Genomic DNA, 121,896 nt, shown 5'->3' on the forward strand with positions numbered 1-121,896 from the left:
GGATGCACTTTATATTGGCATCTTTCTTAATTTCATCTCTGAGATTCGCTGGTTCATCTGGAAGAATAAATGGCTGAGCAGGCATATGTATTCTAGTTGAACATCATGAAGCCTGTAAACTGCAAGCTTTCTTTAAGGGACAGCATGTGGGTTATTATTAAACCAGAAAACATATGTGAATAATTGAGGAAAGCGATCCAGCATTTAGCTCAGAAAATGTGAAGTCAGCTTGCTGTGAATAACATATCTCTGCATTTTGACCTGTTGCTGACAACAAATATATTTCACTATTACCTGGATAGCAATGATTGGGTTTTTTTCCTCCTCTAAATGAAAGCCAGTTGAAAGAAGCTGGCAACAGACAAATGATGCTCATTCCACCCCTGCTTTTACTTAATGGCTGATATCAAGATCCTCGGCATTCATTGGTGACATTACTATTAAAAGCATATTTCTTATCTGGCTCTTTTATTCTTACAAATCAAGCATGGAAATAAATCTGTGCTGATGGAGCGGTGAGCACACAGCCGTGGGAAGAAGAGCTGGCCCCGGGCTCGAGTCCACCGAGGTGTGCACCTGCCTGGGCTGAGCTTGCCAGGCATCATCTTCACACGGGGAACCACAAAACCCGAATCCTCAAGGAGCCAAAATATGCTGGACTCAATAGGGGAGATGAAAAACCCAAAGGAGCATGTGACACCTCACTGCAGCCACCCAGCCGAGTGCTGGTTCTTTATGGGGGAGGACTGGGACACTCGTTCATGTGGCAATCCCAGGTGGAGGGACAACGCAGGGGTCCTTGAACGGCAGCAGAGCATGCTGATCCACCATGCTATGCGCTCCACGCTTGGCAGGAGTCCATCCTGTTAATTCAATATATAAGTATATTAATACATCAATATGTAGATGCAATAAATAGCCAAGTGCAACATAATCCCCGGCAAGTTATATGTGTGTGTTCTTCCGAGCAGCGTTTTGTGTGTGTGTGATACATGATACACAAACACCATCCTACCCAGATCAGGTCTCTAGGATTAAAAATATATGATGAATTAAAGTTTCATATGAAATTCTAGCTTTGGTGAGTATTGGAAAACATTACTTTTCCCTTTTCCCCTTCATCCCCAGAAAGGCTTTTATTGGAGAAGATGAGTAAATGTTTTACAGTCTTTTCCACTATGGAAGAGAGTTTTTTTTAATCACAGGTGTTGCTGAGAAGAAATGAAATTGCCTTACCAGATTGGTTTAAGGTACTAAAAAAACCTGTAATAGTTATTAATGCTGTACAGGCAAGGTGGGACAACACAGTGAATCAGGTGAAATTTAATGACAAGTGAAAATGTCATCTTTATTTACATTAACGAAACTTGAGTTTGAGGTTATGTTTTGCCTCCAGTTTATCTGAATTTCTCTGTTTATTTTATTATCTGTCCTTCAGGTATGGACAAAGCTTTACCTGATTATCTGGAGTCAGCAAAGAAAGACATAACTTCAGGCTTCTTAAGATCTACAGATGGGCTATTTCGGAGCACCAGCAGTGTGTGCAGACACAATCAGGTAACTGCCGTGGCAGATTAGGGTGTCTGGTGACCAGTTCTAACATTGACAGGAAAAAACCCCCAATCTTTCCTTGTAATGGCATCACCTAAGGACCAAGTGGAAAAAAGACAGAGGGCTGGAAAGAGAAAAAAAACACTGGGTGCCTCCATATTTCATGCCAGTTCAGATATGGCCACGTCTTGTTAATTTTTTCTTTGCAAAGTCCTTAGGTGGAACACGCTTGGTTGTTTAGCCACGGGAGGAGATACAGATACCGTGTATCAGAAGAGGAATCCCATTACTCCTCCTACAGGGTAGCCAAAACCCACCGGGGTCTCCTAGAGGGGTGCTGGGCTGCATTTCTCATTCTTGAGTTTAAATGCAAAAGGGAAGCCTTGAGGTCTCAGGAGCTGGCTGATGGGTGTCTCTGGGTGTGCAAGAGCCACATCACTGCAGGGACTTCAAAGGCAAACCCTGAGATATTCCAGCCTGCGCCCTACAAGCAGCCCAGATTAGCAGGGAATAGTGTCCCTTTCTCTCGCCTTGCAGGACTCCCTCAGAAATAATGTGATATGGTATCAAAACGACAATCCTCTCTTGCTCCATTTTGCTTTCAGCTCTACAAGGACAACATGGGATGAATCGATCATGCAAGACTGATGAGGCCACCAGGTGAAGTTTGGGTGAAAACCGCTTCCAGATTTAACACCAGCATTGCCTTTATATTCCAACTGAAAGCTCAACTTATTGCTTGAGCATAAGTAACTCAGGAAGGCCAACCACTTTGGAGCCAGGCTTTTTATGCAGTTCTTGTTTGTGATATTTTTCCACCGTGTCTGAGCATAGTTTTAATTTAGTGTCAAACTGAATCTGAGACTGATAATTTTTATTATTTTTTTACCCAGAAAAGACATTAAGCTACTTACTTTGGCTGCACTTCCTACCCTGCAGAAATTATTTATCCAAGCACAGCAGCAAAGTGGGTCAGGGGAGGAATAAAAAAGAAACTGCCCACAAAAATCTTGAATCCCTTGCAAAAGTTGGATTGAGACTCAAGACACTGGGCAAAAACCGCTTGCCTCGTTCTCCATTTCAAAGGAAAGGTGTCAGCTCAGACAGTGATGCTAAAAGGCTGCAAAGTTTGAGCTGCAAAATCCCTCTCCCATGGTTTGTAAGGCTAGCCACAAAGCAGACAGCAGAGAGAAAGGTTCCTCTCTCAGAGCTGCTCTGCCTTTACCTCAAAGGCATGTAAATCCCAAAGAACGAGGTGCTTCCTTGACTCCATGAAAATAAAGCGGAAAAAGCGCTTGGGAAAACGTGGGTGAGCAGCAGCACCCACGGGGAGAATGGGAGGAGGAGGGGGGAGAGAAAGCTTTTTTCCTGCAGTTTCTGCCACAAACTGCTCTCTTTAGGTTTACTAGGAGAGTTGCATCTTTTCCCAGCTCCCTGAAGTGAGGGGAGCTTTGCCGAGCCCTAGGAGTGAGCTGGGACATGCACAGATAATGTTGGTGACTGTAGGTCCTGTGCGAGAAAAATAAAGAGCTCAAGTTGCAAAAAAAGAGTGATCTAGGAGTGAAACATGAGAGAAGTATGTAGTCTGCCTGACAGCTCCCTGTAGCTCCCACTTAACCATCAAGGGTGCAGCAAAACCTTGGACTAACTCCTTGCTACAGGAAAAGTCACTTCGGTGCAGCTGGGAGGACTGGAAAACATGTTCTTATGAAACGATATTTGCACAATAACCAGAGAAAGAAGAGATTGCACCATTTGTGAAAGCAATCTGTGTGGATGAGCAGGGAAGCACAAGCAATGCTGGCAGCTCAGCTAATCAAGCAGGATCTAACATTAATAAACCAGAAGTGGAGGAAAGGAGATAAGCCCTGGCACGGCTGTTCGCAGAAGGGTGTTTTTCTCACTTCACCAACAGGAATCCAGCCACCCACAAAACCCCAACATATTTCTTCTTATGTTAGCCAATTAAAACCCCAGTCTTAATTCCAATAAACTTCAGGTGGTGCCGTACACTGTTATTTATTTGTGCCTCCCGGTGCTGATGAGCGATCCTACAGGACCACAAGCAAGCAGTAACACATTTCCACCTCCGATGCAGGCAAGGGAAGTGATATCATTCCGGGGGAACCCATGGATGAAGGAGATGAGACAAATGGGATTTGCAGAATCACTCTGAGCTGAACAAGGTCTGATCCCACTGAGGTTAATTGGAGCTTTATTCCCCGTATCTGTAGGAGCATAATTACCGGGGGTAGTCCCAGCCGGGACAGACATGGGGGCTGGGCAGCATCAGGCAGTGTATGCTGAACGGATGCGGCCGGCCAGGCTGGAAGCACTGTCTCCTGGATCCCAGCCCTCACAGGGAATCCGGCCTCGATTAAGCCAGCAAAGTGCGTTCTCGGGAGTGACATTGCCGGTGACATCCACGAACTACGCGGGGCATCAAGAGGCAGACCTGCGAGCACAGTCCACCTCTCCTCACCCTCCAGGAAATGTCTCCGAACATAAAACTCACAAGTGGAAAAGCTGAAAAGTGCCTGAGATAGTAGGAACAGACCTTCGGACAGGAAAGCGGGTGACTTCTGGGGTAAGAAGACGGGTATTTACACAATAAAATTCCAGAATGATGCCAGAGTCCCCTGATTGAGGCCAGATTTGTTCTTTCACTTACATGGAAGCTGGCTTTTAGGTTGCTTCTTTTCCTTAGGTGTTTCCATGACTGCTTAATGAAGCCCTCCCACTAACTCCTCACTTGAAAAGTAGGAATTCAGACAAGTCTGAAGAGCCTGTGGGGAAAAAAAAAGATAGCTGAGTGGACCTGGCTTCTCCTCTGATCATACACCATAGACATGCTGTTAGTTTCCATGAAGTGATTAGAACCAGAGGTGAGACCCTTGGGCAAACTGGAAAATATTGTTCGGCTCATCCCACGTGATCTTCCCTCACCAAAATGTTAGGAAACCAAGCTGTGTGGTATGGAGCAGCCTCAGATTGCTCGCAGATGTCAGCATGAAGAGAAGTTCATTTCCGTCTGTGAAGGAAAGGTCACCGAGGAGCACAGCTCATGGCAGCCTCCACCAGTGCGTGTGTACCCACCAAACAGGACAAAAGGCTGCTGTCGGGGACATTTTCCACGCAGACAGCACATTTCGCAACTCCGACTTGCGTTAGGGTGAGGTTAGGTGTAAGTGCGTAGTCAACCTCAGACACCCGCTGCCTTCCAAAACGTTTTTAAAGTTTTTCCCCCTGATATTTTCAAAGAGCAGCTCCTCAAGGTGGGTGATTTCTAAAGAGGCTGATTGTGCAAGCAAGTCGTGGCGGATGGTTAGAGTGGGAAAATGCACAGCTGGAGGAGCGGTGGGGCTATATATTTTGCAGTGTTTGGACTGTTTGTGAGCATAGCCTGAGTCAGCACTTTGCATTTTCTCCCAGGCAAGAATAGATATTTCATGCAAACTTTGCCATCCTGTTCTTGTTTCCTGTGTATAAGAAATGACCCGAAGGCAGAGAAGGAGACAATGCAGAAAATTGCGATGCATGAAGGGTACTAATAAGCCAGGAGCATTTTAAAAAGAAGCTTTTCAGCATCTGAATTATTTAACAGCAGAAGAGCTGGAGAAAAGGAGGGGATTACTAACTGACTGTGGAAACAGGCAGCTGCAGTGTGGGAGCCAACAGGGAGATGTAACCGTCACTTAAACACGGTGAGGAAGAGGAAGACAAAGACTTTCTGCCTGAAGTGTGTTGGCGTGTGCTGCTGTGGCGATGGGCGATGCCCTGGAGCAGGGTGAGTAGCTGGCCGATAGCTCTACCTGGGCCCGCAGGATGATGCATGCGAGTAGCTGCTTCTGCGCCCGCTGAAGGCAAAAGAGGTCCCATCACCGCAGCCCGCGTGTATGCTGGGCACCTCTCCCAGCTCCATTTGCAGTGCTTCTCTGCCCTGGCCGTAGGTCTGCACTGGGCTGGACCAGGCATCCCCTGTGCAAAGGTTTATGACTTTGCTCCTGGAGTCGGCCCTGAAGACAGGAGTTCAAGAGTCTTGAAGACTGTGGAGTACTGATGTCTTCGCTATCAACAAAGCCGTATATCCACAAGACTTTCTTGCTGTGGGTACCACCTGTCAATGCTGCTATTTGTGGTATTTTCACCCCTTCTCCATCCATTGCACGCGTGAAGCTTTTAAAAATCCAACAGTTTCAACCAAATACGAATTCTCCTTTTTTTTACGCAGAAGTACTTTAAAAAGCCTGTATACAATGTACAACACTGAATTAATTTCCTTTGCTAGAAGTTCCTCTCTGAAAATCAGCTCGGCTTTTTGGGGTCTGACTATTCCCAAGGGCTAATGCAGAGCCTGAACCCGAGCCAGTCAAAGCTCAACACCTCTGAAAAGTCAGCCTTGGCTCCTCTGGGAACCAGAAGCTGAACAGGCCACATGAGAGCTACCAGAGTCCTCCTCTGGAGGAGATGCAGAGCTGGTATCTGGCTCACACATGGCTGGGACCATCCCAATGGAGGCTTGCAAAGCCTGGCAGTCCGGACTGAATTTCAGCCGGGGATTCGTGTTAATGGGGTCTGGAGCCGGCCTCTTCTGCTGGATCGACTTCTCTCCATCCGTGACTCCCTCAGTACTTTTCCCCTTCCTGGTGTATGTGCCTCTTTTGAGACTGCCGTAGGTCAGGAATTCATCTTCAGATGAATTGCTGCTTGCCCGAAGTTTGTCGCTGCTTTGGGATCATCAGCAGAAAAATGCCTCGAAACATTCATCGTCATTATCATAATTATTACCGTGACTGATGCTCAATCCCAGGAAAACAACAGAAGTTTCTCACACAGCAATCCCTGATAAACCATCAGCAAATCTTTTTTTTTTCTTTTAATAAATTATTTCCAACAGGAAAGGCAGGCACTTCTTGCTCCTTTGGCCAGTGGGGACTTGGAGCCGTGTCTATGTGTAAGCAGCATGTTCGTACGAGTACCAGCACCGGGCTCTGTATAACCCGAGTGAAAACAGCAAAAGGTAACTGGGAAATAGATGTCAGCAGTGCTTCTAATCATCGTAGGCCTCCTTTGACACATGTTTTTAATTGCTTTAAAAAAAAAAAAAAGGAAAGAAAAGAAATAAAACCAGTTATGAATAATCTAATAAGCTTACCAACCACCTGTGAAACGTGGCTTCCCAGCTGCAGAAAATCAAATGCAAGAATAGAAAACAGAGTGTTCTCCGAGGCAACACACATTCACATTAGACGCGTGTCATTCCAAAGCCGCAGAAGAAAAATGCATTAATACCATTTTTGGCTCACAGCATACATGCCACTCTGTAAGAAGTATCTCGGAGGAGTGTTTATTTAAGGAACACAGAGAATCTGCTTTAAAGTCGAAAGGTAGAGGGGGAAGATGGAAGAGGGAAACCTGCTCCTTGGCATAATTTCAAATTAAAAAAACAACATCATCAACAAAATCCCACATAGCATTAATTTGAGGGATTGCAGTCCAGCAGGCAAAATTACTCAGGAATAATTAAGCATGTTTCCCTGATATAAAGATATTTAGGAGTAAGCATTCAAGCAAAGTTAAAATGCAGAGCTGTATAGGCACGGCTTTATTCAAAAAGCAATTTGTTTTCCCGGTATGAAAAGACGGTTATGTTCGCTGCATTTTGGAGCCACCCAGCAAATGTCCTCATGAAGCTGTTTTTCATGGGAAAGGGCTGTTTCACGGAGGGGAAAAAGGTAACATCCTGACATGGAGGAAAAAAAAGTGAACTGTATTTTCAAGGCTGTTTTGACATGTTTTTCTTCTACACAGAACCAGACTTCAAATACAGCTTCTTAACCACGACAGCTAAATGACCCACCCAGAGAACTCTTTTTCCACAAACAATATAGCGTCGGGAGAAGGAGCCTGAGAGGAAAAGCAAACAGTCCTTAAAGCAACTGCTTTATTTGGATAGTTCTGAACCACTGGCATTGGGGGCAGATTTTAAGTCGGTGGGCGTGAGGAGAGGAAAGCTCATGGTTTTGATTTGAAGTAGCCACATCAAAACCTGTTTTAGAGAAGGGAATGGCAGTATTTTGAAAAATACATCCTTCTTAAGGGGATGTTAAGTAAAACAATTCCATGGCCTGTTGAATGATAAAAGCCAACACATTGGCTTTGGAGAAAAAAAATTTGCCTGTAAGTGAGGTTCTTGGATAAATCCAAGCTATACCTTCCCCAGTCACAGCAATACCTTTAGGTGAAGGAAATTGTCATGCACACATGTTGCTAGTGGGCAGGGAAGGGTCAGGGAGCAGGACTGGTGTCAAAATGTTGTTCTTTCTTTCCCACCAAATGGATTGCAAACCTGTAATCATGCACACAGTGTCAGCAAGAAACTAAAACCCGACTGTCCCACCCCAAAGAGACCTGGAGCCCCTGTTATGGATCCATCCACCCGTCCTGCCCAGGTACCTCTTATCAGCTGAGAGGCCCCAAGTCATTGCTGATACAGCGATGATGGATGAGACACAAATCTGCGTGCTGGCGGCTGTGGGATGGTGTTGAACCATAGTACTGAGAGGGGCTGATGGGAAATTAGGACCTCTCTTGCAGAGTCTTCTAGCCTTTGACTTCGGCTTGCCTGTGCACTCCTCATAACTATACTATAAACTTACTCTGTGGTTTTATTTGGCGATAGTATTTCATTTCCCATGCTAGTACAGGGTTGCATCTCCCCCAGATGGCTGCTCCTAGGTCCAAAGGAGCTTTTCTTATTTTTTGTGAATCACTTTGCACATTTCAATAGGTGAAGAAAAAAGGCAAAAGATCAGGCAGTTCTTCTGCATTGCCAGAAGCTTCTGGGCAGGTGGGGGAGAACAGCAGAGAGCAGCAGCAGATGGGTGACATCCCCACCAAAGTCCAAGTGTGGGGTGGGTGGCCACAGCGTGGCTGGACCAGCAAAAGACCTACGTGCCAGCCCCTTCTCCGACGGGCCGTGAAGTTTCTGGCTGAGGCAGCCAGAGATCAGCAGTGCACTTCCACAAAGGTTTCTGAGGTCTGGAAATGTGTTTTTATTCCAGTGTGGAACAAGAACCAAACTTTTCAAACGCTTCCCCGAAATGGTTTTGGTTTTTTGTTGTTGTTGCCATTGAAACATCTGTTTTCAGATTGAGAAGATCAGGGTTCTTGTTTAGATCCTTCTCTGCTTATAAATTGACCCCAGAAACTCTGAAAACTTTCCCGTGGAAATGTTATTAATGGGACTATTTCACTGCAAGATGTTTTGGTTTCGATGAAGCAGCATTTTCCAACAACAATGACAACAAATCTCATTAAAATGTTTGAGTGGCTCCAGTCTCCAAAAGCACTAAGCAGTTTTTCGAGCACCTTCGGATCCTGCAGCATAAAACATGCAACAACAAAGTAACGTTATTGTCACCCATCAGATAGGCAATAGTACAGTATTCACTTTGCATATCTGCAATGGACCTACATCAATGGATCTTTGTTTGCAACAAATCTCTTACAAAAATGGGAAAAGGAAAATACCATGAAATACCTCCAGACTCTCAATGCCATTCAGCTAGGATGCATTTTGGTCATTAATCACCCACATTTAGGCAAGCAGTTAGAAAAGCCCAGCTGTTCCAGGCCACAATGCTTTCCTTTATTGCATTAACGTCTTCCTACTAACACGACAACTTCAACACATGATCTCCGAGAAGGGCCATAATGTCTTATTCCCAACGTGGTCATTGTGGCATTGTTTCAGATTGAAAAGTTCACAGACTTAATGCCTTTAAAAAGTTCAGCCTAATTATCTTCTGAAGAGTTTTGTACAGGCGATATCTGATTTCAAACCAGCACTGTGTTTACCCGGCAGCTCGCAGGACAGCGTGGGGTCTCTGGGGAGTATGAAAGTGAGCTCTTGTTTTCCCCTAAAAACCTTCACAGAAAGCACATGCTGGGAGCAGTTATGGATACCCCCCCCGCTCCAGAGATGTACTTCTGGGATGGGGTCGGGTACGGAACAAGCTCTGAGCTTCAAACAGGTGGGAGCTCTCTGACACATTTAACCTGTCCTTAGTGCCACATCCTGCTAAAGCTCTGACCGAATGACACCTTATTCCTTCCCCTTCCAGTAATGCGTAGTGCAGAGCTGCCGCATTTCCTCTGCTCGTCTCTAATTCAGGCTCTTTTTCCCCATGAATTAGACATCCTGCTACCGGCCTGTTTTTTTCCCTGACACTCACGCCCACTTCTCCGCAATGTGGTCCTTTCTGCTTCCCACCGCTTGCCCTCCTACTCACCAGCATCCAACCGCACCTGTAGCTCCCAAGGCTGGGATTTCCCAGAGAATTCAGTGCTGGGAGGGATTCAGGCGCTGCTGAGCCACACCGAGCTGCAGAGCACTTCCAGGTAAAGCTCAATGCATATTTTGCTGGATCCGGCCCACGAGCATCCTCCCGCGCAGGACCACGCTCCCTTGTCCTCGCCCCGGGGCCGGGGCTGCGCGGCCGGAGCTGCTCGCAGCCGCCCCCTCTTTTGGCAGAACCTCTCCCCATCGATGCCTTCCAGGGACTAAATCCGCCGCTGTTCAAAGCCACAGCTTTGGATTGGGTTTAAAATTTCCCAGGGCACATTCCTATGGCCTCTAGTTTCCAAACTCTCAGGAATTTGCCACACAAACATGTTCCTTCCCTTTATTTGTTTCTTCCAAGTAATTAGATGGGGGATTGTTTGCTACCTGTCATACCTTGGTTTAAGCCATTTGGGAACAAAGTGAGAAAAGAAGAAAAAAAAAAAGAGACTTACGGTGGATTAAGACTGCTGATTGTAGTAACGAGAGGAGGTATTTTAATGACAGGTTTAAGACTTGCTAAGTAACTGCCATGAGGATTATGAATACATTTTGTAACAGGGTAAGATTAACAGATAATCCTTTTTTAAAAAAAAAAGGATGGTGAATGGCTTTTAAAAGAAAAATAAACTACAAAACCACCAAAAGCCTTTGGAAATTCCAAATAAGAAAAATTTTCCCTAGAAATGTTGACATCATTAAATATTTTCAGGTCAGTGTCCTCAGCAGGATTAAATTGGTGTGTCCTAATGTGAGTAGAACGGTGTTGATTTATACCTCATTTAACTTGGGCATTTTTAAAATGAACTAACAAGCTTCTTGCCAAGGAGCAGCCTGGCATCCTCCGCTGCAGGGAGTGCAGTCCGCAAGGAGCAAGCAGCCTTTCTTAGAAAATGAGCTCTTGCTCCCAAACAATGTCGTTATTGATACCTAAATGTCATATGGAAATTTTGAGGACACTTGGGGCCTTTCTCTTTCCTGACTCCACAAGACTTGATCTTAACCCTCGCCAAACTGAATCTCTGACCAGTCATTAGCTTTTGGATTTGACCCTTTCATTCTGTATTCATCACGAGTAACACAGAAAAGGCTGTATTTTCATTCATTATCAGCAGTGGGAATGTACTGGCTGTAACACCTTCTTCTTGGCTGTACACGTGTGGGTTTGTATCCAAAAGATCCATGTAGGCAGATCTCTGCTGACAATGAATGAGTTTCTGAGCGGGTTTTGGGGCTCTGCAAAACCAGCTGAACACTCGGATGCTTGTGCTTGGTGAGGGATGTGGTCACTCAGACATCTGCCAGCTGTAACGCAAGGCCAGCATCGACGGGAAGGACTATGTCTATTCTCTGGCCATCAGAAATTGGAACTGATTTCCTTACTATCTTTTCAAAATGCCATTTATTCCAGTACAGAGAAGAGTATAAATTTAGAAATGAGTTAAAAGTGTTTTCAGGAGATGTTATAGGCTCTTTCAGTTAACTTGAAGCTGAGCTTCACCAAGTCTGTTTTCCAACTGCAAGACCAGGGAACCACTGGACGCAGCAGGTCTTGGAGTCCATAGCGGGAACATCTGGTCTAAAGTATTTCTGAGCTATGCCTTTGCAAATAATACAGTCTTTTTTCCAAGAGGGAAGTACTGATATTACCATACCTTGTGAGGTGCCCATGAATGACATACCTCAGTAGCCCTTCACTTAAAAGCAGCAGAAAAAAAGCACTTGCTGGAAATAAAAATAAGAATTAATAGATCTTTTTTGGTAGGAAGCATCTTATTAGCCTTTTACTCTCACTCAGCAGAGAGAGATGAAGATCACTACCCGTCACATTGCAGGATAAATCCCAACCGCCAAAGGCTTCACACATCGATGGGTCTTCGCCCCATCTCAGACACGGAGGTAAGACTACGTTGCTGCTGTGACATTAAATTGCATTTGGGGGCTGCAGAAGGGCTTTCTAAGATTAGAGAGAGACAAATGAAAGCAAACTCTGATTTGAACAAAGGTGGGAAATAGAGCTTATAAGGACAAAACAGTCTGGACGTAACCTTCCTCAAGACCCGCTGAAATCAGTGCAAGACATTTCACTTACCGGGACAGGTTTTTGCAGCAAGCTTGTGGTTAAGTGTCCAGTTATGGTCTTTGTTTGGTCCATGGCCAGAGAGAAGCAAAAACTGCTTTTTCTCCCAGAGAAGCAGTTTCTTGCCAAGTATCCCCACACAAAGAAAACAAACACACAAGAAGGCACCATCACAGATACCTAGGGAGATAAGCTGCAAAAACATGTGCTCTGGGCAAAAGTGCAAGGTGCAGAATGTGAGTTCATGATCTACATGTGTTCTTCACTCTGCTTTGTTTATTTTCACTCGGTTTTGATGTGTTAAGTTAAGGGATAGTTCATGGCCGTAAGTCATCTTCTTGCTGTTGGAAGCCAAATAGTGGGAAGCAGGTATCCTGCACATCAGAGGCCAGCTGTTTCACAGGAATACTTCAAATGACCGGATCAAGAACATGAGTAGTTGTTCTGTGGCTTAAAATGTTGAAGTAACTCCAAAGTTTTAGGAACAAAAATTGCCCTAGGTCTCAACTGCAAATTAGAAAGGGATGAAAATATCTGCTCCTCAAAGTGCTTCAGTTATTGAGATCATTAAACTACTGGGGCTGGGGCTGGGTTTCCGTGATCCCTCACGGTACAGTTCCTGTTCCAAAGGCTTTGCTTGGAGCAGGACCAGCCTGTGCAGCACACATGGTGGTAAGTCTGAAAGGGCGATTCTGGCCCTGCAGTTCAGGAGAAGGAGGGGAAAGATGACACTCCTTTACCTGCCTCTTGCACGGGGGGGGGCAGAGACACGTGCTAGCCCAGCTGTGTCCCCACAGATGGCTGTGGTGGTCCCCTCTCCTACTGCCATTGAAAGGGGAAGGTCTCCTCCCCCCATTGCTCTTCTGTCCAAATGCTTTTTCCTCCTCCGCTCTCCCATGCTCTCATATGCAATAGAACACGCTCGGCCATACTTTGCTTTCATTCTCATCTGCCCCTTCATCAGCTATTTTCATCCAAGGTGGGGGCAAAAAATGATCCATCCTTTCCCAGCTAGATATTTCCTGCTAAATCAGTGAGTCAGACTGGCTCCTGAAGCACTGAAGCTCTGTGTGCAATACAAAGAGGTGGAAAGTCTTGTGAAGGCACAAGCGAAGGAATCCCATAATTTGGAGAAGAGATGGGTGCTCTCAACACATACAAATGGATAGCTGAACATTTTTCTTTCCCTTTTCCGAGACATCTTTTCCCATGCAGCAGTTGGCTGCATTATAAAATTAGTGTAGTACTGATCTCTAAGTGGTTGCAAAGACACCTTAAAGGATTTTAGATAAAAAGTCGTGAGGGACCACCCTGCACCTCCAGAATTCTGGCTTTTGGTGTCCAAGAACCAGCATGTGTTTTTCTGATGCGTGCTTTCATCGTGCTGGTGATCAGAGAATCATAGAATGATAGTTTGGGTTGGAAGGGACCTTTAGAGGTCATCTAGTCCAACCCCCCTGCAATGACCAGGGACATCTTCAACTAGATCAGGTTGCTCAGAGCCCCGTCCAACCTGACCTTGAATGTTTCCAGGGATGGGGCATCCACAGCCTCTCTGGGCAACTTGTTCCAGTGCTTCACCACCCTCATTGTAAAATATTTCTTCCTTATATCTAGTCTAAATCTACCCTTTTTTAGTTTAAAATCATTACCCCTTGTCCTATCACAACAGGCCCTGCTAAAAAGTTTGTCCCCATCTTTCTCATAAGCCCCCTTTACATATTGAAAGGCCGCTATAAGGTCTCCCCGGAGCCTTCGCTTCTTCAGGCTGAACGACCCCAACTCTCTCAGCCTGTCCTCACAGGGGAGGTGTTCCACCCCTCTGATCTTATTGACAGCAGGAACTTAGGCAGCAACAGCAAGACAAAGAAAAATCAAACTTTCTACAGAATTTTCCCTTGCCACAGTGAAAAACCTGACTATACGTGACTCACAGCTGTTGACATTTAGAGTCCATCGTCCTTGAAGTGTAGTTACTGCTGAAGCAGTAAACTCTGTGGGTCGTCACAACCTGGCTACTAGTGCATCTGGCAAGTGTGCTGTCAAGCACCATGCTAAAAGCAGCAGCAATCAAGGCTACAGGATGATCAAATAATTTCTGTTGTGTGTTTCATTGTGATCATTGTTTTTATCTTTGGTTTTGTAACAGAACATTTAAGGAAACAGTGGGGAAACTGCTGGAAGCCAAAATCATGTCACAGTGCTGGGCTGCACAGACGGTGGCTGGGAACCCAAATACTGTCCAGTGTGTGTGCAACAGGGAGGGCTGGATTAAGTAATACAAAAAAAAAAAAAAAAAAAAATCCCCACAAATGAACAGTGAAGTTCTCAATTTGTTATTTATGGCTTTCATAGCTTCAGCTGTTCTCTGGCAGTGTTTCCAGTGTTGAGGTCCACCAAAGTTTACCATGGAGATGACTTTCCTCATAAAATTCCAGAACTGAGATATTCGTTCCTGGTTACTCAATATCCAGTTCCGCAAGCAAGAAACAGAGGGTTTAAATCATCAGTGGCACACTGGGACTTCAGAGAAATTAAGCTAAGCAGTTTTTTAACACGCCTCAGTCGCCGAAAGAGTTTGCATAAAATGCATACCAATAATGAATGCTTTCATAGACTCATCCATCATTGTAAACAGGGATTGAAATCATCTGTTAATTTATTTCCAATGAATAACCCGATCTGTTCAGAACAAAAAGAAGGTCTCACTACCCTGTTTTTCTCAGCCATTGAGTATTTCCAATTTACATCCACCACAACTCATTGGTACCTACGATGCCAACGAAACCACCAACAGCCACATTGCTAATGCACAGCTCACCATCAAGGTTGTAGCTCTCCTGTATGTTTTCCCAAATCCAATTTAAAGTCATAACGTACTTTATTAGCTGCAGACAGAATATTTAAATTCAAAATATTTTTTTTAAGTTTCATCTTTTGAAATGGCAATTGGTGATATTCAAGCCACATGTTAGCCACTTGTTTTTAGGATAGAGGGTGTACCTTAGTACAAACCTTTCTCTGTTTCTTGAAAAAACAACAATAAAACACCCTTTGCCTTTTATCCACATCTGGCTGCAGCAAAAACAGTGACCCATGGAATTCAAAATTTCATACTTCACTGCTGCAGGCAAAGTCCAGAGGTTATTCTTGCTGTGTTTGTGAAAGATGTAGCACTGTCAGAAGGAGAAGTGCTTATTGAAAAAACACATGGGGTTTCTGTTTCCCAAAATTATGGAATTAGTCAGTGATAAGAGACTTTTTAATGCTCTCTAGCCATTCATGGGACTTACTTAATAGGGAATGGCTCAGTTAATTGCAAGACAAGAATAAACAGTCCATGTCAGATCTTAGGCATGGAGAGTGCCACCACCACAGCTCAGCCGGTCTGTGGTGCAGAAGCAATATCTCTCCAAGGGTCTGCAAGTCCAAGGAGACTGTTAGACATAAATAATGAAATAATAGTAATCTTGAATTTAACCTTATGCTAAAGATCTTGTGATACCATACTGACTCAAGCTTCCCGAAAATTCAAGGAGGGAAGGAGTTATCGGATGGAGGATGATGAATTTAAGCCATTTTCCCAATGCCACCATTCATAGATCATCCTTCTGCATTCCTGAAGACCATCAAGTAGAACTTCAATTTGGTCTGAATTGAGAAACTGGGAGTCATACTCAGATCCATATTCATCAAAGCTCTTACTTGGTCAGACAAAGCAACCTGCTATAGTTACTACAAACCATACTTGTGAGAGCTATGAGTCCAAAGCCCACCATTGTTATTTTATCATCCCTTTAACTTATTGCTGGAGGTGCCCAAAATCATCGCTCATGTTGCTGTCCTCTGGTGAAAAGGTTCCCCCACATGTAAAGTTAGGCTTTTTTGTGGGTAAGAAAATACAATTGGGTGAACACAACTCTGTGGGAACAGAGATGTGAAAAGCCTCTGTCAGCCTCACCATTCCCAAACGAATTTTCCCCCAGGTGGGATATAGAGGCATGATGGAGCAGTAAAGTAGGCAGCTGTCCTTTGCTGCAGTGGGATTCAGGTTCATGTCCTGTGGGAGAGAGGTTGTGCTCCGGGAGCAGCAGGGAGCAATGCTAGCACGGGGTAATCCTCCCACATTTAGCAGACGAGGAGCATCCTCTGCTCAGGTGCTCTGGAGGATCTAGAAGAAAGGCTATTGCAACGTGACTGATACCCCCACTTCTGTACTGTAATAAGCCCTCTGTGCAGGAGCGACAGGTCAGGAAATGTATTTCTACACAGTAAATGCAGATCTTTGGAGACAGTCGCAACCAAACCTCTCTTCTGTTTTCTTCTACTTGTGTGGGCAGAGGCAGCAAAGCAGTGGCAGTGGCCATGGTCAATGACCCGGCTCCCAGGGCAGCCCCGTCTCTGTGGTGTGGCATCTCTGTGATGGCAGCTGGTGTTGGGGCTCAGCAGCACAAAGGCAGAGGACAAGGAGCTGCCCAACATGAGCAGGTCCATGCTGCGCTTTTCCCCAGCGTATCTGCTGCAAGAGCAGCATGCTGCTCCTTCGAAGGGAAATGTCTGATTCCCAAATCTGGTTTTGGCTGGCATGCAAATCCCGTCATCTTTCATGTGTGTGTGGGGCGGGGAGGGATGACTTTACAACTTTAATGATTGCAGAAAGATACTCATCTGCCAGTAGGACCTTTAGGAAGCACATTTCCTTCTGCCTTGCATGTGATTCTGAAAAACATTTGGTTGACATCTTTCTTTGAAGCTTCCCAATCATCCTACGTATCTACAAAACCCGAACAGCAAACCATTGGCAGAACCACAGTTTCACAATATTTTGATCAAGGAACAACTCGTCCTCTCTGCTTTGATGCTTCCCTGTCTGTGTTTTCTGGAGGCAGGACTTCAGCACTGAGAAGGCCATTGGACCTCAGCCATTTAAAGGGATGATGGTTCCTCTTTGTGGCCTGAGTTCAGGAAAACACCCTGAAAGCAAGGTATGAAGCAGGTATTTAAATGCTTTCCTTTCTTGGTACAGACTTAAGGATGTTTAAGTCCTTTCCTGACTTATCACCGTAAAATCTCAGCACATGCCATAGTAACTACATTGAACGTGCTTCAAATAGATGGAGAATAAGGATAGCTAGCATGCTTATGCTTGCATGTATGTGCTTACAATAACCTTTGTAATTCAAACACTGACAAATGAAACAAAATAAAAGTAAAAAAACAAGTGAAAAACCGCTTTTTATATATAGTGTCATTGGCCATCCCTATTAGAAAGAAGGTCTGAGTAATAAACTCCCTATTATTTCTTTTAAACCCCAAGCCAAGTAATTCACTATAACATATTAGTCATATGGGAGCTGTAGTAGAAGTATTTCTTTCCATTTGGATTGCCTAAGAGTTAACCTAGGAGAAAGACAGAGCATACCGATGACACCAAGCCCATGTAGATAAATATCATATGCTTTCCAACTCCATCACATTTGGTTTATATCAGCAGTGCTAAATTCCTCCATAATTCCCAAAATTGCATTCCAACTGGTTGACATCCACATTAGCTGGATGTTAATCCAGTTAAAAATAAATGCAAATTTTGAAAAGAAAATGAACTCATATGTGCTTGGAAAACAAACTATTCCCAGTTTGCTGCCTTTTGGGAGACATCAGCAGTCTTTCTTCCCCATTCTTTTCAAGACCATTTGAGAGGGTTGCTTGAATAAGGTATTTTAAAACACAAGACCAAAGGAAAATGCAAGAGGGGAAATGACTCACCACCTTCTCTGAAGGTCACCTTCATCCTTGCCTCCAAATCAGGTCCTGTGATTTGCACAGCAAGCCAAGGGGAATGGCCTTGCCACCCATCTGGGTCTCTACCACACACATTACGTGGATTCCTGCTGCAGCTACAGCGTTGTTCCAGTTGCAGAGAAATGTGATTAATGAGAAAAGCTTTCCTAGCACGTTACCACTGTTTCTAAAAAGAAATTTAATCAAATTGATATTCTTGCTTTCCTTTTTCCCCCAAGATCTGCTTGCCCATCCATTCAGCCATACTCTGTTTCTAGGGTTATCTATACTAGCACCATCTGGTGAGTCCCAGAGATATTACAGGCTCGTTAAGCAAGTCTTAAACTAAGAGCGCACGCACCAAAGGTGCGAGGGATATTTGCTCCCACATGGTCTCCAAGGAGAAGCTCCTGGTGATGACAGATGAGCCTGGTCCATGCAGCACTTGCCCCCCAGCCTTATTTACTTGCCCAGTTTGCTCCTCGAAGCTCCCAGACTTCCCATGCAATAACGCACAGCGGCATTTCCATAAGCCTGCAAGGGGGCTGGCCCATGCTGGGTCGGAGTCTGTGTCCCTGATTACAAGTGCTTTAATGTCCATTTCCCCACTCCTTTGATCCTGTCCATGGCATGCAGAAGAAAGGAAAATCTGGCTTTTGTCTGAAGCACATTTAACCCCGCTGCCCAGAAATGGGACCTTGTCAGTCAGTGGATTTCATGGGTGGATGAATGAGATCACAGCAGTCTTCAGTTCATTAAAAATAAAAGGCCTTCCTAGCTCTTGCTTTAGATCTATTACAAAATTAATGCATTTAATGTCAGACCTTAATGGCAACAGAACACGGTATTATTACTTTTATAAGACAAATACAAGCAGTAGCTAAATAGCTCATCAGATCCTGAGCTGGGGTGGGTTTCAGATGAGCTCCTGTTGCCCAGCTGGTATGAAATCCCCGATACTAGACCACAGATGATACCACTACAACCAGGGTTTGAGCGGGTGTGCTGCTAAATTGGTCTGCAAACAGCAACCTGGACATTGGGATCGCATGTCCTTGTGTCCAGCCAGGATTTTCAGAGGAGTTTGATGTCAGGAGCAAAGCCTGGCCATTTCTTTTTTTTTTTTTTTTCCCCACTTCAGGGACTTCCAAAATCCAGCCTGTTTTCAAAACTTCTGTAGGCACTTCTTCTTTAAAGAAATGAAGCATTTGTCAGAGAAATGCCTGTCTCCACTTCTCTGTTTATAGCAGATGCTGATCAAAGTTTGAGCTACGCTGAGATAGTCTCCCAGCAAACCAGTGATGTTGTTGAGCTGGGGACTGGTGCGTTCAAATATAGTCCTCCAAAAACCTGCTCTGGCACTTGTTACGGGGTGAGGTCTGAAGCGTGGTATCCCCTCCTGTGAGTGAATTGTGCCAGAAGTGGGAGGGAAGGGATAAAATTGAGCCCTCGGAACTTTTAGTGCTGAGATTCAGGGGAAGAAAGATTGATCACTGAGAGCAGTGTCATCTGCCACTCTTCCAGGACCTGTGTGCACATAGGTTGGGGGGATGGATAGTGGAAGCTGGCTTTAAAATACATCCATGACATGGTGTTGGTCTTCCCCTCTCCTGAGTCTATATTGTTGCATGATCTCCCATATCCGCTACCACAGACATAAAGGGCGATGCTGATTTCAAAACAGGGGCAAAACAACAGGCGCATTTCGGGGCTTAACAAATTTTCCATTCAAGTCCCACCAGAGCCGCCACACCGCACCCTTGAAGAGCACCAGCAGTTCTCCCCACACTTGGCAGAGTGCTGCCAGTTCACATTGCATTCAAATGATCACAAAAATAAAATAAAACCCTCAGCAGCAGTCAGAACCCAAGGTTATTTCCTTGCTTGTGCCAGGACCACTGCACGGCAAGGATGGAGTTTCCCTGTACTAAACTCTTTGCCAGTGTCAAGGTGTATGAGCAAACAGCTTGCTACCAGGAGGAAACTGGGGAAAACCAGAAAAGCCTCCGTGGTTTGTCTATAATAAACAGGCTGGAATAACCTTTGTGACAGATCTGCCCATCTGAAATTTCCTGGCTTAATTGCTGCACGCTGTGTGCACCCACGGGGAGCAAGCATCTTCTTCCTGACCTGCTAGCTGATATAGTCATCTAACAGATAAAGAGAAACCCAGGTATATCCAGAAGTTAAAGCCAGAGTTAAAACATTTCCAGCCAGAAAACAGACGTGGTTTGAGCCGTGAGTGTAATTACCCGCTGGGGCTCTCTCAAGAGATGTGGTCGACTCTTCACCACTTGAAGATTTCTGATCAAGACTGGGTGTCAGTCCCAGAGCATCGTTACGCTCCTGCACGTGGGCTCGACACAGCGCTGCAGGAGATGTAGAGAGCGAAGAGCAATCCCTTGTGATCTTAAAATAGACAGTTCTAGAAGGGATTCAGAGTTCATGTGTTGATATGTCAGCATTGAATTAAGCTGGCATTCAAATCTTCCCAGTAAATCCAGCAAGTGTTAACATTTATTGACGTTAATTAAGACACTGAATGTATGACTGCAGAAATGCTATGGTTATGCAAGCAAAACTCAGCCTGGCACTATTCAACAGGCTTAAAAGGCATGATGCCTAATCCTCCACGTAGTTCTACCTGCCATTTCTGAATCGGGGTGAAAGGAGGGTGTCTGTCAACGCTTGCTTTCTGCACTCACATATGTTTTTCGCTGACACAGAGACAGCATCGCATCCCTCCTGTGTGCTTTAATTGCAAATAGTTAAACCATCTGATTCATACTTAGCCTAATTATATTAATCCTAAAACAAATAATCCCAGCTCTTATGTTGTCAGGGTGTAATTTTGCCGTTATTTCGAAATCACAGAAAACGGAGCTGGAAGGGAGCTCGCAAGGTCACGCGGCATGACCGGGTGCCAAAAGCTCTCCGAACCCTCCCCACAAGGCGGAGGTGCCCTGTGCGGCCGCCTTCGCACCAAGCAGCAGTGGGAAATCCACAGTCTGACCCAAAAATCCATGCCAGAGCATCCCTACCTTTAACGTAAATGCCTTTTACTACAGATTAAGCCTGTGATTTCTTTCCTCATTCCTTAGTGGACACAAAACCAGTTTATTCATTTCTTCTCTATTTAAATATTTGAGTTATATTATCATGTCTTCCCCCTCCGTCCTCCCTGGTCAGGACAGCATGAGCTCTGTTCTTGCCATCTTCCTGCAGAAATCACATTTACTAGACCTCTCATCATTCTTTGCTGAACGCTCTCCAGATCCTCCTTGAAGTCTGGATCGCGAAAGCTGGACTGTTCACTGCACCTGAGGCTTTGCCAGCCCCGAGCAGAGCAGAAGGGATACGCATCTGCGGCTGACGGATAGACACGTATATGATGCTCTGGTTTACACACTCGAGAGAGCTTTCTGCATTTTATACATGTCGTTTGGCATATTGGACTGTCTGTGTGGTATTTCTGGGACAGTCAACCCAGTCTGTGGCCCACTTCAGCCCTTTTCTGCAGCAGGCTCCCAGTTCCTTGCCCGCTCTCTCCACCTGTCCTAGGGAAGCGCCAGGGTTTGCCTTTTTCCACGCTAAATTGCATCCTTTTTACTTCAGATGGAACCTTACTTTGTCCAGATCATAGGGGCTGTAATTTTGTGCACGAAAGGGCTTATAACACCTTTTGCCTTGTCATCACCTAAGCACTGTTGTTTGAAATTATTCTAGGTACAAGGGTATTTTATTTTGTTCTGTTGTTATTGTTGTTTTTTAATAAACCAACAAAGAGAAAACACAAACAAACACCTTCTGGCTTTCCAAACCACCCCGAGTGCTGAATGTCGACATACCAGTGACAAGGGTAGTTTTTCTCAGAACTTATCCAGCACCTCCAGGCTTTGGCTTCCTCTGATGGAAACACTGGAAGAAATGGTTTTATTTATAGTAGTTCATTATTTCCACTTTCTTTCCCAACTTTTGCACACTCTGAAAAGGTTTGGACACATTATTTGGGAGACAACTCCAGCCTAGTTTTTTATTTTACCCAAATCTGTTTGTTTGCTGTTATTTAAGTGCTGTGCTGAGCTAAGCTTAATACTGGTGTAGTATAAAACCAGGGTAAACCCTAAAATGAACTGCAATGCCTGCATAGACATTTTTAATTTTGATTTAAACAACTCAGCAGAATGGGGCTGGCCAGACCTAAAGGTTTTCTCTGCTGCTTTTGGAGCTACCTCAAGTACAAGGGCAGTTTAGGTACAAGAAATGGTATTTTAGGTGAGACGAATTGCTAAGTTTCATGACCTGGGCTGAACACTGCATGAGGACCTCTACACAACGCTGTCCTTTAAAGCTCTCTTGCAGGGGTTGGGATGAATTTGGAGCACAAAGGGAGACCAGGAGAGTTTGCAAGTGAAAGAAAATAGAGCCAGCTATGACATTAGAAACACAACCAGGGAGTAAGCGTTTGGAGAATGAGACGTTTAAAAATAATTGCAGTGCTGTGCTCTCTGATGATTAGTCCTGACAATAGGAAAATGTGCCTTATTTCGAGCCTGGGCTAACCCTGAGGACTTAGGGCTGTTGCAATAGGGCCCCTTTCTCCCTTGATGAGCATCAGGATGAGGGTGGACTTCCCCACCTCTGCGACAAACTGGCCCCATGCGTACACAGAAAGACAATAGTCCTTGGCTAACACAGCGAAAACCACCCAAAACCCTGAGAGTTTCCAAACCCTGGTCAAACACCTCCTGTGCACTGCCAAAGAAGATCTCAAACCATCTGGGGCTCTGAATCAATTTTCTTTAGCTCTTCTGCAGCCATGAGGGCACTAAGGTTGAGAAGAGCCTCGCAGCAAGGGCAATAATTTCTGAACCTGCTTTTAAAATAAAATTAGATCTGTTTATGGAAGGGGCCACGTGAAGTGCCAGCATGCAATGGGCCTTGTGATCCATCCGCCAGGCAGAAGCAACATTAAAGCAGCATCTGGTAAGAGAAAGGAGAAAAGTAAGGAAAAAAGTAAATAATAAAATACTACTTATGTGAATCACTGCTACACTGTGGGGCTGAATACACAGAGGAGTAAATACACATATTACACAATATTGCATTCAAAAGAAAGAAACTCTTCCAAAACTGTCGTGGTTTAACCCCAGCCAGCAACTAAGCACCACACAGTCGCTTGCTCACTCCCCCCCACCCAGTGGGATGGGGGAGACAATCAGTAAACAAAAGTAAAACTCGTGGGTTGAGATAAGAACAGTTTAATAGGACAGAAAGGAAGAAAATAATAATAATAACAATAATAAAATTACAATAATAATAATAATAAAACAATTGGACTATACAAGTGGTGCGCAAAGCAATTGCTCACCGCTTACCGACCGATGCCCAGTTCGTTCCTGAGCGGCGACCCGACCCGCCCCAGTCAGCTCTCCCCAGTTTATATACTGGGCATGACATCACATGGTATGGAATATCCCTTTGGCCAGTTTGGGTCAGCTGTCCTGGCTGTGTCCCCTCCCAACTTCTTGTGCCCCTCCAGCCTTCTTGCTGGCTGGGCATGAGAAGCTGAAAAGTTCTTGGCTTAGTATAAACATTACTTAGAAATAGCTGAAAACATCAGTGTGTTATATCAGCATTATTCTCACACTAAATCCAAAACATAACACTATACCAGCTACTAGAAAGAAAATTAACTCTATCCCATATGAAATCAGGATAAAAACAAAAGCCACCATTGGAGCCAGTGGGTTAGAGCTTCGCTTCGCAGAGCTGTGTCCTCTGTATCTACAGCACTGAGTCGCAGCATACACGTCTCAGCATCTGTTGTGTGTGTCATTAACCCAAACTGGAGCGGATCCCAGCCAAACTGATCTGCTTTCCTGGCTACATATGAGAACAAGCCAAAGCTTAACAAGCGCTTACCGCGGTTTTGATGTACAGCCATAACCAGGTTTGCCTGATTTGCAAATCTGAGAGAACTCCTAGCTGGACTGGGATGAGTCTCATGTTTCCCACCACCCAGCAATAATACTAAGCCACTTACTTTGAAAGCTTCAGTCTTTACCACCCGAAAAAATTCAGCCTTGTGATTTTGTTTTTTCTCCCTTTGTGCCATAATAGTATATCACAGAGCTAAAAGCAATGTTTGTTTCAAGGAAACAACAACAACAAAAAGTCTTCATTGAATTAATTAGTTCCATGTGCATATCTGAAAGGACATTCATCTCAGCAGCTAATTGATGAGCAGCTCAGTGAAACCTACTGCCATCACAGCTGGCACAGCCTTCTGGCTGGATGGTCCCTGCGCCTTAGACCCCATCAATGCTGCTGGGGCATGTCACAGCTAAAAGAAAGGAGTCTCTGAGCCCTGGAAACATGTACGTGGGAGAGAAGTCCCTGCCGAGCCACTCGAGTGCACAAGCGCTGGGTCCTCAGCTGCCTCAGCCCTGCCTGCGCAGCAGAGCAGACAGCCAAGGTAAATGCAAATGCTAAGAGTGAAGCTGTGTTTTGGGATTCATCAAGGCAAGATGCTTTTAGGGTGATGTGAAAAACCGATCTACACATGGAAGCATGCATAAGAATAGAGATTATACCTGCAGTTATATCAGGTAGGAGAAAAATGCAAGGCAAAGAGCCAAGATCAAGAAAAAAAATGCCTCTCTGTGGTATATTGTGCAATTAACTATGTGTGATAGGTAACAGGTAAGGATCTATCTTGCTATGAAACACTATAGCAAAGAAACCCTAAAAGCCCAGTAAACTGCTCCCATATGACAGTCCCTAAATTCCAAGACATGACCCATGTTCTGTCTTCAAAGATACATCTGTGGAGCGCACAAGTCTTTTTTCCCCCATCACCACGCTTGAAAAATCCCCACTCATGCTGCTGTATTAAGCCAGCCACAATGCCTTCATCAGGAACGTGTTTGCGTGCTGTCTTCTTACATGGGAGAAAAGCATTTTTGGGAACCCAGGAGCACAGCCTAGGACTCAGCATGGCATGAGAGCAGTCCAATAACAGAAGGCACAAACCCACATTGCTCCACCACTAAATAATCTCCTGGACCGCTGGGGATTCACTTTTCTGCTAACCACCCCCTAATTAATGCAGTTAGGCACTGCTCTAATTCTATGCCTGCATCACAGTCCAAGCCTAAGCCTACTCCCACAGACATCAATGGCAAACCTGCCATTTATTTCAGTAACAGCAGGATTGGACCACAAATATCCACCTTCACCTGACCTTCAACATGCAAAGGAGTTAAAGCTTCTCTGTCTCTGGGTTTGCTCTTCTCCCTCCCCTGCCAGAACTTGTAGGAGGCCAAAAAAGTTGCACCTGAAATGCCACCAAGAGCTGCTGCATATGCCGTGCATAGCCCTCAGCATGAAAAATGCATAAAGGGCGTTTTAAGAGAGGTATCATATAACGAACGTATAATAAGGAGTTTCCAAAATTAATAACATGGACCCAGAAGCGTGCCACATTTTCCAGTGATGCGCCTCCCGTACTCTATGGAAAACCAGCCCGAGTCCAAACTTTGCCACTTCTGCTTTGATGTGGGTGATCGGTGTGCCCACAATTTCTCGCTCCTGCCCAAGCACTGCTGTACATTTATCAGGGCAATCCAGCATTACCGAGTGGTAGCATTCACCAATCTCCCCTTTACTTCTCCCAATTACGTATTTTGAGGAATCTTGCTGGCTTCAGGTGGCAGCAAGTGTGCTTGTGGCAGCAAGGGAAGATGGTCGAAGCCCCAGCTGTGCGTCTTCGGGCACCCGCGTCTCAGTCCCAAATCCAAAATACTTTGCTGTGACCTGATGCACTGGTATATCAGTTTACAGTCTTCTCTTGGCTTTTTTTTTCATTGTTTATAAATATTTGCAGGATTGAGCTTAATGAGCAAAAGCATTCATTTTCATAACTCCGATCTTCCACTGAAGGCAGTGGGGGGGTTGCATGGCTGCAGCAAGATCCGAATTGTTCTTTCGTTTGAAACACCGTCATGAAATTAAATGTGTTTGTTGAAAGAATGGAGTCCAGCAATCTTCACGAAGGCAACTCGTTAGGGCCGACTTGCCTTTCTCAGTAGTATTGACACAGAGGAACTTGAACGAACTCAAATTATGGAAAACTTGATGTGAATTCTGTGCAACTGTCGAACAAACTGGCTTTTAAAATGGGTGGTTTTCTTCTTCCTGCAAATGGCATTTTTTCTTCTCTAAAATCACTTTCGTTAAATTCTCCCACTGAAACGTGCTTGGTGTTTAATAATAGATGTATTGCGTGTTTAAAAGCAGCTGGTTTACTTAAATTAGTTCTACTGAGCTTTAGCAAATTTATAACAAATATCTCAGTACTTTGTTGTTGAATGTAAATGAAACCAAGAATGTCAGATTCTCTGCCCTGTTGCAGAAAAGGGGAATAAACACAGTCAGAATCAGGCCCAAAGGTTTCTGATACATTTAAGACATTTTATGGCTAGATTTTCCTCTCACTTCTTCTGGGTTTTGCACCCCAGAAGCCAGGAGAGAAACATCTTTATAAGAGAGAGGAGATCAAGCCTGGGTTAAAGAACCAGATGCCATTTATTCCCAGTCTGGCAAATGACCCCAGAGTATATGGTAAAAAGTGTGAATAAAATGACACAGAACCCCTCACCAGAGACTAGTGAGTCTGTTTATTTACTCAGCTTATACAGTCCTTGTTTTATACTTGGATGCATATGAATAACAACAAAATTTTAAGCCTGTGCCAGCTGGTTTGTTTAAGACTCCGACTACTTGTACACCCAGGGCATGTTGAAAGGAGTGGAAACGCCTTCCCACAATGAAACCAACCCACCCACCAGTCCCCATCAGGGAGCCTTGGCCCCTCTTACCCCAACCTCATTTCTTAATGAACTCTCTTGTCTCTTTTAAGCACTCTACAGATGATGTTGAGGCACTGAAAGGGCTTTACACAAATGACCAGATATATTTTCATAATTTCCTTGTGGTTTTTAAATGATACTTCCAATAGATCTACCACGATATGAACTGAACTGGGTTTTTCCCAGGGTTTTTCTCCTTCCTTGAACACTTCTTTCCACTGCATCAAGCATTCAAGTAGACCCATCTCCTCCTTTTCTTCTTCTTGTGCTCTGCATCTCTCCCAGTACAGCACCATCCCATCATCTGTCCTCCCCAGATCTTTCTTTTCCAATGCCAAGCCCTGGATCCTAGCAGTGATGCTGTCTGGAACAATAATGGCTTTTAATGTCTGGCCTTTAAGAAGTCTTATGAGATTTACAGGTTTTAAGTGAGCAAGGGAAATGTGCAATTATCAATAGGTGTTACTTTTGTCAGCTCATTTATACATCTACACTTTGCTGCTTTGAGTTCTTTCTACCTGTGGGAGGCCAAATCCTTTTTTCTTCTCAGTCTTTCATGCATCTAAACAAGGGAAGAGTCTTGATGCTGCACTCTTTTTTCAGTCTGCTGTATGGACTAGTTTGCCTTTACAACCTACAGCAGCTGTGAGATCTGAGAATTTGAGCTGGACCGACTATTTTGCTGCATGGGTAAGTTTTTCTGATGATTTTTCCTGGCAATCCTAGAAACAGCCTGAAGCCCCAGGTCTGTCTGTAGGCACTCCTGGTCTGCTTGGTCCTCGGTGTCACAGGTGTAATCTGCCCTCGCAGCACATCCCAGTGTGGCCTTTCTGGATCATACGATGGGATCAACAGGGCGAGGGGGGAGATGAAAGGAGCCAGGCATGACCCACCTTGGTGTCTCCCATCCACACCATGGGGGAGCATCCCTGGCAAACTCATTTTGCTGAAATTGCAAGTCAAATAATTTGATTGTGATTATTCAGTGGAGTAACATGGACAAAAATGCCCATAAGTTCCTTTTCAGGAGGTTGCACACAACACAGTCAGGGTCAGGGTGAAGCTGGGAAAAACACCTCAGTTAAGCATTAGAGGAATTTGTGTTCACCAGTCCTCGTGGACAGAAAAGAGACTGGATCTGGACTTTTTTGTTTCCACTTATCCCTCATTTACTAATCCAGAGTTTCTAACACTTGTAATATTCTGCTTTATTATTATGCATTAGCCTAAGCTATAATGAACATGGTATGAGATATACATGGTGCAGCATATTATGAACAGCTCTGATTGACGGTGCCGTGCAGTGATGACAGCACTGTGTTTTGCTTTCATTTTTGGAGACTAAGTGGCTTACATGTGGTCCCATTTAAAGGATGTCTGGGTGGCAGCTGCATTCTCCTATGTGCTTATGAGAGGGAAATGAACTTTTCAGTCCCGAAATACTATAAAAAGAGGTTATGTAAAAAGGCTGCATGCAGCTATTGAAGGGGGAAAATATCCTCTCCAGACAATGTGACTTCCTGTTTACAAAATACAAATATTTTGGACATCGCTCTGAAATGTCACGCAAGACTTTTTATGTTTTCCAGAGCAGTGTCCGGCTTGGGATGAGAATGATTTTTTTGAGAGCACTGTCCTGGGAGAATGGGACTTCTTTGAGGCTGTACATCTGAAATTGCCGGTCTGTTTCCCAAATTTCAACCTCCCTCTTTAAACGTGGAGACCTCATGTTTAGGGATGCTGAGCCTGTGCCCATAGCAGCACCCTTCCAGTGATGGGGAGCCCATTGCCCTTGTCTGGGAGGCAGCCATATACCCGTGACTTCTTTCTTTTCCATTTGCAGACGCTTTGCACTTTAAAAACAGTGCAACACTGAAAAAGATCAAACCCATAAACCTGATGTAGAGTTAGGACGGGAAAAACTAATTCTACTTCTGAATGCTGGAGAAGGGATCAGCCCGTTCAGTTTCTGGACACAAAGAGAGGAGTGTCACTAGTCTGGGAAATGTTGTGAGCAGCCATGGCTGTGCCATGAAATGCCTCTTTTCATCAGGGCCAACAGGTATTTATCTCTATTAGTGTGTAAGGGTATCTTAAAGCGCATGTGGAAGCCAATGGTGGGAGCTATAAACACCCGCTGCAGCTCTTCCTATGGGCCATGGTTGAATAGGACCTGAGAGTGTGTATCTCCTCTCTTTTCTTGGATGCTGGCAAGCAGTATTTTTTTCCCTTTTCCTTTTCTATGGCATGGACTGTCCCCACAGCTCAGCGCTCATTTGCAGAGGGGAAGCCAAGGGCAATTGAGGAGCTCTCGTTGTGCTTTGGCACCAAACAGCAGAGCTGAGGAGCGAGTGAATAAGCAAATGAGTCCTGCCAAGACAAAATGGTCACTTTAAGTGGAGTTGTGGCCTCCAGTGACAAAGTACAAGGAGGTTGCCAACAGAGAGCTGACCCAGCAAAATGATGGTTTATTTATACATTTCAGCGTATGCCGAATGCATGCACTGTACTATATTCCCTGAGGGGAGAGGGGGGTGATGAAAAATATGCTCTGTAAAACACACATGCTAGGGCTGCAAATCTGAGATGTGGACACTGATTTCCAAGGAGAAAAATCTCCCAAGGGACACACAGAGGTCCCTACTCCCTGCTTAGGTATCAGAGGCTGACAGTACTGAGGGTTGGTGCATATAGTATTTCTTATTTCTGGTATCCAGGGGGAAAATGGGCTGTAGGCACTCCTTACATGGTCTTCCCATCCCTGGTGCTGGATGCGAATGTGAACCACCAAGCTCCCTCCTGCACTCGCCACCGTCACTCAGGGCACCCACGGATGGACTGGACAAGGCTCTCCCCTGTGACCCCAAAACTGAGCAGCTCTGCTGAGTCTCTGCCATCCAAGGTCCTTCATATTTGGGATAAATTTCCTTCTCCTTCCAGCCACCTGTGTCGTACAAAGGGGAGGACATAGGGAAGGACATATGGTACAAAACCTGCACCAGTTTGGATCCTGCTTCTCACACATCTATAAGGATAAACCAAACGTATCACATTTTCTTTGGTTTCTTTGGGATTTTTGTTTGCATTGTTGTTTTGCTTGTCGTTAGACTGGTTACTCTGATAAGCTGTGCCCGTGAAGCAGTTAAACATGAGCACTTTTCTTCAGCATGTACAAGTCACTGTTTGGGTCATTCCCAGCACGCACACGATGTACCTCAAATGCTCCATAGATAGTCAGAAAACACACAGTGTCCACACAAGCTAAATTTGCCCTTTTTTTTTTTTTTCTCTTCAGTACTGGGAGGCAGGCACAGAGAGGAGACCTCTCTCAGGCTCCTTGCTTCTGTCTGCTCCCTAAATAACACATTAATCACCCGGACAATGTAACTGAACTCCAGGCTGCTGCCTGCTGCCTTGAAAAATGTACTATCATTTCTGAAATATTAGCATCTGGGAAACAAGGTTGTTGTCACTGTGTTTTTCTGAAATCTGACATATAGTCCGGAGAGTCTCTCCTCTTGGGAGCACTGACTGGGTCCAAGGGGTTGTCTGAGGAATGCATAAAGTCTTCTCTGCTGATAAGCTGAGGAAGAGTGTGGTACTCCGTCCTCCACCACACCTAACCTGGATGAACCTTGTGTTATGGTATAGACAAATCCTGTTTTGGTTCAAAGCAGCTGTTTTTATTGTTTAATTTGACTTTTGACATTTCATTTCTGCCCATACCATCATTAAAGGGCTATCTAATTCCACTCAAGGCCACGTGGGTTTCTTAAGGTATATAAAATATCAGGGTGAGATGAATCACGAATGATCCAAGCAGAGCATTAAGTTGCGTATGAAGAAAACGTCCTTCTCATGACAAATCCCAGAACCAGTCTGGCAAGGTTATTGACAGAAAAGTCAAACCAAAGCATGGACAGTGTGGCATGCGGGGGTCTCAGCCACAGTAAAATACCATGCGGCTCAGTGGGAGTAGGAGAGGCATGGCCTTGGGATGTCCCAAAGGACCTCGGTGGCCATGGGTTGGCTGTAGACCGGCCTGGTGAAGCATAATCAGGGAACCTGTCCTGCTCACAGAAGGAGCAAGAAGAGTAAAACTGAAAATGAATTTAAAAAATGGAGTTTGCATCCAGGTCTCAGAAAAAATAAATGGGGAAAAAACCTGCCTGCAAAAGCATTGCCTTGCTAAAGGTCTGCTGGGGTCAAGGAAAGCACATATCTGCGTGGTGTTAGGGTGGAACATCTGGTGAGAAAGGGAGATAAGGGTGAAAAGAGAGAAGGAGGAGGCACAGGGGAATCTGGAGGCAGACATCGGCCTCTCGGAGGTCTTATTTGTTCCCCCAGGCTCTGTGCTCTGAGCGATGGAGAAAGCCACGCAGCTCTCGCCTTCCATCTACCGGGGCTGCAAGTCTTAATTTAAGACAGCAGCTAAAATTGCTTCCTCCGGACTGTGACAAACCCACTCAGCTCCAGGGCAGGAGACTGAGACATTTTGCAGTGGATATCACTTACTTTGAGTGAAAGGCCATTGGAGTAAGAGAGAACTGGTTTAGCCTGTCTCCCTTTTGCAGAAACAAAGAGGTAGCCAAGAAAGAAAAAATATTAATAACAACATGGTATCTGTAATAAAGGGAGGCATAGGGAGGCAGATGGAAATGTTAAGTGGAAGCTACTGAGGGGGCTTTGTCATCTTTGGAGTATTGCTTGCCCCACGGATGCTCATGTGGCAAAGCATCTTGCCATGGTGCCGGGCAAGACTTGGGCGAACTGAGTCCTTGTGTCCTTCAGAAGTTGCATGGGATGCAACGCAGGGATTCCTTGTGATACGTCGCACCCTGAGTGACTCTAACACCTTCCTCGGGGTACTGGGGAGACAGCAAGGCGACGTGCAAAGGGGAGCGTACCGTTCAGACACACAAACATGCGCTCATCTGTCGTGACGAGCTTACTTCGTGACCCCATCGCATCTGCTTCAATCAATCTTCATTTGGCTTTGAACATCGATAGATGGCTCAGCAGGTTTTGATTATGGCAATGCAATCAGCACTGGTGATGAGCTGTGGAAAATTCCCCCTCCACCCTTATCTCTTGATACTTAAATGGCTGGCTGGGCATTGCTGATTTTCACGCTGCTGGTGGAAGGATCAGGCTGGGAAGGCTGACCAGAGACCAGCACACTCGGAGGGAGCAGGGAACAGATTTCCCTCACCATTTCTTGCTTTTAACACTAACAACCTGGTAATGCCTCCCAGCTCGCTGCTTCCTGCAGCCAGGCCTGTGTTTGTGGTTAGTGCTGAAGTTTGCCTTGCTGAGCAATTCCACTTTGTTATTTTAAAATTATAATACAAAAAAAAGCATTAGGCATGACTTTTTAGAGCAGGGGAGAAGTCAATCTTTTCCACATTTGATGAAAATGAGACGCTTGCTCTACCAGCAGTTACGGGCGTGATGCCGACACTGCTGAGTGAAGCTGGATGGTCTGTGTAAGGCAGGTGGCTGCGTTGGAGGGTCTTTCTGGCCCTAAAATGGATTAATAACCCTTTTAAAAAATAATTTCATTTTGTTTCTCCATATTAGAGAAAGCTGCAAAGAGCTGAAATGAGCTCAGGGAGTAGCCAGGGAGTATTCACACCCCTACGGCTTTGTGCGGCCAGTTCATCTCACTGCCAGTATTAAACTGGCAACATTTATTGGTTTATGGCAATGTCTGTAGACCTCCTGGTGCTGACGTGCTATAGACCACTTGCTGCCTTGCTGGCCAGTGCTTCCCTGCTGTTTTCCCATCTGCTGCACACAGCGGTCAGACAAACAGAAATTGCTCCCTCTCAACTTACTTGCCAGCAAGGACCGATGGCTGTATGCTATTGGCGTGGTGTGGAGGGGCTGCGGACCCACTCAACCCACCTCTGCTGTATTTTAGCAAAGGGACCCTCCATTTGCGCAGCACCAGCAGTGCAGCAAGGGCCTGAGCGCTGCCCTGGCAGAGCAGCTCTTGCTTAGGGTATGGTCAGGCTGTCAAAAAAAAATGCTGTGTCACCTAACATCAGGCTGTGATGTACTCATTTGGAGCAGTGCTGACAAAAGACTGCTCCAACTTCTAGGGAAGCACAATGTCAATGTATTGACTCAGCTGTGCTGCTGAGCAGCAGCAAGTGTTGGGCTCTCCAGCGGAAGAAGAAGGGGAAGGATGGCATTTGCTGCTGCTTGCAAACACTAACACTGCTTCGTTGGCTTGTGTGCAGCATCTGTTGGTCCTTGGTCCAAGTTTCAGCAAAGAGAAATGCCTCACATACTGGTTACTATCATCATTATAATTTTCTTTTACAGAGTAAAAAGAAACACCAAAGCTTCCCTCAGCTGAGTCACAAGATGCTGGAAATGCAGCTTTTTTAATAGGCAAATATGCAGTCTTGTCTTTTCTTAGATATTCTAATTTTTTACAAGACTGGTGTGGCTCAAGTCAAATTTGCTGTGGGAAAAAATGTACAGCTCCCACAGCCTGGAATGCCAAATTTGTCCTGAGCTCTGAATCAGAGCCCTTGATAACAGGGAACCCATAATATGTTTGGAGCTGCACAACCCAGAGGCTAAACAGCAGCTGCAGACCAAAGGCCAGTTCAGTGCTTCTAGGCAGACCACAAGCTCGTTGCGGAAAAAGTCTCATCGTGTTGTTCAGGGGCCAACTCAAATTAAGCAAAAAGCTTCCAGGGACCCACTCTAGAGAGGACGGAGGGATGCTCAGAGGAAAATGCCTTTTCCATGGCTCCATCATCTCCAGGACATCTCAGCTGCATCCATGATAATAAATGAAACAGGACCAGAGACGAGCATCCCACAGATGCCTGTGCTAGTCTGTACATTTCAGTTGCTCACACGCTGCTGTTCTACCTTGGCATGGGCTGCCCAGTGCTCCTCCAGGGAGTTCAGCACGAGCAGAAGAAAACACAAATCATGCAGGCTGCGGATGTTGTTACCTAGACTTTAGTAAAGCCTTTGACACCGCTTCCCACAGCATTCTCCTGGACAAACTGGCTGCTCATGGCTTGGATGAGCATATGCTTTGCTGGGTAAAAAAACTGGCTGGATGGCCGGGCCCAAGGAATTGTGGTGAACGGAGTTAAATCCAGTTGGCGGCCGGTCACAAGTGGTGTTCCCCAGGGCTCGGTACTGGGGCCAGTTCTGTTTAATGTCTTTATCAATGATCTGGACGAGGGGATCGAGTGCGCTGGTGAGGCTGCACCTCAAATACTGTGTTCAGTTTTGGGCCCCTCACTACAAGAAAGATGTTTTGGTGCTGGAGTGTGTCCAAGGAAGGGCAACGAATCTGGTGAAGGGCCTGGAGCACAAGTCTTGTGAGGAGCGGCTGAGGGAACTGGGGTTGCTTAGTCTGGAGAAAAGGAGGCTGCGGGGAGACCTTGTCCTACCTGAAAGGAGGTTGTAGCGAGGTGGATGTTGGTCTCTTCTCTCAAATAACAAGCAATAGGACAAGAGGAAATGGCCTCAAGTTGCAGCAGGGGAGGTTTAGATTGGATATTAGGAAAAGTTTCTTCACTGAAAGGGTTGTCAAGCATTGGAACAGGCTGCCCAGGGAAGCGGTTGAGTCACCATCCCTGGAGGTGTTTAAAAGACGTGTAGATGTGACGCTTAGGGACATGGGTTAGTGGTGGACTTGGCAGTGCTAGGTTAACGGTTGGACTTGATGATCTTAAAGGTCTTTTCCAACCTAAACGATTCTATGATTCTATGGACAGGGTAGGTCCCTGTCTGTCTGCAGACTGGTCCCTGATTTGAGTCGTGGGAGCTGTGGGTCTTCTGAGACTGAAGACTGCCAGCGGCGGAGCTGGGGCCAAGGCTGCCGGTGAGAGCTGGTGTTCCTCTCTGTCCTGCAGTCCATGTTGTGCTCACACCCAAACGCCTTCCAGGAGATGAGGGATGCAGTCACAGCATGTCCCATCGTTCCTCTGGCCCTGGCAAAGCCCCTGTGGGAACTCTTGTACCTTATATGGCTTATAAAAGAATAGTTACATTTTGGAACAGGGGGGATTTCTGTATGATGCACATGCAGGTCTCCTTTCTTGCCATTTTTCTCATGCATGGATGCCCTGGGGGGGTCTCAGCCAGGTCAGTGAACACACTTCCCCTGCCAGCAGTAAGAGTGCTCGAGATATGAAGGGATGCTGTCATCAGGCACATCATGGTCCCCAAATTATTTACACAGTTCCTAGTGAACTACTATATTGTCTTCCAGTTACTCAGCCATTGCCACTCAATTTGAGCACAAAGTGCTGTTTCACCCTGAATTGTCCCAGCTCTGCCTCCTGGGCTCTCCAGCCTGTGCCCTTCCTGATCAACTTTGGGGTGAAGATCACAATCGCAAGGGGCACTTTTGCACTTTTCACTTATTTACACTATATAATGACACCTTATTACACCCACTTTGCACTGATATGCAGGGGAATCTATTAAATCAAGCCAAAACCCCAATAAGATACCACAATATACTACCAAAGCTGCTTAGGCAGTCTCCTGGAGGTGTCGGTTGGATGTGCTCTTTCTGCCTTCTCCGGAGTGAATTTAACGCTTCCCTCCAAATATACACAGCCTAGATGGGGCAGAGAAGAGAAAAGTTCATTCCTGACAAATGCCTGTGATGGTAAGGAAATGTAAAACAGTCCCAGGTGGTACCACGGCTTTGCCGAGCCTCCTCTGTTCCCCTCCACAAATTTTGCCACTTTGGTGCTCAGAGCCAGCCAGAAGCAGATCAAAGGGGCACCCTCGCAGGCTGGCTTGGCTGGCTGCCGGCCACCGTAACTAAGCACCTTCCCCTTCAAACCACAAATGGCAAGGGTGCGACAGACTTTTCCTATCCTTCTTTTATTTCCCTTTTTCTTCTGGTTCAGTGCGGATGACAAATAATGTTTTAAGCTCATCGAGGAAATGACCTCAGATTTTAAGTTCTTTCCTGGGGCAGCTTTGAATATTTAAATATATGTGTGTGCTTTTCTGCGTCTTTCTTCTCTCCTACATATCCGATAAACAGCTTCCCCTCTAGAAACGAATAGAGGATGATATCATAGCTCAGTGAAATGCACTTGTTGCTTCAGCCCTCCTTGTGTTTCTAAGGGCTCACTCAAATTTCACTGAAGTTGGCTGTATTTCAAAGCCTCCGATGATGGATCACTGGGCCAGATTTCTCCTCTTGCTTTTACCATTCCAGAGGTATATAAGGCAGCAAAATTAATAATGCTGTGATTTTACTAGGGAATGTTATACATTACCAACCATGCACTCTTGAATGTAGGTATTTACCATGACCGCCTTGCTGGCTCATTTAAGCACTTCCCTCTCTGTAAAGTCTGGGTCCTTACAGCAGCTCTGTCAGGTGGAGATAGATTCATTTCTATTTTATGGAAGGAGGGAAAAAAGCAGAATTTGTCACAGGGATAGGAATCACCTCACCTACCCATAGCTACCCATATTAACTAGCTTCTGGTTTAGTCCATGAAGAGACCCTGGCACTTCCATGGTGCAGATCGTAGATGTCCACAACGCGCTCTGGAGAATTCTTCCTCTCTTCACTGAGTACAGATGTAGTTGGGGTATAGTGAGATGAAATCTGCCCTAGCTGCTTTAGCTGAGGGCCCACATCAAATATTTATGGGATAAAAAGGAATTACATCTTCCTCTCCCACACCTCTGAGCTTCATGGTCACTTCTTCAGAGTCCCAGCACTTGCCTGTGAGCTCGGCCCTACCCAAAACTCAGTAAAGACCAGATCTCTGGGCCATCTATAGAGAAGCATTTGCAGAACAGAGATTGAGGTGTTATGCATCGTGGGAATAATGGTGCTCAAGATTTCACTGGAGAAAAAAACAGCTATCCAAGAAAAGATAATTTCAAGCTGAACATATTTTAGGGATGATTATTATTAGGGCTACTGCTATACTAAGATAAGTCTCTTCTGTTGCATAAAGTAGGGAATATTTTGCAGCTTTGCAGTCTTTCATTAGCAATAGCTGCCCCAGGCCAGCAAGCCAGTGTTTTATGAAAAGACACGTGGCACTTTTTAAAGACTAGTCATCACAATCCACTTGATTTCTTCTGATCCTATCCAAAGTCCTTCTATAAAACTGAAGATTTTGAAAACCTCATTTCAGAAAGCCTGACACTTATAGTTTTTCTATTTTGGGGGAGAGGGAGGAAGACTTACAGTCCATTATATCTTCCCTACCATGATCTGCAACTCCATCATGCAATCACCAAAGTAAAAAGAGGGAGACCCATGGTGCTTAGTGTGTTTTGCCTCAGTGCTATTGATTCAATATCTGCATCTTGGTAAATGAACTTCATTTCTGTAAAGTCTCTGAGCACCTCACACAAAAAAAGTAGTATAACCCTGTTTAAGAGTAATTCTGAAGAAGACGGAACCACAGGAGCGCTAAGGAGGGTTAGATATCAGGTTTGCATCCAAACCTCAGTCAGTGGAAAAAGGATGACATCTCCATGATTACACTTCTCCAGCCGTTTTATTAATCCCTTTGCCACATGGATGTAAAGCGCTACTTCCTCCTTCCTCCGGAGAATTCAATCATCTGGTTTGTGCACCAACAGTGATAAAAAATATACCATTCAAGTTAGGCTCAGGATGAAGATATTTAAAGACAGGCAGACAAGCTGAGGCAAAGACAGTTGGTTATGGGAGACTGCTAAAGGCCCACAGATGAGACAGGCTCATTGCCTTGAGACGTGGTGTTATGTGCTGGAATAATGTTTCAGCGTTTGTTTGTTGGAGCTGATTTTTTGAACTGCTCAAACGCATTTTTTATATGTACAGGCACCATTGTGCTCCATCCCACTGGTGCACACACTGCACCCATGAGGCAATGTTTTGAGGCTCCTGGGACTTAGGAACTCATTTCTTATCCAAACCATAACTGAAGAAACTTCACTGCCAAATCACTGCAGCTGACTCCATTTGACAGTTTAGATCAGGATGAGCATCTGTCCAGGGTGGTGGGAATGGAAAATGGGGAGACTGATAAACTAAGAAGAGTTATGCTTAAAATGACACTGTGCTATGCAAAGTCTCACTGAGCACAAATATTAGGGAATAATAGGGAATAGGGAAAAGGAAATAATAGGGAATAGGGAAAAGGAAATAATATAACTGAAAACTCAAATAATGTGAAGAGTTTCCAACTTGCAGCTGGAGATGCTGGTTATTTCTGCACCATTTGAGCATGTCGAGAACAGGAGATGTCCTACATCTGAAGGCACACACCTGAGAATTTCTTTTAGCACAATTTAACGAACTGCTCATGTCATCAAGGAAGAAATAAACCAAGCAGAAAGGCTAGCAAATGAACTCACAGCCCAGGACAAAGCAGCAAAGTCATAACTGAAAAAAAAGAGCAGTAGACATAAAAGTAAGGATGATGTGATTTTTGACACACCTGGATGTCACTTCTGCCCCCTACCCACCACCAATGTTCCATGTCAGCAGAAATATGTTGGACCCCTCAAGAGCAATAGCAAAGACTTCGGAACAGATCCAGCGTGCAGTGAGAGCTTTCAATAACCGTGGTGATCATGAGCTCAGGCCCGGTGTGATAGAGTATTGGTTTGCTCATTTGGGTTTTGTTTCTCAGGTAAAACTTTTCACCTCCTCATTCGGTGAGAACAAGTCATTAGACATTTTTAGGATCTTGACTTGCTTGCATGAGTTGACAGCCCAAGAGTATTTGCCAAAAGTTGGGAAAACGCCAAGTTTTCATTAAACCTCTTGTAAACCCCAAACTGCCGTCCTGCGAGGCTACATCTGGCAAGGAAGCCATCTGCGATTCGTATAGTCTTGCTCCAACAAAACGACAACAGTGTGAAAAACTCTTTTCTCTGGTCGGCAGTGAACTGTAAAAGTAACATTAGTAATAGCTTCTGCAGGCTCAGTAATGACATAATTGACATTGGCTGAAAGCACAAGCCCCAACCGTGAGGTCTTGCCAAGGCTCTGGATTGATTCATATCATCCTTCAAAAATACAGGTCATAGTCAATAGCCCTCTTGGACGCTGCTTCTCACGTCGGTGTTGAGACTGCTCTCCTTCTGAGCAGTGTCTGCAGTGAAATCTCACAGAGTATGAGCCTCCTGACCCCAGCCCTAGCAAAAAAAAAAAAAAAAAAAGGGCTGTTCTGCTTGACTGAAGCCATTTGCTTGATCCATAAACAAGGTCTGTATTTCCAATTGTTTAAAAACCTGCAGTTTCACAGAGAAGTGCACATTGCACCTAGTAATCTCTTATATCTATAGCAACATGACCCGGTGCATTTTATTTAATGCAGAGCCCTAGCAAGGAGACTGGGCTCTAAGCCATCTGCACATATGTTTCTTGGATGCCTGATATTTTCATTTTGCTTCAGATGAGCTGCACTGTTAGGGGGCTCCCATTTATAGCATCCGGGATTTTTTCCAGTATATGTTGTGCTCACCCTGTCTGCAAACCTCTCTTTCCCCCTCAACCCCCTTCACCCCCATGACTCAAAAAATACAAACCCCAGCAGATGTCCATAAAAAAAAAAAAAAAAAAGAAAAAAAAAAAAGAGTGAGACAAAAAGCACTGATTTGCTCAAATCTCTTGCTAAAGAAACCGTTCCCCAGCTCCCTTTGTGTTTAAAAGCTTGAGGCCCCTGTTTTAGAGAAATCCTAGAAATACGATTTAAAGACCTCGGTGGGACCGTGCAGCGCTGAGAGACCGCATGCTTACTGACGGGGAATGTTTAGAAAAACAACACCTAATGCCACCAAGGTTTCCATTCGCACCTCTCCTGTTCTACACGTTTCATGGAGAGCCTGGCTTGCAATGCAGGAGCTTTTCCTGCATTATTTAGACAAGTAAGTGACAAAAACCCACTAGACCATAGCCTGAACTCTTTACTAAATCTTTAGACCTTCCTGCTTCAGGCAACAAGCAAGGGGGTTTAACCAGCTGAGGGAAGACCAAAAGAAGATGAAAAAGAAAAGAGATAGCAAAGGACTATCGGGTAGCACAAACCCGAGTGCCTGATTTTGACCCTCCCCTGTGGCGTGAGTGAATCCACATTTGTGAAGATCAGAGGTGGCTCTTTGCTGACTGACAGGCTCCAGGATGCAGGACGGGGACAAAAGACCACTGATAAATGTGATTTTTGTTTTAAAAGATGTCAGGGCCAAGTGGCCAAATCCAGAGCTGGTGTCAAGGGGTGCACCTCTCAAATTCCCTCCTGCTCAGAGTGCCTGGGAGTTTGATGTGGGAAAAGAGGAAAAAATCAAAGCCCGCACCAGAGCTGAGATGTGATGGGCCAGCTCTTGTTCTCGTTGGTGATATTAACGAGACAGGTCTCACTATGCTGCTCGACGTCCTCTCAGGGTCACCTCTGCTCCCACTCTGCAGCCACCTCTCTGAAGCCAAGGGCTTTGTCCCTCTGCTTGCGAGACTCCCGGGGCCAGATTAGCAAAGGGATTTCTCTGAGCTCCATTTCTGCTGCAGTTCCCTCCTCCTGCCAGCCCCGATGCCAGAGGCAGAGCCCACACAGACTGCCAGACTGACTGCGTTCCCAAAGCCAGCGCTTGAAACCAAGGTCGGGATGCTGGGAACTGACTCTGAATATGCCCTTCTATGGCTATAGTGTCCATTGGCTCTTGCCTTTGGCGTGGTTTGAAGCTCCCACGGGCCGTAATCTGTGGTCTCTTTTTTGTTTCACACTGACTCTTCAACATGAGCCTTTGGGGTATGTTCATGGCCAGCTTGTTGGGTGGGAGACAGGGAGTTCATAAGCTTGCCGGGGCTTGTCTGCCAGAGCTCCCCGCTGGCAACGCAACGCTGCTCCACAAAGGGAAGGTCATGGTCCCTTTTCAACACGAATGCTGCTGGAGGGTTACGCAAGCCCCTCACGAGGCAGGGATGGGTCCCCAACATGGTTTTGTAACATGGATATGCTGGGACAATAGAGCTGAACTGACGCTTTCCAAAAATAAAGCCATCCTCTCCCTAGCATGGCCCGAAGGATGCAAGACTTGAAAGGCTCCAGTGCCTCCTGTGCAGCTGCTGGCTCCGTTGAACAACATGTCTCTGCTGCTGAGGAGGGACCAAAGCCACCAGGAAGGCCAGACACCCTCCATGTCATAGGGACAGCCCAAGGACACCATTTCTTGGTGTGCCCAGGAAAGCCTGGTGCTTTGGGACACCACTGCCCAGATTTCCTCGGGCAACAGGGACTTGGGGCCAGCAGCCCCAGACCTGCCTTCCCTTCGGAGTCCTTTCTGCACTGAGGATTTCTGCTCAACGATACCCTGTAAACCACTCCCCAGGGAGCCCCCGGGCCCCACCAGACCGCCGTTCTCACAGGCTGGCTGAATATTAATTCATTAGCCCTGCTAAAGCGGGGTCGGAGCTGATTGCAAAAGGGAAAAACGCGTAATGCAGGCAGGGAAACAGGCAACACGAGCAGAAATCTGGTCAAGGGTGGTCACTTCCTCCATTTGTATGAGGATTCAGGAAGTCCATTACAAAGTACTCCATCACTGTCACTTAATTCCAGCCAGATTACAAAAGATTAATAGCTCGTCTCCTTCTACCCCCTGCCACAGAGTTGCAGAGGGTGGTGTTATCAGCCCCTTGGTGTGTGCCAGGTAGAGTTTCCCAGGACTTTGAGTAGCTTTCTTTTACTCTAACACCTTAATAATCTGAGCCAAATCATCACGAGAGCCATTAGTGTCCTTCTAGGCATGTCGATGGAGGAAACATGCGGTGGAAACAGCAGACAGCAAGCGTCATGCCTTTGGGAGGCAGGAATGAGACTGTGATGCCTACAAGTGACCTGGCTACGCTGTGTGGAGCAGCGAGCCTCTTTTTATTAGGTTGATCCTCAAGCTGGTGTTAATGTCACTGCACACCAGAGGCCATTAATAACTTTGGGATACAGCACCAGCTTGATAAGCAAGGCCATTACATACTGCATTCACGTCTGTCTTTGGCCCCAGCCTTGTGGTCCTGAGGAATTCAACCTGATCTCCAGATGATTTACAGCCTCTTCTTTTGCTTTTTCCCAATCTTTTGCCAGGTAACCTGACTTTGATGTGAATTATCTTTGAGTAGGGAAGCCATATGAGCAACCACAAGCAAAAGTGGGCATTTGCCAGAGTCTTCACACTTCCACTACCTACTTACACACCTTGGACCCAAGCATCCAGTAGCCTGGTTTTATTAGCCAGGCATCTTGTTACCATTCAAAAGACATCCATACTTTCAGATGTTTCTCCACATTCCCCCAGGACCATCATGGACTGCACATGGCTGCCCACCATGTAAAATCTGGAGGGGTCTGGGTGGGATGTTGGTTCATGGAGGGGAAGTACGGAAGACCCAAGTGGCTCAGCCACATCTGCTCCGTGTCTGGGGCAGTTGTAACTGCAGAGGAGGGTGGAGACTTCCTACCATAAGTTCATCCCTCAAAATGGGATATTGGGAAGAGAAAGACTGTGAATGGATTCAAATCTGGTGAATAGTTTCTATGAAAAGAGGGAATGCTGGCCCTTGAAAATATCCATGCTTTTCTCTCAGTGTTTCTTAAATGTAAAGATTGGCCATGGAAATGCTGCAGTGTTTCATTTTGTTGTTTTCTGAATGTTCACATGCTTCAGATCTGCTTTTCATAGTGCTTCGGTTTCAAAAATTAACTTTAACTAAAGGAAAAAGTTATCCAAAAAGACCATATAGCCCTCAAATGAAGTAAAAGAATTTATCTCACATTAAGCCAAAAGTTTCAGATTGATCCACTAATGAAAGTATCTAGCGTTGCTTCTTCCATTTCAGTGCTAAAACAAGTAAGGTATGATCACTGGTCTAGACACAAACTAGTATTCCCTCCCTAGTGATCAGTGGACTGTAAGAACTCGAGGAGAAGAAATAAGCCAAGAAGACATGTTATTAGTATAATAATTAATTCTGCTGCTGTAGTAACTACTGGTCCTTGGGTGTATGGGCAAATCTTGGTGGTGAAGGTGGTGGTACCTCCCTGGCCTGGGGTCCAGTGGCATGGACCTATTTCTATCTTTTTTTCAGGGCTGGTCTGAGTGGGGATGCCAAAATGCCTGGTGGCCCCTTCTGCTCAGTCTGGTTGGCTCCCGCACAGGGCGGCGAGCAGACAGATAATGAAAAAAAGGGTCAAATAGCTGGGAGAACAAAATGTCAGACCAAAGATCTTGGACACAAATGTGCAGGTTGTTCTGATCAACCCCCTTTGAGAAATGGTCTGCTGAAAGACTTGGGCGCTTCTGTACCATATAGTTCACACATAATAATTTATGTACGTTGTCCAGCATTTTTCATTGTCATAATCGTATAAAGGGTCTTAGTTCACTGGTGAATCTGGATTTTGTGGTCACAGCAAATGCAAGGATAAGCCCCATGCTCTAACAGAAGAAAAGCATGGTCCTAGAGCCATTTTTCCCATATGCTTCTTCAGGGCTGGCCCTTAGTTTACCGCTGGCCAAAAAAACCCCACAAAGACTTTTTTCTTTCTTCTTCCAAAGTTTCTTATTCCACTAAGGACGTATTATTATTTTAAACTTAATGGGAATTTAATCAGAAAGGAGTGACGCAGCGACTAGTCACCAGCTGAGCTCTGCAGAGCTCTGACGGATGGGGGCCAAGCCCCAGTCCAGCCTGCCAGAGCTCTCTTTTTGGTTTGGAAATCATTACTGCTGCCTCCCGCGGATGGCTCCGTGGCCGTGGCAGCTGATTACAGTAACGGGGGAATTAAAACCCTTCACCTGCTGTGGCTCTCACTCAGCTTCCCTCCCTGCCAAGTGCTATCTTTGCTGGTAACAGCCTGCAAAAGCCCAAAGCATCTTAAAACTGTGGCAGATGTTTTACTTTAATAGGGGAGAAGGAGAGGGGGAGGAAAGGGAATCAGTGACAGGCCGTGAAGAAGAAAGGTGGGAGGAAAAACAGCGAAATGGGACTGTCTCATCTGCTTTTATCCCTCCATTAGCTGACACAGTAAATAAGGGTGGTGCAGACTGGTTTATCTAGGAGGGATGCTATGCTGCCAAGTAGAGAACAAGCTGAAGGTGTCTACCACATACTTTTCACAGAGTTAGAGTGCTTCCAAAAAAAAAAAAAATCCAGAAAAGCCAGGAAGGTCCCAAAATTTGACCCCGAACTAAACTCAGACCCATTTGGTGCCTCATTAATATCGGCCTAATTTTCTATCCTGTTCTCATGCCTCTGAGTTCAGTCTGAGATTTTTGTTTTAAACGTCTCTGAAATTTGCAGTTGTTCAGGTCAAGGGTTTTGCTTTGGCACTTGCTTAACTATTCCTGGCTGTTCCTCTGCCATGGGAGGTCTAAAAGTATTTCCAGGTTTATCAGCAACATTTCTTCTGAAAGTTGCTCCTCTAACCCTGCATTTTTGTGTGCGTTGCTGATAACCCGTGTCCGAAATAATGGTGTGACTGTGTGCTTGGCCGGGGTCCACCTGGATGTAAAAAAAGTACATGCCAGAGTGGTCCATTTTTGCCAACTGTATTCCCACCGAGGAGGTTTCTGAGCTAATGAAGACATTCAGAAATAAAGAAGCAAATCCTCAGTGAAATCCCAGGGAGCTTCAGACCCAGAGTCCTGCAGCAGCGATTATTTTGTCGAGCATTTCTCTTCTCCCCTTATGTTCTGCACTTCTCAGGTGTCTCTTTTAAGCAAACAACAAACTCCTCTTCTTCTCCCCCATTCCCATCAACACCTCTGAAGATGTCTTCTGTTTTCTTCTCCAGCTTTGACACTCCCAAGCCAACAGCAACATCAAAGAAATCTGCAGAACTTCCCAGGTTAGCAGCAATGGAAAGGAAAGGTGGGATGCCAAGGTTGCCATGGTGCGGTACAAAAGCAGGAAAGTTTTGTCAATCTAGTTAGAAGAAACTGTAGACACATACAGCTAGTACAGGCACCAAAACCCACTCCCAACAGATCTCCAGCTCACAGGACTCTTTCAGAAGACATGCTGATTATGGCTTTTTTTAAACAGAAAACAGGGATGTAGCCTATTTGTTCTTGTGCAGAAGAAATCTGATGTGGAGAAAACCCACCTGCTTTCCATTTTTAGGGCATTTTTCCATTCTTGGGAAAGACTGTGGACAATTGTGTAACTATATAGAAGCTGTTTTATTTCCCCTCGATTAGAAAAAAATGATATGCAGGATTTGCAACTGTTCTGAAGACAAAATGTGTGACAAGAATGAATGACTCCTTTTCATTAATATGTATGTCTTTTAGCTAAGCTTTTAGTGGAAAAACTGCTCTAAAGCAGCCTAAATGTGTCTTGAAGTCTGATGCTCTGCTAACTTGGCAAATACCTGAGGATGAAGTATGGAGAAGAGCTAACCTATAAAGTATCCTGTATTTTAACAGCCTGTTTCTCCATTAAGCATTTTTAGACATCAATAGAACAAATTGTCCTGTATTGTATGTTACAGGTCTGTGCGCTGTGAAAACATTAAGGCTTTTGTCAGCTTGCTACTTTAACCCTTAAAGATATTACTGATGGCTGGTGCTCCAGCAAAGTCATTGTCCTCTGGCTTTTGTTGGAGAGCTGCTGTTGATTTTATGGCTGTGCAGCCACATCATCATTTGTTTTCACCCTCAAGAAGAACCAGATGCTGGTGGTGTTTTTATTACAGTTGCTGTCGTTATTTGCTTGTGAGCTCCTCTGTGGACCAGAATGCTCTCAGATGAAGAAATACGTAAACGTCAAGAAAATAGACACCAAAGGCTTTTATAATTTCAGCCTCAGCAGGGCAGGTCCTACAAGGCAGGGACACCCCTGCAAAATGTTGGCAAAAACCCCATCTGTAGACCGTTATACGCCTGTCCTTGGGCTCCTTCACATGAAAAAGTTAATTCTAACCTTAGCAGCTGAAGGTATAGGAGGGATGTATGGGGTAGGTGGGGTGAGCCTGTGTGTACTGTTAAGAGGAAGCAATGGGGTTTTAAGAGTTGTGCAAGGGCGAGTGCCAGATGGGCATTGCTGCAGCCCGCATCTCCCTCTGTTGACAAGGGTTGGTTGCTCTGGCCAGACTTTGAACCTTCTCATCAGGATTTTTGGCACCATCTTCACTTCTTCCTGCTTCGTTCTGGGGCCGGGTGACTCCCTGCGTGTCCCGCCTGACCTGGGAAGCACCGATAGCCCCACCAGCAGCTCCCACTCACACAATATTCACGTCGTCCTGGTTGCTTCCTGCACGTGTGACCTTGAGATAACCACCGTCCGCTCTCTCTATGGGTACGGCCTCTCAAGCAGGTTCCCACCAGGCAGGGACGGTACTAACTTCTTGAGCGGTGGGTTCTCTGTAGTAATTGTCCATGTCCTCACCTTAAACCACAATAAATGCAAGCTAACTTGCTCCAGTTTCATTGAGTCATGAGGACCCCCAGGTCCCATTGCTGTTACCCCAGGACCATCACTGGGGCAGGGCTGCCACACTGTAGAGCTCCTTGAGCTCAATCCTGCAACTAAGTTAGCCTCACAACATGCCTCTGAAATACCTATTTTTGAGTATGGCTTCATGGTGGCTCTGCTTGCAAAAAGAAACAAAATAAGAAACTGCTTCCTCTCCTTTCCCAGTGCCTAGGGCTTGCCTGTTCTTCACAACTGCATGTTGGGCTGTGGAGAAATTATCCTTATTGAAATTAGTTCTCTCTTTCTCCCCTTAAAAATATTGTTTATAGCCCAGGTCATCTCCAAGATCTGGCTCACAGCCTGGCTGTATAATTTGGGCAAGGAGGATGGTGGAGGCAACCCAGTTGTGGAGATGGAGAAGGTATTTAAGCTGATCTTGTATTACAACAAATTATTCACTTTAATGATTCAATCATTCACGACAACCCGCTGGGGAGAGCGCAGAACGCAAGAGCCCTTGGCTGGTCTCACTAACGACCAACCCAGTGGTCCTCAGGCTTCAGCTGTGGACCACCAGGGCCGTAAGACAGGGAGAGAAGGGCTGCGAAATGATTGCCAACTTTCCTCCCCATGCTGGAAAACCAAACACGAAATCCTCTCCACATATACGTTCTCAAGAGTGCAAGCAAAAAGAAACACCAAGTAGCTTTTTGGGAAAACAGTGCAAGGAGTGCATCTTAGCTGCATTTTTTACCTAGTCTTATAAAAAAAAGGGAAACGTGATGGCATGTGCATAAAGTAGACACTGAATCCTCCTCAAAAAGGCTCCATGAACCTTTAGTCGAAAAAAACTTTGAGGCAAACTGAATTACTCCAATATTTATGCCAAGCTTTTAATAAGTGAGGGGTAGCAGTTGCAAGACTAACCAGGAAATAACTGAGTAGCCGGTGCTTGACCAGCTTGTGGAAGGTGTTTGTGAGAAGCTGGTGACTGAGCCCCGTGATGTAGGTGGTCCCTTCCAGCCCTACGTGCCTGGGAATGGCCGTGGCTCTCTCCCAAGCGCCATCGGCACTAATGTGTTTACGTTCCTTGCCATGGTATGCGAAGCAGCTTTGCTGGAGCCAACAGGTTTTATACCTGGAAGTCCCATAAGCGACTCCCACACAAATCTGAGGAATTCAACCTAAGCACCGAGATGGTGATAGCGGCAGCGAGGTCTGCAAACACAGCCACCGTGTTGCTCGGTGGGGAGAAACCCCGTGCCACGGCACCCCAACAGCTTACATCCCCCTCTCCCCTACCCCTTTTTTTAGCGTTTTGCTCCCGAAGACATGGAAATCTCTCTGTCTGCTGGAGAGCATTTAGCAGAAGAGTAAACAGGTCCTCCTCTCTCTTTGTGTTCAAACATGGGAGTTCACATCCTCTGCCTCTTCCTCTCCGCTGCTGACCCCCTGGAAGAGCAGAAGCACACCCCAGGGACAGGACGGCACAACAAACAACGCCGAGGGGCGGCAGGGCGAGAACAAAGAGCCCTTGAGCCCTGTGAAAAGTTCGTCCTGGAAAAGGGAGTCAATCCCAAGGCAGAAGTGGTATGGGGATTAAAAAAGCACCAGGAAAGCAGAACAAAAGAGAAGATAACGAGGCTTCAGTGGTCTTCTCGTGCATGTCTTAGGCTTCATGCGTACGTGGGTTTCCATATATATATTTCCAGAAGGGAAATATGAGCCTTGTTTATAAAAATTACAGGCTTGCTTCCGAGTTTAACCTCTACCCTTTAAACAGCAGCCTAAGCCTAGGAATTGCTTTGTGCAGGGCAAACTGTTCCTCTGGCCCAATTTGGGTTTGAAAGGAGTGAGCAATTCCAGATTTTCTCACTTATCTGCTATCTGCTTTTGTCTCCCAGGATCCCAGTGAAAGGCAAGAGCTTTGCAAAGAGCTTCAGGACTTGCTGTGATTGCTCATTCCTATCCTGGCATCCACGCACCGGCTCCTCTTCCTGAGCTCTTCACACTCCCAGTGCCAAAAGCCTTGTACGTACCTCTGGTACTTACCCTTGTAGCTACTTCTTGTAGTTTCCCTTGTAACTACCTCTTATACTTACCCTTGTAACAACCTCCTGTAGTCATTTTTTGTAATTACATTTGCTTGCCCTTGTACCTGCAGCTCTTGCTGGCTGTAGACACAGCTCCCAAGAACTATGTGATGCCCATAATAAATATATATATGTCTAAATGCCTAAACCATGCAGTGTAAATCAGTGGGTTAGGTATTTATCTAATATATATGTTAGATACCTATGTGTATATATATAGGGATTTTAATGGTGCTGTCCCGCCTTAAGCCTGGGATAGGCTTTAATATATACATATATATAATACTAGACAAACTCCTAACCATTCCACTCATTTCCACCGCATGGTTTAGGCACGTAGACATACATAGTGGTAGACAGGAATTCAACCCCAAAAGAACTGCCTTTGCAATACTGTTGAATTTCACAGGAAAGGCATAAATCGGAAGAGATGGGCAGGGGGCTAACGTAAGGTGCTGCCCATGGGGATGTCCTTGTGCTGTCACGGGCAAACACAAGTGCTCTGGTCAGAAAAGAAGGTGAAGGACCGTAATTACGTGTGGGCTGTTGGCCTCTTGTCCCGGGGAAAAACAATGCCAAGTTGGGTAATTTTTTAATAGCTGAGATGGTAAGCACATCAAGGTATGAGGATTCAAATTTCTCATTTGCATTTAATCTTTGGATATCACGGGGCAATATGAATTAACACTGTATTATGCCTGGGATGGGAGCCCTCACCCAGGAGCTCTGCTTTGGTACCCACCCACAAGAGTCCACCTCAGGCTTAAGGAGGGATAACACCATTAATATCCATTAAAACTCTTAACTGAAAGAAATTGAGTGTTGTAGTACTGATCATTGCCCTTCTCTCAGGCAAAACTCCTGCTGGGAGCACCCAAAGGTTTGCCCAATCTTGTATTGCTCCACCAGAGCGCCCAGTAACAGAAGAATCAAACCAGACAGTTGCATAAATGTGAATTTTCTAGCCCTGAATCTGTTGTTTCGGTTCACACGATTCATTGAATGATTCCATTGGAGCCTGTAAATAACTCCCCACCCCGTCCTCACCCCCCCCCCATTATTACCCTAATAATTCTCCTGAGATTGAAAATGTGTTTATTTTGACTCAGAGATTGTAAAACCACAGGAATAAAACAAGTTTAGGCTGCCAGTGCTTTATTTAATTTCTTGTTCTTTTGCTGAAGCTCTGAGAATAACTTCTGTTTCCTGCCGAAGAAGGAAACAGTGTTTTCCTTGACTTATGTAAATATGACTTCCCCGCTCATACATTTTCCCACTGCTGGAAATAGGCCGGAATCTTCCCAGTGCCTGAAGTTTGCAGCCCGAGTATAAGACTTTACCCTCCACCCAGTTCACCTTGGGCTGGCTTAGAGGGGTTGGAGTTTCCCAGGATGGATGTTAAGCCCTTATGGGCGTGCAGAGGCTGGGCAGAGCAAGAGGAGATGCCCACCGGCTCTCGGCAAGGACCTGCCTCCCAACCAGAGGGCTCTGACTTCATTTTGACCTCAAGGCAACGCTCCTTCGTGTTCATTTTTTTTTTCTATGATTTAAGTCATTTGGCCGTAACATATAATCAAGACTTCCCTTACCGAGTGGAGCTGCAGCAAGAAGAGAGGGAGTAAAATATAGGCTAGCCATGTAATGGGAGCGTGTGAATGTGGGATGGGAAACGCAAAGGGAAGGATGGGGAGGCAGAGATGCAGTATAAAACCAGCACTGACATCGGGAGCTATTTCTCTGGCATGTATATAATCATACAATAATATCCAGTTGGGAGAACGTGGTAGAGCGTTTCAAACAAAGGAAACGGCTGGTGACTGGAGCTCCTCTGCATATTTATTACATCAACATAATGATATAGAGAAATAAAAGATTGGCAGGGGCTGGCGTTACAAGCGGGTGAGTGTCGCTGCTACTGTGTGTAGTACTACTGGGAACGTGCCTGGCTCAGGCTTGGTGTGGAGGCCAGACTTTGGAGAGGATGTTAGTCAATTATTGAGGGTTTAGGAAAGCACGCCTGAAAAATGATGTTTGAAAACCTGGCTGCACAGGGAGCATCTCAGAAGTTCAACCCGTTGAGCTCCCCAAGGAGGAGGGCAAGAGCTGGATGGTCCCCACAGCAGGGAAAGGGTTGCTGATGGCAAATCAGTCTTTCACTGAGCCGGCAGAAATGATGCCAGGGCTGGAAGCTCAACCCAGATAAGATCAGGGTGAATGGGAGGCGGAAATGTTAAACCATTTCTAGTCGTGACCCTTTCTAATGGGCGACTGTAAAGACCGCTCAGGGAGGCAAGATGCTTCTTGGGGCATTGAGGTTGGAGCTTTTTCTCAAAGACACACTCTAAAGCAATCAGGGAATTAGAGGCTTGATGCAAAGATTATAAAATTTAATTATCTAGCCTCTGTTATGCAAGAGACCAGGAAAGATAACATTCCTGCCAGGCCTTTAATCAATGATGTGCAATGATGATTTGCAAAAGCACTGAGTGATTTGGGGCTCCCTCAGTTTTCAGGGGTCCCGCTGCAAGAAGCCTGACTTTCCCAGGAGAGGTACCAGCTGCTTCTGGGAAATCCGGCATCTTCCAAGGTTTCTTCCCCTATCTACCCAGAAATTAGGCCACTGAGAATTGCTGTTCACTTCTGAAAATGGTGTTGCCATCATTGCACCAACAAATGAATGCCAGATCTAGAAAACTTAAACCCCTAGGAACCCCTAAACCCCCACCTCTTCCATAAATACAACTACTTTCCTATAGCTTGGCTCTTTCACACAAAGGTTTCCCAGAGTGCTGTCTCCATAAATTAATCTTTTCACCTGCAGAAAACATCTATCTGCTTCCCTACCAGGGCCGTTTCTCTTCTCACTGCACTCCCAGCTATCTTGCAATTATTTATCTATTTATCTTTTTTTCTTTTCTTTCTATTACTGCTGAGGTGATGGCAATTCCCTGTAACAATATAATCCTAGGTAATTTATCATGATAAGTCCGTTCTGCTAATGCAATGGAGTCCCTGTTAGCTAGAAAAAAAATTTACAGGCAGGAAAAAAATCAGTGTATGCCATATAGATCTTGCACACTGCTGCGGCTAAGGAGCTGACGGGGAAAAGCTCGCCTGCTGCTGATAATCAGTGCAATGTATCGCTGCTGTGGTCTAGTCATAACCCTTGAAATGAGGTTTTAATTCCTGAAGCCTTGCACAAACAAAAGAGTTGCAGAGAGAGAGACACTGGGGTGGGGGGAGAGGAGCAGTGACCTTTGCAAGTGAACTTGCAAGGAAACAACAACGTGCCTCAGCCTTAGCCTGATTTTTTAAATTTTTTTTTTCTCAGAACGGAGTTGGCTGTTGGAAACCCAGAAGCGCTGGCTGTCAGACACCGGCCAGATCCAGCATGCTTTGTTATTCCAATGTTTAATCGCAGATGAGGCCAAGTCACACTCAGATTTTAGACATGGCAATTGGGTCTGGGTCCTCATTGCCCCGGACTGTATTTCTGGCTGGTCAGCAGCAAGAGAAACTCTGACCACCTCGTACCCTAGAAAATGTAAGGTGATGAGCAGGTTTTATTGCTGGAGTAAACCTCACCCATACTCTGGGCCTGGTGTGCTTGTGCAGTGCATTGATTTCTTTACAGGATCTCCTTTGTCCAGAAGACTACAGATTAAAACATCCAGAAGGAATAACAATGAGGAATGAGGCCCATTATCCCATATGTATATTGCCCAATATTATGTATATTATATACCGTATATCATGCGTGCGGTAGTGTGATGACCACTTTTTTTTTTGATGGTGATGATCCATGAAAAGTAATTTAAAGACCCCAACGATTCCCCAACTTCTCTGCATCTCCTCCAGCTTCTTCCTCTGTTTTCTCTTGCTCAGGAAAAAGTGCAATACTGTGACAGGCCGAGGCTCCAATCTGGGGGTTGTTTTCCCGTCATTTTGCTTTTGCCATCTTCTAAAAAGCCATTTATTTCCCCCTTGCTCCCTTTTGTCTAGGCTGCTTGTCACGAGCGCTGTTGCCCAACGTCCCCTCACGTCCCCAGCAGAAACTGCCGTTTGCTGCTATCGTTATTGTGTGAGATCCTGCACTTCTGAAGCAAACAAAAAACACCCAAGTTGCCGTCTCTGGCTCCGAGCTTTTCCCCGTCAGCTCCCTGACTCCACAGAGAGCACTCCCATTTCAGCCCTCGCTGGAGCTCCTCAGGGTAAGATTGCAAGCGCCAGGGAAAGACACATGTTTCCCATTACACGCTTAAGTCTTCGCAGAGCCCTGGTGACAAGAGATCTTACAAAATAGCACTTGGTGGAAAGGGGCCGCAGGTGGGGGAGGGACCCGCTCGTTAGAGGGGCAGATTCACAGGAGGGAACCCTGGTATTAATAAAATAGGAGGGATGGAGAGAGGATAATAGAAAAACTTGCAGCGGTTAATTTTAGCAGAAACAAACAAAAATAATTAACTTTATAAAATGCTCTTCCAAGCTGGCCAGGTCTGGGGATATGTTGTTCATGGTATTTATTCAAATGCATGCTATATCATACGAAGCTGCTGCAAGAAAAAAAGAAAAAAAAAAAACCCCACCCAACACCTCTGTTTATATAAATTACTTGATTTAACCCAATAGTCATTCTCAGTGCTACTCTCACATGCTGCTGTCCTGTTCCCTCGTCCCGCTTGGAAGCAGTCCCTTGTTTCCAGGGTTGTGTTACAATCCCATTTGTTTCTCACTATAAAACCAGCTCATTACGTGGCTCTTCCCATCCCTGCTGTTACAATACAGTATGCAATTTTGCATTTGCTTATGACACACCATGATCCGAGCAATATAAATATCATGGCTGATCTGGTGTTAATAATCTCGGTCCCGTCTGATGGGAGGGCAATTGAAACTACACTATAGCTCTGCAGGTTATTCATAGCATCAGCTCACTAATTTTTACTGGAATACATTCGCATTTGAATGACATGTTTATTGGAACTTCTTTTGCAGTCAAAGAGAGTTATTGTGGGCATGGGCTAAATGCATTCAGCCATTATATTCTTCAAGCCGCAGTTAAATGCCAGACTAGGGTTGAGCTGGGTTTGAACAGCCTATCTATAAAATCTCCTTCATGTGTTACCAAAACAGACTGGCTAAAGAGTCTACAGGCTACCAGCTTAATATATTAGCCTAATACGTTAGCTTTTAGCCTAATATTAAAATAACAATAATTGTCAGAGGTACAAATGTTGCGGCCAAGCAGAGAGCGCTTGGAAAACGCAGCCCTCGAAGGGAGTGGGTCATCAGCCAAGAGAAATAAATTACCTTTAGCTCCCAGCACGCCAGCTGTATCTAAATCAGCTGAAACGTGCGACGTCCGCAGACTGGTTTTATCTCCTTGGAAGCAGAGGAAGGTTTGCGGTGCCACTCGACAGCAGGCGGCTATCGGGGGCTTCACTTCGCAGCATCCTCTGGGGATGGCAATCACCTGCCAGGTCAGAAACCCTTCGCCTCCCAGATCTGCCGGCCCTATCTGCCAAGGAAATCTGGCTCCTCTTCCATTTTCTGTCTCCATATCAGATTCTAAAGTACTTGGTGGTTGCTTTGCATGACAGTGTGCTCTCCTCCGGCTCAGGCGCTGGCTCCCTGGGCAGCTGCTGATGCTCCCATCCCAGCTCCTGAGCCACCCCAGAGGTCGGCCATGGAGGATATTCATTCGGAAAGTGAAGTCAATGCAAAGATCCTTTTCTTTGCTAGTTTTTAAAGCCTAGAAATGTGCTGTCATGGTATTTAGATGGGCTCCATTGGAAAAGAGACTTCTGACACTTGCCCACTGTGATGGTTTTATTAGGCACATTAGCACCTCCGTGCCAGATCCTCCTTCACCGAGGGTGAGCGGCCCCACTCGAGATGGGATTTAATTCCTCTCTCTGCCCTTGGGAGCTATGTAAAACAGAAAACAACACACATTTCAGGTTCGCTGGGGACACGAAACTTGGCGAGTCTTGCACAAAACTCAGTGGAGACACAAATCTGTCCTGGGAGCTGCCAGCAAGCACAGCCCTGGCCCCCAAATAATCGCTGTTATGCCTCTCAATAAAATGCTCTGTTGCTTCTGCAGGACACAAGGGGTTTTAGCCTCCAGTTCAGGTTTTCGTTTTGAGTTTGTGAGTCTGCAACCATTTGCCTTGCAGTAGGCCAGCTGTTTTGGCGGGGGGCGGGGGGAAAGAAAATCAAACCCGTGCAAAGCACAAAGCTCAACAGAGCCGATAATTTGGCTTTTGTTGTGAACCTGCCTCTCCTCAAATGCAAAATTGAATGAATAGAAACCAACCTAAAAAAATTAAAGTTGCAAAGTGCACCTTTGTATTTAAAAGAACCTGGGATACCAGTCTTTCTTTTGTCCCTAATTTGCAAACTCCTCATTTTTCAGGGAATACGCCTGTTCTAGTGAAGGAGGCCAGGACAATAATAGCAATAAAAGCTTTCATGGAGTTGATTCAGACAACTATTAAATGAAGTGTAGACTTGCAAAATTATGAGAAATAGCTTCTTTCCATCTTTGAGATCTCAGTTCTTTGCTGACACCAAAATGTGAATCAAAAACTGAAATAACTCTCACTGGGTTATTTTTGCTGAAACTTTGCACGACCACAGGCAAAAGCCCAAAGCATTGCTGAATGCAAAACACAAATGACTTTATGTATTATAAACCACTCCAGCTCAAGTATTGAAGAACTGCTCAGAAAGAATCAGGAGGAGGGTTTTTTTATTGGTTTGTTTGGTTTTTTTTTTTTCCAAGAAGGCAACATTTCTCATTAAAAAAAATTGCTATTTTTCCCAGACCTCAATTTTGGAATGAAACTGGAGTCTGATTAAAAATGATATAAAATGAAAATGTACAGTTGGATAATGCAGTATCAATGTCTGTCTTAAGAGTACAAGGCAGAGGATATTTTAACAGGTTTGTCTCTTTTGGTTTTACCCTCTTTTTTTTGCAACTCTCTTGTTAGACGGAGTGACAGCAGAAAGAGGCTGTGCAAGGCTTAAATATGGGCAGGAAATTTCCCACATGAGGATGGGCAGAAAAATTTGCTGAGGCATCAAAACGTAGCGCTGCTCGCTGGGAAGTGGATGTGTGAGCAACACCTTTCAAAGCTTTCAGATAGGAAGACAGCTCGTGTCTTGTCCCACAACTGGTCGTAATCCAGACATTGGGGGATATAAGCATTTTAAATTTTTTTTTTTTGAGAAATAGTTAAAGCAGAAGTCTGCTGGCATGCAAGCTGGCTAGCTGCTATGTATTTTGGTTGGATGAACCAGGCGTTTGTGAGCAGCCCAGATCAGCTGTACCATGCTGGTGAGACCATGACCAGAAGCTCATCAGGGATGGGGAGATTTGGCCATGAAGTCTGACACAGGTCTGGGGTTCCCACATGTCTGTCAAGGGCCTTTGTGGCTAAATACAGACATCTGCAGACCACAAAGTACCTTATGATGTCAAGAAACCTTTCTTGAGAGAGTTTTGTTGGAAAAAGCTGGTTCCTGTCAAATGTTTCTTTTTGAAGAAAACAAAGGAAAAATAAAGAACAAAGCAGAAGCAGTTCATCCAAAACTTCCCAGCCCTCTCCTCACCATTAGGTTTTGGGCAATCTCATGCTAATCCATTTGGGAGAGTAGGTCAGTAGCTATGGCTTCTCCTTTGAATAAGTCCCATGTGGCTTCTAATCCTGCCCCCCGCCCTTGACCCCTAGTTTGGGACAAACAAGGTGTTTACCTTCCCTGCACCTCATTTTCTCTGCTGTTAATAATGGGAAGTAATGATTGCTGCCTGCTTTGATGAAGTCTCCTGTGATCTACAAATGAAAAATGCAGTGTAAATGCAAGGAATGTAATTATTAGTATCACCAAAGCAGCTGACTGGTGACCTCGGAGCTGGTTTATAGATTCGTAATTGGTTTAGATCGAAGCGGCGATGAGGCAACGTGTTTAAACATGCCATTGCGTTCTCCGTATAACCAATCCAGTCTTGGAGGACAGTAAACATTGCAAGCGTGGTTAACCTGTGTTTCAGGACACTGTGATAACTTCACCTTTGATAATCTTCTGAGCCCCAGCTGCCCCAGTGATGCTGGGATTTGGAAATTCCCAGTCAGTACTCATTCTGTCATACAAGTCAGGTTAGTTTTCAGCCTATGTTTTGCTACAATGAATTGTGTGCAGACCTCAGGAATGAGAACCAAATACTATTTGACATTTACAGAGAGTATTTAATTTCAGAAAGAGCCTTTGTGTATAGCAGAATCACGCAGCAATGAAGAGCCCCTTCCAGCCTGCAAAACAGCTGCTATTTAATATTATATAATCACTTTATGCTGCCCTCAAAAATAGAGGGTGAGGATTCGAACGCTGCATCCTGTTAAAATTACAGGAGAAGCCCCTATAGACTGAAAGGCATTTTCCAAATGGGAGTTTAGCTGTAATTATGGGTCAAGCAACTCCTCTTAAGTAAAAAGTCCCCTTATTTAATGACATGACACAGCACGGCTGTAGGGGCTTTGCTTTTCGGCAGTTTTTTTCCTACCTCTTATTTATTAAACTAATCTGGCCAGAAGGAGAAAACAACACAACCATGGGGAGGGCTATAAATCTTCCTGCGTTTGAGCAGAACTCAAGCCCTAAGTAAAGAGAGGTTGGGAAGCCACTTCCTCCATCAACAGGTTATTCCATAATTATCCTCTCCCAGGCTCTCTCCACCTTCCCCTGCAGCCTGTAGCCAGAGTTAGAGCCAAGATCCCGGGCAGAGTGGACACACCACCAGACCCCCTGGTTCCCAGCCTTGTGCAATACAGTCTCTGTTATCGGTGTCCTCAAGATCTTCCCACAGCTGAGACAAAAGGTCTGGGCTTGTTTGCAGATGTCTGTAATTTGCAGGGTCCTCCCTTAGTTTGATTTGCTCTTAAATATAGGACTGGAAACTCCTGTGCAGAGTCGTCTCTCTTATTGCTTGATGTTTCCTGTGTACTGAGCACGCTGTCAAAACAAATATTCCCCTACCCTTGTTTACTGCATTCAAGTCTTTGGCATCTCATACATCAGGCCCAGCTTCCTCCCAGCTCCTCGTAATCACGATTGCCTGAACAGGAGCTATTAAAGGCTTTTAGCAGTCCTTTTCCTCCCAAGAAAATGAACCCCATCTCTAGGATGTGACATTCGGCTTCTTTTTGTCAAAACGGTGGTTAGAAATCCACTTAGCTGCTCGGTAATATCGGGATCATCTGTCATTAGCTTCCAGCCCGTCCCCCTGTAGCCAAACTGGCTCCTGGCTGGTTTCCTCCACGGATATTTAAAGACTATCGTAGTATTTATCTCTCCTTCCTTTGCTATTTGTGTGCTAGATCCTCGGGCTTGTGTTTCATCATTGTTTTCATCGCTTTTCCCATGTTTCAGCAATAGACAGTGCTTGCTCCCAAGGTTGTGGATAGAGGAGGAGACCCGTGGACGGGCTGTGCGCGGCAGGAGCGGGACTGTCGCATCCTGCGACTGCTCCCAAGGTCCCACGTAAGGTGGGGCTGGGGTTTCCCACGGGTCCAGCCCACAGACCCGGCCTGTGCACCAGCTGTTTCACACCAGAGCGCAACCTCGGTGATGGAAACTGTTGAGCTTAGGCTGAGTTTTTTTCTCCTTTAGGACCACAGGCTATTCTGGACTTGTGAGCTGCAAGGGGACAAACCTGATGATTTATCCACTAAGCCACATAGGCCCCTCAAACAGCTCCTTAATGTGAAACATGTGCTGCCGAGGCCCGGCAGTTAGTTCTCACTTTGGCTTAGCCCCTGTTTGCTCAAATGCTGAGCGCATTCGGACAACAGAGATTTTTCGGTAAGGAAAACAGCAGTCCTGGAAATCCTGTTGCTGTAAGAACACGCTTTCTCTGCTGGCACTTATTTTGACTATGGCCGGAGTTATTTACAGAAGGCGAAGGATATTTCGCTTGACTTTTTTATCTAATTATGATGGGCTTATGCAGATTAAGCATTATATGATTTACACTATTTATGGCAGCCACGATATGTTGATAGCAGAGCATGGGTGCAGCGTGCAAGGCTCATGCTCAGGACTTGGGGCCTTTATATAAAAGGTTATTTAGACCCCTTGCTCCCAGTTAGCACCAGCTCCCGTTAAAATCCGCAGGGGCAGAGCACCTAAATAACCTCACGGAGCAACACCGAGATTTGCAGAGACCTTTAGGTGCTTGGCAGGTGCCACACAGCAAACCGCATGGGAAACCAGAGCTGGGCGACTTGTGTTGCTGGAGTCATTTTAATCCCCATCGCTTCATTATCGTTGGCATAGTAACTCCCACTTTACCTCCCTGCATTGCTCTAGGGAGAGGAAATGGGTCGTTACAACCAATATCACCTTCCCCGCAGGTTTTAGCATAGGGATGGCTGTATCACTTCTCGTATCCGCTAAGCCCTTAGGAGCGATTAGCTGAGGGTGCCTGCACAGCTCAGGGGTGAAGGAGACAGGTAACCTCTGCTAAGTAACCCGGCAGCTATGCCAGGAGTTTTACTGAGCTCAGGAGCGAGGCTCCAGGCAATATCTCACAAGTTGGTAAGCAAATGCACTTGCACACACGCTGCCTCGGTGAACACGAGTTTCGCTCACCACATTTCTTCTACCCCAGCCGGTGGGCTGGCCAAGAGCAAGCCTTACCACTACGCTTACTTAAAAATAATGAATATTCTTTTGCTGCTTGTATCATGTCTTGAAGTACTAAATAAAAGAAAAATATGGTCCTTGAATGTTTTGAGATTGTGAGTGATGCTGGAGTCAAGGACGCTGCTTTTGTGCTTAGGGCCTGCAACTACGCGGGGCTGCGCTGTAGATGGGCAAATAGATTTGCACAAAAATGTTTAACATTTCCTATTGGGATTTGGTTAGAATTCCCCATTTCATGAAAAAAAAAAAAAAAAGGTAATATTTTGATTTTCTGTCTCAATTCAGAAGGAAAATACACAGTAAAATATTGGAATTTCTCAAGGGAAAGCCCTAACTCAAAGCTGCCTTAATAAAGTGAGGAATGGCTAGGAGAAACCCCAGACATTTTTGGTAACTAGAAATACCAGCAGATCAGCTTCCTCTGCATGAGTTTACCTACCTTGGTTGATAGTGTAGATAGGGGGAAATACTTTTGGGGCATCCCTTGAGGATACACTTCCCTCTGACTCCTGACACCCGCCCCGGGTTTCCTCGAGTGCCTAAACCCAACCATGAAAGGTCTTCCATGGGCAGAGAAGGGTGACTGCTTTAGAGCCAACCACATCTCCATGCCCCAACCTCACCCCACTCCTGTCCACCTTGGCACCTTACAACTAGTTTTGCCTCTCTGTGCTCTTAAGCTCATTTTCTGTTTAATAAACCCCTTGATCGCCTGGTTTTTATCTGCAAAAATGTATAAATTCCTCCATAATAAAAAACAAAGCACAGCAGCTGACGTTATGGACGTGAACCACCCCAAAAGGTCTCCCCTTCCCCATTGCAGCAGTGGGTGCAGGGGCAAGCGGAGCTCAGTCCATGCCATTTTTTTTTTTTTTCCCCTTCTGTACTTAAGCAAAAATAGCTGCTCATAAATATAACCAAATCGGGAAAAAACGTCCTGAGGCAAACTGGAAGCTCGTTACAGGTCCTGTGCTGGAAATGTTTGTGTTAGGTTTCCATTAAAGCACAATGTGTATTTTGGGAGGTTGGCTACAGGCAGCCTGTTCTCTGCCGAACCCTCTGGCTCCTCGCGGAGGTGCCAGCCTGTCGAAGGCTGTACCGCTATGTGCTAATATCTTCTCCCAGAGAGGTCTGACGAGTGGTTCATTAGCTTAAGCACTAATCCATGCTGCCTCGTACTTATTTGTATGGAGACCTGCTCTGCAAGAAAGCTACTTTCCATGCTCTTTCCTCTGAACAGTTAATCCACCTGCTCGGTGCCCAGCCTGGCCCACTTCCACAGGGAACTGCTCCCTTCGTTGCAAGATAAGACACGCATGGCTTAATGCCTCCAGTAAGCTTGCCTTCTTTATTCAAATCTTCCTGCAAGAGCTTAGAAAGGCAATTGCCTTCCTATTTTCAGTGCCAGTTCAGACAAGGAGCCAGCACACAGTTATTTGAATATTTTGTCCTTAATAAATCCGACTGAAGATGTAACCCTCTGCCTAGCACCCCTCCCCTTACCCCTCCAGCCTATTAGCATGCGGTGGGTGGAAAGTCTTCTGCAGCCTTTTGTTCAGCTCACGTTCGCTGGCGTCTGTGCAGTTATCTGCTATCAACCCAGGGTGCTGCTGTTTGCTTTCAGCAAGGTCAAATCTGCATTCGGCTTCGCTCTCGCTCTACTGGTATGTCAGCTGCAGTGCAAGAATTTAGCATCGAGGTAACTTCTAGTTCCTTTGTAGCTCCTTTGTAAAGCTGTAATGATTATAGATAGTTGTGCTCTGTGAATTTTAAGGTACCTGTCAATCCATGGCAAAATCATCTTTCCAAGACTTCTTAAACCTCCAGCTTCACATCGCCCCAAGGAGTCATCTCCAAACCTCTATGACTTTTCTTTCCCTAGCTGGTGGTGGCCCAGTTCACTTGCCTAAGAGCATCATACCTGATTTCTACCAAGTATAAAGTGACTTAGCCCCCACTCCAAGCTCGCAAATGCTGCCCACCCATCAAAGTTGCTTGAAGAAACGCATCTTACACATTGGCACGGAAGTCATTAATATTCATCTGGAAAAAAAGGCCTCTTCTGCAGCGCCGGACAACCCTATGAGAGAGGGTTATCTGTTTTTCCGAAGTACCCTGAGGTCTAGCAGATAAGATGTCTGACTGAAGAAGGCATGAAGGAGGGTGTATGCTATCAAGCCACTATTCTCCCAGGGCCTGGAAGGTGGAGGGGTTAAGACCTGATAAGGAATCTCTCCGCTTGGAGAGCATCAGATTAAATCTGACCTACAAGCAGAAGGTGTTCCTGTCTAATTGCTTGTACAAAGAAAAATTGGTCCCCAGTTAGTCCCTTCCCCGCTGATTTTGTGTTAACTTGCAGCCTTTCTTATGTTCTTGTAGGGGGAGCAAAAACTGAGCAAGCTTTAAACTTAGAAGCATTATTTATGAGGAAACCCCATGAAAAGCTAACCTGGGGATTCAGCTATGGGAAAATGGCACGATTTAATAAGAGAAAGCTTTTTTTGATAAATAAAAGCAAAGGGATATGGGGCATGGGAACACGGAAGCAGTTAGTAGTGAAAAACAAGGGAAGTATTAACAACATATTTTTAACGGTAAGGCCAATGAGCCGGTGGGACAGCGGGCCAAGGGATGTGGTAAATCCAATATAATTTGGCACCTTTACATCAAGCCTGGATGTCTTTCTAAAGGACTTGCGGTACCTTAGCCATAGGCTACAAGGCTAAACGTTAAGAGCTGCAGGATGGTTTCTGAACGAGGGATAGAGCATCCTGCTGGCCTCGGCATCGATTAATTTGTTTATGGTCAGTGTTGGTGACTCTTAGAAATAGGTGAGTTGGAAGTGCCATGTCTAACCGGCTCAGGCTCACAGCCCATCCATTGAAGGGGATGCTTAGGCTGGCTCTCCTGAAAAGAATTACCTCTCTTGAATTAAGTAGTGTTTTTTCAGCTGCAATTGTCTCATCATTTACAAGCAAAATTTTCATAGACTTTTTCTAGTTTTTATTGTTTTCCCATGGAAAAAAATACTTTGTAAAGAAAAAAATCAAAGCAAACCCCGTTTTTTGTTTTAAAGAAAAGCTTCAATGGGCTTCCCCCGCCCCCCAAGCCTTGGTAGCTATTCTTCCTTTAATTTAAGCAAGGCTTATATCAGCTGAAGTTATACTTGTGCTTACTTGACTTGAGGTAAACAGGACTAATCTTGCTTAAAACTGAGCTAACAATATCTACACAGTTTAATGAAATGGATTAAAATTTTACCTCATATTAAACATTAACAACTTTTCTTGTTCAGACAAGCCCTGGGAGGCTGGAGCAATGTTATTCATTTGCCTTCAACACCACTAAAATTTCTTTGAAAATAAGCAAATTATGCACTTGTGCAAAAGGCAGGTCCCTTTGAAATGATGGTGCTCACGGGAGATCTGGCTCCCTTCCTCCTTTGGATAAAAAAAGGGTTTCTTTTCTTTTTTAGATTTTATTTTCTTTCTTTCTTTTCTTTTTTAGATTTTATTTTATTTCTGAGTTCCTTATTAAAACAGCACAGTTCTTCCTGTTCCATTCAGGATGTTTCTCCAGGGAAGAGATCAGCCTAGCATGAATTAAACACTCCTTTATTTAATTTATATCTCAGGCTGACCTCAGCTAGCATGCACTCACACCACACACCTGGAAATGGAGATGTCAAAGCGCGGCTGGAAAGCCAAGCTTTTCACACCAGTTCCTGTACAAACTAAGTGATGGCTTTGTTTCATTTTATTCATTTTTCAGGTGGGAAAGAGAAGTCACATTATTTCAAGTTTTGGTATAATTTTAATCACTTCAAAGACTTCAGGAGCAGGCTGAATTCCCCTCAATTCCCATTTCTCCCATCCATAGATGTGTGTGTACACATATTTTAGTGTTTTGGTGGTTCTTTTTCTCAACTTTCTGCTGACACGTGGAAACACTAAAAGGTGTTTTTCTTAAATAATAGCCCATTGTTCCTGCTGGTTATGAACCCTTAGCATAAAGTGAGTTCAAACCCTGTAGAGTTCATGCCTTTAAACACCGCAGATGCCGGTGCCTTTGCCACCAGCAGTGAATTAGCTGGCAGCCTCGCGCTTCACGTGGCCCGAAACACAGCGCTGAGAGTCACCTGATGAGAGAGATAAAAAAAAAAAAAGCCAAGACGGTTATTTTCTGGGTTAAAGACAAAAATTAAATGCTACGCGAGGCTGCGCCACTATATATTAAAAGCAGCGTTGCCTGCGAGCTACCGCCGCGGTGGCAGTCGGCGGCTCTTGAGCAGGGCAGGAACTCGCAGAACGAGACTTTCTAAGGAAACCGGGAGATTTTCCCGGTGACTTCGCTCCCTTCTAGCTACAGATAGGACGGGGCGGGGATTCATCACAACCAGTCCGATCACTACTACCCAAACACATACATAGGTGTAGTCTGTGCCCCGAGGAAATTATAACTCAAGACAAGCTAACGCAGGCACTCCCGCGCCGGCTGGTGCCAGTGGGGGTGGCGTGCAAAGGTGATAATTGAAAGTTGTTGGGTTTTGGGGTTTGTTTGTGTGTTTTTCCCCCCCCACTGAGTCAACAAGAGGTTGTTTTCTTCCTCCTGCTTCCTTCAGTGAAGGCGACAGCTTCTGTTCAACCTTGATGTAGCTTGGTAAGACAAGCAGTTGGCCGTGGGGTTCGTGCCAGGTCCATCACCCGGCGCTCGGGGAAGAAGGGTAGGAAAGTCTGGAGGAGACGGGCAGTAGCTCGTGTCTGTGGGCAGGTAGATGGACCGTGTTTACAGAAGCCAGGAGGCAAGTGATTCACTTCATTCATAAAAATCTGAGCCTCTGATCTGGTCTCCAGAGGTAAAGATAAACACAAGGTAGGAATCGCTTGCCTTTTGGGAGGAGAACGGTGGATGAAGGCAGAGGGTGTGTCGAGAGAAAGGGGAGACGGGGGGAGAAATGCAGCAGACGTGGGGTGCTGGCTCCAGGGCTGGCCGTGCTGGACCCCAACCATGGACGTGGACTTGACATCAGCCCTCCCGGTGCTGCAGGACCTCAGCCCGAGACGTCCTCTGGTTCCACGGCCGAACGCTAGCTTTATCTTTACAAACAGCTGAATGAAAACTTCGGACACCCAAAACAAGGCAGGCTCGGAGCATGAGAAAAACAGGTCTCTGCTTGCCGGACGAATCTCCTCCCTCCCCCTCCCTTGATTGAGAACTTCATATCCAAAAATCATTGAGCAGAAGTACAACAGCTTCAGCCTCTGAAGGCTGCCAAGCATTCTTGCTGAGTGAAGCTGTTTAGGTACACCGAAACACTGCCGAACCTGGGGCTTGCGTAAACCTTTCTTATCCTGGAACAAAAGACCTGCTCCCATGGCAGTCAGGTGCACGCAGGAATCCCTGCCTGCGAAAACACGCTGAACCAGTCTCAGTGCAAAAAAAGACAGGTTTGACCAGAACAGCCCCTGGTGCAGAAAGGATCTGCCAGCCAGGCCTGAGCTTCAAAGGCGCTGGGTGCTCCACAGCCTCCGATTAGCATCGGCATGAGCAGAGCCCAAATTTTGTAGCACTAAAGGCCACAACCAGCATCCAGCCTCGGGCTCCAGCAGCACGCCTTGTTTGCATGCACGCATCTGAGTTTGTTCATCTGTCCCTCGCCGGGATAGCTGCAGAAAGCTGCAGCGTGCGGAGCAGCATGCAAACTGCCAGCCCCGAATTCTCCTGGCTGTTCAGCATCCCTGCTGATGTGCGTTTGCGTGAAGGACCAAACGTCACAGCGGTGCGAGGCGCAAGCTCCGGCTGCACATGCAGACGCTGCTCGGGGACCACCCGCAGAAGCAGTTACCTTGGGATCCTAGCGCCCGTATGGGTTTGGGTTTGGGTTTTTTTCCATTTCACCCATTTCTCTCTCCCTTCCTTCCTGCCCCGCAGGAAGCGCTGGCAATAGATACGCTCCATCACCGTGCTCACGGCTTGCAGTACCTACACCTCCGCTCCTTTGGCTTTCAATTCTCTATGGGGTTTCATTGAAATGCTCATTTAATATCAGTGCTCATTCCTCCTGTAGCACCTAAACATTTACTCTACTCGCCGCCAACCCAAAAAGGTCTCTGTGGACCATGCCTCCACGTATCGCCTTCTCCCATCCATGCCTCCAGCAATTACCGCTCCCCTTTACTTATTTCCCAAGCAGTCGGCCGGAGTGAGCCCCGGCAAAGCTGCCCGTGCCCCCCCAGCCCGAGGGTGCGGATGGGATCGGACAGGACCGGGAAGGGGGACGGGAAGCGGAGGAGGAAACGACCATCGCTCAGCCAGAAATAGGACTTGGCGCTGCTGATGCTCAGCCCTGCGCTGTAACGTTCAAGCTTGTCGCCTTCCACAAATTTATCCGTGGCCTTTTCTCCCTCTCCCCAACCTGACCCGCACATCCTGAGTGAGGTCCCGCGACTCGCCGGCCCTGCAGCCACCGGCTCTGCCCCGGCTCTTATCGCCTCCTGTGCCGTTTCCCCTCCGACACTTCTCCAAGCCCTCCTCTTTCACCCAGACATCTGTATTCCTGTTTTCTTCCGAGTAGCTGCGGGTTAAGATGCAAAGGAAAACACTTTTCTCAGCCCACCGCTTGCTGCACCCGAGCCAGCCCGGCACATGAAGGGGTCCCCGGGGCCAAGCTCCTGCCAGGCGCGGGCAGACGTGGCAGAGTTTCGTCCTCCCACTCAGGTCACTTAGACCCAGGCGGTGTATTTTGGAGATAAACTGGGGCTTAAGAGTCTGTCCTCACAACCGTTGCCTTGAAGCTAAAAAATCTCACCTCTACAACACAGCCCCCAAACGCTTTCAAATCACACGCGGCACCATGGAAACTCCCTTTGCGTTTAGGACAGGTGCGGGTTTACAGAGTTTTCCACGCGTAATAAAATATTACTACTAATTAGGATAATAATAGCAAGTGCTAGCTGAGTTCTGCTTGCTTAATTTCCACCTGCTATTTATTTGCAGTTTGATGTGGTATTCGCTTCCTGTCATGCATTCTTGCAAATTATTTCTGTGCCGCGTTATCTTGCAGATGCGGTTCACCCAAGGAGTGGCCGAAACGCAGCCCTGACCGTGTGTCACTGCCGAGAAGTTCATTTTCTTCTGTAGGAGGAGGAAAAAAACAATAATAAAAAAAAAAAAATCAAGGCTGCCTTGTAACTGTATGCTGTGCACATGTGCGTATCTGAGCACATGGTGTTGTGGGCTTTTTTTTTTTCTTCTTTTCCCCTTCCACCCACATCTTTGCAACCCAGCAAGCTGCAAGGTTTTTGTTCAGCTGCAAAGTGTCTGTTTTTCATGGAAAAGGTGTTGGTGCAGAGCGTAGTTGTGAGCCCTCCTGGGCAGGGGCTGTGGCTCTTCATATTTTATTTCGATAATATTTCTTTAAAGCTTATAACAGTGCTTAAGAAAAAGGGATGCCCTCAATAAAAAGGGATTTGCTCAAAGACTGGGCATAGCTAAGAGCAGTTCAATGCAAACCCACGAGTTTCCCCGTCATACCGTCCCCAGTCAGGAACTGGTGGGACCTTCTCGCACACCCATCAAAAGTGGCATCGGGTCCTTTTTCATCCAGATACCCTCATGTATCCTCAAATCCCAAAGGGTCACCCCCAACCGTCCTGCTGGGCAAGGGCCCTATTTCCCTGGCAGGGGAAGGTCAACCCAAAGGCAGAACGCAACTCGCACCAGGATGTTTAGTTGTGTTATGAGCTTTTATTTAAAAAGCACATTTATACAGCAATAATTTCGCAGATACAAACTTCAATTTTGTATTCTACAAAAGTCTTTGAATATTCTTCTCTTTACAAAATGGAACATTACAAAAATACAGACAATTTAATATGATTTTTTTTATACAAATGTCTCTAATTGTAGTTATTTTCATTAAAATATTACTACCACAGAACTACAATATTTTAGTCGACTATAAAAAAATTAATCCAATGCTTTTTTAAGCAGCAAAATGTAAATAACACAGGTCAGGACACAGTTTATAGTCATAGTGGATATATCTAAAATTGTTTCAGAAATAATATTTTACATAGTTAATTTTTAAGGTTTTATACATTATTTATATAATATTTATATATAAAAAAAATCATAGCTTGCTATAGTTGAAATGATAGGACGGATTCTGTAAGAAGGATGTGCAAATGGCCGTTCTGCATGCTTTGCGGGATCCCTTTGCAAACGCGCTCTGTGAAAGGGCTGCAAACCAAGAACCTGTGGTTTCCGGGCAAAAAAAAAAAAAAAAAAAAAAAAAATAATCACACTCGATCTAGGCACGACGGATTTACCACTGGTGTCACCGAGCAGAGCACAGGACCTGGTACCTGCTGTGGCGCACACTGGGGTGCCCAAGGGAGAAGGAGGAGGGGGGGGGATGCACAAACCGACTGACACCCAGGCTGGGACGTGCCGCCCAGCAGCCCGTCCCAAAACTGCAGAATAAAAGTTTCCCCAGGACTCAGCCCCGAGGTTGTAGTGCGAACGCGTCTTCAGCAGAGCCGCCGCTCCCGTGGGCGCACAGAAAACGTGCTGTGATTTTGGGGGGGAGGTGAGGGGTGGGGGTGGCCGGGAAGCAGAGGATGCTCTTTTCATGAAGGGCCATTTGTGGGTGCTGAACGTGCCCGGGGGGCTCAGGCAGGACAAACCCTCGGCCAGGGAGCGAGCGGAGAGGAAGAAATGTGGCTTCTCTGCGCGGCGGATGGAGTTATTCAACCTCGCTGCGCGTCTCGGGACTGCTCGTTAAAGGCGTGTAGTGTGAACAGAGACCCTTCGGAGACCTTTGACTGGGCAAGCTTCTTCTAAACTAAGTCACAGTATGGAATAGAGGAGGAAAAAACATAAACTAGTATCAAAAAGAGAAAAAAAGCAACTCTTACAAACCAATCCCAGATCTTGACTCAGTGCTGTTTCTCGTATATAGTGCTACACAATTTAGTCGTGAGTTGGTTTTTTTTCTCGCAGGCATTGGAAATCTTCATAGTAAAAAACCCTAAGATGGCCAGCTTTCCAAAAATCCCTTAGTGTTCATTAGGCTATGAACAATTTGGCGTTCACTACAACATGAACACTCAAACCAATTGCACATCCAGAACTCCGGCACCTCTCTTTGTTTGTTCGGCTTTTGTGTTTTGTTTTTTTCTTTCTCATTGTCGCTTTTGACTTAGTTGACCACCACCCCTTTCATCCAAATGTCGCAAGTTGAAAAGACCACAGAGTAAGACTTTACTGGTCGGGCAAGAAAGTCTCTCCCTACATTCTACTGTCTGATGAGATTTGAGAGCAGCAGGTAGTTGCTGTCAGCAGTCTTTTTTTGCAAAAAAAAAAAAAAAAAAAAAAAAAAATTTTAAAATAAAATACAACACCCATCCAATTTCTCAAAGGTCTACACCATGTTGTGATGGTTATTCCGCTCAATGATGTCCACAGGTGAAAGGATCTCCTTCCGGATGGGCGGTGGAGGCAGGCAAGTCTTTGTCTTGGGCTTGAAGAGATCTGAGACGTAAAACACCTGTAGGAATAAGTGGAAAAGGCAAACTTAGCCACACCGGGCGATGCTCTGTTCAAAAATCTGGTTTACAGAATATATACGTATCTTTAAGCTGCAAAAATAGCACTTTTGGTGCTACTGAATGCCTGCCCGTAACACTGATAGCTGTGTAATCCCAAGCGCCTGCTACCACCTTTCTGTACGATACGGAAAAAGGCTCGGACCTCACAGAACAGCGTAAAAACATTACAGAACAATTTCATTTCTCACTGCGTAATCACCGAGTCCAATATCCAAACCTCTGCTGAACAGGTTGAAAAGCCAGGAAACAGACACACGGCCCACAGTCCAATAAAATAACAAAAGGTCTCCAAAGGGCTGGCCTGACTCACGGTGAGTGGTTTTAGGGATGGAGTCAGCACGAAACAATTCATTCAGCCGGACATCAGGTAGGCAATTAAAAGCTTTCAAATCAAAGCTGTGTTAAAAGTTATCAGCAATGAGTCAACGGTGAGCGATGCTCTCCTCATGCCCCACCAAGGCACCGGTACAGAGCCAGGATCTGGTCCTGAAGCCAAAGCCTAAGGAGAGGAGGAGCTATTCCCGACTACTTCTTCCTAAATATCCCGTGAGGTAACCCCTCTCCCGGATGCGAAAAAGCCAGCACTTAGCAATTTCGGGAGGTAGAAACACAATAAGAAACAAAGTGCTGGGAGGAAACTTCCACATCCTCCCTTGGCAGCCGCTGCACAAAGCTTATCGGTCCTCCAGGACCGGGGCACTTTCTCCCTTGCCAAACCTCAGCCCCACGCCAGAAGGGAAAAGAGTCAGACAGCACGGATCCTCTAGACGGAGCAAAAAGTGGCGAGGACTCATCGTTTTGTTAGCTGGCACCAAAGCCCCAAACTTCGGTCCTGCCACCAACTGCCTCCGCCAGCCCAAATTTGCTGGCTCATCTCGGACATCCTTAAGCATCAATAATTCGGACTGAGCTGCGGGTTTGCTGAGCCAAAGCCCTGGGAGGAGCAGCACATTTGAGTTTGCTCCCACAGTACTCGAATGCAATATTTAAGCAACGAGGTAAATCGGGAAAAAAAATAAGTCCAAGGTGCTCAAAGGAATAATATTAGATTAGTACATCCAGGCTGGGTCACACAAGGAGGGAGCAAAGGTTTTGCCCGTCTGCATCTCCACATTTTCTAGCTACCCAGAGCCCTATGCAGCAGGTCTAGTCGTCCTCGGAAACAACTTTTGCAAGTCCCTATCAGCACGGGCAGATAAGGAGCCAAGCTGAACAGACAACAAACTTGCTGTAAGTGGCAATTTACTCCTACAATAAGTGGGGATGCAGGAAGCTGAGCTGTTGTTGCTTGGCTTTTACTGCTCGGTGGAAAAGCAGGGAGGGAGCTGACATATAAGCCAGCTCTTTTTTCGGTGTGTGTGCTGGTGTCTGGCTGCCCAGTTGTATAACAGAGCTGATAAATTTGTTTACAGGGCATCCAAGTGGCAGCATTTGTACCTTTGGTTAAACGACAGGATCCAGCTGATCCTGCCAAGGATCACAAGCTGGAGTCTGGCCTCTCGCTGCAGCATCACAGTGTAAAAGCACGTCGAACGGCTCTGGCAATGGCTTTCTCTTGGGTCGTTAATAACTGTAAAACCCCCGTTCGGTTGGCTCGGTGCATTTCGGATGCCATCTCGCTTGCTTGCCCACCTCAGAGAGCTGGATTCAATCAAAAAGATGTCCAATTTCTGCACCAAGATAGCCATGACAAATCAATTTATGGGAGGAGATTGCCGAGTGCAAGAAGCATATGGGGATTACACCGAGTCTGGTCCCTATTTTGGACAGGAGTGAGTTATGGTGGAGTGTCATCCTGGGTATTTTAGCTTTTAATGTGCTGCTCGCTGCTTTCGAGGGTTTAATTCAGAGACTGGGTTAAGAGGTTTCATTTCTCTTTAAACCGTATTTCACTTTAACGTGGCTGGAGGTTATATAAACACTTATAGGAATCATGAAACATGATCTTTGGGGGCTAAAACAGTGTGTTAAATCCTCCTAATGCTTGAACTGTTTAACACAAAAAAGGACTAATAAACATGCAAAGTTTTTCACTTGGATTAGCTCCATTTCCTGTAGAAGGTGCTCTCCACCCATAAAGAAAACTTGATGGCAGAAGACCGAGCGCGTATTATACAAAGTAAACCAATATCTTATATTGCCACTTAGCAATTCCTATTCATTATACTGAAGAAATCTTCAATCACATAGAGAGGTTAAAACAACTCATCAAAGCTAACCAGAGCAACACCAGGAGCACGTCCTTCTGACGTCTCCCCTTTTCTCTCTCCATCAGATGAGACATAAACTACACGATGCATAGCAGGCTGCCTACAATGCGCATAAGAACTATTTCCATTTAAGAAATCCTCATCGTATTTCACCCTGGATCCGAGTCCGAATGTTTCATCAGCTGGAAGCGCTTGACACTAATGTCTTCTGCTTGTTATTTCAGGCACTGAAGGACAAACGTGTGTGCTGCAGCACAACCTGGATTCAAGCTCTGGCAGCCCTCGGAGACGAAACCCACAATTGGTTTCTACTGAAAATTACAGCCTGATAACGATGGTATTTTAACGGCCCTTGACTATCATCAGAGCGGACCCTTGAAGGCTTTGCTGGGGGAAAGGGTGTCTGGGAGCACCCAGGATGGGTTGGAGATGACGAGTCTCCAGGTCTCTCCCTCTGCTTTAGAGCATCCCGTGCACGAGAGCTGGATCCCAGAGCTGGGCAAGGACCACCAGGACATACCAGTAATTGCTCTGATATACCGGTAATTTAGGAAAAAGCTGCTAAACTATACATTCAACACAAACTCCATGAGTCTCGGAGTAACCCTTCCTCTTGTCCATCTCCCAAAGGGGAGGAAAGTCTGCCGGCTCCTCCTAGGCAACACCTCACCCCAGCAAAGCCAGGTTCGGGAGAACAAGAACATATTGACAGTTCTTTGCAAGCCAATGAAATGGGACAAGGCTTGGGTTTAAACCCTGCCCCGAGTCCTAAGCCGCTGCCTGAGATGTCCGCAGCCACCGCGCCATGCCTGCAAAGGGTGCAAAGACAACTGCCCCCTCCGTGAGCCGGCTGGGACGAGAAGCACGGGTTGCCCCAGGCTCCCAGGCAAACCCAAGCCTGCCTGTGAAACTCCAGGCAGCTGCTTCCTATGTCGGTTTACCTCGACACAGGAAAACCAGCCCAACGCCGCCGCAGCCTCCCCTTCCCAGCACGGCTTCCAGCTGCCGGAGGGGACGGCCAGCCCTTGCCATTCATCCCGGCCAGGAAGCATCGGGACGCTCGTCCCGAGCATCCGGAGAGCTATTGTCTTTCGGAAACCGCTGCCGGGATCCAGGGATGGATCGCCTGGTCCCTACTGCCCCTATATATTGACGTTAGCCCACCTCTCAAGCAGAAAGGCACACGGAGAGATAAATACCCCCTCGTAAAACCACCTGGCGATGCGCACGTGGTGTCTCAATAAACCCACACGATACAAATCGAGGCACCTGGACTGAGACAAGCTGCTTAGTTGCTCCCCGTGTGGCCCAGGGCCTTTTCTCCCCAGGGCTGCCAGCGCTGCCATCGAGCTGCTCCAGCTGAGCGCTGGGATAGGAAAAGATGACCAGGGTTTGAAGAAACACCCTGACGATACTGGAACGAAGGACGCAGGACCTGTAACGCTGTTGCTGCGAGCAGGCGTTACAGCAGCAGCACGCGTCTGTGCCCCCACACGCTTCTCTAGTTCCCCCCCCCTCTGAATTTGCCAGCCCCGCATGGGACGTTGGCATCGGGCAACGGCAAAACCCAACAGCTACTGCTCAGAGAGTTAATAATACTTCGTAAAAACTTCCCGACAGTGACATTTTTGTCTTGGCTTTAGAATATTATCAGTGAGTGGAAAGTATATAAATAGCCTATTTTCTCTCCTTGCAAAATATAACGTTAGCCAACTTAATTCCTTGCCTCCAGGGCCTGCTTTACTTTTAGATCAATTAAAAAAAACAAACAACAAAACCAACAAAAAAGAACCCAAGAAAGTGGTAAGCTGTTAAAATCTTGCTTTCAGGATTTCATACAGACATGCAAACAACCATAACCCCCAACCCCTTTGTTTCTATGCGAAGCAGCCACCCGACCCGGTGCCCCCCACCCTGCCTACTTTAAACTTCTACATGTGTCACTTCGAGTTACAGAGCTGCGCAATCAGGTCACTCTTTGGAAAGCAAATTGCATGAGAACAAGCCCGGCAGCCGAAGACAAGCGGGCACAGCTTTTGTTCGCCGTTTTCTCACGAGCCCTTTCGCTACATTAAAAACCCACCACCAAACGAGACAGCCTGCCTCCCCTCGCTGGGCAGACACCAGCTCCCGCGCCCGGGAGATGCCTTTTGGCTGGATTGTGCAGGGAAGAGCCATAGTCCCAACCATCCCAGACTCCCCGCTCGGGTCCTGGTGGAAGGCCTTGCAAAACGAGCTGGTGCTCGTTACCGAGAGCAGCTGGAGAAGCAAATGCTGCTGGCCGAGAGGGAAATACTCTCCCTTGTCTGAACGCCTTTGCAGCACCCCGAGCTGCCCGGGAGAAGGGACCCTTTGCCCGGGAGCCTCCAGGAGCTCAAGGCTGCTGGGCGAAAAACCTTAAATGTTGCATTTTTTGCTGAATATGCAGTTCGTTTGGCGGGGGACGAGAGGAATCGCTTCACCCCTGCGGCACGGCTAGCGGCGTTTGCTCTTGGGGAGGGCAAAGCGCCGGCGGGTGCCCCCACCCTCCTTTGCGGGGTGCCTGTCAGAGCACCCACCATCAGGCTGGTAGGGTGCTCCGCTCCTGAGCCGCGCTCCACCTGCGAACGAGGTTCACACGCGCTGTCACGCGGGGACGACGCCGGCCCGAGTCCCCCCCGAGCACGGCACCTCCTGCCACGTCCCCCGGCTGTAACGGGGGGGTTACGTGAGCTCACGGCAGCGTGGGCTAGGGACGTGTCCGCTATTCCCCCCGGGACCCCCACCAGCATCCCTGCTGCCGTTTCTCGCGCGATTTGCCGTACTCACCACGCAGTAAGCCACCAGGGCTCCCTGTGCAAAGCCCGCCAGCACATCGGTGGGGTGATGCTTGTGGTCCGACACACGGGACAGGCCGGTGTAAAACGCCATCATGATGAGGGTGAACTGGAGGAGGGGACGGAGCAGGCGGGCTCCCTTCCACGTGAATCTGGCCTGCAGATAAAACTGCCGGGAAGAGAGGAAAACAAAAAGGTTCCGTTAATTTGAGGGTAGCAAAGGAGAAGCTGTGCCCAAAATGCGCAAGAGGGGCAGCGACCGCTCTGTGGGGCTGGCTGTGGGGCACCCACGGCCCCGTGGCTCAAGGAAGGGGCGAGTTGTCAAAGAAGAACGATGTTCTTTGCCAATGTGTGGCCTCCGTCATGTGGGGGGGGGAATTTTAACCCATGGAGGGGATGAGGGCAGAGGTGGATGGCTACAGCCCTTCCTCGGTAAGGCAGGGTCAGGGGTTTGGGACCCCCCGCATCCCGGCTCACACCGTGGCCCCGCTTCAGCCTCCAGACAACATCGCGTCGGGCCGAGCAAGGAAATTCCTCCCCACCGCTATTTAGTGTGTGACAGAAGCAAAATCCCAAATTTGGGGCACGCAGGACCCACGGTATCTCTCTGAGGAAAAAACGGAATGGATGCAGCACGCCGCATCTCCAGAGCCAGCCCCAAGAATTTCCAGACACAGCCGCAACCGCTGACGACGTGGATGCAAAATGCAATCCTCTAACGTTGCCACCATTCTTCCCAGCCCGAGCCCCGGGGTTTGCAGGGGCGTAGGGAGCAACCGTCCCACCGCGTGGCATGGGAAGTCACTCCTACCCAGCGAGGGAAAAGCAAGGTCCTGGCTTGACCCAAAAAACCCGAAGCTGACGTGACGTCAAATGGACATTGTCCCCTGCCCCTCCGTGACTATCTCGGGCCCGTTTCCGTTGGCGGGCACGGCCGGTTCCTGTGGGAACCGGGAAGCCGGGCGGGAAGAGAGGACAGGAAAACGGCAACCCGCTGCCCACAGATGAGCGGGGCTGGGCGCAGCGCGGGGAGGAAGGCTGCGGGAAGGGAGGGACGCCGCAGCAACCTTCGGGCTCGGGGAGCAGAGAGGCATTTGACAGCTCAAAGGGTGTAAAAGTGCCCGGCAAATGCTCCTCGGCTCCTGCAGCTCAGACCTACTGCCCACGGGCTCAGCCGCAGCAGGTACGTTCTGCCTGGTCCTAAAGGAAACACTGGAAGTCGGAGCCAGCGTGCTTCGTGGGACTCTGCAACATCAGAGGGCTGGAAAGGGGTTTAATACCCATTTACAATCCCTTTTACACATCCAGAGCAGTTTACACTGCCTTGATACAAAAGGGAATGAAGCTCTCGCTGGGTTCCCTGAAACCACAAATAACTTAATGACACCATTTACCTAAAAAACCAGAATTATTTGGAAAGCTGATAAGGGGGAAGCATCATTTTGGCCAATTCATAATGTTTGGCTGTTGCATAAACATTATATTTACCCCTTTTTGGAAAGAACACACTGGGCTCTTTAGAGGAAACGAAACAACATGTCATTTGAATGGAGCAGATGCTCCAAATTATCCAAATTGTTAGCCAATTAACATGGAAGAGAGCAGTACCAAAACAGCTCGGCGCTGGCTAATACACGTTACGATTCTGGGGAATATATCTGCAAACCAGCCCAAGTCTGGGAACGGAGCCACGTCACCAGGGCACACCCCCCGCACCGTGTAAACTTGCACATGCGATGCTACGGGACGCGTTACAGCTCTCTAGATCCCCACAGCAAACCCACGCTGATGTAGCCCAGCGAATGGACCACTCGGCTGGTTCTCTAGTTTGGGATAATGATTTCTACGCTCGGCAGAAAGATGAGTCAACAATCAACGTATCAAAATTAGGAGGCATGTTCTGCCCAGAAAGATCTAAAAAAAAAAAAAAAAAAAATACAACCCCAAAACCCATCACCGATGAGGAGGTGCTTTCCCTCCAGGTAAAACACAGCCACCGCTGAGCTGGAAAGCTGGAGCTGTAAAATAGCACAACCCCATCCTGCACAGTCACTTGCAGTGATTTAACAGCAGGCACTTCATCCCGCAAGCAAACATCTACGCGGTTCATTAGCAGGGTACTGCATTTTTAGTTCGCAATGCTTATTAGGCTGGCCGAATTTTCAGTGCCACGGTATTTGCGCACCCAGTCATCTGCCACTGAGAATAAACCGTGCAGGCAGGATACTCCTGGGAAGTATTCAGGGAAGGTGGTGATAGAGAGACCTGGGGTCCCTGAGATCTTTAAATACAACTTCTCAGTGCAGAGACAATATCTCTTGAAAAAACAGCATTTGTGGAGAGTAGCATTTTTAAAGCACGCAAAAGATATAAAAATATGCTTCTGTTGCCATGGTTTAGGCTCAGCATTATTTTCACATTCAAGAGTCTCAGCCCAGCCCAGGTGACAGTGCAAAGCTTAGGTTCTGCTATGTTGTTGCAGAGCAAAATTAGCTCCAAGTATTATACCTTAGAAACTATTACTCTTAGTTCTACCAGGAAGACTTGAAACCTAACATCTTACTTTAGTCTTGAGGCTCATTCACATCAAACCCCTTAAGAAAGAATTTTGCTGCTGGCTAATCTCACATTTGTCCCTTTCGCACAGCCTTGACATCCCTTCAAATCATTCCACCCCACAGGCTTGGACTAAATAGGTCATCTACAGGTGAGGATGCAAAGTATCAATTAAAAATTAGCAATAATTAGCAATAAAAAGCTAACACCGAGTTTGAACACACAATAAAGCAGAAGCTTCTGGGGCTGAAGCGATTAAAAAATACACTTGTTTGTATACTGACCCACTCCTTCCAAAGCACAGCTCTGAACTGTGTGCCTAACGTACACACTTTAGCCCTGGAAAAGGTGTGCAAAGGCAGCGGGGCACCGTACGAGGTGTGCTGGGTGCCACCCAAGTCCCCAGCACCCAACTCACACCCACACCTGCACATCTTGGAGGAACAAAACCCACCCAAATAGATGCATCTCAAACACTGCACTATCAGTGTGAGGATCTTGACTGAGCTCCTTTTACTGCCGCAATAAAAGTCTTGGGAAAATTGCTCTTTAGTTCCCCATTCATAAAGTAAAACAAAAAGGAAAAAAATAAGAGGATAACAGCACTTTTCGTATTCCACAGGCATATTATGAGCATGCAGCACATCGAAAACTGTGCTCAAACACCAGGGTGCTGAGGATCCTGTAAGTACTTTAGAGGCAAGCCTCAGGGTGCTCCAAACTTTGTCTCTGCCCTCAGTATGAAAGAAAAACCTAGTTAATAAGAGAAGGTCAAAAAGTGGGAGGGGAGCTTGGGGGCTGAAAGGATCAGAATTTCCCTAAACCAGGAATTAGTGCTATTACCAAGAAATGGGAAGTTCCTGGCAATTTATCTGGAAACCTGCTTTTGAAGGTTTTTTTGGAAACCTGGGAGCAAATCTGAAGTACTGCCTGCTAAGGACTGCCAGATTTGGATGGGAATGTGGGGCTGGATGGAGCCCTTCCTGGGAAGGGATGGAGGAGCAAGACCACAACCGGAGTTATTTCCACCACAGACCATCACAGGGCAGCGAAACTCAGGAGGAGCATCAACAGAAGCAAGGGTGGATGGAATGAAAATGGGATCACACAGAGCAGGAGTTATTTGGAGTTCCCATCCACTGTCTCCTGGCAGAGGCCGAGTTACCACAAAGCAGATGGCTTGAAGGACATCACATCGCTCCTCTTCTGCCAGGGGACTTCCACAGTGTTGGTGGGGACAGCCCGTGGCCACACACAATCCCCGAGCAAACCCATCAAGGAGGAGCTGGCAGGGGACGCAGGCTGAAACCGTCACCTCCAGCCTCCCGGGGCTTTCTGCCGCCCAGAAATCCCGTCCCCTTCACACTCTCCCCACCGCAAGGCTGAACTCCATCGGCCACATCCCTTAGTCACAGCTAAGGTTTCCTTCTGGGAAATGGCTACTCTTGTTTCTGACTGTCTGACCTGAAGTCACCTCCATCGCCAGCCCCATTTGCAAACAGAGTGGTACCCAAAGCAGTGTGGGGCCAAAACCCCTCAAATCCAAACTCACCCCGGTGTAACGCGCTTCCCTGGCTGGGCAAAGCCAGCTGGAGGAAGGGGAACTGCAGAATTCAGCTTTTAGCACCAAGATGGCCAGGGGACAAGGACAGGAGAAGGGCAAAGACCTCCCAGCGCCAAAGGGATGCGTTGTTTGCCTCTTCCCTGCCTTTGCTGAGCGTACAGCATCCTCCCATGCCATCGGGAACATCCCCATCAGCTCAGCAACACGGTTCACGCCTCGGCCCTGGCCTCTGATGCGATTCCAGTTTAGTCGTTTACTTAGGTGACCGCTAAACTTGACTCCAAGTCCACAACCACCACGGAGTTTCCTTCGCGGGGGCACGTCATCACTCAGCAGCAGGAGGACACTGGGACCTTCGCCCTTCAAGCAAGAAACCCCGGTGAGAAGCCTCACGCTCCCCCTGATACGCAAAGCCAGCAACATCTCTAATTTTTCATATAAATCGGTAGAACACACTAAAACCCACTCTGATCTGAAGCCTTCAGCCTCACCCACCAACACACATTAAATACACGAGCTGTCCTGGTTTACTCCCCTTTTATCCAGAATCAGCCAACATTGCTGAGGGATATTAATTTAGCTTTTCTGATATTCGTTTAGTTTTTCTGCATCCTCTGTGTGGTTTCAGGCAACTTTGTACCGTAAAAAAACCAAAACCATCAGCATTATGGTCTCACGTGCTTGAGGGGAGCGGGAAGCTCCCATCGCTCTCTACAAAGACTCCCCATGTCCAGCGAAACAAAACTGGAGAGGTGTGGGTCAGGTCCAGAGGGCTGCGTGGAATAAGCCATTACATACCTCATCTTTCCTCAGCCTGCTATAAATATGTATTATGGGCTCACTCAGCCAAGGAGTAACAAAGCAAGGAAAATTAAGACAAAGACGATTACCCAAGCGCAATTTCCCCTCTTAAATTTTTTTATACAAAGGCCTGATGTCAACTGGGTTTTCTTGGTGACAAGAAGGCTGCGAGAAACTTCGCCCTGAAATCTCCGTGTTTAGAACTAAATCCCAGGAGATTTTACTGTATCACAAGCGCCTTTCCCTGGGACTTTTCCCCCAAAGCCCTCTGGGACTTGGCATCTATCTGCCTTTTCCTATAGGGAGCCTGTGGCCAAACTGCTTATCCTTGATGGATACCGCAGGGCACTGCTGCTGTGCCAGGCGATGAGCAAGCTGTGGTCACCCATCCACTGGCCATCAAATACCCGGGCAAATCCAGTCCCACGGTGCAGGCGAAGCCCCGTGGGATGCGTGGGAATCCAGGTATCTTTTAATAGACCAACTAAAGCTTTCTGGCACCCCTCTCCATCAGGTGAGGCAAACTTGAAAACATTGTAATTCAGAATGGGCTCTAAGAGCGAAGCCAGGGAACGCCAGGAAAGACGGGAAGTGACTTATCCTTGAAATATGAAGTATTGTTCAGTAGGGAACGCGCTCGGGACGCGGCTGAGCGGCCAAGCCTCCGCAGCACGTGCTCAGCCCCCCCAAATACCCCCACTCTGCAAAGGCTCCCAGCAAACTCCTGGTACCCAAAGCACCGGCAGCAACTTGCTTCCCAGGAGCCGGACAACAACTGTTTTGTTTTGGTTGAGATGATCCCCTGGTCAAATCCATCAAACCCACCTCCTGCAGGCGCCGGCATGGTGGATGCCACATTTCTAACCAGGTTTTTGAAACCCCACTCATTTGCTGAGCTGGGCAAGAGAGTGGGGTTTATTTTATATTAAATAAAAGCCCTCTGGGTTATTAGAGCCTCCTTTTTTTTTTTTTTTTTAAATTGTTTTTAGATATTATCAGCCCCTCCAACGTGACAGATTTTCTGCCTCCCTTTTCCTATGAGATTTCTCGTTCAGGCTCTGGCAGTGGCCAGGAAGCTGGAGTGACAGAGAGCAGAGTGCTGCTAGAAAAGTTAGAATCACAGAATCATTTAGGTTGGAATAGACCCTTAAGATCATCGTTTCCTCAGCTCTGTAGGCACCACATCACACTGTCTTGTCTCAATTTCCTTTTTCACCCTTCAATTTATGACCGAACACTTGGTGTAATTTTTCCCCTGACTTTTTAAGGCACAAGGCAACTGAACAGCTGGTCAGACAGACCCTGCTACCGACCTTATCCCAGTTTTGGGACAAGTTAAAAAATAAAATCATTCTTAAGGGATTGGGCATCAAAACCGCTCCGCGGAGATGGGTAAGTGGAGCAGCCTGTTGTCCCGGATCAGGAGGGACAGGGGCAGAGGCTGCTGAGCACCGATAGCTCGACTGCTCCCATATGGGGACAGGGAAGGGCAGCAAAGAGAGATTAAAGGCAGTTTTCTGCTCCGAAGCATTACGCAGGAGCTCAGCGCCACTTTTGAAGCCTGCTGCTAAGTTAAAAAGAAAATCAGGCAGCAGGCATTGGTGCAAAGCAGCGCTGGAAAATGAGCCACGCAGGTTTTCCACGCATCCCTGTGGGAATGTTGCATGCACGCTGCAGTTTTGGGGTCTCCAGTGCACCCCCTGCCACCAGCATTCCCGTTTGGTTTTTGCCTGCTCCGTAACTGCTGGATTTTCAGAAAAACACAGAAAAAAAAAAATTGCTGACTTAATAGGGACTGGCAGTCCTCACTGTTTCCAGATGCCAGGCTCAAAAGCATCTCAGGGCTGATTTATCTGACTGCCCGCAGATCTCCTCGGAAATAAATAAATGCCGGTGTGAACGATGGTTTCCAAACTCAGCTCGGGAAGTTTTGCGACGGCAGCGGCGGAGGGCTGAGCCTCCTGCAAAGCATTGCCGGGGCGGCTCTGCATTGTAACGCAGCTGGGAGGAAATGGCCAAAGGGTTTACTGAAGAAATTCAGAAGTTTTCCAAGAACAAAAAGAAAAAAAAAGGGGGAGGGGGGAAAATGAGGAAAGATTTTAATACGCCACCCCCAACAGCCTGGAAAGCTTAGTAATTAAATTACAGAAATTGCTCACAGGGAGGGGGACTCCAGGGTGGAAGAGGCAGGACGGAGCAGTGGTCCCTTATCTTTTCAGAGGGTAAAGAAAAGGGATGGGGGGGGGAAACACTGCTCATAGATCAATGCTCGTCTTTAATGTTTTTATCAGTGCCATGCTGTTTCTTTACTTGCTAGTCTGAGCTTACAGGAGATGGGGAAGGCACAAACCTTGAAAGGAATCCCGAAACCTTTTTCCTGATTTTTTTGGAAAAATAAATAATTAAAAAAAAAAAAAAAAAAGAAAACCAAAACACAAATGACTACCCAGATCCCCCCCAAAACGCTGCGTGCGGGTCCAGCCCCAGCAGGAAGCACCTTGGCAGCCGCCCCAGCCCCGGCGCAGGAAGGGTAGAGCCATTTCTCACTGACAAAGAAAAACAAGTTTCAGCCCTCCGCTCCGGATCCGGGCGGGCAGAGGCTGCTCCACCTGCTCCGCTGGCACATTTGGGAACCAGCCTTTACCCCCTGACAGAGCCGCGAAGGCACATCTTTCCCCTCCATCGATGCAACGTTTTGGCTCGCCCCAAACGCTCCCCGGTGGAAACCGCAACGTGGGGGTGAACAAAATTGCACAGGTCGTCCGCAGATTTAGTAGGATTCGGATTTAATTGCGGCCTTGGCTACATCCCAAGGCTGCACTGCTCAGCTATCACCCCAGGAGTCCAGCCCAAATACCACCACAGGGGCTGCGAGTGGATCTTTCCCCCACCGGCTCGTTCAGGCTCTTTTTTTTCAGCTGACCCTCTATCGCCGATGCTCATCGTGCCGTTATTGCCACCAAACATGGGTGAGTGCCTCAGGAAAGGGGGACAGGGGATAAATCGGCTCAATCTGAAGCGAGGCTGAGATTACTTACCACCAAATACAGCATGGTGTAGAGGGAGAAGGACGCGTGCCCGGAGAAGAAGGATTTCCTGCAAAACAAAGCAGGTGCTAAGAACCAGCCACTATAATCTTCAGCATTATAATTTTACATGTAATATGGTGGCTTGCCTGCTGCTACTGAGAGGGTGCCAAAGCAGAGGGACCCACAACCCCCAGTCTTTTGGGTTCTAAAAACCCCGGTTATCCGCCCCACTCGCTCGCGAGGCAGAAAGCGAACGGATGGGCAGGATGCTCGCATTGTTCGTCCCTTCCTGGTCTACTCATGGGACAGCAAGTTATTTCCAGGATAGCCCGATAACTCATCGTCTCGCCTCAAATAACCAGGAAACCGTAAAGAAATAAGAAGCAACTTCTCCGGTCGCTTAATTGCGGCATGTGAAATGCACTCCTGGAAATGTCAAAACTGAACGTCTGATGGATTTGATAGACAGCTCGAAGGGAAGGCGCTGGCAGCCCTGCCTGCGTGGAACCTCCTTGGAGGAGAAGCCCTCCGCTCCGCCGCATGGGACAGCTCCAGCTGCTCACTATGAGCTCAGCTCTTATGGTGAATTCCCGCATTGAGCAACCACGCGGGGAAACAATAGCGTAGGAGTAAAGAGAAAGGCAAAGAAATATTATTCAGCCGAGTCCCGCAACTCCCGAGGGAAAGTGCTTGTCGCTGGCAGACAGAGTTACGACCTTCGCAGAGAAAGCAGCATTTGAATCATCTATTGCTGGCAGAGAAGCCCCGAGACGTATTTAGCGTGAGACACCATTTTGGTGGTGGCAACCCATCGCTTCGATGCCCCGGGGTCTCACCTGGCTTCCTGGACCTTGCTGTCGCTTCCCCTGCAGGTGTAGTTTTGGACGTAAACTCCCTTAGCGCAGTTGATGGTGGAGAAATCCAAATCACAAACTTCAAGGAAATGCGGCCGCAAGCGCCCGACGGACACTTTGGCAATGTCTGTGAAGGACTGGCTGATGGCGCAGCCGAAAACGAAGCAGCCCACCTGCTTGTAGAGAGCAGCCACGTAGGGGTTCTGGATAAAGGAGCGCGACTTCTCCTTCAGGTAGTGGATGCGGTAGAGCTCTCCCGTTATAATCTGTGGGGGAAACGCAACGGAGAGGTTAGAGAGCAGGAAAGATGCTGTATGAAACCAGTGGTGGGTGGCAAATGCAGAGCCAAGACAGTTCTTCATGCTCTGAGCATCTCGAACTGGGAATCGTGTTCCCATAGCCCAGCGTCTCTCCATCCTCCTCCTCTTCCCTCGCAAGAAGAGACTGCAGTGCTTGAAATGTTGCTTATGGAAAAAAAGTTCATAAACGAGAAGAAAAAAAAGCTAGATTTTGGTGTAGCACGTTGGCATATCTTTACAGAAGTGAAATAGTGCCCCAGGTCTATACCAGCACTATGGAAAACAAAATTTAACATAAAACAGATAAAGAGTCAGTGTGTGTTTGGGAAGGAGAGGCCAGATCCACTACCCTCGTATCAAGCTGATTTTGGAGGAAAACAAACCAATAACCTCAGAACCTGCTTATCTTCCTCTCTGAAAACCATGAACACAAGAGAGGACCGCTCAGAAAGCCCCAGACGTTTCAGATTCTGGCCCCAAATTTGCTGCTACCAGAACCAATTCAAGCCGCTCAAAGCCTCTGTAAACGCCAGCTATTTCTGGGCATTTCAAGGGGTCTTGCCATTGCGTGGCAGCAAATTATGTTTTTCTTGTGTCAGGGGTGCTGGGGTTTGACAATATCTCCATAAATCACTGTCAGGGAGCAGAGGACCTGGCTTCTCATAATCCTGACTCTTAAAAGGCAGGTTAATGAAAATCAGGCTGTGAAATGAAGTCCAAATGTCTCACCTCTCCCAAAGAGGCAAAGGCTTAAATTGTTCTCCGTCACGTTACACACCTAGGTTTTGAGCTCCAGATTTACAGCTTTAGGATTTTATTCATTACTTTAAATGTTTTTATACCTGAGTAATAAATCGAGGCAGGGTTTTTTTCGGCTGCCCCCTCGTCCCTGCCCCTCTCTAGTCACGAGGACCGTGATATGTGAAATTAACTGTCAGGAAAAATGCCTTCATGTTAATCCCTTTCTGGAGCAGCCAGCAATATTCCTCCCGGTGTGGCAGCCTGCCAGCGGCGTGCAGGAGACAAGGCTCCCCTGCCTACCTTTTTTAAAAGCTTGGCACAACCTTTGGAAACTAATAAACTGGAAAAGTATGGCAATTAGACTAAGAGGAGATGAAGCTGTATCATTGTTTGAACTCACTCGTACCGTGGCTTGAAAAAACTAAGGTTGACCTAAAGCAGCTAAAATTGCAGCTAAGCAGGCTTTATCAAAAGAGAGATACAACTATAATAATAAAAAAAAACATAAAGGCCAAGCTAGAATGCTCTGCTACCGTGCACAGAAATACTTCGGGTGGCTGCACCATCATTCGGGGTTTACATGTCACCGCTAAGATTTACTCTTGGAAACCTGGTCGTGACCGAGAGCTGTCTGGGGAGCTGCAGCTAACCGGCTCCAGCGTGATTTTAATCCTCACAGGCTCCAAAGACCATGGTTTATCTCCAGTTTGGACCACTTTCCAGCACAAGCTGGCAGCCAGGAAATCTACCGGCTTGAGAAGTGCAGAGGGAGGTTGGAGCATCTCCTGCTCCTCCGGCAGGAGGCAGCTCCAGGGTGTCCCGGATGGACACGGAGGCTCCTGCACGAGGGCACGGCCACCGCCCGCAGCCTAAATTCACCCAAAAGCCTAAATTCACAAGAAGGGGAGCTACAAGGCTCAAAACTCGTGGCTTTTGCAGAGGGGAGACGAGTCAAATTAAGGATGACATCTGATACCGGCAGATGTGCCATTACTCCAAACTCACAAACAGATTCACGTAAACCCGAGGCTCTTGGCCTGGGAAAGGCATGTGACCATTTTAAACAGGGACCAACAAAAGTCTGGGGATTAATATTTTTCTCTCACCGTTGGTGGTCTGGGTAATTGCACACATGTAGCAGATTGTAAATTGGAGACTTCATTCCCTTCCTAACACGCTGCTGGGCAGCCATGAACCCTCTCCGCTTAGTTAAAGCCATGGCTCAACCTTAATGAGAAGCTAAAAATTGGGTAACCTTGGTTTTTTGGCAACGCCGTCCCAGATAAAGCAGGACGGTGAAAAACTAACGCAGCACAGATGTGCACGAACTGAAAGGACATCCTGAAAAGAAAACAAGTCTTAAAGATATTAAGCTCCTCTTAAGCCTTGTGCTTCTGGTGAGCCATCCGCGTGGGACATATGCCGTACCTACGTGATGGGCACAGCTCCCGGGGGACTGTCACGCGCATTTAAGAAAGATAGTCACTAGAGAGAAGCCAACATCAAACTTTTCTGTCTGTAAATGCCTTTTGCCGACGACTTTTGGTTGTCGTGCCCGTTTTATCATTATTATAAGGTATCACCAGCAATCCAATTAGCCTGTAATTACTTTTAGAGCTTTTCTAATCACTTACATCTCTAGTGTAACATTCTCTGTGTCTAATCACATTGAAGCGTATCACCTTCAACTGTACAACAACCAGCTAATCCAGCTGTGTAACTTAGATCATCTAGGAAATTACTTTTCTTAGGTATTTTTCATAGGCTTTCAAGATCTCTCAGGTGTGGGGACACGGGGCACCACAGCAGTGATACCCGTACGAGGCTCAGGAAGAGGAAAATGTCACCTTCCCCTGGCCATCCCAGGGACCATCAAAATGCTTCTCTGCTGATCAGATTAACCATCTTCCAGCAAAAAGAGCAGTCGGGAGAGACGTGAGAGTGCACAGCCCACGGGCATGAGCCTCTCCAGGGTCATCTGCACAGAAGTTTGCCTGAAGTCGGTAAATATATAGGTATTAAAACCAAACGCATATCCTCTCACATCCCGATAGAAGAAAAGGTCTTCGCCTCTGCCGTTTACTTAGCGAGCACTCTGGGTGTCCTCAAGCCATTTAAAACATGACCTGGACCTTTTACCCCGGGCTAGACTGCCCAAGACGCCACGTAAAGCAAGGGCGTGAAATTTTGGCTGCGCTATCCAGAACGCCAGCTCCCTGGAAGTCCTCATAACCGCTGTCCTGCCTTCCAAAGGCAAACGTTGTGAGCGAAAGAAGCAGAGTCAGTGCTTTGTGGATTTGGAAGGAATTCCTATTATGCTACAGTAATTCTGGTATCTGGGTTACATCTGAAAAAAGAGGTCAGGCTGACTTGAATTTTCCATGCACGCTGCCATAGCAAAGAAATCTGTTGCTTCAATTCCTTGTTAGCCATTTGTATCACTCAACAGCAAATAACTGAGCTTTTGCATTTACCTTATTAAGTTACATTTGTTGTGGGCACAGTGAAACCAGGGCAGAAACATCTAATTCTCTGGGGATTTTCTTTCTCTTTTAATTGACCTGCTATTTCGTGTTAGAAAGTTGATGGATCACATAGGCAGCTGACTATGTTTCCAGTTTCTGTTCCAACTCCTGTATTTGCCACCGCCTCATTACTGATCAGAAGCACACTCCGCATGGAGCCGGTGTGCCAACAGCCCAGGCAGTAATGCGAAAATGAGAGGCTTTTTCATTTCGTTTTTATGGCTTTTCCACACTTGGGGGTAATTCACCTGCAGGGTAAAATTCTGCTGTGTTTATAGACTGGGGGCTCTGGCACCTTTTGGGCTTGTTTTGAGGAGGGAGGGGGCATAGGGACAAGGCAGTTTTGGGGACCTACTTTGCTAAGTGAGTCTATGTGGTCAGGAAATGATGGAGATATTCACGGCACGAAGCAGCAAGGCTGAGGACGGGGTATTACCAAAGCAGGCACCATGCCATGCTAAAATACCTATTGCCCGTGACATTGCTCCTATGAGGAAAGATGAAAGCTAGGAGGGGAACAAGTGCTCCCGACCTCTCCATCTCCATCCCTCTCAGCTGAAGGGCCAAGAGGAAGGCAGCAGCTCTGGGAAAGCACCTGAGCTGTGCTGCCAGCAGGTGAGAAGGAAAACGTAGGTACTTTTCATAGGGGAATTTCATCTTCAGCTGGAAGCATTTAACCAACAAGCAGGAGACGGCTCCTGCCTTCTGCCACAGCACCAGATACACGCTGGCGTAAGGAGGCTCAGCTCCGTGGGTTGAATTCAGCTTTTTAGCTGGCATAAAGCTCTCACCGTGCAACCGTTTCCTAGCACAGCTCTAGGAAAGCTGGCAGGAAAAGAGAAATGAGGAGGCATTGGGAAGGTGGTGCGTGAACTACTTTTTACAGTGAGGACTCTGGGAATATGCTCCCTGTGGAAGGTTTTAATTGTCTTTTTAAAAGGACTGTAATACACAATCTCTTAAAAATCTAATACTAAGCTGTGAAACTTTTCCAGGCACTGGTTAGCTGAAAAGATGTATCCTTTCTTTTTTTTTTAAGCCTTATAAAAAATAGGCAAATACCAAGAGTTATTTGAATAGGGACAAACCATGCCAAGTCCTTACTGACACTCAAGTCTTTTTGCTTCTGCTCTGAACTCCTACTGGAGGGTGAAAAAGCTTTCGCAGAGCTCACAGACTTGCCCAAACAGCTTTGGGCCTGTTTACAGGCTTCAAGAGCAATCTCATTCCTCCCATTACAAGCTTTCATTTGCAAATGTTTACTGCTCCTCGCTTATGCGGAAGTCGAATAATCGCGGAGGAGATGTGCACCTCGGCAGATAGCGTGGACACACCGGCAAGACTCAGTTAAACCCCCAACGCCGATGGGACATTGGTGCCATTGGCTAAAGAGGTGACAAAAAGCCATCGGGGACTCCCAAGGGACAGGAGAGGAGGTTTCGGAGGTGGTACTTACGGCGAGGATGGCGATGAGGATGCCCGCAGCACACAGCACTGCGTCGTTGATCGTCTCCATCGTCTTCAGCGGGTACCTGATGCTGTCGTCGTCGCAGTAGAAGCCCCGCTGGTAGGGCTGGATTGTGCTCGTTTCAATGATGAGGAAAGGCAACCCAGCTAGAAAGAGGGGGAGACAGCAACCAAACCCATCAGCAATACAGGCAAATAAAAGCAACTTGCCAAAAAAAAAAAAAAAAAAAAAAGACCCAGCTAGAAAACCCCTCGCAAACCACGCAGCACCGTTCCTGATGCTTTTCTTTTCATATTGCTATCTTTCCAAAGGGAATAGCATTGGGATTTGCTTTTCCAAGTCGCTCTTGCGGGGAAAAAGCATCTCCTCTGTTATGGTTATCAGATGTCTGCACTGCCTGGTTTCAGTTAAGCCTTGTGCATTGCAAATATTAACTTACAGGAACGGACCCCTAAAGCAATTCCTCTGCAAAAAGCCATGAAAACGAATCTGGCACTTTTCTCCGGGGAGGGCCCGATGCTCTGCCGAGCGCCCCACGGCAGGGCAACCCAGAGCTGTGCAAACAAACACTGGAGGATCGAGTATCAGCACAGCTTCTCCTACCTGGGCAGCCCAGCTACACTCCATCCCCACTACTTTTCTGCCTTTGAAGCCTTCCTTGGCTCCCTTCTCTCTGTATTTACAGGGTACGTACGTGTTTGTACCTACTACCGCCATAAGACTACGTGCTTTGAGCAGCTGTGGGACACCGCTCCTTGACCCATCCATGCGAGGGGAAGCTTGAGCACGCACCCGACCAGCCCGTCCACAAGAGCTGCTGAACTCCCATCAGAGCCCGTTCGCCTTCGATCACGTTAAAGCCACGTGAAATCTGGTTTTAAATGCTGCTTGTGAACCCTCTGCGCAGGAGACCTGCGTCTGCACAGCTCGGCTGGACCTTTGCACCAGGCAGGGAGCAGATCTGCTCAAAACCACAGGGTGATGGGTTAGGACACACGCTATGGAGGGCACGTCTCAAAATTGCTGCACATCTGTAAATCCGTATTCTTTTAAGTCTTTCGGCGAAATACAACGTTGCCTCCAACCTAGAAGGAGAGCCCTGGGGTATTTCCCAGCCACGATGTTACCTTGGGCAGGGCACCCTCCTTCCCTTTGCCTCCGTTTCCCCATCCACCTTCGCTATTAAGCCCATCACCGAGAGGAGCGGTACATCCCCACCAAAACAAGCCCCAAATTCCCTGAAACCCACATTCAGAGTAAATCACAAACCACAAGGTACAGGAAACCCTCCTCCCACTTGCAGAGCGAAACCCAGGTAAGGGGAAAACAAATGCACAGCGGTTCAAGCTGTCCTTGGGCCAAGACAACAGGTCTCACACCCAGATCCTACAGAAAGCACTAGGGAATATTTGTCGACCACTAACTTGCTTAAGTGTCTCTGGGTTTGTTTACACAGCTAGAAGTCTAAGACATCAGACGGTTTTTCCTTCTAAAATAAATAAAAAAAATAACAAAAAATGAAGTGCTGCTGGGTTTGACCTAAATTTGTCCATGGTACATTTGTAGTGATCACAATCTGCTAGATGTCATTAGCAAGGGTACCATCCAGGTTGTTAAAAAGTATCCTCAAAATAACGTTCCCCATCTCCACGTGAATCACCTTCTGTATTTCGCTTTGCGCAACCCATTTTGGCTCCTTTTCCTATATGTTAATAGGTTGCCTAATCCCGGATTATTAGGAGGTTTTGTTAGGCTTAAGAAAAAGGAAAATCTCCATCATCCGTGAGCAGGGACAACCACACACAGACCTGAAGCCTCTCAGGTACCCAAGAGCGGCCACGGCCACCACTCAGGACCCCTTTCCGATCCTCTCTAAAAACTCTGGAAACGGGTTAATTGCAAGCGCCGGGCCCCGCGGTGCTTGGCAGGGCAGGACGGTTTCCACCACACGTGTGAACCAGCGAGGAAAGGTTTCAGAACTGCCTGCCCAGCTCAGATTTAGTAAATAAAAATCGGACATCTCGTGTGAATCCAGTTGATCTTCATTCCACTATTTAACCGTTTTGATGCCTTGCCAGCTTGGCCCCAAAATGTGCCTCTGATGCCAGCAATCTGATATTAATAGGCCACTTAAAAAATCCTTCAGTTTCCCAATGAAAAATTGCAGGAGAAGAGCTAACGTCGCTCGGCACGATCCAATTTCACATGCACTTGAAGCAGCAGCGTAACAGTTGAACTCAGGGAGTAGACATGCCACGGTTACGTGGCTTATTGTTATTTCTCCAGTTCCTCTTGTTAATAGCTTTCACATGACAGGTCTGTAAAACACATGTTCCCACAGACAATAAAATACATCTGAAAGCTAAAACTGGCTTTTTAAAAAAAAAAAAAAAAAAAAAAAGAAAAAAAGAAAAAAGACAATAGTGTTCCTATACATTATGTGAACCCAGGAATAATAAAGACTTGTTTTCCCTTCATTCATTGAACAGCATGGGGTAGTATTTCCGCGTTTCAATTATATGTACGCTTGCCACAGCTATAATAAGAGCATAACTGACCTATATAGTATACATTTTCTTAAAGTGCACATAGGCATAGTTTAGAAAATCCAATGGTTTTGTTTTCTCTCCTACAAACTTGTGGTTTAGCGGGATATTGCCAATCAAGTCTTGACATTTTTCCAGCAAAACAGTAACCTCAGATTCCCTTTTTTTTTTTTTCCTCCCTTCCCCCTTTTTTCTTTTTTTTTAAACATGAGAAACATAAACATACTCTCCATAGCTGAACGGATATTACTTAGAAGACATAACATGCCTTTGATTTCGAGGGCTTGGTGAGAGGCTGCTCTTTCAGCCATAATTACCCAAGGAGGAGAAGACCCCAGCCCATGGCGAACGGTAAATCATGCTCAAGATGGCTCTTCTTCCACAAGGTTATTGCTTGGAGGACAGGTTGTCTAAGTGACCAGGTCACCACCCACATTTTTTTTGGCAAGGGGGTTCCAGCACAGAGAAGCCTGTAGCGGTGCCAAAAGGCAGCCAGAGAATGGGGTTTGCAGAAAAACACTACAGAGGGAAGTCTGGAAGAAGACAGAAAATTAAATGCGGAGAGAGATGCCTTTGGGATCCCTCAGCGAAACACCACAGAGACATTATTCACACTAGGAGATCTGCTGAAGGCAAAAGTATCCAGAAATGGGGCTACAACCCACACGCCCTTGGAAACGGAAGGCAAGCAGCGTAGGGTTGTACCGTGAAGATGGTACATCTGGCCTCATCACCTCTTCTGCCCCAGTCTACCTCTCCGATTCAGTGTTTTAATAGGAAATTCAGATTACGCATCCCTGGCTGCAGTGACTTACACCTACAAATTCAACAGTTGAACCCCATAAAGGTTCTAAGTTTTCAGCCTCCACCACTTCCCACCCCTACCCATGGTACAAAACTACTGAGAACACAAGAGGTACACTTCAGAAAACGGTAACAAAAGGTGGCTTCCATTGAAGTAAGCGATAGACGTACACGGCGGGCAAAAAATTACACTGATTTGGGGGATGGTCACTCTTCTCCAAAAACGGTCCTGTTTGGCCATTCTGTCTGTGGCTACTCCTCACCCGCGTGTACAGACCTACTGCAAAATCTTTAGTAACGTTGTGGAAGGTCCTCACATCCTCCTTAATACGGGTGTCTCCATGCTGAGAAATTACCCAGCAGCCTATGGACCATAGCCTAAGGCATGGAGGCAACCCTGGCGCATCCATATAGGGCTGTGCAACCAGAGAAGCACTGTTATCCCCATCTCACAGAGAGAGGAAACTAAAGCACAAAACTACAAAGGGATTTGCTTATTCCAATGCAAGAAAGGTAAGTGGAGCCGAAATTACCTTCTGAATTGTAACATACTTTACAAGGTGAAGGAAAGGGGTTTTTTTTCCTTATATAAAGGGGATTTTTCTGCTTTAATAGCAGAACAAGGAAATCCCAACCATATGCTTTTATCTAATTATGCTGTAGGAGATCAAACAGGGCTCCAAACCATGAGCATAATAGAAATCTCTCGGGGACTGATCCTGCCCCATCCAAACGGGCTCAGCCCCGCTCCAAGCGGCACGGAGCAGGTGTGGACACTAACAAATTGTGTGAGGCACCGCGGGATGCCATGGGGCTGGACATTGAAAAATGATGTTGCTTTTGTTGGGAGGAAGTCCAAGTGACTTGGTGACCTCTAACCGCTGGTGTCCTACACCAAGATATTTCGGTGCAGGGTTTAAATTTATTTGTCTTTCCATTTAATAAAGCCAATCAAGTTTGGAAATCTAGCACCAAGGAAAAAATATTCCTTTCTTTGGTCAGCACCTTTATTAAAAGGCAATTAATAGGCAATAATCCTGGGAAGGCTGGCAGCATGAAAGCTAAAACCCCACCACCAAGCCTAAACAAAAACCCTTGCAAAAGCCCCACGTACTCTCTGACCAGCTTGAAATGTGCATAAAATCAAAGGCAGAAGAAAGGGCTCTGTGTTGGGTATAGCACTTTGAATCTCAGAGTCTTTGAAAAGTTAACGCCTGTGCAGATTTAATGGGGGAAAAATATTAAAAAAGGGGATAAGCTTTTGTTGGCCACCCATCGGAAAAGCCACAGAGGGATTGGGAGGGGAAAAGGAGTTTCTGCAGTGACCCACCCATGCAGCTCTCATCTTCCCAGGCCAACCTTCACCTTTGCACTAAATTAAACACCATCACGGTCTTCTTTTAATGTTTGGTTTTGATGGAGGTTGGGTTTTTTCCACTAAATCTTTCTTCTTTCAACCCTGCAGGTCAGTGGGATGTTGCTGGCTATCTCAACAAAGCAATGGTAATTTCTAACAAGCACTCTGTGATGTGTTTGGCTGCCACTGTCCAGGCCCTGGGCGTGTTTTTAAGGTTTCAGTAGATTAAACATCTAGCTTAATAAGTGAAAAAGATCATTAAATAATTTGGCAGGGCTGAGCAGCGTATCTAATTCCTCATTCAAGACACACTCTGTAAATATTTGGGTACCTACAAGAGACGGGCTTTCTATTTGAACTACTTAGTGGCTGACCTTGGGTACATATAAACCTTATTTGGTTTACAATATTTGTACATATTTTAAAATGCATAAAAACTAGATTAGCCTATGGTAGGCTTTTATTGGGGCTTTAGAAGTTGGCTTCCCCAGCTTTTAGAGAAGAATTGCAGCACTGCAGACTAGACTTGGCAGCTGCTGCAAGAGTGAACAACTCTTGAAGCCAGTTGACATTATATATATATACACACACACAGAGATAAAATTTAGTAACACAAAGAATAGAAGTATTTCCACATTTCCATCATATCAGGCATACGCTGCCAATCACAATAGGGCCTGATTCTGCACCAGCACCAACAAAATGGGTGCCTGAAGGAGCAGTAGGAGCTTGGTCAACCAAAAAATAATCCCAGCGGACCTGATCGGCAGCACAGCGATAGCCAAAAGAAGGATCCCACTGCAGACTGGATTGGGCCATTATGTTGGGATTTTTAAAGGTCTTGAAAGCATCAGTAATGTGCCTCCTTCCCAATGGTTTTTTGACTGAATCGGGATACTTGAGGCCCATATATTCACAGGAGACAACTAGGCTAACGTCAGAAATACAGAGTACCATCAACTCTGTTACTTCATTACCTGCTCAGTCTTAATTGTTCTTCACCTTGGTTCCAGCAGTCCAGAAGACTGCTCTGTACATCTGCCTGTATTTTGGAAACACACCTAATACCTTTGTTTGCAAAACAGATTCCCATTCAACTCTATTACAGTTCCACTACTCTCAGCTACACAGACACATGAGGATAGAAAATTCTCCACACACACAAACCAACCCTAGACTTTACGGTAGAACAGGTACCTGCTTTAGAGGACTAAAGAAGCTATAAGCAAGGATCAGCTTATATTGCATTTCTCCGATTTGACCTGTTTGGAAAAGTCCTAGGACACAATGGGCTGACTTCCACAAAACAAAGATATTAGTTCGTTTTCTACTCTATGTACATTCTCCCATGTAACTCACACTAACCTTTGCACCTACCTATGTCAATCTGTCTGGTATCCTTCCTATCAAGGGGGTGACATTACAGTCCATTTTATTATTATTAGTTATATTTCAGCCAAATCATAGAAACTTCAACATAAACCTCACCGTTTTAAAGTCCATCAGCTGCTACAGAGTCCAGGAGATTTCCTAGTGGGCAGACGCAGGTTCATTTTGACCTAGATGATGATATTTTCTGGGTTCTTACTTCTGGGGGTTTCTTTTGTTTGTTTGTTTTTTAATAAGAACTGGTTATGCAGGAACGCTGGGCAAAATGCCTTCTCATGCCTGCTAGCGCAATAGCAAACAAGAAGAAAGCCAAGAATATTCATTTTCTATAAGAACAACCCTACAACGTTGAAGACCCCAAGCTGCAGAGGCATTTGGGAAGTGCCTCTAAAAGGTGGCACGAATGACAGGTATCTCTACCGGCTGCCCAAACCCATCATCCAGAGACACAGCCATCCTTTGTAGTAAATACAGCCCTGTGCAACCTGGAGCATGCTTACTGACCCAACCATCCTGGGAGAATATTATTATAGAAAGGCTCTCGGTCACAGATAACTTAACATTTGGTTTAAAGTATTCTCACACACTGCAAATTCCTCTGGATTCGAAACCTTGGTAGAAAAGCTTCCTCACGTGGCCGGAGCGCAACGTGCCAGCCCCACGCTCCAAGAGCTCCAGATGAACAGGAGTGTTGCCATTGGTTTTGCTGGGAGAAATACTGGTTTTAGAGAGTACCTGTTACCTATTTCCAGAGGTAAACACCACATACAAAGGAAGAAAGAGGAGAAGTGTGTTAAGTTGTTCCTCCTGGGAGTCTGGCATGAGCTGATGTGTTAAAAGAGCTTTATATTAAAGTGCACATGTATTTTTAATACCTAAAAAATGCATTAATAAGAACAAAAGGTCTTATCCAAGCCACAACACCTAAACGCATACAAAATTCTGCATTTGTGGGGTAAAATAGATTTCAGCCAGACTGGCCGACCAGCAAAAGCTGGAGAGGGTGAATATAAAAGACATTATCAACAGGAACCCAGAGCCAGCTCCAGTCAAACATGATGGAAACAAAGCCATCATTTAACATTGTCCACAGCAAGGAATAAAATGTGATACGCCGTGAAAACCCCAACGTGTCAGCATCTTTTGAGGCACCTCTGTACGTCCAAGTGCTTTGGAAGGTCTCGCAGATATGACAAGTCTGACCTAGGATGACCCAGCTCGAATAAAGGGAGGAAAAAAAAATTAAAAATGCATCTGTGAACTCTGCAATACTCAGGGCAAACGGATCGTGTGAAAAATACACTGCGGCGACTATTATGTTTTCAATTACAAACGAAGCGAACACGGTTTACTCTGCCGGTCAGCGGGGTTTGGAACGAGCCCTGCCTCACCACGACTCCTCCGGGCTCTGCCTTCGAGGAAGGGCTCGGACCACTGCCCGGCAATGCTCGCGCTGCGGGAAAGGGCCGTGACACCCCGTTTCTTTGGAGGAAATGTAGGAGCTTTCTTCTGAACCGATGTAAGGGTGAGCAGAGCTACTGCTCCTCTTCATCCACATCATCCCGCGTTGGCTGCGTGAACGCTGATATTTCCCCATATAATAACAAATCTGCTCCGCTCCATCAACCTCTATTCAAGAGGAAAGTTTTGTGGGCTGTAGGTATTGTTTGAGTATATAAAATATCAAGCAGAGACTCCTTATCTCAGCTTACTGCCCCCAAACACCACCACGTATAAGCCCTGGCTCCTTCTCTTCGCACGGCCGCACCAAACCCTAACAAGAACAAATGGAAATATAAAACTGCAGCCGACAAAATTCTCTCGATTATTTTTAAATCGATCAAGGCGCAAAGAGTTTAAAGCAAAAATAAAAGCCAGTTCACCTGGTCAACATCAGGTCTCTTAAAAAAAAAAAAAAAAAACTCATCTGCTGAACTTCCCAAGTTTCCTCTCCCCCTTCCCGGAGCATCCCGGCCAGGCACTGCAGCTGTAATTAAGCACGTTTTTGGGAGCAACTGCCTCTGTGCAGGAGACGGCAGAGCCTGCATCCGCAGCGCTGAAGCCTGCTGCGAGTAGCTTTCTGACCCAGTTCTGTCAATGTACCTATTGTAAATGCAAAATCCTTCTTCGGATTTGAAGCAGCAGCCACCTGCACAAATAAGGCCGGGTTGTAACTCTGTAACCGAATACAAGCACTGAAAGCTTAAAAAGTTTGTAGTCCAAAAGGCACTTCTGACCTCTTTCTTAAAAGTTCACTAATCACTTTTAATTCATAATTTATTTCCTCTTAATATACTTGCTTTATATAATACCCCCCTTTTTTTCCCCCCTCCCTCTCCTCCTTTCTTTTTTCTGGAAGTTCCCCAGGAGAAAATGGTATTACACAACTCCCTTGATTAACTGGAAATGAAACTTTTCCCCCTCGGTAGTCGAGATTCGGTAGAGTTTCCAGGATATAATGCATGGTACACAGTGCTGAAAGGCAAAAAAACGTGAACGTAGGTGGAAACGATCCAAAGGCCCTTCGAGCAATGGGGGTTTGATCTCAGTGGTCCCTAGAGCAGAGCTCAGTAAGGCTTTGCCTATTCACCGATGGGTTAAAAAGGCGTAATATTATCTCTTCTCTCCCTCCTCTGTATTTTGTTGGCAGTTACTGCATAGAGTACTGTATAACCCTAATGTATAACAATACATGATATAACTGAGATTGCACTGGTACCCAGGTAATATTAAAAAAAAAAAAAAAATCATGCTCCTAATTAAAATAGCTTTGTATTACAGGGAGGGGAGACTTTGCAGGGGAAGGCGGAGGCGCGACGGCTGCTGCCACCTCGCTGCCCGCAGGAGTTTGACTTACTTCGGTTGAAAGCAGCTGGGATTGGGATACTTCGGTGGCAAGCCATCACCTGCGGTGACACGAGGTGCCCGCCCCGCGCTGCTCACAAGGACGGCATGACTTACCTACCCTGACCCATCTGCCCTTGGACGAGACCCTATGAATTATTTGGGTCCCCGAAAGCTAAATAGAGATTTTTGGGGACAGCACGGTTCCACGCTGCGCACCATCTCGGACTTCTGGGTGCTTTTTATCCCCCTAAGAAACTGCATGTTCTGCACATCCAGGTGATGCAGCAGCGTCACGGCAACACCTCAAATTTCACCACCCTCTTCTGCAAGCACAGGGCCAGCGCTGGCACAAGGGCCAGCCACGGTGGGCACGTCCACCTCGTCACACCCGGTGTCACACCAGCCCCTTTCCCACGCGCAGCCCAAACGTCCCTGCGGTGGCTGCGTTTTGCAGCCAGGTGACATTTCGTAGCCCCGTGTCCTCAGGGGACGATATAAATCGGGCCGCATCCCAACAGCGCAGGCAATGGCCAAGGCTCTATTCACACTGACTCAAGGGACACACCATGTACCGTGCTTTTTAAAACCAAAAATGGATAATTCCCTATTTTCCCTTTCCAGCCCCCCTGTAACAATGCTGTGCCCTGCTGTCAAGGAACGTGTGAATAAATTGGTGAAAAAAGGTTAAAGAAGCCCAAGGGAATAGCAGTCCCTTTTTCTTTATTGCGGTTAATTTCAACAAAGGCTTTTCTGTTTCCCCCTTTTTTTTGGTTTTTTTTTGGAAGGGCTTCATGCCAAGTTGCATTATTCCTCTTCACCATGGTACTGCCATGAAACCCGCCTGGTATGTTTGCCTGAAAAATCGCAGGTTTTCATGGAAATTGTTTTTATCTCAACAACCACTCCCTTTGTCACCTCAGACATGAAAAGAGAAGGAGAAGGGCTCGGGCTCAAATCCGATCCCAGCAACAAAGCATCCGCGGAAAAGCACCACGACCTTCCAAATCCACTATCACGAAAACCTGCCCTCCCAACGGGGCAAAAACCCTCCAACCCCCCTTTTACCACCTCCCTCCTAACACCGATGCAACCGCAGACGCGCGCAACACGCTGCACCCCGCTTTGCACAGCCTCGGTTCTAAACACTTCGAGGCTTGGGAAAAAGCCCGTACCGTCGGTGGGGTGGTTTTGAAGGATTTTTAAATGGAAATAGTTTCTTTTCTTGCAGCCCATCGTGGCAACCAGAGCCCGCTGGCTCTTGTCAGCGAGGCAGGAGCTCAGCAGCTCGTCGGGGGTGTCCTCTATTTCCAGCCTATTTACTGCTCCGTTGAGAAAGGCGCCTATAGATGCTCTAGTTCTCAGATGGGAGTTTGGAGGGACTCGGTTATTCAACAAACCAACCCTTTCTAAACGCTGTCAAAGGAGTGATTTGATGCCTTTCAGTGCTTACTATACAAAATGCTGAAAGACCAGCGAACTTCAAAAGCCGCAGAAGCGGAGCTGGAGTTTGGCAGGAGTTCATTAGCTGCCTGTGTCCTTCTGTGTGTGGCTTGTAATTACATGCAGACCTGATGCCAAATCCTCATCTACCGAGGGGTACCAATTAACATGCTGCTGGATGATTCACAGGTAGCTAATGTCGAGATTTATACAACTGGCGTGCCAAATATCCCATGCTTTATTATTATATTTTTTTTTAAGCTGGCCTTTTTTTTCTCTTTTCAAGTTATTGTACAAGCAAGGTTTTGGCAGCAAAACTGGGATTGTCCAGCCTGTCCCCAGGCCACACACTGGTGGGCCTGATGCTGCTGTCACTGTGCACCAGCATCTGCAGGGACACGGGAATCCCTTGGTGCACGGACCAAGGGCTTGCAAGCTGAACCGCCTACTGTATCTCCCCTTCGTATAAAGCACGCTTTTCTGCTCCAAGGAGAAAAACTCTAAAATTGAGGTACAATTTGGACTCCATACTTGCCATTCCTGCTGCTTCTACCCTCTTACTCCTATAGGCAGTAAAACAGTAACAGCAGGAGCTTTAACAGCAGCTGTAGGAGCTGAGGAAGCAGGTACCTAAAAATGATAATTCACATTTGGGGGCAAAAAATGTATACAAAGCTGCATCTCCTGCAGGAAAATATAACAGTTATTAGATCCTGAGACAAAAAAACCAAAACAAAACAAAAACAAACAACCAAAAAAACCCCTTCTTCTCTTACTTGAGATCTGCATCCCTTTGCAGCCAGCTGGCTCCCAACGCGGCCCTTGGCAATTAAAACCTTGGGAAGTCAAACACAACAGCACGGAAGCGAGCCTTTTGTTTTCCTGCTTCTTCATTCTCGTCTTGTGTTTGATCCCCAAACAGATTTCTCAAACTACGAGGAAACCATGGGCCCAGTGGAGCATCTTGGCACTGACTTGGAGCAGATCTCCACGCACACTGGTTTGCCACCACTGCTGGTTTTCCCATGGAGAGCAGGAGAGCTATAGCCCTCATTTCTTTCTTCTGCCTAACTTTCTGCTTTCCAAAAGCCAAGGCGAGTCCACTGAACTTCTCCTCCCCTCGGTCTGCAGCCCTCCGGTGGCCTCCAGTCCCCAGAGCCACCGTGAAACAAGTAGCACACGAGGTGGGCATGATTTCAGATTTACGGGAGGTTTGATGCTCCTGGGCAGTAACAAGACTGTAAACAGGGGCAGCAAGAGGGAATTCACTGAAATGGTCAGCCTTGATGTAACACTGCTCCCAAAGGTACCAGCCACAGGACAACCACGCGCTCAAAAATCGGGGGTTTGGATGCATTTATTCGTATAACACTCAGACCCTCATTAGCAGTAATTTGATAGCTTTTGCTCTTCTTCCTTTACCTTTGTCATACAGCCTTCCCCAACAGCCAGTTTCTATGTTAATTTTTCTGACAGTTGTTCAGCATGCAGACGCTCATGTCTCCCACTCTCCCCTCCAGACACTCCCATTTCCATACATTTTCCTCTTTCCACAAGAGGAGCGGTTTCTCCATCGCACTTCTTGCTCCCATACCACTGCAAAATGCCTTCGGCCCTGGGGAATAACTCAGCGCCAGAAGGGCTGCAAGCACAACCCAACGCTCGCACCACTTTATCCTTCTAATAAACCTTTCACTGCATTTGACATGACACAGGTCTTGTCCAGCCATGAAAGCTTTCTTGCTTATCAGGAGAATTTTTAATCAACTAGAAGGGAAAATATGGCCTGACATTTTATTGCTTCCTTGCGCTTCGCTTTTAGATGTTTCGCTTTTCTCCAATTTGTACTCTTGCTAATCTCTTTAACCGGGGATCAGTGGAAAGCCTCAAGTCTTTCATGCCCAGCAGTTTCCCCCGGATAATTTGGAGGCAGAGGAACACGGGGCAGCGGGGGGGACTCCCGGTGGGGTGGGAGAAGAAGGCACCAGGCAACAAGCTCTCACACTCACTGCAGGTTCTGGGACATGGTTTTGTCCTGGCCACAATTACAAAACAACAAACAACGTCTGTGGGGAAGGGTCATAAGAAGTTCAGCTTTCCTCTATTAAAACCATCTGGCGCCTATAAAAAAACCCAACTGGTTGGTTGGGATGGTTGGTAGCACCTCCTCCCCGCTCAGCTCTTCCTGGCACTTCGAGAGTTTGGTGGCACTCGGAGGTGCCACCGCCAGGGACAGGGGGGCCAGCGGACGCTCGCCCCGCTTCGCATCCCTCCCGCTGTGAAGAAGGTGCCCCAGCATCCATCTCATTTCAATTCTCCTTGGCTGAGCCGGACCTTTCTTTAGGAGGTGCCTGTCCCCTCCGTCACCCAGGCTCCTGCCAGAGTGCCCCCGGCGAGCCTGCGAGAGGGCTGCGCTTTCGGAGCAAACCGAAATGGCCCCTGCGAGGCCAGCGTGGGACCCAGCAAAGGGTTTCTCCAGGTCGGAGACACCGACGGGTCCCCCTCCAGCATCAACAGCGAGAGGCATCGCCAAACCTGCAGGGGATGGGAACCTTTATTTTCCCTTTATTAAAAAAAAAAAAAAAAAAAAAGCCTAAACCTCCCCTTTGTTTCCAACAGAAATAAAAGGAGAAAAAAACAACAACAAAAAAAAACAAAAAAAAGAAAAGAAAAAGAAAAGAGAGGAACGCTTACAGCCAGTTCCCCAGCCTGTAACACAAAACCGCGCTGTGCTGGGAAACCTTACACCGCGCGGCATCCAGCTCATGTACTCCTGCTCTGCTCGCCGCCTCCCGGATGCTTCCCCAAGCCCAAACTGCCCTTGAGAGAAGCCAAGCCTCAGCCTCTGCTGAAAAGCCTCTTTGTTTGGATTCCCTTTCCAAATCAGCGTATCCTGAGATTGAACTCCCTCCCACCCCTCTGCAGGGCTTTTTAATGTTCAGATGCCTTTGGCAGCAGCCAGATTCGCCAGCAGGTTTGCGGTCCTGTAATAGCGTTCGAAACCTCGGTGCTGGGGCACGTACAGTGCTAGGAACTTTCTTCACGTTAAAGGAGAGAGGGGGGAAAAAAATGTTAAAAAAAAGTAAGTATTGCAGAATTACTTCAAACGATCCTTTAATTGTGAATTGCGACCAGAGGAGCTAAGTTCTCCTTAATGAAACAATAGTTTTAATCAGCCTTCGATAGCCTACATTAAGGCACACTAGCGAGCTGGAGAGGCACTTTTTTTTTTTTTTTTTCTCTTTTAAACTGGAATAATTGAAAGGAAACTAGACAAGGCATCACCGCTCCTCGGAGAAACCCAGGCATGGGGTCTGGTCCATACAAGCGTCACCAAGAGGGTTCGACTCCAACTGCTACCATGAACTTTCCAAACAACTTCATCGCTCGTTGCACCCAGAAATTAAACACATGTTCCTGCACTGCCCACTCTATCTGCAAGCTCAGGGGAACAAGTGTGCTACATCCATACAGCCCCCGACATACAACAGGGTCCCCCATCTCCCTTGGGGTTTGCAAGCACCCCGAAATCCCGCAATCCCGCAAAGGGCAGGAGACACGGTACGCCCACGCCAGGGTCTCTGGTCTAGCACAGACCCACCTGAGACCCACAAATAGCACCAAGGCAATTTTGGTTACCCCTCGGAGCAAAACACGGCAGATCTTGCAACAAGGGACTGTAACGGGAACGTCAGCCCCGCGCCTCGTCCCGACACCAAAGGGAAAAAAATCAAGCCTCTTCTCCAAAACCAGCCTCAGGCCCAGGACTTTAAAGAATTTCATTGGGGAAAAGTTATTTTTCCACTTGCAGTTAGCTTTTTAATCGGCCTCAGCGTTATATCTTTCTCTGTGAAAGCAAAACGCTGAGCATTTAAGCAGGTGGATTTTCAGACTGTGGACCCAATCCTGTGTTCATAAAGCAATACCCGCTTTTGCAGACAACTTCAGCGAGAGCAAAAGCAAAGTCCCTATTGTTATATCCACAATTCAGATGCGTCCCAAACTCTATCCCACTTGTCTGGCTGTTTTAAACACACTGCATCCCTAGACCCTGCCTAGCTTGTAGCGCTTTAGGCACTGGAAAACTTCTTTGTGCCCGTGCCCGTGGTGATTTATCAAAACAGGCTTTCTTTAAAATGCTATTTGACTTTTCCGTGGGTTTTGCATTTGACAAAGATTCATACGAGCTCAGTCAGAAAAATAAATGCCACAAAACTTCTCCTTTAAGGAAAAAAAAAAAAAAAAACCAACACCAAACACCCAACCCTCACAGTCCAATGCTTTAGAAATGCTTCCACATGCTAATCAGCCTCCTATTCAGTTCCAGACTGAATAGGACTCCAACAATGACAAAGAAATACGCTGAACCTATTCCACATTTCATCCCCTTCACTCAAAATGTTGCTGTTACCTTGGTTTTCAGCCGCTTTGTGGGAGCTGCAGCAGAATGACAGCTGCATGCTAAAGCTGCAGGGATGGTCAAGAAATGAGGAGTGCTAGCTGAAAAAATATCCATTCCAGATTATGGGAAAAACTATGGAATTATTTGAGATAGTCACTGACGCTGCAAACTTTGATAATAACAAAAAAAAAAAACAAAACCCACCCCATACAAAAACCCCAAGGCTTCTACTGAGAACACAGCCTCTTGTGGTCAGGCAGTAAAGGGAATTTTTTCTTAGTTTGGCAAGTATGAGTAAGCTAAAGCACCCTCCAAGCCCTTCCTTTGAGAATTAGCCATTTGCCTTACGTATTATCAACTGACAGATGTCTCAGTGCACCTTTTTCCCCATATCCTTAACCAGAAAAACATCAGCTCTTATTTTGGGAACAGATGAGCCAGTTCCCGCTGCAATGGGTGATGCAAGGTCATTTCCCTTTTCTGCAGAACATGGAAAGATGGGAACGGAGCCACCCAGGGAAAATTTCACAGGAATCAAGGTGGGAAGCTCCGGGACAGGTGCACACACATGTCCTAGGAACACTCTTCGGCCCGAGCCCTGGGAGCCGCAGACTTCTCCTCCGTGGTTGCACATCGCTGAGGACGTGATTTCAAAAGATACCTCGGGAGGCAGGCGACGGCCTGGCAGAAGCAGTGAAGTTCGCAGCTTCACTGAAATGGTTAGGGATTAGAGGTACCTCGGTAGCTCCGAAAGCCCCACTGGGTACCCGGGTGCATCCTTACTGGAAATACTGCCTTCCAAGTGTGTCCTCACCGGGCTCCAGCTCCCTGCCCACGCAGGGAGGTGATGCTCCTTCATGCTCCGCGTCTCCTTAGATTAGAAATTCCCAGAGGCACAAACCTGCCCTGTGACATGCCTGGGCAGGACCAAGGGCAGCAGGACCCAAATCCTGGCACGGGACTCCTCTGGGGCTTCGGCTGGGCTGCAACCCAGGAATCGAAGGGAGAAGCGGCTCCCCAAAAAGCAAGGGCCATCTGATCGGTGATCAAAGAGCAGCTTCAGAAACCTGCTAACACCAAACGGATTCACGGCTATCGACTTCAAAGGAGTTTTGCTGCTTGCCATCAGCTTACCGTCCATCCAAAATTCCTCCGCGAGCATCCCTCAGAACACGAACGCACCCGGCGTCCACCGACCAGACCTGCTTACCAGCATTTTGCCACGCCATTTTCGACTCTCCCTTTGCAAACTAACACTTGAAAGAGCGGCAGGCTTGCAGAAAAACCTCGGAAGCCCTCAAAACGCTTGGGGTGCGGGACCGGTCGCCGCGGCCGCTGCGCTGCTACAAAGAGCAGAGCGAAGACTTCGCTGTCGGCATCGGTGGGAACGATAACCAGGGCTGGGTTGGCTGCTCGCTCCGGCCAGCCTCAAGCTGAGCCTTGCAGTCAGGCTTAAGGAAAGGCCCATCACACCACCCCAAAAGAGAGGTCATAAATAACTTGCCGAGCGTCAAGAAGACAGGAAGCCCAGACCGCATTTGGCACATTGGCTTTCAAATTCAGCGGCTGGACGTTTTGAGGCATGAGATGATGCATCAGCTTTGCGTAAGCACACGCTGAATTAACAGCAACGCAATTAATATCTGCGTGCGGCGCCTGTCTCCAGTACGTGCGTGATCAGACTGAGGGGCACTGCTGCAAAAGCTTTCAAAAATGGCTGTTATTCTCCCTAATTTACAGTAAAACCAGGTGAAAATTAGCTACAGGATGCCAGGCAGCTTGTCGCTCCCTTTGCGCAGCAGCGAGCTACAACCCTGACACTGCTGGGAGAAGCGAGCTCTCAGAGGGAGCATCATTTGTTTCGAGAGGGACGGCTGCCCAAAACCACTAACCAGTAACTTTCACTTTTTCTGTTTAAACCCGGGGAAGGAAGAACCACGCTGTTCTCAGCTCCTCCGACCAGCGAAAGTGAAGCGTCTCCAAGAGGTACAGCCTGCCGACTGCAAACTCCCGAAGCAGTGAAGGACACCTCCATGCCACAGCTACCTCTCGTATTCAGGACAAGGTCTGGGTTAGCCCAGCAATGCCAGTCCAGCATCAATTTGCTGTGTCTCTCAGGCACCGTAGGCTAAGCCCACCAGTATGTTTTATCAAAAAGGCTGGAGGTATCTCCCAAGCTTCTCTGTGCTACGGTCAACACAGCTTTCATGTCTTTTTGGGCAAGGGATGAAAAATTATGGGCAAGTACTACAGGATTGTGAACATTCTCCACTGATTCATTGTCACCAGCATTGTCAGACCAACAGCAGCTTCATTTGGGCTTTGTCTGGCAGCCCCAGCCTAGCCCTATAGCTCCTGACCGAGAGCACCATATGCTCAGATAAGACAAGCTCATATATGGGTGCGAGCTATAGGCAACGCTGGAACAAGGACACACGGCAGAAAGAGCACAGGCATTCTCAGAGCATCAGAAGCTCTGGAATTAAGTTACATGTTCTGCTTGTAACGTTGACTTGATGCGGAGAGTCGGTTTTCAACCCGTCTTCAAAACATCCAACACATGTGAAAAACAAGCCCACTTACGTGACCAACTTGAAGGACAGAGTTTATAGGAATTTGTGATACTTAGAAACCCGCCAGGACAAACCTAATTTTCCAACTCGTGAATACATTGTCTTGGTAACAAACTTACACTTAAAGCAAGTTTTCCAATGGTTTGCATCCAAAGCTATATGAAGACACTTCAAATTCCTCTTTTTTGGTGACGTTCTGCCTCCTCAGGTCTAACCTGAGAAGCAGCTTCTGCTGGTCACGATCCCACCGTTACGACTAAGCCATCGCGTGCAGCTAAAAAGCAAGAAGGGATTCTCGAGCGTGACTTCCCGACAGCTGCTCCAACACAACCCCGTACACAGACACCCAAATCTGCGCTGAGGAGCTTGCCACCGGCTCAAATTGTGGAGCAGACAGCGCTTCTCCAAGGGAGATGTCACGGGAGAGCGCAAAACGGGGACGGATGGGGTGGCTTTGAAAGGGATACGAACGCCCTTCCGAAAAAGAGGCCACGCTGATCCACGAGGAGATGCGACAGACAGGGCAGCCTCTTCCCAACTTTTAGTGAGACCCCCCCCCAGCCGAGGTATTTGCAAAGCCAGACCGAAAGCCGGGCACAGGCAGGACCCCCGTGCACGCAGCTGCGCGGCCTGCAGCACCGTGTTAGCAAGGGGGGGAGCAGAGAGGGCTGCTTTAGCCTCTGCTGTACCAGGGGTCCCACGGCTCTGCCATGTGAAAAAAATAAATAAATAAATAAAAAATCATGAAGTATATTCAGAAAACTGACTTCAGGCTTTATAATTACAGAATAAATGCTGGATTACTTTAATTCACCTCTTTTTTTGAAGCTTTATCATTCACTTGATTCTCATTTTCAAGCCTTTTTTTTTTTTTCCCCTGAAATATGAAACCTGACCTGTCAAAAAACCCCAACACAACTGCAGAAGCCAGGGCCCCAAGACAGAACAAAAAGAAAGAAAAAAAAAAAAATTACAGCACTTGTACCAAAACCCCAGCTGGCATCCTGCTACACAGGAGCAAAAACCGCATCCGGGGAGGGGGTTTCCCTGCTGCTCCCCCCTGGCTCCCAGGACACAGCCCCCCGGGGATGCAGAGGGCTGGGAGAAGGCATCGTTCTCGGCGCCGGCTCCATGGATGCTGGGATAGGAGGGTTTGAAGGCTGCTGCCTTTCCCCACGCTGCCTTCAACAGGCATGCCCTTGTTTGAGGAGCAGGCAGACTGGGTGACCACAACGGTCCCTTCTGGATTACCGCGGATGAAGCGGGAGCATTGTATGAATGAAACGGAGAGGACGGAGTCTGCTCCACCAGAGCAAGCTATGGAGCAGAGCTGGGGCTTTTTTTCCCCCCCCTCGTTTAAGTCATTTCAGGCAGGAAGGGTGTTTGCATGTCTCCATCTCTAGCTCAGATGCAGGCGCTAAAGAGGAGCCCCGGCTTGCAAGACTGCGCCCGTGCAGCGCGGGTTCCCCAACTGCGGTATGCAAACCATCTTCGGGCGGTATACGGAGGCACATGCATCTGGAGGATATACCGTCAGCCTGTATCTAGACAAACAAAGTCAGACCAAAACAGCCTAAGAAAGGCATGCATATTAAATTGAGATTTAAAGGGTATAAAAATAATCATCTGTTTGATCTGGGAGTGATGTTTACATTATTTTCTGTGCTCACTACAAACAGACAATTAAAAAAAAAAAAAAAAATGTCATCTACTGTAATTGTGATCCCATCTCCTGCCTGTCTCAGCAGCAGGTACGCAGGATTCAAAGCACTTCTGGCCATGAAGCAGTTGCACGTAATTCGGCTTTCCTGGAGACACATCTTCAGGCTGGCCAAATTCCACCGACTCGGGAAAGCCAGCAGATTTATATCCCCAAGGACTCGGTCTGCCATAGGTACAGCACTTCCTTGTTCTGCAATTAACACCTCAAGTATAATTGTCACTAATAACCTGGTCTTGATAGGGTTTTTTTGGGTTTTTATAAAGCCAACACACGCAAAAAAGAGTGTATTTTAAACACCTCCAAAATACTTCTCTCTCGTCTTTTCTGCCAGTCATCTTTGGCTCCTTTGGTCTTTCAAGAGGGGCAAAACTAAGGATGGGTATCACGCTTAGATGCTGATTGTTTGTTTAGTAAGGAGCTTTTCGAGACTCCGAAAAGCTCCTTTACTCCCAAGTTATGGTGGGGTACAACCGCGCAAGCCTACGCCAAGATGCCACCTCTGCCAACCTGCCTTTGCCAAAGCACTTCCAGACCAGCCAGCCCCGAGACAGACCCTGCTGCCTCGCCGGGAGATCCTACAGGTATTAAAATAAGCGATACATAAACATTAACGACCAAACCCCATCTAAGGATGCTCAAAACACGATGACGACTCTCCACCCACGCAGCTTCTTGCATGTGGTACGGACTCAGTCCTCCCCAACACGGAGAAGACACAGCATGGAGAAGACAACGCCAAGGCGTCGGGACTGCCGAGCTGGTTTAGTACAGTCGGATCTCGTTGTCCCTCGCTGAAAGTAAGAAACGGTTGGGTCAGCAGTTTCCTCAGGAGCGTATAGAAAGACGTTACCTACACAACAAGTGAGCCCTGCACGGCAGGGTAGTCTTAAAAATAAAAAGACCAACCCCAACCCAAACAAAGCAGAGTTGCTTAGCTCATCAAATTCAACTTTACAGCATCCAAATAACTCTAACCTCATCCCTCATCTTTAATTCCTCCCACTCCTTACACTTAAATGACAATCCCAGGCCTGTTTGCGCCCATTTTTGTGACGGAGCGACAGGGCCCCTGGCAGACCTCAAACCTTTTTTTGCTTCTGAAAGCTGGACGATGACACAATTTTCTACACAGAAGAGGAAAGTTAAGAGTAACCTAAACTGTTAGCCCAAATTATAAGATTATATCCCCACTTATATAAACATGTCAAGGTCCTGCTAGCGTAAATATTTACTTTCAAAGTTCATTTTAGCATCAAGCTCGCTACAGAAGAGGAGATGCCAAATTTGTGAGAAAGCTGAAGAGATATTAAGGTCGTGAGAGGCCTATCCATCTGTTGCTTCAAAACCTCCCAAAGGCAGTAAAACTTGTGTTGTACAGATTAACTGGGATTGACAGAAGAGAGAAAATTAAATTAGAGACAGAAAATAAGAAGGGCAGTAAATTATGTGCAGTTTACATCTCACCAGCCTGAAACATATGCTCCCATAAACCCAAATTCCACGAGCCTAGGAAGCAGGTATGCCAGATGAAATCCCTCTATTTTATAGCACAAGCAGGACTTTTTGGAAGCTGTTCTACCTGCGCAAGCTGCACAAATACAAGCTACCGAAGACCCTCATCTGCCCTATCGGCCTTGCTGACACAGCCTTCCCCTCTTCCGAGATTAAACGCTCGACTTAGCACCCGTCAGCAGAGCGCAGGTGGCTGCTCAGAGTTTGCTGAACGCTGGGAGTCCCTGCCAAGGGGGGGGAAAAAAAAAAAAAAAAAAAGAAGAAGTGGGTCTGAGAGGAGTAAATTTAACCCCAGATGCTATATCTGTGGGGCCAGGCTCCAAACCATCCCACCTCAAGGGGGAGGGCAGGAGGCTTTTCCCCCACCCGACCCGCATCTCCTGCGGAAAGGTGGTGGCTGGTGGCAGCAGCTCCACGCCGTGCCACGTCTGGGCAGCAAAACCCCACGGCACCGGGGAAAGCTGCCCCCGTGGGTCGCACCAGTCCCTCCCACTAAAAACTCTACGCTCTGGGCAGGAGGTGCAAGAAACTCGTGGCAAAGGGATGGGGCTGTGATTGGGCTGAGGATGATCGGATGAAGGTGGAGTGAGGTCCTCCCATCACGCCTCTTTTTTTGCCGCCCAGAGATTTCCCCGCAGCTCTACAACATGAAGACACCGACCGGTTTAGCGGGGGCAACTTCAGGCCCCCCCGGCTGAGCTCCTCAATCACATTTTCAGATGTGTCGCGGTGACCAGCGAGACAGGGACGGGGCAGCGGGGACTCTTCCACACCACCGAGCTCGCCTGAGGCCCTAACAATTTCAGGAAGCATCTTCTAATTCTCTAAACAGAGCCCTCCCGAGAGGAGGAAGCAGATGGAGAAAGTTATTTTCCCCCCTCGGATGACCTGCTTTAATAAATGCACACTCAGATCTTTTCTGCCTCTTTTACCGAGTTCAGCGCCGACATGAAATTTCTGGGAAGTTCACAGCGTTGGTGATGAAACCTCTTGTTCATAAAAGAACCCGGGGATTTGTCAGTGCCAAGTGCACTCATTAGGGGAGTGGGGTATTCCAAAATATTCAGCTCCCTGCCAACCCAACGCAAGTCGGAAATGCAGGAGAAATGGGGGGCCTGGTTCAGCAGATCTTCATCCAACCTACTCCACCAGCAACAAACACACTTCTGTCAATGGCTCAACGATTTTGCTCGCCACGATCCCCAAGGAACGAAGATAGAAATCTTCCCCTTATGCATTTACTATCAAGATAACCAGTGTACTTAACGATGAAAGACAAAAGTGGATCTTTCTAGCGACTCACGCCAAATTAAAGCTGAATGAAGTTCCTGATAGCTCTGCTTTACTTAGATGTTTATGATAATTGTCTTCTGGGCAATTTGTTTAAATTTGTATGTAAACAAAGAAAGGTTTGTACACATCTACCACCTCACAGGGCGCTGACGTGTGTCATTTCTGAAAGACATTTCAGCCATAGTTTATTCTTTTCATTTTCCCCCCCAGAGAAAATCGATTCAGGTCAGAATTACAGCAGTACCTGCAGTAGAAGCCAATGCAGTGTCACAGGCCTCTACAAATCAAAGGACCACTTTTAGTATTTCCTAGAGTGGTCCTCAGATGAGGAAAAGCCTTCTGTTTCCCTGCTACTCTGAAAGTCTTTGGGCAGCCGCTCAAGAGGCGTAACTCGGTTTAACTGCACTGGAGGCCATTGGCCACATGCCTACATGCACCAGCAGAAGACCTCTACTGAGTCCCTCCACCTTAAAACGAGTCATTTCACCCAATTCTGCTTCTCGTTATCTTACCTAGGACTTAATTTTTTTACTGAACACGTAAATACCCATCAACTTGTACCTGTCCCATTTTCTCTTACAGGCTTCAGCTAGAACACCTTTCTTTCACCTTCAAAGTGGGGGTTTTTTTGTGTTTGGCATTTTTTTTTTTTTTACAAGCTCAGGAAGGAAGAAAATGGGAATCAAGTGCTTGGAAACTACAAGCTCTTAGTTTTCCCTAGCAAAAGGCAGAGAGAGGAGCGAGCCAAGCCTCCTGCGAGTGGGGCAGCTGGCTTTCACAGCAACTCATGCCCAGTCATTTACCAGCAGGTCCGATACTACTGGTCTGGGTGTATTTGAAAAGCCCATCCCCAAACACACATCATGGGCTATCCATCATATAATCACCTCCCTCACTACGTCCCACCCGTGCTCTTCACCTGCTGCTGATCAGCCAGATCTAAACTTTCCTTCAGCTGTTGAATTCATGCTCTTACTTTTAAATGCTCCTCACACTAACAACAACAACAAAAAACAAAACCCAAACCAAGAAACAAACCAACTCTGCTGTTTACTTTCTGATTTCCACCTGTAGTAACGTGAAACAAAGCAACAATCACAGTTTCTGCTGTATCACATTATTCCCCGCTAACAATACCTTCCAGTGATGCTTGATAAGTTCTGTTTACCTAAACTATCACAAGTAGAATAACACATGTCAACTAACTGCTTTTTCATTTAGGACCCTTAGTCTAGAGAAGGGGAAAAAAAAAAAAAAACCCTTTACCCATTCAAATAGCACTTAGTCATGCCAGGAACGCCTGAAGTTAAGAAAACTTGCGTAAATAAAAGTTTAAAAGTTCTGACTCCTAGGAGTGGTTTTACTAGGAATCTGACCTTCTGTTTAAATAAGTGAGGTAAGTCAAGCTACTTATATTAGTTTCATATATGGGCTATCAAGTATTTTTATTTTTTCCAGATACAAGAAGATGAAGCTTTCTGCACTGGCCTCTATTCTTGTGGGAATATAAAGAGAAAACCATGCCTCTCTTCTTAATGTATTAGTGCCTCGTAATATACACCAGATGATCAATAAACTACATAAAAATTAAATCAAACTGACAGTCTTTAAAAAACGGGCTCTAAGCAGAAACAATTGTTTTAAAGACTGTGGTGTCTGGAGTATTAAACTCACGTGCTGTTGTGTTATTAATCTCTTTGTTGGAAGCCAGTTGATTTCCCCTGCCTGTGTCTGTCAATTAAATATTCAGCATTGCAGCCACAATTGAACGGTTGATGTTTTGGCACGCAAAACCTTTTGGAGACAGACTGTTGACAGTTTCCTTACATGCCATACCATTTCCAAAAAGCCAAGCGGGCTAGCAAACTAAGACCTCTGCCAGGGACTCCGAGATGCCTGCGAGCACTTCAATTTTTCACAGAAATGAGCTGAGCGAGACGCCTGCACCGGGTGCAAGAAGGGGAGAGGGAAGAAAAGCCAGAACCGCTGGTAAAGCCGACAGCCGAGCAACGCAAAGTAACTATAAAGTGGCAAAGCTGCTTTTTTTTTTTTTTTTTTGCTTTTTTTGCTTCCCCCCCCCCCCCCCCCCTTATTAACAAAAATAGAGGACCCAAGCCGCGCGGTTGCTTACACCCGTAGAGCACTACCTCCACCTGGAGCTGGCCCCGGCTCCTACCGAGGTGCCGCTGGCCGGGCCGGCGGCGGGGTGCGGGGGTACGGCGGGGACGGGGGGGGGCACCCCCGGGGTCGCATCCCCGAGCCCACAGTGCCCCCTGCGTACCGCCGGCAGCCGGGCTGCCCCCCCCGCAGTGTCAGGCCGTGGTGGTGGGGGGGGAAGAGTAAATAAATAAAATTAATAATCAGTAAATCGGGGGGCGGGGGGGCACATCTCCGCACGGACAGCCGCTCCCCCCGGCGGGCCGCCTTCCCCCCCCGCCCGGCCCCCGTTCTCGCCGAGCCGGCCGACGGGGCCCCCGCTGGCCGGCTCGCCTCGGCCGGCGGCCCCGCTCCGCGCTCGGTCGCTTTTGTTTGGGGAAAGCGACGCGGGGCCGGGAGACGGGCGAGCTGTGCCCTCCCTCCCGCGAAAACTTTTCCCCGAAGTGGGAAGCCCGGGGGAGGGGGGGGTGAGGGGAGAGGAGCCCCCCGCGGCCGCTCACCCATGACGAGGCAGAGGCAGTCGAGGCAGATGAGCAGGGCTTTCTTGCTGCTGCTCTTGGCCGGGTTGTTGTTCAGCGCCGGGCTGCCCCCATTCTTGCTCTCCGGCGGGATCGCCTTATCGTACTTGTAGCTCTGCATTATCGGGGGCGAACGCCCGAGCCGTGCCGTGCCGTGCCGAACCGGGCCGCGCCGAACCGGGCCGTGCCGCGCCGAGCCGGGCCGGGCTCGCACGCGGTGAGCCGGGGAGGTGCTGCCCGCCCTGCCGGAGCCGCTCCCGGCCTCTCCGGTGGGGCACGGGAGGCGAAAGGCAGGCGGGTCTTCCAAACAAAACAAAACAACAACAACAAAAAAAAAACACAAAGGCAAAACAAGCACAAAACCACCAGCAAAGGAGGGGCGGGAGGGAAAGGGGGGGGGGGGGGTCGAGGGTGAAGTTTGCGGGTGTCCCAAGGCGGTGGAAAAGTCCTGGAGGAAAAACCGGGAGGGAGGGCTAAAAATATATATCTATGTATGTATCAAGAGCTCAGTTTGGGGGGGGGGGAAAGTGCGGAGCCGGGCGGTGCTGACTCCCGAGGGCAGGTGGGCTCGGCGGGTTCTCCGCGCTCTGCTCCGCGCTGCGCTGGGGGCTCCCGCCGCGCCCGCCCCGGCCGCTCTGGGAGCCACCGGCTTGTTTCTGCACTTTTATTTCGCGAGGTCCTTTCCACCCCTTAGGAAAAAAAAAAAAAAAAAAAAAGAAAAAAAAAAAAAAAAAGGAGGAGGGGGGGGAATCAGTCACTTCGCCTCGGATGGGATATCCAAGTAAGCACAGCCCCTTTCCTGCATCTGACATTTTACATAGATAATTAAGTCCACATTTTTTTCCTGAGGGAAGTTAAAAAAAAAAAAAAAAAAGTCAGGAACTAAAGTTTTTTCGTAGGCCAGAAGGAGGGAGCCTCTAGCGTTCACAAACCAGAGAGGAGTGCAATGGGAGAGGGAGGGGGGGAAGGAAAACAACCAGCCGATCCAAGGCTGCAGGACTCCCGAAAGGTGGTAACGGTGGGAAGGGGAGAAAAACTAGTAACAAATAACTTGAAACATCTTTTTTTCCTGGTTTTTCTTCCTGCCCTCCAGCTCTGCTCCATGTGCTGAGACAAACTCTTTTCGAGGGGATGTGGTGCGTGTGGTACCCACAGACCCCGACGCCTGGCAGACCCCAACGGGGCTACCCCAGCAGGGCCGGATCCTGCCCGGCCTGCCCAGGGCTGAAAGACGGGTTTGGCCGTGCCACCCGCCCGCTGGGTACCACCACCAAACTCCAGCAGCTTTGCCCTCCTGCACCAGCACCGCCACCTTCATAAAATGAGCGTAACGAGAGCATTTGGAGTCAAGTGAGGGATTATTATGTTGGTTAATCACCCCTTTGGTCTAATTAAAAGTCACCAAGGAATTAAACGAAAGGTTTCCCAGGAACCTGGGATGGCGGGATGGCGATGCTAGCAGCTCCGAGCAGGGCGGCCGGGGGCACGGGCGGTGGGAAGATTGTGTGGTACCAAAGGAAACTGCTCAGGACAGCACCTAACCGCTTTTCTTCTTTTTTTTTTTTTTTTTTTGGTCTTGTATCTGACCTCAGCCTTCCATCTGTGTGCTGGCAAACCACTGCTGGGCCAAATCCTCTGCCGAGGTGCGTATCCTACTGCGTCCCTGGTGTTTCTCTGCCTGCAAGGGCAGGCAGGGAAGGAGGGAGGGAGGGCAGGTAGGACCCCCCCAGCAAGGAGACGTTTCCCTGCTGCTTTTCGCGGAGCTGCAGACTATAACCCGAGCGCTAGAGATTGGGCCTCGGCAAGGGCAGGTTTTCCAGGAATCTGTTTAGACACATACCTGGGCATATTGGGGCCAGCCGGGGAGGAAGAAAGCAAAGCGGCTGTTTTCATATTTTACTTTTATATGTGCGGTGTAAAAAGAAAGGGGAAAACAAACCTTGGACTTGCCTCCAGTTCTTTCATGATGCCTCAGTGACATGCACTCAGGTGCCATCTCCCACCTCGCTTTTGAGGAGATGCCTCTCTTTTGCCCACGATCGCCCCATGGCACTGAGCACAAAACCATCAGGTTTGGCCCAAAACGATGCCCCGCGGTGACGATCACCCACCCAGGGGCCAAGCTGCCTCGGGAGAACACATCTCAAGGTCTCACCCTCTTTCCCCTGACCGTGGCAGAGGTGTGGGTGCCTAATTTAGGCTCCTCGGATGCCTGAAGAGAGTGGAAAGAATCCTCACGTGGGAATTCTCCCCCAGCCGAGGGGGCCAGCCCCGCGCCAGCTGCGGGCACGCTGCCCAGCCCAGCTCGCCACCTCCGCTGCGGGGCCAAGCATCCACCCTTCCCCACAACTTTCGGAGCCTGGCCCTTGCGAGAGGAGCCCACGGCTTCGCCTTCAGCCTCCCCGCATCCCCACTGAAATTCCCTGGGCTAAATTCAATTTTGCATTTAAAGCGAGAAAATGAAAGAAAGAAATAAATTAAAAAGAGACTTGTCATTGTAACAGCAAACAACAAAAAAAAGAGCCTTTCTTGTACTTAAAGGGAAATTGAAATTATAGTTTTGTATTTGCATTTACAAGACCCCTCAGGCTACTAATGTTTGCATTTTCATAACAAAAAGATTGTACTGTTAATTGATGCAAGCCAGGGCACACAAGTCTGAATCTTGGACAATTTCTTAAGGGAGCAGCCACTACAATTGCTCAGTTCACACTTGACAATGGGCAAGTCAGCAGCACCAAAAAGCAGCTTCTGTGCCTTTGTCAATAATATGCAAGAGATTCATTGGTAATAATTAATTGTTTATTCATAAATACAATTATTGAATACACCGTGCAACAGCTATCCTTTTAGGGCTCAGCTTTTCCTTTCGGTCAGACTCTAAATTCCCGTTATGGACTGAGGTTTTTCTTTATATAGATTAACTGAACCAATTGAGTTTATGTTACTAGTGAATTTTGCCCATCATTTTTGGAGACCGACTGATCTCGCGACATTTTCACCACCTTCCCATCTGAGCTGGACCAGCCCCGTGATGAACAAGGCATGCAGCACTGATATAATCTGTGGAAAGATAAAACATTTGCAGTAACACTTGTTCTTGCCCAGATTTAAACGTTAGCTGGGATGTTTCAGAACCCAACAATATTAAAACAGGAACTGTGTTTTATTCATTCAATCTTGTCATTTTAAGAGAATAAGCTCTTTAAGACTACTCCCAGAACGGGAAAAAGGGGCAGGAACTGGATGCTGCCCCTTGCACCTTTGTATCTGCGGGACACAACTACATGGAAACCTGCTCATTACGTGGCAGTAATTTAAAATTGAGAGAAGCTCCTCCTCATTCAGCACGATCAGTCATCACGATCCAGGCCAAAGGGTATGGCTTCTTGTCCAAAAAAAAAAAAAAGAAAAAAAAGTAAAAGAGTTCCTGTTTTTACTTTTTCTCTATCATCCATAGAAGAGTGTGTCCAAAGGGGACAGTGAGGTCTGGTTTGGGGAAAGAGGAGCCTGTTGAGAGCTCGTGTTTCCACCTGGTACACAGGGTGGATTTGGGGAGAGAGAAGGGAAGGGAGGCAGCTCCGGTTTCTGCTCTGAGGCTCATACAAGTAGTTTATCCCACACATTATTTAACATAAAATAACTGTTTGTTGGAGTGGGGAATGGATCTGTAGCCTGCCCTTACACTCCCGCTTACTCCATCTCACTCCCCTTGGCCCAGCACAACTTTAATTAGTCCCTACGACGTGTTTCATTAGTCCAGCATTACCGCTGGGGCGCAGCGACAGCCCGGCAAGCAGCACTGCCCTTCGCCGGCGTGGACCCCGTCTTCCCGGCGCTGCTCCTCAGCCGGGCAGGATGCGGCCCCGGTGCTCCGGGCTGCCCTGCTTGCAAGTGTGGAGAATCTCTCCTGCTCTTCCTGACGTGCTGCAAACACGAATGACGTTGCAGAGCAGTTTGATGTCTAAAGTGTGCATGGTCGGACGCTTGTTTTGATGCGCAGCCCAGCGCCAAAGCACCGCTGTCCCCTCAGAGCTACAGCGGGGTTTTATATAGGAACCCACTTTGCTTTTCCATCATGGGGAGTATTTGGCAGCAGGTCTTCTGGAAAGGGGACACGCAGCGCGGGAAGGACCAGGCCCTGCTATTTTATTTCTTGAAGCTCTTAATGACCATGTCTCTAGCAATCCTAAAATAAGAAAGTGAGCTGTGTTCAGTCCGCTGATTGTTATCCGTATGTTATCTGAGATTGTTCCCCACCGAACAGGGAAATCGGAGCAAAGTTACGTGCTGTGCATCAGGTGGCCTACACTGGAGTCACGAGGCCAAAATACCAGTAAACTTCTGGGAAGTCCAAAGCTGAACCACCACTACCCTGTTCAAGACTATTTTTAGCACCGTCAGCTGCTGCAGGAGAAAACACCACGAGAAGAGCTGCAAGTCGCGGGGAGGGAGCTGGGGGCATTGCCAAGCCAACCCCAAGGCAGGAGGAGGTTAAGGGCAGGAGAACTGCCACGTCCCCTGCCTGCTTTCACACGCGGGCCACCTTCGCCGGCGCCGGGTTGTCCAACCTGGGCAATCATTGCTGCCCCGTTAAGAGAGGTTTGCTAAGGCTGGACCTAGACCTGTCATTGCAGAGAGAGGCAAGTAAAAGTGAAATCCAAAGGGGGCCTAATTCTGCCCTCTCCAATGCCATTGGGAAGGATCAAGCCTCATGAATCTTCAGGTCATTTGAAAAAATTAGCTGATAAATGTCATCCTCATACAGCGCTTGCTGCTGTTCAGGAAATTGCGTCTCCAGATTGATGCAGGCCAGGAAGGTCATCTCTCAAGCACGTGCCTCCGTGACCCACGAGGTAGGAAGCTCTGTGGTCAGGGACCCGTTCCTGGCACCCCAGATCACTTGGGGTCAGATGCATTCGATTTGCCAACAACCTTCAAGACCAGTCTGTTTTGAAACCAGCATCTGCACTATTGCCAAGTTTCACAATCCTGGTGTTTTGCCTTAATTTAATTTAGTTCCCCTAAATCTTGCTGGCTCCTGACATGATTAGAGGATTCCACTTTGCATTATTACAAAGTGTGTGTGTGGGGGAAGATAAATTTCAAATGACAAGATTACGACAAAAAGCTTGAAAATGTGACCTCCAAATCTCACCTGAAAGATCCAAGCGCACAAGCTGTAGAAAAGGACACCTTTTGATTTAATCTGAAGATTTTCTGAAGGCCAAATCCCACGATTCGAAGGAGCCTGATTTACGATTTGGGGGCACTGGGGACTGGTAACACCTTGTGTACAGTCCCAATTGTGCCTCTGTCTTCAGCCTGCCATCCCTGTCCTCAAAAAAGAGAATAACAGCACCATCTACTGCCCTTCCTTAGCATTTGCTTGGAAAAACCAAACCCTTCAGCTCCGTCAAAGCAGCTCCAGCAGGTCATGGCTCTGGTTTCCCGCTGCCAGGTGATACAGCCCAGTATTGATGGAGAAATTGGAGCAAACTTGGACTGCAAAAATCAAAAGCAGAGTCTTAATTACAAAAGAGGCACGTTAATTATTAAAAATTCCAGCCCTGAATGATACACCTTCTCCCCAACTGGTGGCATTAAAAAGGATTTCAATAGACCAGTATTTTCATATAGTTCCCTCAAATCCTTTCATGTGTTTATTAGCAGAGCCTTAAAGGGCTGTCTGTATAATTCACAATTTCTACCAGGCAGGCACTTTCACCATCAACAACAGTTAATGAAAGAGCTGGTACATCACCGCTCGTTTCAAACCTGGTAAAATCTGGGTCTGTGCTCTGCGCTGGCAAGCTCCCAGAAGTTTGTTTGAAAGTCAAGAATGTGCCATGGTTTAATTACGCTTCTAGGTCAGGATCTAAATGAAAGCCCCGTTATAAACAGCAGTCTCAGAGGAAAGGTCCACACTCGAGTTTTTAGCCCCGAATTGATTACCGGTTAACTCAGGGTAGTTAACACGTTTGTAATGTCTGGTCTGGACACTTCCCAGATGTTTGTTGCGGGATGCAAAGATTTGTGGTTTATAATGTAAACAAGTACACCTACATTTTTGCAGGCTGGATTGATTTCTGGTTGCAAACTATCTCAATAACCTGGTTGAAAATGCTCAGCATCCCAATGAAAAGTGAAAGAAAAAAAAAGTATATCTTTTTCCACGTCTAGACCAAACCGTTTTATAGGCCACCCGATAGCTTTTGGCATCGCCTTCAAAGCGCCAAGCCCCTGACGATGAACACGGGCGCCGACGGGGCAGGTGAGTGGCAGCCACCGGCACCGTGGGGCAGCAGGAAAGTCGATGCTGAGCAGAGGAGCAGCGTGGGCTTGCGTCTTCTGAACACGACCCAAGATGCTGCTCTAATGGGTTGGTACTGGAGGGGCTTGGGCACGTAACCAGGGAAGCAGGGAGAGGCTTTTGAAAGACATCTTAAGCAAAATATATATGGAGCAACGGTGGGGCTCATCAAGAGATGAAGCAGGGCAAGAAAAAAATTGAAGCACGTGGCCCCACGTGTTGGGGTGCCTCTATCAACCCTGTCTTGCACAACTATACGACATGAAAATGGAGATGCGCCAGGGAAGAGCTCCAACATCCCCCTCGCTGCCGCCTCACGTGAGATGCGAGGGTCGGGCCGTGTATTTGTATACAATGCACAAGTCCCTGGCCTTATCTGCTCTCAAGTCTCTATCTCGATAATTCATTGTCAGCGATCCTGAAGGATTTAAATGTGTTTGCAAGGACCAAGCTGGACCCTCCCCAAATATTTGCTTCAGCACACAAATTGGGTTTGCTGTAACCCCGGCAATCCCTGCCATGCAATGTCCAGGGGGGTGAAAAGGGGCTGTGCAGCCCGGTTCTGCCATGGAGGAGCTTTCCTCCATCGGCACTGAAACTGTGAAGGAACCCCTCGCAACAAAACGGGGAGAAAAGAGGTTTTTTGGGGATGACGCTGCAGGGCTGTGGCCTGAGCAAGGTTGTGCTGCAGGCTGACAAAATTTGGACTGTGGTGCTGCAGCGGTCCCTCGAGCGGCCCAGGAGCAGGAGGGGGCTGAAGGACCTCAACGTCCCCGTGGGCTGTGAGTGCTGCGCCGAGCCTTCAAGGGGCAGAGTACACACACAAAAATCTCACCAACAGCCTTCAAAGCCTGCTCTTTGCTCCCATTTATCTTATCTAGCACTCCACTGAAGTATGGATTTACATAATACATACCTAATATATTAATGTTCCTATTCACCGAGAGGATCTCAACACTGTTTTCTTTGAAAGTCTTGCCAAAACTGATCAAGCTCTTTACAAGAGAAGATGGTTTTATAGCTCTGAAAAGGATTTTTCTCCCCTGTTTGTATTCCAAATACTTTCACATAGGCTGTTTGATACTGTGATAAGAGCCAGGCCCAAAAACTCGGGAGCAGTAGGATCCGCGGTTTGGGTTAGTAGCACATTACAAAACTACAGCACTCAAATTACTGACTCGGTATGAACCATTTGGTTCACACCCTCTCTCTAGCTACAATATTTTCCCGAATTATCTTGCAATACAGCCTTTTAATAGCCAGAAGGGGTCAAGCCAGGCCCACTCCCATTTGTCACACACATTTCCAGTTAAATGCCTTTTTTTTTTTTTTCCCCTTAAGTGCACAACCCTCCCTTCCCGCTTCACTTTTCTGTGCCAGTTGAATTCTGCTTGGGACATGGGATTTCAAAAGGCTGAAGAAATGTCTATAAAGAAGAAAAGCCACTAAAAGAAATGATGTTCAAGTTATGATATTGACCTTAATACAGCTCAAATGACTTTTTACAAATGCGTGCGAGCTGCCTTGCAGACCACAGCATCAAACCACTGGAAGGATGCTATTCTATTTTCTCTGTACACAGATTCACTGTAATATATATCTAGCCTATCTTTTGCTTTGTTTTGAAAGGGCTAAAGAAATACTTGCTTTTATATGAGTGTTTGGGCATAAATTCCTCTTCTAGCCAAAGGCAGACAGAGAAAAATGAGAAGTACATTACCCATTTTATTTTAAATAGTGATAACGATCAGATCTTGGAACAAACTACTGGGTTAGTGGTTGATCTTTCCACCTTCATATCGTGCCTTTATAGAAGACATGCTGTAGCTGAACACAAAGTATTGGGCTCAGTACAGGAGAGGACGAAGGTAGGTGGCTTGAGCTATCCAGAGACTCGGACTATGGCATTAATGGTCTTTTCTGATCTTCAAAATCTGCAAATTTGCTCAGAACGAGGGATTATGAAATAGCAAAGAGTAAATCCCTTTAAAATTGCCAGTAAATGTCAGGAAATACACTTTAAACACACAAAGACACAAGTTCACTGACAGTTGTTGCACAATAGATCACAAATAGCTCGCCTGCTTCGTCACAGGCCCCTTTATCTCCTTTATCCAGTACTGCCAACATCAAACACTAAATGTCAGAATCCTTCTGTTTCCAAACCCTGAGACTGTTTTGAAATACTGAGAGTCAAAAATGAAAGAAAAAAAAAAATCCCCCAAAGTGATGCATTTTGAGTTCTTGTTTATCTGTCCTCCGCTGCCTGCCTTTCTCCAGCCATGCACCCACGTTTACAGCCCTCTTGCTTTTAGCGAAGCCTCATACCACCAGCTGCTTGGAAAGTGGAGCAAAATACCAACTGCGAGGTGACTTTTGGGGTAAGAAACTCAACGCCAAAAGCACAAATTGCACACGTCTGACAAGGCACCCTTTCAATTTGGTTTTGTTTTCATCTTCTTTTCGGAGACAGCCAGCCTGGGTGGCTCCATGCTCACACGTGCTTGTGTCCACATGGGCACGACCACCCGATAAGCAGCCCAAAAAAATACTGGTAGGTCACGATGTGCATTAAGGAACCCAGCCCTGAGTTTTACTCTTCCCTACTGGACTTTGATGAAAAGCTCCTGATAATGGTCCTCAAAGAGAAAAACGTGATCTTTTCCTATTTCTTGACCCATTCTTGGGCGTGTTTTCCATACTCAGATAGCACCTTGCTGCTGTCACAACTTGAGAAGCTGTTTGAGCTCTATATTACACACCCTACCTGAAAGCAAGAGATAGAACAGACCAAAACAGAAAAAGAGAAGTGCAAATGAGCTCGGTACTTCAACTCCCATGAAAAATAATTCCATAAAAGGGGAATCTTGCTTCCTAAAATAGCTTGGCACCAGGCTGTAACAAGAGACCCTTTTGCTGATGCCAGCTGAGGAGAGCAAGCACAACATGACTGCCTGCCCTTACAAGAACTCAGCCCGGACAACGCAAAGGTCTCTCTGCTGCGACTGTTTGCTTAATACCATTGATTTTAAAAGAAAGCAGTAAACAGCACCTTGCTTCAAAAGTTTCGCAGTCCACAGAAATTAAACCTGGCCAGTCCAAAAGGCTATTATTACTGTGCCTTCTTGTGCAGATATGATCTCAAGAAAAACACACATCTAGGTCTAATAATAACAAATAATAAAGCTATTCATACAGCCCGCTGCTTACACGATGGCAATTTCCCCATAATTGCAGGTAAAAGAAACGGGCACACAAACAGCAGTCTGTAGTAACTCTGGGCTACCCAGGGCTCGGGTTGAAGCTATTTCTCATAGGTACATATACTTTTGGGAAGAAAACTATTTCAAACTGCAACCGAACCTCGATAAAGCTCTCCTGCATCCCTGCCTGGAGCTGTACTCACACCAGAAAAACACAAGGCAAAAAAAAAAAAAAAAAAGCGTGAGCACAAAGGTGTTTCAGAGGGAAAATGGTTTCTGGGCGGTGATGAGACACAGCCCCTTTTGGTGCCAGACGTCCAGGCAGTGAAGCAACCGTTGAACCCCGACAGCTCCTTCCCTGCCTGTCACGCGAATCGCAAGACAAAGTTACGCCCAGGAGTGAATGCCTGGGATTAAGCAAGTGGGGAAATCAAGTGCCTGCCCCCATCCTTTCTCCCTCGCAGGGCTGCGGGGGCGACAAGGC

The 121,896-nt window shown here is 46.9% G+C and overlaps 1 protein-coding gene and 1 long non-coding RNA gene across 2 annotated transcripts; one reads left to right on the plus strand and one right to left on the minus strand.

The window, feature by feature from the left end:
• Positions 1–67,268: 67,268 nt before the first annotated feature.
• Positions 67,269–112,541, minus strand: PLPP3 (phospholipid phosphatase 3). The gene is made up of 6 exons (XM_052802396.1): positions 111,879–112,541; positions 87,324–87,481; positions 82,285–82,568; positions 81,458–81,515; positions 73,491–73,667; positions 67,269–68,411 (listed from the first exon to the last, which is right to left on the minus strand). The coding sequence occupies exons 1-6, from the start codon at positions 112,015–112,017 to the stop codon at positions 68,286–68,288; spliced, it is 942 nt and encodes a 313-aa protein (XP_052658356.1). The 5' UTR covers positions 112,018–112,541; the 3' UTR covers positions 67,269–68,285.
• On the plus strand, positions 110,871–114,912 carry LOC128148499 (uncharacterized). Its single transcript, XR_008237298.1, has 3 exons — positions 110,871–111,237; positions 113,489–113,539; positions 114,816–114,912. It is a non-coding gene; the product is annotated as an uncharacterized LOC128148499 (long non-coding RNA).
• Positions 114,913–121,896: the final 6,984 nt, after the last annotated feature.

Source organism: Harpia harpyja, chromosome 11, assembly GCF_026419915.1.
Source record: "Harpia harpyja isolate bHarHar1 chromosome 11, bHarHar1 primary haplotype, whole genome shotgun sequence".
Taxonomy (NCBI): domain Eukaryota; kingdom Metazoa; phylum Chordata; class Aves; order Accipitriformes; family Accipitridae; genus Harpia; species Harpia harpyja.

Coding starts and splice junctions, on each gene's coding strand:
- PLPP3 (XM_052802396.1), bottom strand. CDS start 112,017: ATGCAGAGCTACAAGTACGATAAGGCGATCCCGCCGGAGAGCAAGAAT. Junction 87,482..111,878: donor CTGCCTCTGCCTCGTCATGG/GTGAGCGGCCGC, acceptor CCCTCTTTCTAG/CTGGGTTGCCTTTCCTCATC. Junction 68,412..73,490: donor CCCTGGTGGCTTACTGCGTG/GTGAGTACGGCA, acceptor TTATTCCTACAG/GTGTTTTACGTCTCAGATCT.